The following is a 141,172-nucleotide window of genomic DNA, read 5'->3' as shown; positions in this document are numbered from 1 at the left end:
TGTTTGTAGCCGACACTTCGTCCCGTCCGACTATGTGCTCGACGCGAAGACTGAAGAAAGGCGCTGTTCCCAGTGTCTTCCAAGAGTACCCATCATAGTTGCAGCCACGCAAGCAAATCGAAACAAGCGATGTTGCCTTCAGGAAGCGTGCTGCGGCTGCACTACTGAAGTGCTCAACCCAAGGCCACCATGAAAAATTCCCCGCATTTCCCCGAGGGGAAGAATGTGAAAGTGCGAATGCACGAGTTGAATTTGCGAGGTTCGGTAATGTTCGCGAAGAGATCACACACACACACACAACTACAAAGAAAGAAAGATGCATTTATTCACAGACACCTATTTGTGTTGTCGTTGTACTTGATTGCTAGAGCGGATCTCAGCTTTGAAATTTCGTGTCAGTACTCCTTTAAGCGGGTGCATTAGCCCTTCTCACGCCCGATTCCTGGCCAATCCCCAACGTGGGTATGTGCCATGTCAGCGGCCAGGCAGCGCGCCCATCTCCCCCCGTTGCCAAAGAAGACGAGGAGATTCCTGGCCAATCCCCCACGTGGGTATGCTATGCGGACATCGCCGGTGGACGCAGGTTCAGGGTCGCTTAAGAAGTGCATTCTCACTTAAAACTCGTGAACGTTGTGCTCGTCAAGTTTTTCCGGCCACTTTTTGTGAACTTCGCGACGAGTGTGACTGACAGACACGACATTGCGAAAGTGTTGCATGCGAAACCACTGTCTCGGAAAGTGCTGAAGCTGTGAGCGAAAAATCAAATAGAAAGGTCGCGTCGCCTTCTGATTACAGTTTTTATATTCAAAATCTTATGTAAGCTTACTTTTTACTGTCAAAGCATGATCCTTTATGGAACGGAGACGTTTCAAACCCTCATTCCCGCAAGCGTGCATAGGCTGCGTCGTCTGCTGCTATTATGGGATAGGCGCGGCTTCTGGCGGCAAGCTCCAGAACTATGAGGGACCGACGCCGCCTGGGTATTCCGCGCCAATGCGCGGGCACAAAAGTATAGAGGAGGCTATGGGTGGAGTCATAGAGATTTCTTTCTCTATGGTGGAGTTTTCTCCGCCATGGATGGTGACGGCGGTGCGCGTGCTTAATAGCGCGGTTTTAAAACCGTCTGCTAACTCTTTGTGATCGTGGAATGGTCTTAGTGGGGACTTTCGTCTTTTAGTTGCATCGTTCCCGCAATGGCTCTTCCGCCAAATTACCGGCAGGCGCAGATGACTGCTGCGACGTCGCCTGCACCCCGTGAGTCTCAAAATGTCTTCCATTTTTGCCATTTGTGTAGCCGGCAAGCCCTTGCTGTCATATAAATGGAGCACACGCTGTTATTTGTGCTCGTCGAGTTACGGCTGCAGTGTCTCTGTGCTTAACGGGTGTGGTTTGCTGAAAGCTTCCTATTTTCCGTGCGTAAAGCTTGGGATTCCAACAGGGTTTTTTCTTGGTTGTGTGTATGGAATTTTTGATAGGATGAGCGTGGCGGAAAATCAATAAGTTTGAAGCGGCGCGATCGCAGCGTTCTGCAGTCGAGTGTGTGCGTGTGTGTGTGTCCTGATGGCGTGTAAGGCAGTTCGTGAATACTTGCTTTGTTTCCCGACAGAACGACCGAGGACTCAAGGGGCGACTTCGAATTCAAGCTCGCCAATGGTGAGCCGCCCGAAGATTACCTTGTTTTGTTGTGTGTTTGTGTTCCCGCGCGTGCGTTGGGGCTGGTGTCAGTCGCACAAAGATTGAGCTCAGTTTATCTGTCCCTTTAACCCTGCCTCGCCGGTATTTTGAATCGACGTTTTCATCTTGCTATTTTCGTTCATACTTCATAAAATTTATATTATTCGGGTATTTGTCGCATATACGCGTCCACGCACATCTCACTGCCGGGGAAAACGACGTTTCGTTAATTAATTTTACTCGGCCTAACCTGCTAATCAAATGTTTTTGCAGCAAACGTTATTGCAAAAATCGGTGTCACTAAAGTGACACTAGTTAAAATTACCGTTGGCTACGTTACTGAGCCGTTATTAAACCCAAAGTCACTAATTGGAAGAGCAAAGGCCAGGAAACACCACCAGTTATTTTCTTGCCGCCTTAGTGTGGTCTGCTGTTTTCCCCCCAGAGTCGGGGATTGTTCTTCAATGCACTTTTTCCTGCCCACAGCCCTCATCTGCAAACAGCAGCCCTTTTGTGCCCTCTCCCCATGGACATCCGTCCTTCAATCCTCTCAAGCTCGGCTCACGTGGCGTTGGAGGCGTAAGTGCTGTTCCCCCATATTTGCAGTTGATACTAGTGCCACCCGTACCCGAAAAGTGACATTAAGTGCTGAATGCCTTAAGTTTTAATGCCATTAATTCACTGCTACTCGCAAAAATGTAATGTCATTTTTCGCCTTCATGAACGCCTTAAAACCGCCTGCTCTTGAATACGATGAGCATCAAATGAAACCAACCAAACTGTCAGCACCAGAGTGTTGTCACGGTAACGTAGCTGAACTTTGAAATAAAACGATTTTTTTGTGCACTCCTCGTGGTGAAGTTCTGAAGAAGACAAAGTTCACTGAAACGCGGCAAAAGGCAAAACATCGTGTTACTCGTCGTTTTGAAATTTTCGGATTTGGCTAAGTTCGCACTAATTCGAAGGTGTGGGAGAGGAGGCAAACAGCCTGTGACAGGCATAATGGCAAAACGATTGAGAGTCCTTTACTGTATCAGAAGAAGCCATAACAGTGACTGGAGGGTTAAGCCCTGTTATGGGTAGCCTTCTTCGTATCAAAAGGAATAGTCAAACACAAAGGTGAAGTAAATAACAGGAAATAACAAAAAATGCCCACACACAAATAGTGGCTAAGTACAAGCACATAACGTAATGATTGTTGGAAAGGACAATGCTAGGCCTGGTGATGCAAACAATACATAAATCCTTAATGAGTCTGGAAACAATATCAAGCAAAATGACTTCCATTCATTCTTCAGAATGTTTGTTGAAAGGCTGTGGCTAGCGTTCCGTCCAGACGGAACAGGGCGCTGCGGGTTATCCTTTCGTCCAGACGGAATACAACTGAGAGCTTAGCGTTCCGTCCAGACGGAGCCGGCGTGAAATTGGTACAGTTCCGTCTAGACGAAAGCAAAACCAGCTGATTAGACGCTGTGCTCCGTCTTCAATTTGTTGTAGGGGTTGCGCCTCGGATAATGGCAGTATTGTACCGGGTTCGATTCCCCCCGGACAAGCTTTTTTTTTTTTCCCCGTGGTTGCGCCAGCATTTTGCAACAGTTAACTCCTTGCCCACTTTACAATTGACGCGGGGAGAGCAGTCGGTCTTGATTTCGCACTCAACCAGCTGCTCCGCTACCGCTCAATAGAGCCAAGGCCGACGTGTCCATCGCCAGAGTTCCGATCACCTCTAGTTCGTAATGGTGATTCGGTGATTCGTAATGGTCACTCTGGCTAGTCAACGAGTGGAAGCGGTTTGACCGGTTGGGTAAGAACCAACAAAACTCAAGAAAGGCGATCGGATGGAGCGTTTTCTGCCCGCGAAAACGCGCCGCGCACGCCACAGGCGCGCTGACGCTGCAGCGGAACCACCGATACGCTGCGTGCGGCGTGGCTGGTGGCGGGAACAAGGCGGCAGCTTCGGCTGCGAAGTGGTGTCGGGAAACTCTATGGTGACGGGAGCAAGAGCGACCGCTCCTAAGCGCTCTCTAAAATGCCGCTCAAGACACGCACGAAGCTGCTTGAGCTGTAAAGGAGCTTATAATTTTGGGCGAAAACGGTACTACAAAACATCATCCGCGCAGCTAGTGAAAGCGCCCATACAGTATTTGCTGTGGTGGTAGGCCTAAACATCTCTGGCTGTCTATGCTGGCGGAGCCAGCCGGCTGACTCGAGCGCTTCGAAACTGCTACCATGAGGCGCGCGTCTCCCCAATGGCGCAAGTTGCAGGCTCCTCCCACTGCAGCACACGATGCGCGTCATTTTCTGAGTGAGGCAGCTAGAAGACGCGGGCGTCAAAAAATTGCACGCGGAAAGCCGACGCGCATGAATTGCGAGCAAAAACGCGCCATGCGGTTCACGCTTAACTCCGTCAAACGGAACTCCAAGCCGCTACCTCGAACACGCTCGCTTCACAACAAGCAACAAGGGCAGTCGTTCTTGATATTTACCCAGCCGAACGAACCGCTTCCGCCCATTGACTAGCCAGAATAACCGTTAATTAGTAATCAACATTACGAACTAGAGGTGATCGGAACTCTGGCGATGGACACATCGGCCTTAGCTCTACTGAGCGCTAGGGGAGCAGCCGGTTGAGTGCAAAATCAAGACCGACTGCTCTCACCGTGTCAATTGTAAAGTGGGCAAGAAGTTAGCTGTTGCATAACGCTGGCGCAACCACGCAAGAAAGAAAAAAAAACAGCATGTCTGGGGGGAATCGAACCCGGTACAATACTGCCATCCGAGGTGCAACTCTTACACCAAATCTGAAGACGGAGCACGACATCTAATCAGCCGGTTTTGCTTTCGTCTAGACGGAACTGTACAAATTTCACGCCGGCTCCATCTGGGCAGAACGCTAAGCTCTCAGTTGTAATCCGTCTGGACGGAAAGCTAGCCACAGCCTTGTTGAAAAGCTAGAGCAGTCAGATCGCCAGGAGAGAAGTCTTCGAGAATGCATCAGCTCATCAAGACAAGCCTCCGTGCTTTGATAAAAAATGTAAACGGATTTCTCAAATGTTGCGTATACTTGTCGCCAGGCTGCGATAAGTGGGGCACATGCTGGTGGCATAAGGTGTGCATTGTCGGCAATGAGTAAGATATGGACTGCTAAATCACGGGGCTTTTAAAAAAGCCTTTCCGGTCGGACCGTTTATCCACTTTCCGGCGATTCCAGTGTGAAAAGTGGGTAAAAGGTCGGGACCAGAACGGCCGGACCTTTTACTCACTTGTGAAAAAAAACTGCAAAATTTAACCTTGAACACCCGTGTCGGGCGTACCCTGACAGTGGACCGCGACGGCCGTGTCAGGCATGGCCCGAAAACGAACTGCAGAGTTAAGAATGCCTTAAGTACACACTTATGCCACCGATGAACATGTACAGTCACCAGTAAATTAGTCAAGAATTTTAAGGCTTGAACATGCTGTTCCGTATTTTTGTCAGCCAGTGATCAAGACATACCATTGAATAAGTTATATTTTGCTCGGGCTGCCAACACTTTTTTGTCTCCAAAGGGTCATCTTCATGCCTGCTGTTTACGAATCAACCCTTACATTAGTTTCTCATCAACAAAGTTTAATTGCTATTGCTGTGACTGCATCCTGTCCATAAACCAGCTCACATTTTATCTCATTTGCGTGTCGATGGCGTTGCCTTGTTGCAGGCTGAGAGCCGTGTGCCCAAACCACCTAAGCCTCCCGATAAGCCCCTGATGCCTTACATGAGGTACAGTAGAAAGGTAAGAAAAATGGTAAGGATTGCAGACCCCCCAGGTTTATCATTTTTGCTTCTTAACTCGGACGTGGCACCTCTGCTCCGGACCAGCAGTTTGCAACTCGAACATCCCTCTGGCTGCTGCTGCTGCTGCTGTTGCCGTGTGTGAATTTAGGTATTTCGTATTTGTGAAAGTTGTGGCGGTTGTGCGGTCAAGGGAGAATGTTCGGACCGTTTTTGGCTGTCCTGAAAGAATCGGTTGCACGTGCAGTTGGGCAGATATCAATTTTTTGTCAAGTGCAACACTTATAATGTACGCCTATTTTCTGCATCTGTCAGGCAATGTCAGGATACATGCGATCTGTGTTAGTAACTATAAAGAGGTGATAAAGACAACATACGACATGTTTTGTTCAGAAGTTTTGGTGCTTTATATATAAAATGCCCTCAGTGATTTCCGGCAGCAGAGGATTTCAATGCTCCCACTGCGTCATGTTTCGTGACAACAGCAATGGTGTATTTGACGCAGTTACCTTGAACAAATGCCTAGTATGTTGACATCATACACCATCTAAATGCTCCAATCCTGTAAGAGCCAATGGAGGCTGATGAGGCCATGCCAAACGCACTTGATTACTGTTAGCCTCCCTAGGTGGTGCAGTAATTCCACTCCCATGCTCGGTCTACTTTTGATCGGACCTGTGTGTGCCATATTTTGTTACTTTGAAAGTTTTTTTGTGGAACATTGAGTATGCTCTGACAAATACCATGGCACTCGCAGAAAATCAAGTTCCGAGCAAAAACCTAGGATAAGTTAGCAGAATGTAACTACCGGTCATCTCCTTCAATTCTTTAAGGAAAGTGCGAGCTCCTAGTCTAAAGCTGCAAAAATTGCAGTAAAAGGTTGGCGGAGGAGTTCTACTTATGAACAGGGATTGAGGCTGCCAGTGTTCGAGATAAACTATTTTATGAGGTTTCAATAATAGTTAGACAAAATTAAAGTTGCAGTTTTATCGAAGCCTGGAATCAGTGTACCCCAAAATACAGAATTTTATACTAGCAGTATTCCGCGGAGGTGCTTAAAAAAGTGTCCTGAAATAAAAATATTGAGATACACATGCTGGAAGCAAGAAGTACCGATGCTAAGGTGCATTTTTTTATGTGATGGGATATCTAAGATAAGTATGAAAGTACATGGAGAAATTGTCTGGGCATAGGGCCAGGAATGCCAATACTGAAGTAATTTTTTTTCGTATGGGGATAAGGAGATTCTCTAAAAAGATATTTCAGTCGCGTAATGTTACCAACAGGCTATGTACATCAGGTAAATAAGAATTGGGTACTAATACAACTGCATCCTCAACAAATACGCACACCTTTCAGGTATTGCAAGATATGCTAAAAGGAAATGATTGTGCTTGAGTAAACCCACCTTCTTGAAAAAGTTGTTTTAATTCTGACATTGTCATCTCTGTACTGGTTCAACTTGCAAGGTGAGAATGTAAAAAGTTGTGCTGCTTTGAATAAGCTGAAGTTTACGGTGCAGCAAAGGAATGTTGGTTCAATAGTTCTTGCTAGAGGCTATGTATTTTATTCCAATTTTAAGGTAGCCAAAATTTACCAAGGTTTATGAGGTGGGCTGCTGTAAAAAGAGGGGATAGCAAAACAGAAGGTGATTGCTGTTTAAAAACCCTGTTTGAAATTGTGTGTAATTCCTGCCATAAAAACATGTCTAGTTTCAGACAACAATATAAGGAGCTACTTAAGCCTGGCTGAGTGTCGCGATATGCTTAGTATGTTGTAAAACATTTTACTACTGGTAGTCATTGTTGAATTGTATCATGATGCAACACTGCAAACACTTGAGAATATCTTTTTTAATTAATATCGCAATACTTTTGTATTATGGTACTTCTCAATCCCGCTGCCAAGTGGCATGCGGACTCTTTCTGGCAAAAGGCATCTGCATTACAAGTCGAAATGAGTGCATCAGAGTCTGGCCATTTGTGAAAATTAGTGCAGCTTTGTTCTGTCGAAAGCAGAGTTATGCTATTCTGAGCCTATTTTTATGCATGGTTGTTGTGTGGGTTGAGTGTTTTAAGCTTAAGCACGTATCCCTGCGTGTGTTTTCATGGTGCGCAATCAAGCTAAACAGGAATTATAGAATATTCTGGCATTAAAAATGATGCAGCCCAAGTATTTAGGTGTAAATTGACTTGTTCGAATAGTGTAACGTTTCTGAATGCATGTACCTTTCTTGAGTTGCAGACTCCTGGTCAGAAGCTGACATCTCACCACAGTGCCTTTCTACTGAAGAAACATCTTGCTAGTATTAGGTGCTTGAAATTGCCAATTGGCGAAGTTATATGTTTCATTACGATAGATGTTGAAGCCTTGGTAAACATGTATCAGGCACCCCTGGGCAAATTTGAAAGAAAGAAAAAAGAGAAAGGCACCGGTGAGGGTCAGCTCATTCTAACAGGCCTTTGGGAAGACGGGAATCAGTTCTTGAGTGGTGCTATCTACTGTGTGTCATTTGGCCGGCACTGTGTTTGAGATGGCATTGCGTAAAGCCAGGTAGCATAGCTTTTAAAGGGACAGACAACCGATTTTTGTAGCGTATATGTACTCTTGCTCATATGAAAGCCAGCGTTTTATATAGCCTGGTAACCACAAGCAATTTCTAAACAAATTGACGGAAATCATTTTAATTTGGCAGCAAACTTCCTGAAATTGGAAGGGTGGCGGTTCGTAGTGCAGGGGTGAGACAGCTGCGCATATTGCGCAGATTTGATACAAATTCGTTTTCCTGCGCCAGGCTGCTCCAAAAGCTTGAAAATTGCAAAAATTGCGCCAAACGGCTCCGAAAGAGTATGAGAGCCAAGGATTTTAACGCTCCCGTCAATTTCAGTCGGGGAAAATGCTTACTGACGGCATAATTTTCCAGCACCTTGAAGGTGATGCTGTTTGCAAAGGTTTAATTGATTGATCATTCAATAAAAAACCCGCATAAAATTGCCCACGGGATAGTTTTTTCGAAAGTCACAGTGTCAGGTTGCACATGTTATATTGTGCGAATTTTTAAAGTTTTCCCATATAAAGTTTTCCCAAACTACTTGTGCAAGTTGATTTTAAAACGGCAATTTTGGGAACGCCGCATCTCCAAACGACATTACTGGGCGCCGTCATCTTGGTGCGGTGAAGATTGGAAAACCTGGCCGCTGGGCGAAGCAGTATCTCGTGGTTCAGGCAGAGTGCTCTTCGCCGATTTATACCGCGGTTTTGGTTATGGGGGTGGCCGGGTTTACATTTAGTCGTTTCACCTATTGCGGGAAGTTTCGCGACTTGAAAGACGGGGGTTCATCAAAAACAACGGGGTACCCGCGATATCGCCGTGTTTCGGCCTTGAGTGTGAGGCGTGGTGCGTGCTTGAAGTGAAATTTGGGACTCATTACGGCGTTATTACGCCGAGTTATTGTTGCTATTGACAGTGAGCTTGCGAGCGGCGGGAGTGGGACGATGGACACTGCAGAAGTGGCGGCGCAGGCTGCATCACCGCCAAATGTTCAAGCAGTGTCCGATAGCGGGACAGGCTATTATGGCACGCTAGTAATAATGCTTCATCTATTTGAATTGAAATTTAATGCCAAACGAAATTTAATGCCAAAACATACCAATACTCTAATTACGATCGTTGTGAACGTCCACCTTGGGGCTTGAAATCGGAGGGCTGGTGGGGTGCGACGACTGTCACCTTGCTTTGCGCAACTTTTGCTGTGGCTCTCAGTTGTGCGTAACGCCGAGTCTGGGATTACAAAAATGGCAACTTCGGCATTCACGGGATAATAAAAATTCCTTAAAATTGCTTCGTTTTTTAATTCGATATTTTCAACGGAACTCCGCGTTATCTATGCATAGAGCCGAAGAATGTAAAAATGGTTTGAAAAAGGTAGTGTAGTTCGTTCCTTGTGATTCTCAGGCAGAAAAAAATTCTCCCGCACCTCCCCGAGGGGGATTGTGAGGATGCAGAAATACGAACGTCGAACGCGTCCTCGGGTACCATGCGAGGAAGGCACCGCACAACCTTCGATACGTCGATGGGCACGTTCACCGCCTGTCCCTTGATTCCAAACTGCCTGTTGCCTCGAGTCAGCCGCCTGACGCTCATGAAGGGGAGTCGAGGCGCGATGAGCCGCTCTTCGACCGGGTTCAGATCGGGAAGATGCGCCGGCCGAGGAGGATAACGGTAGCCAAAACTCACGCAGCCCTCCTCTTCGCAGCTTTGTCTTCTTCTCCTTCTTCTTCTTCAGTGGTTCCCCTACGGGAAGATGACGATGGTGGTTGAACGCGAAGCTATCTCGTGATGGATTGTTTGGTTGGCCAATCCCTAGGGACATCATGCCACAATCATCATCAGACGCGCTTCGGACGCCGGCCAAAGGACGCACGACAACCCCCGACTATAATGCATTTCTGCATAAAAACTTTATTGAAAGGCTGTTTCAGTGTTATGTACATTCAAAACCGATTAAAAAGCACTCCTCCCCCCACCCCCCACCCAAGTGGCCAAAAATTTGACTTTTTAGGCTCGTAAGGTGACATAATAAATGTCGTTCTTCTGCTCCAAATCAAGGTTCTTCTGCTCCAAAATCGAAATTTCGCTGCTCCAAAAGCTGCTCCCAAATCTGGTTCAGCTGTCTCACCCCTGGTAGTGTCAAAACTTGACACTACAATATGTGTCCCTGTCACGTGATGTGCAAACCTAGCAGCTACTGTAACTGCTGAAACGTTTATTTACGTATTGAAAACCTTTTAACACAAGTATTTGTACAAGGTTAAATTGTATATGTATATCTTAACATTATTTTGAAAATTTTAAAGGCACGCCGCCCGCCGTCGCTGGGTTGCTCTCGATGTGGCTAACTGAGCCTCCATGCCCAGAATCAACGGCAGCGTTCAGTAAACAGACCCAGCGAAGGAGCTTTGATGATTCTGCCTTAGTCAGGGGCGTTTGTTCTGCCAAAATATTTGATTTCAGTCTCCAAATACGTCAACGGCAGCTCAAAAAAAAAAAAAAAAACATTGCGTCCGGGGAGAATCGAACTTCCCGCCTCCACAATGTGAAGCCAGATTCTACCTATCGTCTATCCCAAAAGATGGCACATTCGTGAAAGATAGACCGTTTCATTAAAAAAAAACACATAAATGAACAGGAAAAGCCTGCGATTGAAACTTTTATAGCTGGGGACAACTTTTTAAATATCGTTTTTCAGTGCACATACAGACAAAAGTATGTTGCCGAGCTACTCTGTGTCATGGTTGCCAGCATTATTTTTGGGAGGGACACATACAGCTTGTAGATCTAAAAATTTCGATTTAAAAATTTCTAGGGCGTTATCGGCAAAACCGTGTCTCTTCAAAGTGCTTTAAGTGATGCCCTTTCATTTGGAATAGAGAATATATACTCGACAGAAATCGGTTGTCTGTCCCTTTGAAGTGTTTATGCCCCTTACCAAGTCCAGGTGTAGAGTGGAAGGGGGAGTGAACAGGCCCACAGGAGTACCACAGTCTTGGGATTAATGGGGTCGGTTGAATGCGAATAAGTTGGGTAGAGGGAGTATGGAAACAAAAGTGTGCAGTTGGCTCATACGTCCGATGGTGTCTTGGGGCAGCGCTCGCCTTGGGGCACAAACTCGAGGGTCTCGTGAAGCTTACTTTGGGAAGAAAACTGAGAGAGTGATATAAAGGTCACGGGTGTCAAGCACAATGATGGTAAGGAAGGGTTTTTCTGAACTGAAATTTTTTTTAAGTGAGTACTGAGTCACCTTGAGTCAAGGACTGAGATATAGGCAAATTCAAAATGTTAAAGGAAGAATTCGGTGCAGGATAGACGGGGGCCACCACGGTTGAGGCAGGCATTTGGAAGGCTTGCAACGATGAAGTTGTCTTGTAGGGGTCAGCTTGATTTTCTTGGTTGGTGGTTACACTAGACGCATTAATGCCCTTTGCGTTACTAGCCTATGATTATTCATAGGGGATCCCATAGCTTTACATTCATGCATTTCTGTCAGCGTACCGAAGGGGTCATTATTTACTGTTAAGTGCATCGCCTCCAAGGCAGCCGTGGGCTAGCCACCTGGCCGTGTAGACAGGCGGGGTCCCCCGTCTTCCCGGAGGCCCCCAGAGGTTGCCCTAGTGCTGTCCAAGCACGCTCTCTTCTTCTCCTTCTCTGTCCCGTGGTGTGCGTCCGAGCCTGTGGGGTTGATATGACCTGTGTTTCTTCAAGGTGTGGGATCAGGTGAAGGCCACCAACCCAGACCTGAAGTTGTGGGAAATCGGCAAAATAATCGGTCAGATGTGGAGAGAACTGCCAGACGAGGCAAAGCAGGAGTACGTCGATGATTACGAAACGGAGAAGGTGGGCACAGCGACAACACTCCGCACGCATCCTCACTGCCACCGGGGCCTTTCACCACGTGTGGCATCCCCCCCGTCTCTGCCCCCCGAGGGCTGCTGCTGCTTCCCTGTCCCATTGGCTGCACCGTTTGTTTCTGGTGTCACTGTTACTGACCCATGCCCCCTGTTTTCCTTGGCTGCACCCTCTCCTGCCTCATCTTGAAAGCTTGCCTTGAGAACGCTTCACTGCCTCATCCGGGGTGGGGTCCTCATCGTCCATTCACTGTTTTTCATGGCTGCCAGCACTTTGCAGGCCTTTGCACGTTTATCTGGCGTACACAGAATCTTTCTGCTCTTCACTCGAACCACACGGGAACGTTTTCAGTGTGACTGTTGCAAGTATTTCGGAGTCTTTCTTTCTTTTTTTGTTCTTAGAAAAGAACAGGCATAGGCATAGCCAGTGTTGATTTAAAAACCTAATTGTGAGTTGCTCCTGTCAGTGGCATACCGTGGCAATACTGAAGGAATTGCTTGGGCTCTTTTCTTGGTGATGCATGCAGGCGTTATGCCATAAAGTGGGTTTTGCTCAAAGCATGGCAAGGTCTGCGATGTGTGTAGTCAATTTAACGAGAACTTTGTTTGCCAGAAGGCTAGAGATTCTGTTTGCATGGCAGGTGAAGTCAGGGACAGTGCTCGAAGCGAGATTTCGTTGGGCTAGCTCAGCCAAGGGCAGCACCACAGTTTAGCTCCAAGCGCAGGTTCGTTTCCAAGCATGCCTAGCCCCTCGCCCCCCCCCCCCCTACAGTGGAAAGTTTCACCCCAGCCCCCTCCCCTAGCATTGTCTGAGTGCTCCCACACTGACTTTGTTTCTTGCCTTTCCCATAATGCCCTAAACATGCTTCTGGCTTGGCTCGTCTTGTCTCGTCCAAGGAGCATGGCTTTCTGTTGCATGGCATTTCTGTGTGTCCGCTGCCGAGCTTGTTGGCAGGTGGGCGAGCCGCTCTCCTTTGCACCCTTGCAGATGGAGTACAATGAGGCACTCAAGTCCTACCACAGCTCCCCCGCGTATCAGGCATGGGTGGCGGCAAAAGTGCGAGGTGAGTCATGTCCGTGCGTCCGCCAGCTTGCTGACTGCCTTTTAGGATAAGCTGTACAGGCCAGCCACAGCAATACGTTTGACTTTGTGAGTGCAAGATGCAATGCAAGCACACCTCAAGCGTCGGGCAACAACAACAGTTGGGAAACTGACACTGAGAAAAGGGTGCCCATTACGGCAAGGTGGAGGCAGTAGGGCTCTTCAGTAGAACTTGCCACAAACTTTCCCAAGAAGCAATCTGGCATTCGCTTTTCCCATATAGTATTTCTATGGCATGGAGAAACTTTGGACTGTGGACTTTCTACGGACTCTCCGCATGTTGAGTCCGGAACTGCAAACCGAAGAGCCTTATTGTCTCAGCCGGCAGGGGCAGCAGCACAAGCAAGCTCAGCCTCAGTCGAAAGTGCATGGACCAATTCAAACTCGGCCACCCTGGGAGAATCGAGCCAAGTCAGCCAGATTTAATCTGAATGCGGAGCAATTGCCACCAAGTCAACTGTGATGTGACTGATAGCTCTGCAGAAGGGTTTAGTTGATCAATTACGAACTTTTAAAACAGTTGCGTAGCAGATGACACTGAACTTTCCATCGTATTGCACTCTCAGCCATGAAGTGGGAGTGACATTACTGCTGGCCTACCTAGTCCACTGGCCAGCCGGGTGGCAGTGCCACTTCTTCTAGCAGGTCATAATGGCTCTGCTTTTCTCAATTTTGGAGTCAAAATTGCTGATTTTCGCTGGTTGCTTGCAGTGTGTGCGCACTTATTTCAGTTGCTGTATTTTTTTTTTTTTTGGTCATACTGAAATAAGGATTTCGAGAGGTTGAGATCTCCATTGCAGCTAGCCTGTAATGGCCTTTTCAGGCTATTCTTTTACAAGTCGCGAAAGTTGCACAGTGAAAAGAGCAGGCTGTCATTTCCACCAGCTAAGAGCAGTGCTCAGGTCCGTGGTGCCAGGGCATTGAAGCCTTTTTAATATTGAACTGAAGACTTTTAATAACAAGCTGTACTGTATTCAATTCTTTGTTCCGTGCTGCTGTTTATGTACTTTGTGGCATGTTGCTGGAGCCTTTCACTTTCAGAAGCTGTTGGCTCATCAAAGGGCTGCCGCTTGTATGAGCCATCAATTCCTAGCACTTGCATAGCTGGGCAATAGGCAAACAGTTTATAGACGTGTCTTTGTTTTTTGTGACGCTGTGGAGTGATTTAACAGTGTCGCCTTTCTCTCTCTCTCTCTTCCCCTCCGCTTTCAGCCCAGCAGGCTGCTGAAGAAAGGGAGGCCCTCGAACGTAGCCCGTCAGTTGTCAGCTCGGTGAGTTTGGTGATCCTGAGCAGCCTGGGTGTGTGGGGCCCTTCGGGTAGGTCGAGGATTGCCGGGAAGTTTAATTCTAGAGGTCGCCTTGACCAGCCCTTAGGTGTGTGGAAGCTCACTCGGCCTCATCTGGGCCTGTGGCAAATGTTGGGCTAACCTATGTTTCCCTCACAAGAGCTCAGGGGTGGAACAGCTGCGCCAGTTGCGCCATAGACCCTTTGCGAAAAGGTGGGCCATGCCGAAAATTCAGCAGTGGCAACACTGGTGGCTAATATGACGACACCATGATAAAGGAAGCGTCGCTCAGGAACGCCGTAGCGGTCACTCGTTTTGGCCCATTGCTTCACCATTCTGCAGCCCCATAAAGAGATTTGTTTGGTTATTTTGTATGCGCTGCTAGTGCTCTTGTAGCATTATAAGTCATGATGCCCACAGACTGCGGCGTACCTCTTTGCAAGCGGTATGTTTACGTGCCGTAATGCAAAGCGAAAGGTACGTACGATGCGAACGTTTAGTGTCTCCCGTTTTAACTTGGCAGTCTCCAGAGCAATGCATCTTTTTTTTATACACGATATTGAGAGCTTTATTTCACGTGTTAACCTGACTGCCGCCGTTGTTCCAGACATTTACACAGCAGAGTTGTTTCGGTGCAGGTGAATGTGAGCCTGCATTCAAGCTTCGCTCTACCCGCACTGATCGATGTTTTGGCACTGTGAACCGCGAACGTGCCTGTCTCCCCCCCCCCCCCCCCCCCCCCCCCTTTTTTTTCAAACTGTTATGTGGTACGTTTCACGTGCGGATCATGACTGCCAAAGTTATAACGCGAACATTCAGGCACTTGATATGGTAATGAATTCGAAACTTGAAATGAACTCCCTGTGAAACAGAAAGAAGGCTTGTTGCCTCTTGCCTTCCCCCGTTTTTCTGTATTCAGAAAAAAACAAATAAACTTTTCAATTCAATTCAACTGTGGGGTTAGGTTTGCTTAGTGGAGGATGGCCCTACAGTAATCAGGCCTTTTGACACGCTCTAGTTACGTAGTCTCCGGTGTAAGTTTGTCGACTCTCGCAGCCCTGTGACGGGCGAAGACAGAGCTATGTTCAGCTTCACATGCACTGAAACCGCTGTTAGATGCAAGCAATTACCTTGTTTTACGGAATGCCGTCGTAGGGTTGCATCAACACTGCCGTTTACCGGACACGAAGCAAGGCCTGTTATCTCACCTCTTTCGACTCGGCGCGTGAGGTTTGACATTCAAACGGTAATAATGCGGCTCGCTTGCTGGGGCCGAAGGTAGATTACTCCGCATTTTGTAAACCTTTAGATATAGTCCAAGAATTGCGTTCCTTATTCAGAGTAGGTTCTAGTGCATGGTAGAACGCCTGACATAGTAAACAGATAGGGTACTTGGCAGCGGACTTGCTCTGCGGCTTGCAGGGAGATTAGGAAGGCACCATAATGCTGTGAAATTGTGTTACATCTCCTCCAAAACTGCTCCGAAATGCCTTTCTGGCTTCTCCAAGCCTGCTACAAAAGCCACTCCCAGGACTGCTCTCACACCCATGGATCCTGTTCCACCCCTGAGAGCTGTTAAAAATCTGTTTGGATGGGGTTCTGGCAGTGAGATGTTTTCATGTGCCTTTTGTGTCTGCCGAGATACGAGCTTGTATGCATGGACGTTGGTTGCTGTGTTTGTCGCCAGGGTCTGTCTTAAAGGGACCCTGCAACACTTGCCATCGACTACTAGTAATGTATTTTGGGATAAAGTCTATTGTCCCAGAAATCTCCTCCCGCAAGAATTATGAAAATCCGTTCACAATTAACGAAACTATGCGCGATGAGAAATCGCATAATCGTTCCCTCTTAACTCGACCGCGGACAACGCGATGAAAGCTGCGCGCTCTCTCCCGGAGAGGGTGGCGGCTCTCGGCGTTCTCTTCGGCGGCCTTCGATATATCACATGCCGGGTAGTTTTCTCCTTTTCTCCGCAATGCAGAGGGGCCTATTTCCGGTCTGGTGCCACAAAAAAGCAGGCATGGGTGCCTGCTCGCTAGTGCGCGCTCGGGCTGGTAGGTCGTTTTTGAAGTAATAAACATTTGTAGTCGAGTGGTCCCGTTGAAAGGGAAGTATTGAACTCATCACTCAAACTTCGCGCGCACTCACAACAACAACAAAAAAAAAAAACCCGGCAAAACTGTGCCTACAGGTTCAGGCATAGAAGAGGTTCGTACACAGCGATGACGACGACAGAAATGGGAGAATCTAGCCGCGAAGTTGGCCAATGACAGCCGATCGGGCAGCCATGGCCTATGTGACGTCCCTTAGGCCATGCCAGGGGTTGCATAATGAGGACAACTGAAGAGAGCGGTTGGTTTTTCCGCGTCTTTCACATCGATTTGCGCGCTCACCGCTTCACGTGCACGTGTAATATTTGGCTCAGGTATTCCTGGCAGTGTAATCTAAACGTCGCGCAGGTTTACTTGCACTGCTCAAAGAGTGTTGCAGGGTCCCTTTAAAGTGAGAGTTTGTATTGTGTAGCCATTGCAGATCCACTGTTGTTAGACACTTCTGATGAGAGGTATCCCAGCAACACTATGCTGTGTGTCATTCGGTCGGTGTCTGAGGTTGAAGTGAACTGCTGTCTTTGTTTTCTTTGCAGTCCCTCATGAGCTCCCAAAAGAGCGATGGCAAAGTTAGCATACAACCAGCTGAAGATGATGATGGTGAGTTCTTTATTTATTTTCCCGCTTGTCTACTCTCCTGTCAGGTGTAAACTCATCCTAAGAAAGCTTGGGAAACTTGAATGCTTTGTTAGCTTTGCCTTTGTGTCATCTGGTCACGCTAACAAGGATGGAAAAATGCAAAGTGCAAAGCTTTAGAAAGAAATACCACATCTTTCAAGCTGGAAGCATTACAGAGTGGGCTTCTGAGCACTTTGTAGCATCCCTTAAGGCAATGGGCATACACAGTGCATTTATTCGTGCGCGAACTTAAGATGTGTACAAATATGTCTGCAAGCATGTGTATTCGTTGGGTGTAAAAGTATTTCTCACTGCATTACTACAGCGGTTGTAACAGTTATGGGACATTTTCACTCTTGCTATGGAATATTTGGCAAGCACTAAAATCATGTCATTTCTGGTAGGTAATCAATAACCCACTAATGCTCCCAGCTTCAGTTCATGAAATCCTTTTTTAGTTGAGGTTAGTGCCACAACGCCGATGAAACTTGAATTCACAAATATGGCAGCTAATGGCATACTTCACTGCTCCTGTCAGCTAGAGTTGTTAGGCAAGGTGGCATACAATAATTGCATGGTTCTATACTTGTGTTTCTTTCTAGTTTGTGCTCATTTGTTTTCCAATCCTACTGTTCATGTTGATGATCAGTGCGCCTTATTGTGACGCAACAGAGTGTGAAACTGAGCTTTAGGAAGTAATTTCTATTAACAGATGGCACTGTTGACTTGTTTGAGCATTGGCATTATAAGAGTTTGCTTCGTAGAACAAGTGTATGCACCGTTCTATGTGCTGTGCGAAATTATTCTGGCACTAAACATTGCATATTGTGGTCACTGCTCATCGTTGAAATAGTGTCATAAAGGTCATCATTGTATACATATGAAGTGTGTTGCAATGCTCCCATTAGTACTTAAAGAATGTTTTGTTGAGACTCTTTTCTGCACAATACTCAGTCAAATTTTACAGCATTGATGTTTCCTTTGGGTGGGGCTTGGGGAGCCCTCTCTTGGCACAGAGATGAAACACATGGCAAGATTGGTGCACACGAGGATAATGCACTTCTCACAGCGCCTTTTGGAAGACCTTTTTTGTGTGCATTGCTTCCTAGGCATTCGAAGTCTGCTCAGCCTCAGTTAAAGTCACTCTGTTCGTTATCTGCAACTGTAGACCTGTACATACGTAAGGGGCATATAGTATCTACACATGATGGTGCATTGCCCATTTTGCTGCTAAGCTTCACTGCCAGCTTGAAGGCAAACTTCTCTACACGATGTGATGCTTTCCGTGCCCAAAAGACTTCCCAAAGGCGTACCATCAGAAATACAAAGAGCAAACAGGAGAAACTTTCCTGTCCATAGCTGGCGACATATTGGAGGAAATATTTCTTAGGCATGTGAAACATTTTGAAATACACGTACATTCTTGGGGAGCTCTAGCTGTACAAGCTTTGCTTAAAATATTGCTTTAGCACGTAATGGCAACTCTTTGTAATGCAAAACCAATGAAGGGTGCAAAAAATGGTGCTGCTTATTGGCATTTACAATGCAGTCTTGTGGGATTGTTTTGCTGCAATCTGCATCGAGCGGAGCACAACCCAGTTAGCTCTCAAGAGGCAGGCAAAATGGAAATGATCTTCCCCTCCGTATGTTAATTTTCTACGTGTTTTATCAGCGCTGAGGGGAGACTACGCCATCACAGTTGAAGGTGACACCGCCGTGGACGAATGCACACTTTTGGTTCATTGCAGAATAACCAGACGAGTGCTGTCACTCACCTTGGTTCCTAAAATTTGGGGACTGATGCTACTTTGTGCGAAGTTTGAGCGTTAGGTAGCATCCTTTTTTTGTGGGAGCATTGCAGCACTCGACAGTGCTTTTCTGCTGGCGTGTTCATACAGGCCGAATTTGTTTTGTCTTATTGTCGAGAATGATTTTTCTTTTTTTCTTTTTTTTAAGTTTAATGGCTCAAAATAGAAATGGCATTTTGTGCCCTGTCCAGGCCACAATTGTTTGCTGTGTGCTGAACACATTCCTTATAGTTATGTCTCGCCAATCATACAGGCTAGTCAAAATGGAACTGTTGCAGCGGCATTGGGTAGATTCTTTTGCTATCTGCTATTGTAGAGAGGCTCAAGGCAGTAGTGTTCTTTCTTGCTTGTTGATGTATAGTTTGCACTTTGTCAAAAAACTGACGGATGCAGTTCTTTGTGGTTGTCCTTGCCGCTGCAATTTGGAACTTTGTTTTGGTGAAAATTGCAAAATCATTGAAGTTGTAGCTGTCAACTGGAAAGGCATTCTTAGTTTGCTGCTGCTGCTGTTGGTGTGAAATGGTAGCTTTTCGAGCATTAAGCTGTCCTGGCTCTTTTATTTTTCCCCTTTGTTTTTACATTATTGCTTTTTACAAGACTTCCTGTGAATACGTATGTTGATGCAATTTGTTTTTTATTTCCCGTTATCATCCCCCGACTCCCCATATTTGTTATTTTGACAGTATATGCAGTCTTGTAGACAATTTACCAAGACTTAGAAGCTGTATTGGCTCTCTGCAAAGACGTAAATCTGCGCAAATGCCCGCTGCTGCGTTGTTTTCAGTGCAATGTTTAGGTTAGAATAGAGATAGCACTGTTACCCTGAATATTTTGCCTTGGCACTATTTGCCTATTTTGTTTAGGTTATAGAGGGGGCAGCTTACTGTTCTTGCTGGCATTACCTTTCTGTGAGGTTAGGTTTATTGTGAACATCTCAAAATATCTTTCTGTCTTTATTTTTTCTTACTTTTTTTTTCTTCAAATTTTTTGCTGTTGCAACAGCCCTACAGCTAGCTAGCTCTAATATTCTGAAACAGATCATACAGTATAAAACACCATAGGAAGGCTGCTAACACTGGCAGGCATTGGGAAGATAATTCAGTCCAATTTACTTTATTCTGAGAGATGTTTCAAGTGCTGTAGCGTTCAAATCTTCAACACTTGCTCTTTTTTCTTTCATTTGTTTGTGAAAATAAATTTCCTTAATTTTTTAGCTGTGCAACTTTAATGCTTAAACTTCCCCCTGTTTTTATTGTTTTGGTTGTAGCAGTAAAATATTCTTATGTGCAGCATGGCTTGGCATACATTGTTTTTTGCCATTGGTTGTGTATAACATTTGGGTTTCCCTTTAAAGCAGGTGAAGAATTCAAAGCCATGATTCTTTAGAGCATAAGACCTTAAAAACTTATTGTTTATTGTAGGTGTAGAGAAGTACAAATTAAATTAAGAGAGACATGACTATAATGCATGTGTTCATGCAAAAGAGCAGCCCATCATGCCTCCGTGAATTTTTTAAACTTGTAGCATATAAATCTTTCCCCTTATAGTTGAAGCTTACATATCCACACTGTGAACTAGTGGCTGTAAGTCTTTTTTTTTTTTATGCAACCGAGTTTGTTCCTTTTCATTTTATAAATCCTGGAGCCACTGGTGAAAACATAATGGCAATAAGACAAAACGATTGCTTTAATCGCAAATACTTGGCCATTTTTTTTAACCTTTGTGCTTTAAAACTGGCAATTGAAATCTCTCTAGTGTATGTGAAAGAGCATCATGTCAAAGATCACTTGTCGAAGTGTTTTACTGGCAACGTCGTGAAACATTTATAAACTCGTTTCTTTTTAGCTCTATTGATGTTATGTAGGCTGTCTACCTGCTGGCAATCATCACACAGAACCAGAGTGCAACCTGCTTTCATTTGTGCCCGAGAATTAAAACATACTTCTTTAAACTCAGACAGGGACAAGCGGCATGCTTACGGCACTTTGAGCCAATCTTCATAATGCCTTTCGATTTTGCTATGATAGAAGAATCTACTGTTCTAGATGAAAAATATCTTTTAATTTGCCATTAAATATCAAGGTAAATAAAGTTGCTGATAGTGGTAAAATAAACAGACCAGAGTGTGCTGTCTTCCTACAAAATTTGAGCTCGAATGATCATGTGATGTGGAAAAAACATTGAGACACCTCTAGAGGGTTAGCTTAGTGCCTGTGCTTGAATGCTAAGACGTCGGCATGCAAAACTTTTTATCAGGGAATGTTTGATAACAGGCCATACAGATATTCCCAATTGTATGTTTCGGGTGCGCTCCACTCAAATTTGAGCTGGTTATGTTTTCAGGTAGCATGATGTGCCTAAAGTTGTAATGATAAACTTTGACCCTGAACGTTGCCAGCTTTCAATTTTCACTACTTTCAGTGCCAGATAACTATAATTTTGTTCAGTGTGATGAGGAATTCTTTGCACATCCTTCACTCCAGAAAATGCTGACTTTCACATGTACTAGGGATTGAGGGATTTCAATTGCTGGTCCCTTTAATACGAATTTTTCAGTACACTGCAAAGCCACAGTTACAAAGCTACGGTATATTCGAGGTTGCATCTTTTTTATTTTATTGTGTCAGGATAAAATCGACAGTTGCGCTGCTTTTTATAAAAAAAAAGAAAACGTGAAATGCCTCTCATTGTGGTAAAATAGTGTCTCAAAATTGTTTGGCCCTAATGCCTTGTGTAAACACTGCTGAAATGTGGCTTTGCAGCTGCTGAAGCTTCATAATTATTTTTAACATGTATATCCCTGTTCGACTGTGATATTTTTTTTAAAGCGAGCTTGTGCTGAAAAGTAATTGCACCCATTTCTGTCTCGTTTGTGTAGGGATAGGTTCTGGCTCGATGAGCAATAGCATTTACCTTTTGGAAGTCAAGGGTTTGAGTGGTAGGTCACTTTCCAAGTCTTTTCTTGTCCGAAGCTGTTGGCAAACTATCCGCCCATATTTATCAGAGTGTGTCAATGTTGTCAACTTTGTTTTGGCTGGCACCAATAAACCCACTTTTGTAACCAATGTGAGGCTATGGTTGCTCTTTTTGGTTGCTCTTGTAACCAAAGTAAGGCTATGTCCCGAATTTCTTGGGGGTAAAAAAGATTCACTATTCTTGGGGAATCCTTGTATAAAATGTATTAATATTCATGAATCCTGTACCGAAGGTCCAGGTTGCTACCTTTTGTACCGTAGAGAGAATCAATAAATGTAAGAAGCATGTAGGTATGCTTTCTGTGCGAGCTTACGAAAGGTATTCATGGCTAGAGTACATAATGCATGTGTGGTCTTTGTAGCATTGGGGCAGTATTGTCCACATACCCCTGCACCCATCGTACTGTGTGGGAGCTTTAACGGTGGCAACACAATGCAGCAAACTAATGGCCTTATCCATTTGACAGTATGCGTGTTTATAAAGAAAGAACACATGCCGTGCAGTCTTCTTTGCAGCAGCAAATGGCAGTGGCTTTGTGTATGAGTCAGCAAATTTTTACATCCAGTATAGCATGCAAAGCTAGCCATTTGCTGAAGGCACTGCTTTATTTTTTTTTTTTCCTTGATCGGAACAAATGAAGTGTCAGCTTATGAAAGTGTGAAGTCCATTGTTTGACCGAAGCCCTAAAATTTGTGTGCTCAAAGTCACATTTGAAATATTTCTCTTTTCCTTTAGCTCTGCCAATGACTGTGTGAAAGCTATATTCCAACTGTCGTGTGTGTTGTGCAGTGTAACCTGTGAAGTGTTTTCACATGAAGTACTCTCACATCGTTACATATCTTAAGGTGGAGAAGATGATAGAAACTGTTATGGAAATCTTGTTGCATGAAAGAATTTCAGGTAATTTAAATTTATTTTGCTCGTACCAATCAATATTGTGCCAGTCTGTGTCGCTGCGGCTTTGTTCCACGAGTGGTTGACCCTTGCTCTTGCTGCTGCTGCCTCTCTCTAGATATTGATGAGTTCTCGGTGAAGCACATAGCAGCGTCCCGGTACATGCGGAATCATAGGTTAATCAACGAGATCTTCAGTGACGCTGTGGTGCCCGACGTACGCTCGGTGGTGACGACGGCACGGATGAGCGTCTTAAAGCGCCAAGTGCAGTCACTCACCATGCACCAGGTAGGCTGACCGTTGTACATGCCCTTGCCGGGTGCGCACGCATGCATCCATCACTGCCTTCCATCAGCACTTGTGGGATTCTTGCATGCGGATGGGAAGCAGTGCCACATTCTGAATTTTTGCAGCTGCCTGCAGTGATAGGATTGGTGTCTCAGTTGTGCCAGCACAGAAATGCTACTGCATGTTGCACCAAATGGTCCTAGAAATAACTGCACCGAAATGATAACTGCACCGAAAACAGCACAGAAGAATGCAAAACTCTTTACCCTGTTGTGTGACATTTTATTCATATTGACAAAAGGTTTAACTTGGGCTACACGTAACGAAGGGGAAATATGTCTCTTCGTGGCAAACCCTTGGTTTGCAATTTTCAGTTCTGTGCTTCCCACGTACTGGTTGTTTGAAATGTGGCCGCTTTATTTCAGGAGAAATTAGAAGCTGAGCTGCAGCAGATAGAAGAGAAATTTGAGGCCAAAAAGCGGAAGTTCCTTGAAGCCAGTGAGGTTTTCCAGGCAGACTTGAAGAAGGTATGGTGTCATTGCTCCCGTCTTCCACTAGCTTTTCTGGCTCAAAATAAGTCTGGGTAATTCGTTTTCTGGATAATGAGTGTTTTTTTTTTTTTTTTTTGTAGTTCTCCAAAAAATGTATCGAATGTATCGATTAGGTTCTGCCATCTTTTGTTGTAACATATACAGTATATGCATAATTAGGTTGTAACCCTCTCACTGACATACCTGTGTTGTTTTGCATTTAATTAAACTTTGCTGCTCCCATGTCAGCTGATGACATTCCTTTTTTTAGGAACATTTTAAATAGCGAATGGGCGAGCTCTTTTCTATTTCTTCATTGGCAAAGCATGCATTTCAATAGTTTGGGGAGCGACATTGTGCAGTCAGGCTGCATGTGTGAAGGCATAAAAATAAAACAAGTACTAATCATTGATATTTGGTTACCCGATGGCCCAGCGAAGTTGACCACCACTTTATTGCAGAATCTCTTCAAGTGAATGGAAAAATCATAGAGGGCAGGGGCTGTCACCTTTCCTCTTGCTAATGTTCCTCTGCTTTCAAGAGGGGCAATGCCATGGCACCCATCACTGACTCGCTCACGTGTGCCATAAATTAAGGAGAGGAGCTGCTTTTTTTTTAATTTGTCTGCGTAGATGTTGACCACAGTGACACAAAAGATTTTGTAAACAACTTTGCTGTAAAGAAAGTGCAAATACAAGCACAGCAGAGCGCGTGTGGCAAACAGCTGGGCTGTCAGTAACACCAAGCTGAATGGTGTGGGCCTCGGCCAGGTGAGAGACTGACCCAGCTGAAAGGGTGTGTCCTGTTGTGTGCAGCGCTGTGGCAAGACGGTGGACACCGAGACCTACCAGAAGATGGTGGAGCGTGCGCTGGAGCAGCTCAAGAAGGACAGCGCGGCCAAGGAGGAGCAGCGGGCCGGCGGGGGCGACAAGGCCAAGGAGGGGGAGGAAGGAGAGGAGGGGACGGGCTCTCCTGCAGGGGAGGGGAGCGGTGACGGAGTGGCCAAAGGCAGCGGGGGCGACCTTACTGAGCCCATGGAGGCATCGTCCCCCTGCGCCCCCGCTGCAGGGGGTCAGCAGCAGCCTGAGGCGGCCGTGCCGGAGGACGAGGATGAGGAGGAGGAAGAAGGGGAGGAGAGTCGCAGCAGTGTGGCGGCCAGCAAGGAGGTGCCTCCACCCCCCATGGAGGACACCCAGCCAGCACCCAGCCAGCCGCCCGCAACCCCCATGGAGTGCGAGGACACCGCCGAAAGCCAGGACTCGCAGGTGCGCAGAATTCATATCAGAGCGTCACGTTGCAAGAAATAGGAGCACTATAGCAAAAATAATGTGCAACGAAGTGAAACTAGCGGAACAACCAAAGTAATGCTGGGCACCACCATGTGATGAGAGATGCTGCAACATCACTTGCATGCTTGATTGTGTCGTTCTCTTGATGAGCCCCATTGCCATAGCGATCTCTCCTTGTATCTAGCAAATGGCGCACTTGCCTGGCATCAAGGAAATGTCAAGCTTATTGATGCGGCCCAACCCTTGCTTGAGGTCGTCTGTGACACGCATTGTTTGTGTGTGTGCTTGCTTGGTTTTCCAGGAAAGAAGTGACGGGACCTTTTCGGACCAAGAAAGCAAGGACGCACCAGGCCGCAGCCAGGATGTTGGTGCAAGATCCAGTGAAATTCCCAGGATAGCCATGGAGTCCCTGAATCAGCACACACCAGAGATGGCTGGCCCCCAGTAACCAACGCATCTACCACTTTTATATTGTGTCTAAGCATTTCTTAGCTGCTGCTGCTGCTGCATGTTGCATTGTGGTACTGGAGGTTTTATAGCCTGTGGGCGAGGAGTTCCTGTATGAAATGTCTGTGCTGACTGTCGCCAGGTGCAACTACTGGAAGCACTGAACTGACTGTACATTATTAGGTGGCAAAGCTGTGTAAGCGTGAATGTTAAATTTTAAAGAGAATTTAATGCCAAGCTTTGAATAGCGCTTTTTAATGACTTTTTTTTTTTTTTTTTTCTCCTTAGCTGGCACGCTTGCTTTGGTGTACGAGTAGGCGCACTGAGGTGGAATATTTTTATTGGATGTGTAAGAGAGTCCGCCGTATACATGCAGCAGTGTGTTGTAGATACACAATAGTACCTCATGCCAGTCGTCACAGATCCAGAGAAACATTGTCATTCAAGAAGAGCCTTTTGTATGTCATTCTGTAAGCATTTTTAGTCATAAACATTTAAAAAGAAAATATGGTTGTCTCTTTTCCTCGGCTTGTGCCATCTTGGCACTTGTGAAGTGTATTTTCTGCATGCCTGTGCACCCATTTCCCTTGCCGTACAGTATCGCATATTAGTACTCGCATGAAAGTGGCATAACTGGCAGCCACTCAATGAGTCCTCTGTTTTTTTTTTTCATTTGTGTGAAAATTGGTGAAGTCTGCAAGATTGTGGCACGCAAACATTCCTAGGTGGCGTAAAATATTAATATACCCCTAGCCCTTGGTATGGCGTGCCTCGTAGCACCGGCAGAGCTCCAGCTCAGCAAGCCCTAATTAAAAAACTTGTAACGATAGCACCATTGTCCCATTTTCATGCTATCTAGGTCCTGCACATGACTGCCTTTGACTCCTTTGAAATGCAAAGTGCTGAAAACGAGTAGCCCAGCATGCATTGCCTAGCATGTTATAACTCCTGGTCCAGTGTCGGGTGTGCTGTTGGACTATTCTTGTCTGTGCTGGTGCTGGTGTATAGCAAAGCGAAAAAAGCTGAGGCAGTAACTTTGCACACTTGTTGCTACTCTAAAAGATGTGCTAAAAGAGAAGGGTCACCTGGCTTTGTTGTTGCACCCGCCGGACTTTAGGCAAAAGCATTTGCCAAACTCAGTGGGGCTCTTCAATTATCAGTCTGACCCGCCACAGACTCCCCGAAAAGCAGTCCGGCAAATGTTTTTCGCGTATATTCCTGTGGTGGCACCAGACTACCCATGGACTATCTGTGGCGAGTCGGAGACTAAATTGGAGGCCCCAGTGTACACTTTTATGCCTGCTAAATAGTTTTGTGCAGGCATAGCTTTGAGAATACAGCACGAAAGCTGAACAACCAGAAAGCTGACTGGATTTAATTTAGTACCCCTCTACAAGCTCAGCAGGCGGCGGAACGAATAATGTTAAGAATAACTCGGGGACAGTTAATGAGCTACCTGGATCAGAGAAACTATAGAGTAGAAGATATCATAGTTGAAATAAAAAAAAAATAAATGTACTTGGGCTGGCCATGTAGTGAGACGAACCGTCAGCCGGTGGACAATTAGGGTAACAGAATGGATACCGAGAGATGGGTTATAGATGAAGGGGAAGGCCAGTAATCTGATGGAAGGGTGAAATGCGGAACTTCGGGGGTAAGCTGTGCACTCGAGTGGCGTAGGACAGGAGCGAGCGGTTGGAGGCCAGTGGGAGAGGCCTTCGTCCTGCAGTGGACCTGAGCAGGCTGACGATGATAATTGTGCAGTCTTTGCAGCTGACTGCAAGCTGTCTTGTTATAACAAGTTTGCAGTACGGAATCTTTCTCGACCAATACTACGCTTGTGCAGCCACTGCATTGCTTATTGTGTGAACAATGGACGTTCCCCTCTTCAAGGAAATGAAGAGCACCCAGCGCACATCCCTGACCTCGTGGCAAGAAGGTGATGACTCAGCCACTTGTCCTTTGTCACATGATCTCCACTGCAGCACACCTCTACCCCCCCCCCCCTGCAGCCACGGAAGTGGGTTGGCTGCTGCGTGCGTTGTCTTCTTCGAGTAATACGCACACCTTAGTTTGCAACTGAAACCAAACTAATTTTGAGATAATGAGCATAGCAGCAGTAATAACTACGTCTTTGCCGAGTGTCTTGGCATTCACATTGTAAAGCACATACACACATGTCAACTACATTAATTGGCAGTAGTTGTAGGAGAAAGAGAACTGAGAAAGGAGATCAGTGAATGCAAAAAATGGTCTGTGTGGAAAACACAACGGTGTGAAAATGCCAAGTATGAAGGGAAATAAAATTGGCAGAGTTGCCAAAATTGGTTACTAAAAGATCCAGTTTACTAAAAAAATTCATGCAGTCGAGAAACCGGTGAGACATAGTAAACCACTGTGCATGGTTCTTGGTTTAAAAAAGCGTTTCATCCAGTTAAAAATACCACAGTAATGGAAGCATTGAGAGCTCGGGGTGTTAGTTTACAGGGGCTCTTTGAAGTCAAAGATATGTGTAGAGAATGTTTGTGTGTAGTAATCCTTCATAAGAGTAAGAAGCTCCCTTCAGGGAATGGCACCAGACAAGAAATCACTCTACGAAGTTAATTACCGTTTAAAGAAAAATTGGGAGAGCCGAGAAAAAAGCATGGGGAAAACTTGAGCCACTTGAGGTGTGCAGACGTTTGTCTTGTTCAGGGAGAGAGAACCTGCAAATAATGGTTCCGAAACTGTTTTTTTTTTTTTTTTTTTTTTTTTTTGGAGGCTTCAAGGTAAATCTGAGTTGGAGGCTTCAAGGTAAATTTGAAGAAATCTCCAGTAATAAACAGCCGTCCTGCATAGGCACCGAAATACTAGACGAGGTGAGTGAATAAAATAACGGACAAGTCAGTGCCAATTTAAACGATAAAGTGAGGTGCAGATCAGTGTAGGAAGCACTTGAAGGCAATTGGCCGTTGGCTACCTCCCTTACTGAAAAGAGTATAACTGTACCTCGGCAAGCGACAGCACCTTCCAGAAATTTGCAGGCTTCTTCGGGGGTGGAGGGATGAGGCTATTGACAGTACCTTTTTCGCGGAATTACTGAGAATTCCTGTCCCAAGTGAAACACCAAGCTTGCACAGCTTCAGCTAATCTTGCCGTAACAAGCAGCCATTTTACTGTGCACCTTCAGAAAAAAGAAAATCGAGAAAATTTATGGTTGCATAGAGTTCACCTAGCGTCACTAAATAAGCTACGCTTAAAAGCCTTTATTTAGTGACGCTAAGTTCACCCACAATCATCCTTACGTGATTTTTAAACTTAGTGGGGTCTTACCAGGCACCTTGATAGAAGAACTTATACAAGCTCAAAGAGCCATGAAAAAAGGAATGGAAGTAAGGAGAACAGCTTCCTAGCTTGCGCCATCCTACTTATTAGAACAAATGTCCTGTGCACACTATGTACTTCCAGATTGCAAATTGCCAGGTACAATACAAAGTTGCAGGATGCATGTCACCAAAGCTGCTCACCTAGACTTGGCTCACCTAGCATGGCTCCAGATGCTGCCTACATCCAACAACGTACACACAAGTGCAAGCACAACGGGACGTTCTCTAAACTCTTAATTTTATTCAGGCGGCGTGCAACTTCACTATCCCTTTGATACTGCGATCCTAAGGCCTGTGAGGCTATTGTGGTGGCTTCTTGGTGTCGGCAGGCACCTGCGGCTGCTCCATCATCCCGGAAACAGTGTTTGCGCACCAAGATGCGGCTTGCTTGGTGTACTCCGGGGTCTTCAAGAGGTGCTTGAACGTAGCCTTGACACCTGCAGCAGCACGAAAGATAAGAGAAATGCCTGATGTGTGAGCAAGCAATACGATAATTGTGACCTATTGAAAGGTGCGTTTCCTGTGTAATAGCGAATTCCGCTCCTGCTGCAATGACAAAGCTCTTGCTCAGGAAATCAATGGGCTAGAATCGAACAACTTTAGCCACATTGAACGCCTACTGCTTCCAACAGGATGGGCAGAATTCAAGGGACTTCACAAGTGAAGTCATGCTGTTACGAAAAGACCCGTAGAAGGCACCTGTCACCCACTGCTGGGGCGTGATTGCAGTTCCTGTCGAGGTGCATCATAGATGAATTTGCGAGTGTCTTGACTGCATTATGACTACCGTATTTTCCTGTCTATAAGTTGAACTTTTGTATAAGTCGCACCCCCTTCAAAACGACAGTTTTTCCGAAAAAATGTATACAAGTAGCATTGGTGTATAAGACTCACTGGTGCACAAAACTCACTTGTGAATCATTGAGCATCAGTTCCTTAGAAAGTGCAGTGAAAGTACACGGTTGCGGCGGCCGCCGCCTCTGAACGCATCCTCTGGTAAGCAGTGCCAGACAGGTGCATTTACCGTTCAAAGTATAGACAGAATTACTCAAAAATGGTTTATTGATACACCCGGATGGCATGTATTTACAGATGGCGCTTAGGCATAACCATCGAAGCCTTCTTCGTCAGTCTCGCTAACATATAACTCATTCATTTAGACCATAGAGCTGAGTCTCTTAATGTGCACTGACATCACGCAGCACACAGGCACCTTCCTCGAGCGTGGACCACGCGTGGCCGCCACGTACTGGATTTATTCCATACATAAGCCGCACCGGCAGATAAGACGCACCAATGAAAATTTCAGAAAAAAAAAACGCAAGTTATACACCGGAAAATACGGTACATAAATAATGCTACTTTGAATTTCAAGGAAAGATATTGTTACAAGCCCATCTTTGAGTGGCGATTCCTCTTTTTCATGTCCACTGATCAGTTTGGTGTCTGCAGCATCACTAGGGTAAGTGCAGAAGTATCGCTGGAACAGAATGTGCCTTTTCTTCTGTTTTAATTAAAGCGAAAGCTTTTCTAGTGGTACAAATGGTGTCCTGCCTTTTTCGAAAAACTAACGTATTTCCCCATAGATCGGTTGGTCGACCGAAAAGCTCGGATAAGATCCCTGGACACAGGGCGCACACGTGAAACCGGGCTGCCATTGCGTCAAAACGGTTACTTGAAAATCGCGAAAGAGGAACAGTTCTAGATAAGACAATACACGCATCAATCGTGAAGAAGGAGTACAACAGTGTATACCTTTATCTCATAAACCACGTATTGGTAGTATACATCTACATTATTCGTAGACGAGTTTCTTAGTACACGAAAAATCGGTGCATGGGTTCGTTTTTCGTTTGTGAATTGGGTCGGTTTGACAATAGATTGGATGCACTTTTACCGAACGTTTTTAACGCACTTCTTTCTAACACAGTTTTGATGTGAGAAAGCTTTCGCGATTCTCGCAACTTTCTTTAGGGAGGGATGGTGAAGTTTTTGTCTTTTTGTCTAGTTTGTTCCTTTTCCCTTTGCATAAAAATTGGCACAACTGTTATTTCAGCAATCGTTTGGATAAAGCATAATGCTCCCTTTGCGATCCCTGTAAAAAAAAAAAAAAGTGTCCCTGAATGAACTTTTTGCATTGGGTGACCCCAGCCGTGCATGTGGAACACTGGAGTTGCAGATATTATGTGCTGCTAGGACAGTTCCCCTATACTCAGGCCACTCGCATTTATTTGTTGTCAATGCAGCAGGCGGTGACTGCCAGTAAACCATCTATCAGAACCACTGGCTTACCAGCGTGACTGACTAAACACTGCAAAGAGCGCATGTGTCATTGGAAGAGCAGTTTTGGTACAGATGGCCATTTGCCGAAGAGATGGAGTCATTAGACGAATACTGGCCACAACACTGGGCCACTCAAAAGCACCCTCTAAATGTGGTACATTTAAACACTGCGAGATGGCTGCAGTGACTAGAGGAGAAGACCATGTCGGGTAAAAAAATGGTTTACTGCATGACATCTGCCTATTTGATGGTACTCGTTGCAACAATCAAACTGCTATACTTACCGTCATTCCAGTAGTCCACTGCTTTCATGCTGACTTCTTTCCTGCTCGGTGCCTGGAACACATGAAAAGGAACACTCATTAGCGCATAAGTACAACGCTGGAGCCTACACAGTAGCCAAAAAGCACAACGTTAGACGTTAGGCGCATGTCAACTACCTCCGATTGTACGAAGTGCTTCTGGGAAAGACGTGCTGATCCGGTACGCTTTTACGAGACTGCAACATCGGATATTAGTACTATACTTACCAAATCGTAGTAGTACTTCATCGGGGGGCATTTATTTATGTACGCCTTGATGTTCTGAGTAGTTTGCGTGCTGTCTCCCCATACGCCGGCCTTCTGCGTGGCGTAGACCGCGCCGCCGAGTATGCTTAACTTGACAATTCCCCTGCGGATCAGATAATTGGGAACATATGAACGCCAAAGTCACCTCTGCTCGACCAAATACCTTCGATTCCACGCAGTTTCACCTCAATGAAATGAGCAAATCTGAGCAAACCGCGCACTTACTTCACCACCATTGTCCAATAATGAGTAGTTTACACTGCCGTGAGGCTCTCTTTTGGCTCCTCTGGTAACGCACTGCAGGCAAACCTTACGTCCTGGTCAGTACGTAGCTTTTGCAAAGCAGTTACCGACGGCCAACCGCAGCTTTTTCACTCGCGACCGAGCGGACACGGGAGGACAAGTCAAACGCTGTTCGAGGGCAGCTATCATCATCATCGCCGCTGGTTTCGTGTTTCGCTTTTGCAAATCACAACGTCCCACAACGCCTGTGAGGGTACCTTTTTTTTCGCGGCTTTTTATGATATGACTTTTAATATTAGTATTTAGGCGAAGACGAAGACGAGAGCTCACGAATGGTATTGCCATGTAGCCGCTGTGTAATCCTAAATTTAATCGTTGTAGATGACATCGAGGCAATGCTGAGCATTTTTGAAACATAGATGATCAACGTACTTTCAAGGCGGGTTGTCAGGTACGTAGGCATTTATATTAACTAATCAACCTTATTACGCCCACAAATGTGCCAACCACGTTTAAAAGAAAATTAACGCAACGTTTTCGTACGTACGCGCGTGTGTAGCCGCAAGAGGAAGGAATGTCTGGCGAAACCCACATGGGTAACTCTTGCCTTCATAATTACCATCACTCGGACGCGATCATCACAAGCAACTTCGGGGCTGAAGCAGGAGACGACTTTCAACAACGTCGGCGGCCCTCCAACTACCAGCTCACGTCCTGGAAGGCGGTAAACTTAATCGCCTTTGGCGTAAAAAAAAAATTGCTTTTCTGCTTGTCAAGTTCGCGCTTGCAGTGACTACACCTGTTTGTAGTCGTTCGTTCCACATAAGATAGCCATGCTGCTGTTCCACCTAAATTAAACGGTGCTGCAGAGTTGTTGAACTGAATGTCCTTTGGCAACCGAAAGCGAAACTAAAGCGCATCAGCAGTGTATGTGCTGCTTAATAAAATTATTTCGTGAATGAGTTATAGCGATGCAAGCGGGAACTGTCTTGACCAGCGTGCGTGCATGTAGACTGCGTATGCCGTGTTTAAATCTGTTTTTGTGCGGTTTTAGAGTAGCGGGCTTCTACCCGTCTTGTCCCTCTGTCGGCCGTCTGGGGCGACGCGGAAGCATCTCGTTATGCATGAGTGGGAGAGGAGGGAAAGTTATAAGCGAGTGGGGAGGGTCGTAAACGTTGCTGCAGCTTCTGCTATCGAGCAACCGCACGGGGATAATGTGATGTGGTAATGTAATGTCGCCAGTGGGGCATGCCTGGCTGGCCGCTTTCGGATAGATAGTTTACATCGCTCATCACGGACAATGATGGCCATCTCCCAAGCTTCCTAGCAACCGGGAACACGACATGTCGACGCTGGAGCTTTACACCAAGGTCCGTGGTTTTAACGCGCGTTTCGCTTGTCCCTAGTTCCGATTTAGTTGCTGTTTCTCTTGCTTTAAAACCAGTAGTTTACTGCATCAAATCGTAAAGGGTAATACTACCTCTACAACCTGTAAGGACTTTACAAACAAAAAAGAAAACGCGGATGTTGTTGCTGCGCGCCTTGAGAAAAGCTCGGGAGTAAATTTAGACCGGTACCGTTGCAGGCCCGCAAGCAGCTGTCACCTAGGTTGGCATGTTGTCACTGGGTCATATTTTGTGCTGTTGCGTGCGTATCATCACTGTTCGTTGCCTTGAGCCTCTCTCAATAAGCTGACCGTTTATGGACTTCTATACCGGACGGACGAGGCCAAATACGTGAGCAATGCAGCAGTGGGCGTTGATGTTGGTCATCTCACCGTTGCCGCGGGAGCCGTGCGCGTGGGGCAGGGAAATGTGCGGAAAGGGAAAACGAATTGGTTACGCCGGTATTGGCATTTGCTGGCAGTCAACGGTATTGACCGATAAGATGGATCCGTGACCGCGTATGAGGGACCGTACGCATGTGCACTAATCCGTATTACACAAGACCACGGTACTAATCGCTTTAACTTTGGTGAAAAGAAAGCTAGCAAGGTGAACCCGTTGTTGATTTGAACGTGGCCATTCAGTACGTGATATCCGCTGTAAATTACGTACGCCTCTAACTTGCCTTGATGTGCAGTGTTCTCTTGCGCATAGCCTCCTTTAGAGGCTCTCTCTTGCGACATATTACTCGTCAGTGGACTTTTTTCCAGTACCGGTCCTTCTATTCCTCCACGGCGAAGTAAAAAATGGCAGTCAGGCACACCCCCCAAAACTCTCACAGCTGAAAAACTCGTGCAGAAAGCATTCTCGTCTTTTCTGCACCCAGCCGTCACCCGTGCCTTTCACATGAATGTCACGGTAGCAGGTGCACATTCCCGTGACTAATCTACTCAGGCGAAGCGTTTTCTTTACTTTCATCCTTTTTTTTCCCTCCCTCGCTTGTAACCATGTACTCGCAGCATGGTCAGCGTCAAACGTCTTTGCCCCTTTCTTTCTTTTGTAAGCTTTTTTTTTTTTTGAAAATCTGAGTTTTAATAATAACCGAAGTTTCAATAATAAACGAAGAGGCCTCAGCTGACCTCTTGCATGCCAAGGGGATCACACATGATCAGCTGAGCAATGTAAAGTAATCAAAAGAAATACTGTGGAGCCTTTTTTTTACCTTGCTAAAATTATTGGTGTCTTCTTTGATACAGCTTGCACTCTGCTTTTTTCTTCATATTGTCTGAATTTCTACGCATCTACCTTTAAGCAAACTATCCTGCAAATTTAGCTGTCTTCCACAATTACTGGTTCGAATAAACTATGCTTTAGAGCCAAAGTGGCAGAAACTGGAGTAAATTTATAGCTTTTTGGTACTGTACTTGTGTGATAAAACGTGGTATAGAGTCTAAACAGCAAAATGTAAGTTCTAGAATGTGAGGCACAGTCAAGTGTGATAAGTATCCTCAATTTATTGCTTGGGCAGGAACTTATGGGCCTCGTGCAATGGTATGGGGGCACCACTGAATTTGAACCAGTGGTGCTCCCTGTCGCTCCGCTGCACATCTTTTGCTCGTTTCATGCTGTAGAATTTATGAAACTCCATGTTCCATGCAACGCCGGCCTGTTCTGCGGTTTCCAATAAATTGAAAGCCTGAGAAATACTAAGAAAAATAAAGGTTGCTTCACTCGCAGGAAAAAAAACTACCGTATTTACTCGCGTAATGATCGCACTTTTCTTCCCCAAAATATGATGCAAATTCAGGGGTGCATTCATTACGCGAGGTAAATTCTTTGCGAAAAAAGTTTCAGCGCGTAAAACACAAGTTGCAGGTCAGAATTTTTACGATAGGTCTCATGAACATAATAACCACAATAAATAAAAAAACATAATAAAAACTCCACGGACCACCGCTAGCCGCGTTGAAAAATGACGCATAATGCAGTATTTTCATGAATTACGGAACGCGCTGCAACGAGTTTCCCTGCAAGGTGAGCTAGAACAGGTCGACCAATAAGTGGCTGCTGCTGTCGCAGTGTGGGACATCAAAAGAGACATGACTGCTGCCAACGCAGCAAGCTGAGCGCGTTTTTTTCTTTCTCTTGTGAGTACATTACGTGCATTTAGTGAGTTTCTTCCGCACCAATAATGAACTCATGCTTACCGATATCGCTAATATCAAAAAGTTTGCGCAATAGTTAACGTAGCCATGTCCGCTTTGAAAGAAGAGGAAACATAGGTAAGCACGACCATCGTCAGCTAGACTTGGCCCACATACGACATACGGCTGCGGCAAGTTCAGGGTGCAATCATTGCGCGGGAAATAAAACAAGTCGTATTTTGACGACGAACTTCAGGGGTGTGATCATTACGCGAGTGCGATCATTTTGCGAGTAAGTATGGTATACACCAGCTACAACCACATCTGTGTCTACAAAGAAATTCAGACCGAAACAGGAAGCCGTCTGTAGTCCTGGCAAGGGGTGTGCCCCAAATTGTTAGTTTGAACACGTGCAGCTGAAGGTACACGAAGAGTATTGAATGTAATTTTTAATGCATCAGTATCTTTTGCTGAGCACCCCAGAGCACAAGCGTGTAATGCCTTGCATTTGCCCAAAAATGCACAAACATGCATTTGGCGATTGAAGTTAACACGTTTAGTTATTGCAATTGTGTAGATGTAGATAATTAAATTAAAGAGACATAAACTAAGTAAAAATAAAGGTGAACTTGGGATATCAAAATTCTACTTTATTCACCACCACCACACAATTAAGACAAAATTATAAAAGTACACAAAAATGCGAACCGGACATACACAAAAGCAGACGCACCAATCGTAAAACTCCAGACATCTGGTCAAAAAGGCATAATTAGTGAAGTTAACACATTTTTCGTCATATTGGTGTAAGTCTAGATTATTTGTCCAAGAAAATTTAAAAATGAAAACAAAGGTAGAAATGAACTAGCGAATTAAGAATAACCTCATTCATTCACCGTACTTGCCTCACATTATTGAGACAAGAATAAACCCAAAAAGTAATTGGAACACGAAAGAAACATCATAGATAAGCACCAATCTGGCTACAAAATACTTTGTCGTAGGAATGCTTACACTGTACACAATTCTCATAATCTTTGTAGTTTTGTTTATATTTCCCGTTCAGAATTTTTCGTTTCGTTTCTGTACTTGTGGGCGAACCCAACGCATATTTTTTGAGGAAGCTGCTGCAAGGCTATCGCCATGGCTGGTGCTAACACGCAGTGGTGATGGCTGTTTACATGAGCAGCCACGAGCTGCTCATGTAAGTTGGCGTTGCCGCGTGCATGGGAGAAGCCATCTCTGTGCCCAACGCTGGACACACAGCAGCAGATAAAATGCTAATTTAAATGTTAGCATAACAAGCGGTTTTGCCGCCTTTTGCCAGCACCAGTTTTCCACGGCGCCCGAAAAGGGTACATGCACAAATTCGCGATGTGAGATTCGTTTTGCTGATGTTCTTGCGGGCGAGGGCCGTCACAATACAGATACAACGTATGCTCCGCCAGTTGTTGATGAAGAAGTGCTCGAACCAGGTCTTGGGATTGCGTCGCTGATCAGAGTGCAGCCTGCACTCCCCCTAAGTAACATTTGCACGAAAACAAACATAATCTAATGTTCAGCGATATTGCAGTCGTGTTTTGCAGATGTTAAGGCATCCTGAAAGACGACAGTAAAGCAAAATTGCTTTCTTCCGTCTGCAAAGGTGCCGTTCGGCCGTACCTCGGCTGCTGGTGGCGGCTGACCTTGCTGGTCCCGAACAAGCAAAATTTGATTCTGTGACTGCCAGGGGGCGCTGACTGTGCCACTCAAGTAGCAGCGCACTACAAGGATATCAGCGTAGGTGACTTGACTGGGGAAGAGAGGACTGTGCAACATTCTTTGCAGCACGCTAGTCGGTTTTACTTTGTTCAAAGCCAATCTTCCCAGTGCTGCTGGTTTCAACCTCTGCCTTTTCCTGTCGCGTTCTGTGACTTGCAGTATGTTGACACCTCCTTATATATGCTTGCATGTACTTCACAATGGGTGCCGTTTGATCTTCCAGGGTGCCCGGGTGTGGTTGCCAGATGCGGCAGCGGTTTGGAAAGCAGCGGAGATTTGCAAGGGCTACGATGGCAAGACACTCGAGGTGGAAGATGAGGAGAAGCAAGTTAGTATGCTGTTAACCCGAAAATCAAAGCCCCTTCTGAACTCGGGTTGTTTCCTCGCCGTCAGATTCCTTTATTTAAATCCTATGATTCACTCAATTGTTCCTTTGCGAGGTGGCCTGACACATGGCTTGCACAGGCATCCTAGAGTGTATTGAACCAACACAGCGTCTGTACTATAAAAAAGAGAAGCATGTACTGTTAAATGTGAGAGTTCAAGTACACATTGTTTTGAGGGTGCTGATAAGCTGGGAGATTTTGGTGACCTCCTTTGAAGCTTTCAACAAATTGTTATATGCCGTTAGTGATATTTTTACGTGGTCAAAAAAGGACTCGTATACAACAGCAGTCTAACAGTAAAATGGGGATTCTCTTGTAGCCCCCCCCCCCCATTTCCCATAAAACATCTGTATGTCTTTGTATACTTGAGAATATGGGGACACAATGCTGCTTTGATGTTTTGTATATAGTGCCACCTGGTTCCTTCCTCTAATATGATTTCAATTTGCTTTGTTGCATTTGTTTCTGATTTTGGCAAGTGCCACAAAACAAATCAAAACAGTGCTTAAAAGGATGAGCATAAACGTATAACACATACGCAGTTTTTGCAGAATACTGTTTTGTGCAAGAAAGATCGAAGATGCGTGTTGAAAAATGAGGTGCATGTCAGACTGAATTCAAGCAAATACACCCGTCTTGGTGGGGCAGTGGCTAAGTCATTGTGCTTCTGAGTCCAAGGACGTGGGTTCGCTCCCTGCCGCTGCGGCCTTACTTCTGATGGGAAAAAAGAAAAAAGAACTGAAATGCCCGTGTGTCAAGATTTTGGTATTTGTTGAAGAATCCTGGGTGGTCTACATTAATTCGTAGCCCTCCACCACAGCACGCCTTATAGCCCAAGTGTAGCTTCAGTGCATAAAACCACCGAAAAGCTGTATTCCGCTTCAAAACACTGCCGTTCTTGGAAAGCATCGCATCTCGTTATGTTGAAGGAGTTTCGAAAGGCCTTGGTGACGAGGTCATTGTGAATGGTGACTGCACAATGGTATCTATCAATCAAACAAGCTGCACAATGGTATCTGACTATCAATCTTGAACAGCACATGAAGAGGCATTGCTTGGTCTCTCTGCTTGGAGAAAGTTATTTTTGCCACTTTGGGACAGGTGCTTTGCAGTTATCTAATCTTTGATGAAAGGAAAATGTGTGGATGTGCAAAGGATCGACCAGGCATGTCACAGGGGGCTGATTTCACATTTTTTCTATTCCACTAAGGGGTTTAATTTAAATGTTAGACATGTCGCAACCATTCTCAAGAAGTTGTGTCTAGCATATGTGGCTCTCGTAGCAAAGGCAGAATTTTTTAACTTTTTTATGGGTACTGTTATTGGCACTGTTACGAAAACAAAACAAACAAAAAAAAAACACTTTCCACCTTACAAATGTGCAAACATTTGCATTTGCCAACTTGGACGCACAAACCAAGTGCCTCCAGTCTGTAAATAGTTGGAATTTAATGGCTTTTCATGGCAGAGAAATTCCAGGACAAGTTCACACACACAGAAGAAGTATTACTACAAAGCTCAAATTGATGTCCATGCTCTTTCTTTTTTATCGTTGCAGTCAGTTTAATCGGAAGTACTTTATCTTCCCATTGTCTCGTTGTGATAATACATCTTCTAATGTTATCTGTGGTGCTTCAAGTTGCCAGAGGATGTCAAGATATAGGCTTTATAGGCTTTTGCACATCTATTCATTGTTGACATTGTCCAGGTTTTAAATTTTTCTTCATTTATGCAAGGTAACTCAATTTTAAGAACCAGAAATTTGCGTCGAAGTGCAGGAACTGTGTTTGAGCGTAGTTGTGTGTCTATTTTCAGAGGGTAGTACTTACCATCGATGCACCAGAGAAACTTCCACCCCTTCGCAATCCAGAGATTCTCATTGGCGGCAATGACCTGACATCGCTCTCATATCTGCACGAACCTGCTGGTATGCTTGCTTCGGCTTGTTCCCCAACCCCCTCCCATTTTTTTTTCCTCTTTTTGAAGCTCCTCATTCCTTTCAAGTGAAAGTGACATCCACTGTTATTGGGCACTCAATCACACGTTTGCTGTTTTTTTCTTTGTCTCCAGTTTTACACAACCTCCAGGTGCGGTTCTGCAATAACAATGTCATCTACACGTACTGTGGTGAGTTCTCTTTTCAACTTGCTTCATTCATATAGTAAGATCGCGGTCTGCCATTCGGGCTGCTACCTTTGTATTGCACCTTATCTGCTGTACTAAATCAGTATGGGGGCCCTTTTATTGCTTGCAATTGCTTCATTTTAGTAAAGTCTGGCTGATAAGCCAGCTACCTGATACCGTTTTAGCTTATCAATGCACTGTATAGTGGGAAAAGGCAGTCGTGATAAAGGGGCATCATTATGAATGTACGGTCGACTCGCTGCAGTGGCTCAGTGGCTAGGATGTGCTACTAAGCCCAAGGATGTGGGTTTGATCCCATTCATGATGGTTGTTTTTCAGATAGAGGTGGAAAGTGAAAACACCTCTGCGTCGAGATTTTGGTGCACACTAAAGATTCCCTTTTGGTAGAAATTAATCTGGAGCTCCTCGTTACAGAACATTAAACCCTTCGGCACTTCGGAGCTTCAGCACATTGAACCACATTTTTTAGGAACGTATTGACAGTACTAATTTCATATATGCTCTTGTTTTGAAAGGCTGTTAAATAAAATTCACTTTGCGAGCATGAAAGCCTGCTGCTTATAGGGAGCGTGCGACAGTTAAAGAGGGTGCACTGCTCCACCTTGGCAGCACCACCATCTGCTGTGCCTTCGTCCTATGGCAGGATAGATAGGTGCGCGGCAGCCGCCTACTAGGCAGGTGTTCACCATGGCTAACAATATAGTAGTCCAGCGAGTTGAATTTCGCCGTATTGACAGCTGTTGATTCATTTATTCGTGCAAATGAGGGAAAAAGCATAAAACTTCTCAAGAGCAGGCACGTTTTTTGCACGTCGAAATAATGCGGCGACGCACAGAACTTCACGGCCAAAGAAGGCGCTGCCAAACAAGGAGTCTTGCACCATTTCGATTCAGGTTTTTAACCATTTTTATTTTACATCCGCTATTTTTACTTGGGAACGCTAGTGCAACTGCTTGAAGCAATAGCCCATCCGACATTAAAAGCTGAGCAAAAAGAAAGCGTTAACGCACGCTGGTTGTTCTCGCACCCCTGCACTTATGAATTAACACACGCTTACTTCAGAAAAAAAAAAAAAAAAATGCTTAAGTTTTGAGGAAATTGCCTTACCAGCTAGAAAGTTGAAATAGAGATTCTCAGTGAGAAAGGTGTTTACTGTGCGCGGAAATAACCTTAAAGGAGGTGGCTGCTGTATTCTTCGTGCTACTGTATTCGCCGTGTGCACTTTGCACTAAAATGAAATCTGCGCTTCTTTACCGCTGGTCGGTATTTCTTCAGGTGCATGCACAAAAGCTGTGTTTGCAGTTCTGCTTGGCGCATTGCCCATAGGCAGAACAAATTGCGATAAACAGATGCCAGGACAGGGGACAAGCGCTGTGTTCGAATGCTCTTTTCCTCTGTTACGTTAATCACTTTCAGCAGTGGCTTCAGTGGATTAAGCTGTGTATATTACTGATCAACAAATAATTCTCATTCTATTAATAAAGTTTGGTAGTGGCAGCGAGTAAGAAGAGCACTCCATGCACAGTGCTGATCCAGTGACTTTATAATTACGGCACAGAAAAGAAAGAAAAGAGGTGATGTAGCAGTTTGCAATACTCAATGAAATACGTGCACATCAACATGTAGATGTTTATCATTAGAAACCAGAGTTTAGGTAAATGCCTATTTTGTTCCTTGGACTCTTATCGCCTCACTTTGATATGTGAGCATAAATTAGATGTTAAGAAAGGCTTCTATGGAGGCTATATAGTGCCTATGCCTACTTGTGGTTGGGCCTAAATGCCTATGAGGGCCTATACATGCCTATTTTCGAAATTGACACCTATATGAACACTATTTAGCCTCAAGTTTGGCTTTCAAGTGCAGTTTGAGGTCGTTATTCATGTTACTGGGACAAATTGACTGTTTTGAACTCTATGGGGTTCAACCTTGTCCAGCCAACTCCCAGGAAACAACAGCTTGCAGCATAGAAATGTGATGCTTATTCTCAGTGAGAAGAGGCACTATTTTGAATCCAAAAATTTGGAGATGGTGGTAGTAGTTTGGTATTGTTTCCACAATTTTCACAAGGATTTTTTAAACTACGTTACACATGCTCTCCAAACAGATTTCTTCAAACATGTGCAGTTGCATCCTCATTTCTAGAAGCTCATATCCAACTCATACTCATATCCAACTTTATTTTCAATGCAACGGGTGAGCATCGAACGCACATTTGTTAGCAGATCACTCCTATATTGAAGAACCAATGGCGAAGCATCACTTCATATCCTTATGCCGTAAAATTCACACTGCCGATGGGCTCTAAAATACACTCTGTTTGGCTGATAAACACCTTTTGAAAAGTGCTCTTAAAAGGTGTCGGTGTATTTAACTGTGTTGAGACGTCTTGCCTGTGCAATTCAGATATCATTTTATGAGAAAATTGGCAGAGTTGTACCTAACAGTCCTTGTGTAACAATATGTTGACTTCTTGATAAATAGTAGTCTCTTGCATTTTTTATTTGTCTGTTTTTGTTGTGTCATAATTTAATTGTCAATCAGACATGTAGTACTTTTTTGAGTCGGTATTGTGAGCTCTCAAGTACTCTTTTTCATGCATGTTTCACTATATACGACGCTCGAGCACAAGAAGAGAACACATTATTGTTGGTAGTTGCCAAAACAATGCCCCCATTTCCTTTGCTTGGAATGGCTAACAGGGTTCCAAGACACTAAAAAGATTACCTGTTAAATAGCAGATACAGGGAACAGACTGGCAGTTTATAGTGGGAGTCCCTGTCTTCATCTATCCCAGGCGTTTGCGTTAGGTCAGTGAAAATATCGTAAACACATATGATAGAAATCTTTGATCTGTCGATTGTTTATCACCGATGAAATGAGCCCTGCTTATTCTTATACTCTTCGCTGGCTACCAAAAAGAACAATTTACACCTGTCTTCCGTGCATGGACATACAACAAAATGTAAACAAGCACTTCCTTCAAGAGGTGCACACTGTGTATCTGTTGTGTGCACTGGTCATGAATGGATGAACATCTTTAGAACTGCATTTCTAGGAGAGCATTAAAGTCAGCATTTGCTAAGTTTGCAGCATAACACTTCTTGCACACACGACGAAGTCACCGTCTCAGTGTAACTAAATTAGCGTTGTCTGCTTGGCCACACTCCGGGTGGTTCGGGATAGTCCCCACAAGACAGCGCAGAAGTCCTATTGGCATGGTCTCTATACAAGGCATAGGGTGTGGATGATGGTGATGATGATGATGACAGGCGGACAAAGTGTTGGGCTGCTGTGCTTAATGTTGTAGGTTCAATGACCTGGTGCAGAGGCTGTCTTTTTGGCAAAGGCAACATACGGAAGTTGCAAAATTCAAATTAACACTTTAGATGTCTTTATGGTGCTCGTTTATGCTAATTCCAAGAAATAATTTGTATGCACAAATTCCTGCCTCAGTGTTGTTTTAAGGTAGATTTTTTGGACAAGAAGTTGTAAGGGGTTGCACGGTGGGCAATATTTTTCCAATGTGTGCCTAATGTGTGGGCGGGCCTAATAATACTGTCTGGACTTCTTTTGTGCACATTCCAGGAATTGTGCTGGTGGCCATCAACCCGTATGAGGAACTGCCGATCTATGGCAATGACACCATCTTTGCGTACCGAGGGCAGGCCATGGGGGACTTGGACCCGCACATATTTGCGGTGTCGGAGGAGGCCTACACCAAGATGGAAAGGTGCGTGTGCAGGGCTTCTCAGCTCCTCAGACCTGTTTGTAAAGAAAGGAAGGAAAACTTCTCAACGGGCAGTCCGTCCTTGCATTTAGCTGTCCTATTTATAAGTTCTTGTGGATAGTGCTCTTCTTGTAATTGGTCCTCTTAGAGAGGTTGAACCAACTTAGTGAAAAAGGTCTCTTTAACACTAATAATAATCTTCATTTGGACAGATGTGAAACTAAGAAATTTGATGCAGCTCTTGCGCAGATGAATGGGGCATGAGGGAATGGAGCTCTAGATGTGTGGAGTGCACTTCCATTGTTGCCACTGCATATGAACGATGATGTCATGTAGAAATGTATTCACATGTCGACCCCTTTACCTTCGCTCTGATCACTGCATAGTAGGGCACAGCTGTATTTCATGTTGCCCTGCTTTCAGGCACTTGATGCGTGCTAATGTTCTAAACTATGCCAAGGATGCGAGCTTAGGCGGGGGTGGGCACAGCCTTTCTGCTCACGTTTAGAGTTTCCTATCCCCACACTCTTTGCTTGTACTTTGCGTGCAGGGAAAACATGAACCAGTCCATCATTGTGAGTGGAGAGTCTGGAGCGGGCAAGACGGTCTCTGCCAAGTACGCCATGCGCTACTTTGCCACTGTCGGGGGCTCCTCCACGGAGACCCACATAGAGAAGAAGGTGCTTGCGTCGAACCCCATCATGGAGGTGCGTGCCTTTTACAACTCTTGCTTGCTGCACCATTGGCAGTGGTTAGGCCGTCTAAAGCAATGCTAGCAGTGGTAGTTCCGTTGTACACAGTTGAACTTGCCTGACACATTCGCAATTGTTTTGTTTGTAACATGCTCTTGAATGTGAGTTCTGTTTGTTATGATAACAGAGACGGACGCAGGAAAAAAATGTACACTTTCACAAAAAGACGGCGCAGTCTCCTTGTGAAAGTGTACATTTTTTTCCTGCGTTCGTCTCTGTTATCATAACAAACAGAACTCACATTCAAGAGCATGTGACACCAACTAGCCCGGCATCGAACTTTACTGTTTGTAATACAACTACCATTGTCGGAAAAGTGTTTGGGTGATGTTTCCTGCGGTTTACATTCTCTTTCCTCAGTTCCTTTGAGGAATGTACGAGTAAGATTCTGCTCTTGATGGTTTGTGTGGCATGCAGACAAAGGAGGCTTTCGGTGAAAACACGAAATCTTCGAAGTGTGCAGCTGTGAGGCTGTCTGCTAGATTTACAAAAACCGGAGTTAAAAGGGTCACAGAATTGAAGAACCACTGTTGTAAGGATGGGTTGTGGTTTATAGTTCACTGGGCCTCTGCTTGTTCTGACTCCAAACTTCACTTCAGCGAGGATTCTGATCCTAGCTCTGCATATCTCCTTAGCAAGCTTGTTTTTCTGGAAAAAATGCTTTGAAATTGGGTTGAGGTATATGCTGTAGTCAAAAAATTATTAGTCGGGGTTGTATCCTGTTTCCATTTAGCTGCATTGCTGAAAAGGTTGCTTCATGGCGTGTAACCATTTTAATCTTAACAGAAGCTTAGCTTCATAACTGATTGAAGATGCTTCTATCCTTGTGGTGTGAAAGGAATGCATTGTGTGAGTGGCGTAAGGTTTGTGCATTTTTCATTAATTTTCGCTGAACCATTGCCACTAAGTTTCAGCAAGATGTTTGTTGATAGCAGAGTCAAATGCATAGTGTGTCGGTATAGCACGAGTTTTGCTTTCTGGAGGGGTTGGAAAGCCTATTTGTTGCACTCCCCCCCCCCCCCATACAGTTTCTTACTGTATATACTAGAGAGGAATCTGGCGCTAGCATCTATGCGGATCGCATCAAGAGCGTCTGTGTCATCATGGGCCACCATTATACCGTGCTCTCGCCTTAGTTTCAACATTGGCTTGGATTGAAGTGTTTTAGTGGCCGTAAATTCAAATACAATGCCAAAAAAACACAAATAATAATGTGTACTTGTATAATTATAAAAATAAAACATGCTGTTTTAAAGCTAGAAGAATAAAAAAATAAAGCACGTTCTTTTTACTGAGTCTGTCACATCAGTTATGCCTGCTATTCTGCAGACCAGACATCTACAAGTGAAAAAGGCCATTAAATGCTCATGTTCATCTCTCGATTGCTTTTTTTTTTTCCACTGCGGTGGATCATGCATTTTTCCAGATAGTACATTTCTCCCTGGCATTTTTTTTAATGTATCAACGAGAATCTACTGTATTTACTAATGGTTGCTCACCAGCACCAGTCCTCCCACTTGCTTATAATGAAGCACAGCTGTCTTAGCATGTACTAATAGAGTGAATTTTGAGTTTCCAAGAGATGCGAAGTGAGTTTCGGCTATTTCGGCCAGAATGGCTATCTTGCAGACATAGCGCCGCATAGTGAAGAAGGAAAACCCAAGAAGACACTTATGAATCCGATAGACATGCCAAGCCAGCAGTTTCGGTCTTCCCATAAGGCCATAGTCTCCCTCGCCGACATGGATTCCCAGGCGCAGTTTCCTCTCTAGTATGCTTATAAACTTTGTGCCTCCCCCCTTCCCCCCCCCCCCCCCAAAAAAAAAAATCTCAGTGACTCCGCACATTGGTATTCATACTCTACTGCTGCATGCTTTCAGTGAGCTTGAACAAAACATTTTAGGCATGGAAAAGTCTTGCGTTCATACGCCCTACATTTGAAATCAGTGTTAACATGGCCTTATTTTTGCTTTGTGTTCCAACAGGCCATAGGGAATGCCAAAACAACCAGGAACGACAACAGCTCTCGTTTCGGGAAATACATTGAAATAGATTTCAACTCCAGGTTCAATATCATCGGTGCCAACATGCGGACGTACCTTCTAGAGAAGTCTCGAGTGGTATTCCAGGCCACAGAGGAGCGAAACTACCACATCTTCTACCAGCTCTGCGCTTCCGCTGATCTCGATGAGCTGCAGGACCTGCAGTTAGGTATAGTTACTCCATCGATCAACTTCAGCCGATGCTGTACGGGCATGAAAGGGGCCATGGAGGCAACATACAACTTTGTCTTATAGAAAAGATTTGGGGTTGCTCAAAATGGTCGTTGCTCAAAACGCAAGATTTGCAAATAAAAGCAGACCAGCTGTAACATGAACATATCACCCCTATGATTCTCAGTTTACGGCTGCTGACTGCCTCTGTGTATTCTGGCTGCTTTTTATCTTGTTGCTACTAAGACTTCATGCTGCCATCACATTGGGGGTCATGTGCTTGCTTGGTTCATGGGTGTTTTTATTTTATCTGCCCATCTCTATCAGGGGACCAAACAACATTCCACTACACAAATCAGGGTGATTCTCCACACATCACAGGCGTCGATGATGCCCACTCCTTCCAGACGACAAGAAACGCTTTCACACTGCTGGGTGAGTCGGTGGTGTGGCCTCTGTCAAGCTCGCATTTCCACTTGAAGTGCAAGCTTGCCACTGTGGAGGGCTTGTCACTTCAGCTCCGCATGCGTGCCCTTTTTTCGTCAAGTCCCCCTGGCTCAACCTCACTGATGTTGCGGTTGTGTGGTTTCGGCAGGCTTCACGGAGAGCCAGCAGCAGATGATCTTCAGGATACTGGCAGCCATCCTACACCTGGGCAACGTGGAAATTGTGCAAGGCGGGGAGCTGGGCGACGACGCGGAGTCCTGCTTAGTGCAGGTGAGCTTGCGGTGACTGCCAATGGTTTCGCCAAGCAAGGAACCAGTGTTTGTCCTGGCTTTGAGCTTATATGGCAGGGGCAAACATAGATATGGCTCGTGTGCTGGTTCTGCTCACTTATTGATGCAGTTGAACCTCGTTATAAGAGGCATGGATGTAAGAGACACTATTCACCAATATGGATGGCTGCCCTATCTTCCCCGTTAAATTGACCTCTTTTATAAGACATCTGATGTAGCAAACAGGTGGTTATAAAGGACAAGTTATCCTTGAATTTCAGTCAACAATCTCGCTTGTAACTGACATTTTAACTTTGGATGTGGTGCCACCAGTCACTAACTGCAGCTCCGTCCATTGTGGAATCAAAGGGGACGACATGCGCCCACAGTAGTTATTTGTTATAAATTCAGCAAACACACAGTGGTTCAATCAGCTATGAAACAATGATAAGCCCTGCCAATGGAAATGCAATGTACAGACGTGATTAAGGCTTGCCGTCATGCATGCGAGCGCGATCGTGCAGTGGACTTCTGCGCAAGCTAAGAATACTGGGAGTGTGCAGAGGGCTCTCCCAATTGCGTAGCTCCCAATCAAAAAGCATCGCAGATGCTGTGTGCTCTGGCTATTCATCAGGCTTGTGAATTTGACATCTACGATTCAGCTTCCACAAGCAGTGAAAGAAGAGAAAGCTTGTACGAGCTGTTGTAAAAAACAGTGTAAATACAGTCTTGAAGCAAACAAAAATACAGAACTATTTCATAAATTCTGGGGGCAAGACATAAATTAAAATAAACCTTCTGCAACATGCTGAAGCGTTCTTTTGAGCCGATTTTGGTTGTACGGTGCGCACATTGAACTAGGGGTTGATCAATTAGTGAAAACATGGTTCCCTGCTTATAAGAGACCTCTCATATAAGAGGCAAACTGCTGCCTGGTACACGTGTCTTATAAAGGGGTTTAACTGTCGTATGTATGGGCTGTTGTAGATTGTAGACAGCAGTGTGAGCCACATGTTCTATATCTTATCCACCATCTAGGCAGGGAAGGTGTAGCTATGGATGGCTGAACGTAGTAGAAATGCTACGAAAACATCAGCTGTGGTCGTATAAAGTTCAAGAGCTTATTCAAGCCTACTTTCACAGACCACTAAATTTGCATATCTGCGCTTGGACAGTAGCTAAAGCTCTCTGGTAGTCGATTGCCTGTGATTGAGTTTGAAGTGAGGACATGATTGTGATTGGCTGAAATGCAGCTTTTGGGTGTTCACTTTTTTTTCAGAAGGGCCTGTTGTGTTGAGGCCAGGATAGTGTTTGCACAGGTCATAGTCAGCTTTTTGTAAGTAGGCCTGGTATTGCCTGAAGCCCCAGTTTGATCTCTGTCAGCACTGCGGTTGGGGTTAAAAGTGCCGCAGGACGGGAATACTAGCATCGGCGGTGTCCTGCGAGTTCTCCTCCTCCTCCTGTTCCCAGCCCAGGGACCCCCACGTGGAGACCATGTGTGAGCTGCTGGGCATCGACCAGGAGCAGATCGTGGTGTGGCTGTGCAATCGGCGCATCGAGAGCATGCGGGAGGTGATCACCAAGCCCATGACTGTCGTCCAGGCCATGTTTGCCCGCGACGCGCTCGCCAAGCACATCTATGCGCGCCTTTTCGACTGGATCGTCACCAGGATCAATAAGGCGCTCTCCTTCAAGGACAAGGTGAACCGCTTCATTGGCGTCCTGGACATTTACGGGTGAGCAGCCCCTCCACCTCCTCCTCCTCCTTCTTCCCGGTCCTCACTGTACTCTGCAATTTGTATTGGCAGTTAGGGAAGTCTGGACTATGAACTGAGGGTGCAGCTGATAACAAAACAAATAAAAAAGGGCCATCTCTACTAACGTGAAACGTGAGGAGGGGCGAAGATTGCAGTGTATAACTGTGTAAGATGAAACCGAATGGGGGTAGAGGTATGTAGCTTTGCTGCAAAAGTCTCATGTCTTTAAAGCACGAAGTGTCTTTAATGCCTGAGGCATTGGAAAACTAGTGTCCCGGTGTGTGCCTTCAGTAAGCGTTACGTTCTAGTGCAAGGCGTTGGAAAACCGGTGTCCCAGTGCTTAATACCATGACTACGTGAAACGGTGACGTCGACAGGGGACGCCGAAAGTCCTAGCCCCTAGAACGAATGATTAGCAGTAGTGGATGTTCTCATGTTGCAATGTGGAAAGTAGGATGGGCCGTCTTTGGGCTCACTGAGGTCGCCGTGCAATACATTTGGATCATAGAAGGCTGTGTGGTGCCGTATTTTTATTTTACTTTAACATTTCGTGATGAAATGAGAAATGTTCATAGAATACGGGGTAAAGATATGCCAATGTTAACACCAGAGAAACGCAAAATATACAGCCACTGTGTCCTGCCGGTGATGACACATGGAGCGGAAACTTGGTGCCTAACTAAACAACTTGAAAGCACACTTAGGTTGGCTCGGCAGGCCATGGAACGAATAATGATCGGAGTAACAGGCAGGTAACGAGCTTCCTGGATCAGAGAACAAACTAGAGTAGAAGATATCGCAGTCCAAATAAAGAAAAAGAAATGGGCTTGGCCTGGGCACGAAGTTAGGCGAAATGACAATTGGTGGACTACCAGGGTTACCGAGTGGACACTGAGACAGTTCTAGAAAAAGGGGAAGGCCAATTACATGATGGAGGTATGAAATAAGGAATTTTGGAGGCAAAAGATGGACTTGAGCAGCGCGGTACAGGAGCGGTTGGAGGTTGATTGGAAAGGTCTTTGTTCGGCAATGGACCTAGTAAGCTGTCGATGACGAAGTTGATGTTAACACCAGTGTTAGTACTGCTATCCTATTAATAAAAATTAAGGGGCACACTTGAGACTGCTTGCATGTGGGAATGTGAAAGTAGTTCGTGTTATTTTAAAGGAGTACTGACACCAATTTTTGGCGTTAATATTATTGCACAGTTCGCTTCCTTTACTCAACAGAATACCCTGGCTGAAATATGAGCGTCCTGCGACGCGAAGAGCATACTTTAATTGGATCTCATTTATTGCGCCAACGGAGCAGCACGCGGAGTGGCGCTCAGAAAATGGACTCAGCGTGACATCATCCTGTGATAGCCGGAAGAAGTGATGCGACAGCGCTCGTCAAAAACTCTTGACGTCACTTCACGTGCGTGGCCCTGCGAGCAACAAGTGGGCGCTGGCGCATTCGCAAACGGGTGCACGTAGCCAGATTTACAGGCATAACCGCTGCCCAGAAAGGCACTGTTGGAAAAATGTATAGCCCAGAATCGCAATAGAAGTCGCCATCAGGACTTTTATTTAAGTGGTCATGGAATTTCCACTGCAATGGTAGGCCTAGCACTTTCAGGCAGCTCAGCCGTTCAGCTCCGGCGGCGGCGTGGTCGAAACAACACCCCCACCGGCCTCTGCAGGGTTTTAACGTCCGCACAAAGCGGTGAGGTCATGCTAGGATTCTGTCATGTGCGCCTTTCAGGATGAAAGCGCGGGAATTTGAAACAAACGATTTTCAGGCCGTTCAGTGTAATTAATTATCGCACGCTGAAGTATTTAAAGTGCTGTTTCGGGTTCGCCAGACCATTAAGCATCGATAAAAGCAATAAAAGCGGAACATGAAATTTTCATGTCAGTACTCCTTGAAACTATGCTACATGCTATGTCCAGTGGCAGGTCTGTTGTGGTTATCGTTCTGCTGCTACAATGTCGGCATCATCAGAGGGATGTCTGGTGTGTAACCTTCACTTAGCAGCGGTCGCAGTTGTGTTGGCTGGTGATGGTTTTAGCTTTAGTGAGTGCCTGCCTCCTTGCTCGCCGCGCAGCATTTGTGTGTTCCATTGGATCTTCTTCTGAGGTGTACTTCTGTGAGCAACCATGTCTCGCAGCTGCCATTGAAATAGGCTCCCCAGAATCAGTCACAGGAAACACACCAATAGCAGCATTGGGTCCAGAGGTGGGATTGTGCCCTCTCAATGCCATTGTCATGATCCCTTTTCTTTTGCATCACCAGGGTGCACTGAGGGCACTGAGCCATTGTTTTGTTGTCTAGTAGACATTATTTGGGGGGTCAGCAGGCTTCTCTTATGCCATGAGCATCCTTATTTGTGCTTGTGAACTTTTGAACAGGGTGCCCTGCAAAATTTTGTTGGGCGCTTTCGTGCTTGAAGCTTGGAAACTGCTTTGTGTTTGTCATGCTTTTGTGATGTTTTATTTGACACCACAAAAAAGCTGAGGGAAATTAAAAAGAGAGGGAATGAGGGCTTTCTGGTTTGTGTTAATCTGTGAGCAAGAAAAAGCACGTTCTGTTGCCAAACAAATACCAAGAAAGCTGCGAAAAGTTCCACCTTTGTCCAAAAATACAAGTCTAACTGAAAAAAATAAAAATGCTTGCAAAAAAGTATGCCTCGCCCATCAGCTGCCTTTCCTTGGCCAGTCTAAAGTGGTTGTTGCAAGGACACTGAAATGCAAATGCAAGTTTGCCTGTATCGGTTAAAATACTATACTGGGGCGGTATTCTCGAGTTTTGTCCCTTTTGCGTCCCTTTCAAAAGTGTCCCTTTTGGCGAGCCCTGATTGGCTAAAAGCAAACAACCGGAAGTTACGTAACACAAGCGCAACAAACCTACTCTCAACGCTCACTGCTTAACCGGAAGTACATCACGATGAAAGGGACTCAAAAGGGACGTTTTCAAATGGGACAGTTACGAGAAAGCCGCCCCTGGACAAGTTACTCATTTCCAGAAATGACAGTTAATTTTATTTTCTTTCATTTCCAGATTTGAAACATTTGAAACCAACAGCTTTGAGCAGTTTTGTATAAACTATGCGAATGAGAAGTTGCAGCAGCAATTTAACATGGTAAGTGAAATGTGAACAATCTGTTCCAGGACTGCTTAGCCGTCATTAAGGGGGCAGACTGGTCTTAGAGCTATTTTTCATTTACTAACCAATTTTAACAAAACTGCAGAGCATTATGGAGTTTTTTGTGCTGATTTCAAATTTGCAATTAGATTTTTTGCAAATTGATTACTTTTTAGATAATTAATGATTAGTTGCCATTATTTTTGGTCAGAAATACAAAATAACCACTCCGTACAGAATGGTGATTACCCCGTGGCTAGGCAGACAAATGACCAAAGCATACAACATTGGAAGAATTTTTTTTATTTAGCTGTTTTTGGTCATTTTACAACACACTGAACTTCACTCCTCCTGCACTCTGCCAGAAATGGCTCACAGGTGATGTCAATTGAACACAATAGTAATTTTCCAAATCCTACATTTGAAAAATTTGTTTTCATCGTTGTATTCTCCACAGTTGTACCTGCTCTAGGTGCAGAGATATCTGAAGGCGAAATGCTAGTTTAGTGTTGCAAGAAAAGTGCCGTTTCACCATCGAATTTTGCACGAACTGAACTGTAGAGTGCACTTTAAAATGCAATTTACAATAAAATTTGGTGCCTTATGATGCAGAAATTTGCAGACTGATAGAAAAATGGCCTGGGTTGCTGCAAAATGCCATTTTCCAGAAAATGATTTTTTGACCGTTTTTCGGCCTCAAAGACCCGTCTGCCCCCTTAATGCTGCATATTTCAACAAGGTTGTCCAGCCGGGCTAATTGGTGCACATCCTTGATCAACAAACACATCGTGCAGTTTGCTGCTTACTTGGGTGCCAGCATTGCCTTTGCACGTTGCTCCCATTCATTTATCCCATCCTTTTGTTCTGTAAGGGACACTGTTTCCACGGTGTTTGGCCCCAGCTATAATAGTGGCGGCCATTGTCTCGCACACACACCGGCTGCAGATGCTTCATGAGCACGCCCTCTGCCTTTCAGCACGTCTTCAAGCTGGAGCAGGAAGAGTATGTGCGGGAGCAGATTGAGTGGAAGTTCATCGACTTCTACGACAACCAGCCGTGCATCGACCTCATTGAGAGCAAGCTCGGGGTCTTGGATCTCCTAGACGAAGAGTGCCGGGTGAGCTCGATGCCCCTCCCATGTTGAACGTCTACCTATGTTGAGTGTTTCGCTTGGTTCACGAGAACTGCTTGGGGGTTACAGGCTGGTAGTATGGATGCAACCACTGTCTTTCGTGCATTTTTTGCTAGCAGTAACTTCGAAAGGGAGGAATACATAGCTCTGTGTAGGCTATGCATATAGAAGGATAATTCGTGTTGAAACAAAGACGTCATGTTTTTTTAGACGTGCAGTGCCATTTATTGTAGCATTTTCATTTCATTTCATTTATTTGCACAGTTTCCTAGGGAGAAATCAACATAATGTTTGTACTGAAAGTGACTGCAATGTTGGTTATTGGAATTTGAAGTAAAATGGAGAGTCGAGCTAGTTGGGGAACATACATTGTTGAAAATCAAGCGCGAACTTTAAAACACGGACAAGAAAGGACTACACCCATGCTTACTGACAACTGAAAGGTTTATTTCCACAGAATGCACATATATACACCCTCTCTTCTAATGTGTGTTTGCCCATCTTGTCAACACATTTATCGTTGCAGTTGTTGAATTGACGCTTACAAAGCGTAAAAAGAACACAATCACGGCGTGATGGTCAAAAAACCGGCCAGTTACGGCTGGTTTTAAGTATGGACTGGAAACTGGCCCGTTTTATAAAAAACCGGTCAGGCCGGTCAAAAACTGGGCAGGTGGCAACCCTAGTGGGCATCTTGCACTGACGGACAAGCTCGCTGAAGTCTTCCCGCTCACCTCCTCCTCCTGCTGCCAGGTGCCAAAAGGGAGCGACAAGTCGTGGTGCGGCAAGCTGTTTGAGAAGTGCAAGCAGTGGAAGCACTTTGAGAAGCCCCGGCTCTCCAACACTGCCTTCATCATCCACCACTTTGCGGATGACGTCACCTACGAGTCCGGCGGGTTTCTCGAGAAGAACAGGGACACGGTTCTCGAGGAGCACATCAACATCCTCAAAGCTAGTCAGGTGAGGCAGGCACACGCAAGCAAAGAAAGCGTCTTGTTTTTGCACCGTCTTGTTTAGCCAGAAGAAATAGTGGGTAGCTATCAGTTTTAACAAGCGCCTTTCCCTCTTCACCAATTTTGGTACCTGCGGCGAGAAAGGAAAAAAAAAAAGGTGTTTTGGGGGGGGGCAAGTGAACACCTAGAAGTGCATCATAAAGTATGGCATACTGCACTCTGCTAAACATAAATTGTAGCTTTGGAAGTGTCAGTCGTCTTTTTGGGGCTAGGTAAAAGTGGAAATTTTGGTCTGTCTATCATCTGAATCAGCCAAAAGCTTTACTGGCAGGTCTTACTACCCACCACCGTGACCAATCACTGGCATTGTTCACGGGCAGGAAATCTGTGAAGTCAGAGGAGGGAACGGGGAGGAGTGGAGCATGAGGAACAGGGGTGAAGGATGTGAAGGGGACAGGAAGAGTGGAAGAAAGGGAGGAGGAGGCAGTAAATTTTTTTTCGGCACAGTTGTTGCATCTTTAGTTTACTACGCAAGAGTCTGTCTGAGAGCAACTGTCGCACACAATGAAGTCATGTAGTGTCCAGGGGTCCCTGGTGGTATAGTGTAGTCCCTAACCAGAGACGCTGGTGAGCTCCTTAGTGGACGCTCAGTGCTGGCTCTTGTCAAGCTGCATAAAGAATTTGTTCAGAATTGAGATATTGTTGCGAACAGTTTCCACCACATGCTTTTCCTTGTTCGTTTTGCCAGTGCTCGGTAGTCATTAACCTCGCTCTTTTGTCATTACTTTAGCTCACAGCTTTGTTCCCTGTTTTTCAACCGTGTTGGCTTTCATAAAGCCTGGGCATCTACCTATCTGGTGCAGTACGAACTGGTCGCCGAGCTGTTTGAGGATGAGCTCTCTTCAAGCAAGAGGCTGAAGCCTACGGTCAAGGTGGCCGCTGCGCAGCCGCAGGCATCTTCAAAGAAGCAACACAAGAAAACAGTGGGCTCACAGGTGAGCGGCCTCCATAAGTACTATGCACTTACCCAGCCATGCAAAAAAAGCTCCTGTGCTCGGCTCTGTCACATTGATGATTTGAGTGAAAGTTGGACACTTTCTCGCCGTGGTGCATTGCATACGCGCAGATGTGTTGTGTTAATGTCTGTGAAATGAGATGTGTACTTCGAAAAATTCTTAGGTTCTTAAAGTGTTTGCACGTTGTACCCAGTGGTATTCTAGCTGGAAGTTAAAGAACATGCTCATTCGTGGATCAATTAAATCAGATTCGTATTGAAATTAAGGTTTATTAAATAACTGAAGGAATGTCAGAGCTAACTGTAGCTGTGTATGATCAGCCAGTGGCTAGTGGTCCAAGTTCACAAACCAGGAAGTGTGAACTGCTGGGGAAAATTTGACAGGAGTGTCACGCTTATGTCTACTCAAATGAAAGTTCATCAGCTTGGCACCTAGGCTGTGCTTGGGAGTTCCTACCTTGGAGTGCCACTCAATGCGCGCCTGTCTGTATCTTGGGACAGTTTCGTGACTCTCTTGGCCTGCTGATGAGCACCTTGAATGCCACGACACCCCACTATGTCCGTTGCATCAAGCCCAATGACCAAAAAGCAGCGTTCAGCTTCGACACCAAGCGAGCGGTCCAGCAGCTCAGAGCGTGCGGCGTCTTGGAGACAGTTCGGATCAGCGCAGCTGGATATCCATCCAGGTGGGGGAGGGGAAGGCCCCTTTCTTCATCTTCTTCCATAATTTTTTAAGTGCGGAGCACTTTACGGGCCCAGCTTGTCATCGTAGCTCCAAAGCAGTCACAGTATCTAGCCACCACAGTCACGCAGCGTCACACACCCACAGTCCCACGGCGTCATACACCCAAACAGAGTCCCACGGTGTCACACACCCAGAGTCCCCTGGTGTCACGCACCCAAACAGAGGTTTCGAAAAGATACCCGCTTGTCCCTCGATTCAGCCTTCTGGCCAAAAGTTAAAAGGATACTTGAACAAAAGGTTTATATAGGCAGAACCGTTCAAAACTCCTGGAACCGCTGGTACTGGTCATACATTTCCCCATTATTTAGCGCAAAGAAAACTGCAGGTACATTTGAGGCAAAATATATGTACTTCACTGGCAGTCTCCACATTCATTTAGTTAAGAATGCTCGTTGGGTTGGTTTTTACAATAGTAAGCAAAAAAAAGTGGCCCCGGAATAAAAAAAAACGACGCCCATGCTGTTCCAGGCAAAAGAAGAAGCAAAAGATAAAAAAATTGCGAGCCGTCCCAAGAGAAGGCACACAAAGCACTGCGAAGGCGGGAAAATTGAATTGCACTGAGCAAACCTCTGTTCAATTCATCAAGAGAGGAGTGAGACAGGGAGGGGAGAGTGTGAGGGGTGGTAGCAAAGAGCAGAGAACGCCACAGCCCTCTGGGGAATCACTACTCCGCACTTCACAAAGCTTTCACGTTGAGTGGAACTGCTTTTTTTTTTTTTTTTTTTTTGCATGTGGGAGCATCTGTGTTCTGTGGATACTAAACTGAAAGCATGCAGAGAAGCATTTTATGGGCTTCAGACACTTAGTCCATTTAAGCTCCATAACAGATTTAGACTTCGTAAGAAACTACACAGCAGTGCGTCATAGTTGTCCACATCCACTGAGCCAGTCTTGAATTAAATTGTGGGCCCATGTTCTCCTACCTTGTATTAGTGGTTTTTCCTTTTCTCCATTTTATTTTACACTGGCACATAATTTCACGTGCTTGTCGGGCTGTGTACATGAAGTGTTTGCTTTCTGTGTCCAGGTGGGGCTATCAGGAGTTCCTGAGCAGGTACAGGGTGCTGACATGTGCCCGAGATATTGACCGGAGCGACCTCAAGGTTACCTGTAGGAAGATCTTGGAAAAGGTCATCAAGGTACGTTGTCTGATGCAGATCTTGCAAGCGGGCTGAGCACATTCCAGGAGCACATTCCGAGTGACAACCAATGGACTACAGTCACACCTGGTTATATCACTCGCAAAAATACTTCTATGTATTTGTTCGGTGTAGGGCATAATTCGATATAAGCAAGCCAAGGAATTGGACATCATAAAAGTACATACCATTTATAAAACAATGCATTGATAGAACTTCCTTACTTTCACACAAAATAGTTGTGTATCTTCTTCTGCTTGGACAACTTTGCTGCCTGCTACAGTACACACTTCTCCACATTGTCTAAACGGTCAAAATAGCTGAGGCCGCAACCTTTCACATTCACAAAAAAGTGCCGGACTTGTGCAAGTGCAAAAATCATCTTGGAGGTTGTGGGCAATGGATCGTCATTGCTGTTCTCGTTGCGCCCACTTTCACTTGCGCTCGGTACGGTGTTGGCAATGTCTTCAAAGCTCCCCCGTGGTCGCGACACCATCATCCACTCTCACAAACTCACCGACCGTTGATCCTGCAATGGCGGCCGGAAATTCCGTCAGCTCACTCCACACTTCGGCAACATTAGTTGTGGCTTTGTTAGACTCCTCCGGATTTTCGGTCATCACCGGCACACACAAGCAGGCACGTCTGAAACAGTTTCGGATGGTTTCTTTCGTAGCATCTGCCCGAGCCTACTCCAAGGAGGTGAATCTTAGGCTCCTTGCCTGCACAAACAATGCCCCCTTTATTCTTCAATATCATGCTGAGGGTGCTCTTGGGAATCTCGTGCATCGCAGAAGCACCCAACTTCTCACCGCGTTCGGCTATTTATGATTGCCAGGCAAATTCTGCCTAGCTCATTTAGTTGCCAGCTGCAGCAACTAAATGAGCCTTTACTTAGCGACACTAGTGCTAGCCACCACAGCTGCATTTCAGAAGAAAGCCCACGAAGTGCCCACGAAGTGGGAACAACACATACACAACGGATGAGGAAAGCATGGCAACAGCTCGCCTATGATTGGCTGCCTTAGTGGGCTGAGCAAACGGGGGTTAATCTATACCTGTGACGCAGTATTTATGCCAACGGGCATACTATCGCAATAAAAAAAAAGTGTGGCGGGCGGGCCAGGTTCACTTTTTGCATGGGAGATGCCGATGGCTCGCCCTACACAGCGTGCTGGTGCTGTTACGATAGGGGGAATGAGGAGAAAGAGCCGCCCGCTACCCGCGAGTGGCTGGGCTAAACTACTTTTAAAGTGTGCTGGCGGAATCTCCCCTCTGCCACCAGGGAAAGCCAACTTAAGGAGGAACTTCTGCGGCTTTCGGCATCCCATATAGCTGGAGTCACTGGTATTTTTGTTCGATATTTGCTATATATTGCGATCGTAAATGCACCGTGTCCAGAAATAGTACGATATACAGGATAATTCGATGTAAGTGGGTTCGATATAATCGGGTTCGACTGTACCAAAGGAAGGCAGATAACTCAATGAAGGGATGAGATAAGAAAATTTGGAGGCAATGAGTATATTCGAGCAGTGCAGGATAGGAGGTGTTATGGAACGGGACGCAGACGCGAGGCCATGGCTGAGCCGGACCGAGTTTATTTGCTTCTTTCTCCTCTAGCCCCTGATCCCGATGATAGTACGCAGTCGTCTTCCTCTTCTTCCATAATTCCGTAACATACTCCCACCCCCGACGGTGGCGCTAGTGATGAGGAAGTCCAGAGCAGATTAGTCTAGGCTTGCCGTAGATTAGTCCAATGTCAATCCTGCGGAGTCTGGAGGTGGTAGATGCCTTTTTGCTTTATCCTCCATCGATGCTTTGAGGCACGATGCCTTCTTCTTGACACTTCCTTGGCTAAGACGGGGCACGCTGTTTTGCTCGAACCGGAGTGCCTGACGCAGGAGGCAAAATTAGTCCTCGAGTGAGCATGGATAAATCGTATTCGCGATGCAGCCTCAATCTTCTGGTCAGCGGTCCCTTTTCGCTTTTCTGTTCGCTTTCGATGTTCCGTTCTGAGTCCTGGCTGAGTTTTTCGCACTTGTGTCTGTATCGTCGTCAATTTCCTGGATTTCCTTGCTTCTAGTAGGCGAATGAACGCTTCACTTTCGCATGCCTGGATCTGCGTGTTCCGAGACCTGCTGCCGAGCCACCCGTTTGGTACCTGCGGTGCACGAGTGTATGCCTTGCTGTAGTGGCACCCGGTACCACTGCTAGGCCGTTCATCCATTGTCTTGATTCGAGTATTTCCCATGCGCGATGGCTTCTTGGTCTTTGCCCCGAGCGCATCCGAGTCTGGCATGGTATTGTCCTGGCTTCGGCGGGATGCCACGGAGCCAGCTGCTTGGCCGAACTCGGTCGTGCTGGTACATCCCGCGGCCTGGTTTACCGACGACTTTGGAAATGTAGGGTCGCTGTGCTGGTCTATCCTTTCTTCCACAGACGACGACAAGCCCACGGTTTCGAAGGGAGCCCTTGTTGCGAATGGGAGGACTGCGCTGGCCGCGTCTTTTTTCTGAGAGGTGCCACCTCTGAGAGGCCCCTGCTTCTTTTGAGGTTGCGACAAAGTCTTCGTCACGGTTCCCGCCTTTCTCAAAGTTTACTCAGAGATTCTTTCCTTTAGCGAAACCTTAGCGCGACTGACCGTGTAAGAGTACTCGTCGGCCTCTTCTAAGTCCTTTACGAAGGTGTCAAAGTCGAGAAGGTTCTGAATGAGCCCGTCAAGCTTTCGAAGTTGATCCTGTTTTTCTTCTGCCTCACGGCACAAATCCATAAGCATACTGATATTCGGTGTTGACGATTGCAAGGCACGCACAGTTGTACTGGCTAATTCAGTTATGTCCGCCCGGAGGATGACCCGCAAAATTCGAAGTCTTTCTACTACCTGCCAGTCATCAGAACCAGGGAGCGCAGCGAAGCAAGGGTCGGGATGGTCCGATGGGTGGGGCTCATCTCCGGGGTCTAGGCGAGGGGTCTGCGTCCAGCACGCAGCCATGGCAGGCAACGTTCAAGGGTGAGGCCTCCGAAATGAGAAAATACGACGAACCTGAGGCCACGCACTACCTTGAAGGCGCTGCGCCGTGAAGTCCGCTGGTCCGTCGTTCCCGGGTTTCACGGCATTAGAAATGTTATGGAACGGGACGCAGACGCGAGGCCATGGCTGAGCCGGACCGAGTTTATTTGCTTCTTTCTCCTCTAGCCCCTGATCCCGATGATAGTACGCGGTCGTCTTCCTCTTCTTCCATAATTCCGTAACAGGAGGTGTTGCAAGTCTATGGGAGAGCTCTTCGTACTGTAGTGAACATGATGATGATGATTAAGTCCCAAAACGTACCAGAAATTATCATGGTTTAATGGTAAAAGATTTCAAGCACCGACTGCCCATTTTCAGCACTACCACAAGTGATCGGATACATCAAAGCCCCTATCATGTCACATTATGGCAGGGAAGCAGGTAATTCGAAATCCACCTCATTAACCGTAGTCTCTGTGACTGCAGCAACATTTGTTGTCGCACAAAACTGTGGTGAGGTATTTAGGGCACAGTTTTTCAAATAAAAGGAAGTTTCAGTTGTCTTTATAGCCCATTTAAAGCATGAGGGTGGTTCCCTTATGACAAAACTGATGAGAAATTCCAAATGGCATCTCATTCCCCTGTCCCTTTGAAGGTAGGCAATCTCCTTCCACTAAGAACTGGGGGGTGTGGATGGTACCTTGTGTACGAAACACCAGCCCTTCAGTCACTTTAAAATGTCAGAAATTAAAACGGCACACCAGACACAAGACCAGACAAAGAAAGACAATTGCAGCATCTGGTTTCTTGCCAGTTCTGCTGTTTTAGGTTTTCAAGTATGTAGCAACTCACCCAAGTTTCCACTTAGCAACATATATTTTTGCGTGTTTGGGCTGATTGCACGTACCGAGGAACTGCTGATACATACAGTCTGTAGTCTTACATTTCTCCACTCTACTGTTCTGCAATGGGATAAGCACTGCATGTGGTAAGATGTCCTCTGCTCATCATTTCCTTGTTGGCCCTTTTGTTGTCACAAAGTTTATTCTGTGCGCCAGTCCCCCTCAAGAAAGTATTCCACATGGATTGATGTGTAGAGGGTGTGGGATGAAAAAATAAACGAGGTTCGTCCTCCCCCTTTTCTTCACTCCTCTTCCATTGCTGCCAGGCACAATCCTGCATCTGCTTTTCTTCCCTCCCCAACAGTCCACCACACCCTGTAGAGCACATTGCATTGCACTCTAAGTGCTCTAACACCTTTAGAAGAGTGTTTCCATTGCTTCCTACTGCTGTTGCTGCTGTCTGATGGGCCGTCTGGCCCTGCTTGGCCCACAGGAGGAAGACAAGTTCCAGTTTGGCAAGACCAAGATCTTCTTTCGGGCGGGCCAGGTGGCCTACCTGGAGAAGCTGCGGGCAGAGAAGCACCGGGCGTGCGCACTCATGATCCAGAAGCACATTCGGGGCTACCTGCAGTACAGGCGCTACCGACAGATGCTCAGCACCGCCCGGGGCCTGCAGAGATACGGACGGGGCATGCTGGCACGAAAGTGAGTCGGCTGCCCTCCCCTTATCTTTTGGCACCTGTTTCATTGGAACAGCCATGCGGGACTTGTAGGCACACTGTGTCTAGAGCTGGCAACACCAGTTCCTGTGTTTTTTGTCTAGGTTTGGCACCTGCCTGTGACGACTCACCTCATTTCATTTATTGCTTTTAAGGGGGGACACGACCTCGAAACAACTTTTTTAATTAGGAGGCTGAAATTTGCACAGCTTGTAAAGATTCAGCTCCTCTTGTCATACATACAATCAGATTTCGCATAGCAGCTCCAAATGAAATTTTACGCTGCATGATGTATGTACAAATATGAGGTATGTACAAATACAAAGGATGCATTAATAAATATGGGCATTGTAGTCAGACATTGAAATACATCTGGAACTGGGGGTAAGAATCGTGAGGCTCAAAACTATTTGGTGAATATAAATAGCACTCGCGAAGCTTTAATAAAACATGTCCATAGTAGTGGGTCTTGAACTTGGAAGTCAGAGTAGAGCTTTTCATAGGGCGAGTTTTCTGGTCAGTGGTGATAGCAGTGTTGTTGATGAGGCAATTCAAAGGTCAAGTGCAGGGAGGAGGCGAAGGAGTCATTTGACGTGTGCAGTGCAGAAGGAAGTTCTGTTTGGCGGCTTCAAAAGTTTGGAACCATTCTTTTTAATTCGGGCATAGATTTGCTTGCTGACACACAGCACCGAAGGGAAGGAAGAATGCGAGTCAGTGGTTCAAAAAGGCATTGCTAGCAGTGAAAAATGGGGCATAAAAGTGATGAAAATTGGGGCATAAAAAATGCTCGAACGTCATCACTGAGTCGTCCTACGCAACTGTGTGGCCTCTTTTCTAGTTTTTCTAAACCTGCGCATGACAGCCGCTCAACTGCAAATGAGAGTAGCACCCACTCGAATGACTGTAACTTTAGAATTCATTATTTTAAACTGGCTTTATTAGAACGTCCTAAAATTTCAGTGCTGCCAGTGTAGTGCCGCAGCAAACTCATTTCACATGGCCCTGTGGCTTTGGTTAAAATACTTGGCGAGGAGGGCAAAGCTGCGTCCTTTTTGTTCGCCTGATTGTGCTTGCTGACATTGTCCCCTCCCTCTCTGCTGGCAGACATGCGCACTTCCTGCGCTGCACCAAGGCGGCCACGGTGGTGCAGAAGCACGTGCGGGGCTTCCTGGCCCGCAAGCGGTACCAGCGCCTCAGGCTGCTGGTCCTCCAGCTGCAGTGTCTGGTGCGGGGCATGTACGCACGGCAGCGGTACGTCGAGCTGCAGCGCAACGCGGCCGCCGTCGTCATCCAGGCAAGGGGCACTCTTCCTCTATGTTGATGAGTCCCCAACAAACGGCACCAAGGGCAGGAGGTAGCGTAGGGTTGGACAAACAGCACCATGCAGGTTAATTGCCAGCATTCTGGGTCCCGTCCTTCGGGCTGTCTCTTAGGTTGCCATGGTGTGCCAGTTAGTTGCTGTGTCTTCAAGCGCCTAACCCCTCAGCAGTGCACTTGTTTGAGTGTTTCTCTGAATACACAGCGTTCATGTTAGAGGGATGCGAGAGATTTTAGAACTCTGATCATCCTTGGGCTTCACTTTTTTTTTCTTTCTGTTGTTTACGCAAGGATCGTTGTCACTTTCAATGTCTCTGTCACTTATGGGACGAAGCAGTATGCGTAGTGTTGTGATAGCCAGGGCTAATCATTGTTGTAATATATTCTTCAATTCACAATATGGCAATGTGCCGTTTAGAGCTACATTCTATGGCAATGTGCTGTTTAGGGCTACAGTCGAACCTCATTATAGCGAAGTAGTACCGTATTTACTCGCGTAATCCTCGCACTCGCGTAATCCTCGCACCCCTAATGTGAGCCACCAAAACTTAGATTTTTTGGTTCCTCACATAATCCTCGCACTCCCAACTTTGCAGCGGCGAAAGTTGCCTGCTCGCGAGACCCGCATGGTGCACGTGCTCTCCAACGCGCGCCCTCCCCCGCCGCCTCTCGGTTCGGCGGAGAGCGCTGTGTATCCAAGGCCATCCAGGCGCCCTAACAACCTGCATGGCTACTCCCTGACAGGCGCCCTAACACGCTACTCATACACACGGAATAAAAAATTGCGCATCAGAAAGAATGTTTTGACACTGTCCTTGAGCCGGTTTCGCGTGCGCATAACTAGACGATGTTCGCGCAGCCCGCTGTCGTGTCGTCGTGTCGCCGTCGTGGTCCCGTCGTTGAGCAGCAGCAGTCAGTGAGTCACTCGCGTCAGTGGTGGATAGCTCGCTGCCATTCTGAGAACTTTTTGATCTCTGTTTTGTGCTTGGTGCCGCTTCGCCATGGGGAAGAACGCCAGCTACACTGTCGCTTTCAAATTGAAAGCGATAGAGTACGCGATCGAACACGGCAACCGCGCCGCAAGCAGGCACTTCGGCGTCACCGACTTCAACGTGCGTTACTGTCGAGCTTCACAAGTAGGGCACGCACATGACGACGACGAGATAGGGCGCGCGCCAGAAAGCAAAGGCGGCAATTTCATGATCGCTGATCGACGGGATACTGTTTACGTTGTAAATTATAAAATAAAAAGAAATAGCTGCTGTTGGCAACACTGAGCTTGCATATACAAAAAACGACCGCTACATTTAGCGGGATTGGCAGAAGGCAAATTGGCAACACTGTGCACCATATTTTTTTTCCCCCGCATAATTCTCGCACCTCTAACTTAGCATTGACTTTTCCGGAAAAAAAGTGCGAGGATTATGCGAGTAAATACGGTATCGGGGCACTAAATTAGTTCGTTATATCCAATATTTGTTTTAACCACAGAGGTAAAAATCTGCTCTAATAAATAGGCAATCTGGCTCGCGCTACAATCCTACATAAAAAATGCATTGTTCTAGGCTTTGAACCCTTTATAAATGAGATAAGCCTTATCTGTCTTCTTGTGGCATTTCAAATGAAACAGACCGGAATGTGAGAACGTGAAATTACAACAGAACAGAAGTTCGTTCGGCAAAACAGGCCGGCCTTCTTATGTACTTGAAGGAGGATGTGGCCTTCGATCAGCTGGTGGATTTTCACAGTCTGAGCGGAATGAAGTTTTCAGTGTCCACGCAACAAAGGGCCTTAAGCCATTTCTGCACCTGGAAGGCAGTGTGATTCTGTATGATGTACCATCAGCGTCAAATGAAACGCAAACACGAAAATATCAACCTGAACGCACAAATAGCGCGATTTCGTTCCATGCAAGCCGAAATGACGCGTGGCTTAGTTACAAAAACAAAGTTGGGAAAAGTGGATTGCCAAATACACCGATTGCGTGCCATTATATAAACCCTACGAACAGTATTTTTCAAGTTTGCACGTTCTAGTTCATATTTTCGTGTTCGAGTTTCATTTGACGCCGATAGTACTTTCACTCGCAGTATCGCATGGTGGTTTACGTGCAGGTAACGAGATCAACACCTGTTTGTGCTGCAGTAGATAAGGTTCTGGCTAGTGTGTGGATGCAGTGTTGCCCGACTGTTCCACTGGACAGCCGATAATGAGGTCTCTGTCGTGGTTTCAGAAAAACGTGCGCTGCTGGCTAGCCCGTCGCCAGTACCTGCGCAATGTGGCCTGCATTGTGGTGACACAGTCGGCGGTGCGCCGCTGGTTCGCCAAGAAGGAGCTGCGAAAGCTTAAGATCGAGGCCAAGTCCGTGGAGCACGTTAAGAAGCTCAACAAGGGCCTCGAGAAGAAGATCATCTCGCTGCAGCAGAAGATCGAGGAGCTGGTCAGCCTCCCATTTCTCACCCTTGCCCTTGTTCAATTCCTTGTCCTTTCTTTCTTTGGTCAGCTGCACGTTAACAGCCGGCCACGAACCTTTAGTCGGATACAGTCGAACACCACTATAATGAACTCTGCTTCAATGAAATATTTCCTATTCCCCGTCAGCTAGCCATAGAAGTCAATGCAACAAAGTCTCCGCCATAACGAACCATTTGCTTTGCTTGCTTTCACTTCAACGAAATTTTCGCTGAGTGGGGCTCGGTTTGAACATTTATTTTTCTTTAAAATAAGCATAATGCCAGCTATCTAACTTTTTCTACATTCAGGGAGCTTAGTTTTACAAAAAAACTAGCGCCGTGTATCTATATCAACACCCATAAACAGAAACAAACTTGTAAATGGACGTCATTGTTTGCTGGTAATAACGATGTCGCTGGCCGTTTTTACATGAGGCGCAGCACTGGTTCGCCGAGCCGGAGCTACAGCCAATCCGTATCGAGTAGAAATTGGGCACGGTGCGAACATGTGCGCAAATGTGCCCTGCTGTTGTGAGCACCTATCATTGCAGTTTTCCTTCTACAGTTCTTCAAAGTCAAAAGCAAAAATAACGTTTTCAAGTTTAGTCTAGAACCCGCATCATCCTGTCTTTAAGAGACACTAAAGGGTAGGAACAAGTCCGCCTGTGTCGATAGCTTACAATGACGAGAATTTAAATACACTATTCTCGTAACTAGCAGTTGTTCAGTAAGGCAGAAAAGCCAGAAATGTGAAAAGATGCCACAACAACCTGTATGCTGTTGTGTACTACAGTTTGTAAACTGCGCGCCTCATCGCCTGCGTTGCATCGGCGCGTTAAACCCTACAATCAATCAACAGTTTGTGAACTACAGTGGTGAACGGCGAAAGCTTATTCGACAATCATCTATAAATGGTTTCCTGAAATACAGTTCGTAAGTGGTTGAGCACGGGAAGAAACCATAAATCAAAGCTTTCCGTGAGCTCGTCCTATCTAAAACACAAAGACCACAGCTTGTGTACGCTGTGAGGCAGGCTACTTCCCATACTAATGAGTCAGCCATCAGGCTTTTTGTTCTCGTAAAGCATTGGTGCACAACGAGCGAAGTCAATAACCTGCGACGGTGAGCGCCCGAGATTCTGCAAGCGTTATACCCGGCAGGAAGCAGCTAAAGTCCCTTCGTTAGAAGTGGCAAAAGGAACAAGGTGCACTGCAGGTGGTTAAGCGACCCGTCTGACATTGGGCGGCGGGGGTGTGCAAGCGTCCGGGCAATTCATTTCACGCTACCGGGCGCCACCATCTTGGGGTGGTGAAGATTCGAAAACGTGGCCGCCCGCAAAGCATTTGCACGTGGTTCAGGCAGAGTGCTTTTCGCCGATTTCTACCTTGGTTTTGGTTATGGGGGTGGCTGGGTTTACATTTAGTCGTTTGATCTCTTGCGGGAAGTTGTGGGACTCGAAAGACCGGAGTTCATCAAAAACAATGTGGGGCCCGCGAATTCACTATGTTTCGGCCTCGAGTGTGAGGCCGGTGTGTGCTTGAAGTGAAATTTCGGACTCGTTGCGGTGTTTAAAACGCTGAGTTATTGCTGCCTTTCACAGCGAGCTGGCGAGCGGCGGGAATGGGACAATCGATGCTGCAGAAGTAACGGCGAGAGCTATATATACATCGCCGCAAAATGTTCATTGTCCGACAGCGGTACGGGCTGTTATTTCACGTTAGTAATAATGGTTCATTTATCTGAAGTGAAATAAAATGCCAAGAGGGAGGCGGCTAAACATACCAACGTTACTCAAATTACGATGGTAGTGAATGTGCACCTTGGGGATTGGAATGGGAGGGCTGGTGGGGTGCGGCGACTGTCGCTTCAGTTTGCGCAACTTTTGCCGTGGCTCTACACTTGTGCGTAAAGCGGAGTCTGGGATTGCAAAAATAACAATTTCGCCATTCACATGATAATAAAAATGCCTCACAGTTGCTTAGTTTCTCAATTCGATATTTTCAACAGAACTCCACGCTATCTAGGCATAGAGCCTGGGAATTTAAAAATGGTTTGTAAAAAGGTGCTGCAGTTTGTAGCTTGTGATGCTCTGGTAGAAAAAAAAAAACGTTATTGTAAGGCTGTTTCAGTGTTATGTACGTTCAAAACCGATTAAAAAGTGCACTTTTCCCCTCCGAGTTGCCACGAATTTGATCTTTTAGGCTCCTAAGGTGACATAATAAATGTCGTTCTTCTGCTCCAAATTAAGGTTCTTCTGCTCCAAAATCGAGATTTCGCTGCTCCAAAAACTGCTCCCAAATCTAATTCAGCTGTCTCACCCCTGTAATCCGTAAAGTGTGCATCGCTCTGCCCTTGTTATGTTTGAGCCAGGGGGAGTGCAAGCAAGGACTGGTCTACCACGGCTGCCATGGATAGGGTTTATTTTACTCTAGGTTCGCGCCGCACGGGAGAAGATAATAGGAGATGGCTGTGACGCTATGATCGCCAGACGAGGTAAAATGAAGGTGCTGTCCTGAACGGCGCTAGCCAGGAACCCGGGACGGCGCACTTGATATTCGAAACGACACTTGTTGCTTCTAAAGAGGCTTTGCTGGCGTCCGGCTGGATGGGGTTTGGGAATCCAGAATAGGCGGGCACGCCGGCCGCTCAAGCATCTGAAAGCGTTTCTCATTTCACCGGTGAAAAATTATAAATGTCCAAGCCAGCCGCCTTAGCCAGAGAAACGTTGCCGTAGTTGGCCATGGCTTGGAGGCGTAAAAGCTACCGTTGCTAATGTTTACGCTCTAGATGCAGAGGTGCTGCCGACGCTTCTTTCCTAGTTTGTGGGGCAATGGCTACGTCATGAAAAAATGAAAGGGAAGCGGGTGAGAGAAATGCCAGCTTTGTTTGCTTATTTCTTGGCAAATTATGCATCGTTGCTCGTCCAACAAAAGCCGAAAGAGGTACAAAATGTATGATGTTTCAGTTAAAACAAAATTTCATTCGGCCTTTAGTGTCCCTTTAATTGCGAGCGCGTGCGTGGTCACGATAAAAGCAGGCGTGCGTGGCTTGCCTGCCAAGGTCGGTTGCCGCGGTGCCCAGTCAGAGGATAAGGTAATGGCCCGCTCCTGCCACAAACGAGAGGGGGGATTCCGACAGCCTAGCAACTATCTGCAAATAATCCGCTCGGTAGATACATCGTGTTGTGCAGACATTTTTTTTGTGACTGCATTCCGCCCCTGATGCACTCTTTACGTGCAGGTACAAAACAAATTTCGTCTGGTACGTTTTTTAGCTGATAAACATGACGAAATTGCGCATCACTGCTTTTTTTAAGTACTGCGTTATGCGGCCAGTGATGCAGATAATATACAGGGACATTTTTCTTGCCCTTTCGTGGTGTGTTAGGAAAGATTTCACCTCAACAAATTTCAGCTTCAACAAATTTTTTTGCATGTCCCATCAATTTCGTTGTAGCGGGATTCGACTGGGCACTGCAAAAAAGCAAAACTCCATGCGAAGGCTCACACTGCTGCTACCCCAATTGCGGAGCTTTTAATCCCAACTTTGCATCCCTATGCCCTCGAACCTTGCTGCACAACTTTGATAACTATGCTCTGGGCATTGCCCTATTTGGCACTGGGCTGTCCTGGGCATTGCTGGGCTATGCTCAGGACAGTTAGTGTGCGGCAGCGCTGTAAGCGGGAGTGTTGGAAGCGCCTCGTCTGCTACCGTGCAAAACCAAGCCACGCCGCTCCCTTCACTCTAGCAGTACCCCTTGCACTTCCCTTAGTTGAACCACTCTCAGAAATCTCTCAGAAAAGTTGAATCACTCTCAGAAAAGGTTTCGTTTGAGAGGTATATGAAACTCCGTGATAAAAGGTGGTCCAGCATGGACTTCTCTCCCTCCTCCTCCTCTGCGGTGTTGCAGGTGAAGGAGAACAAGACGTTCAAGTCCCAGGGGGAGGACATGCGGGGCCTCCAGGGCAAGGTGGAGCAGGCCAAGAACCTGGAGAACCTGCTCAGGGCCGCCAACGGCAAGGTGGCTGCCCTCGAGGAGACGCTGGCCTCGGTGCAGGTCGAGCTGCGCCACGTGGGCTGCGAGAAGGAGGAGCTGCTGGCCAAGAACACCGCGCTAGGCCAGGTACGAAGTCACCGCTGGACTTGGGGAGTGCATCTGTCTGTCCCAAGCAGAAGGGGCAGGATCGTGATCACACTACCACATGGTGGGGAATGGGGTGTCATGAGGAACAGGGTCATCATTCTGCCTGTCACTGCTGCATTCAGTGGGCTGGACGTCGGTGCTACACCTAGCTGACCTAGATTTGGCAGATTGGGATGGTGTATTGAGCTACATGGCAGCGTTGTGTCATGGGCCTCTGCATCATAGTGAAGTTGTACCTGTGTGTTAGCCAAATGACTTCGAGTGGGAACCTTCTTTGCTGGCACAGGAAAAGCTAGACTGCTGCTTCCACACAGAAAGGAGTGATTACTTTTTAATGTGGGTGGGGATCCTTGGCGACTCCCCCAAAAATCCGTCCATTTGTCTAATGTCACTAATGTGTGACACAATGCACTCCATTGGTAGGTGTGGGCCATGTGGGGTATTGAATAAGATGCCCCTTAAAGGGACACTGAAGTGAATTTGTCAAGCTCCCGTTTTTGCTTGCACTGCGTAGACTGGCTCAAATTAGCACACTTTTCATCGTTTATCCGGTTGACAAATCGGTAATTATTTTACAAAGCGCGAAAGAAGAAAAACTACCATGCGCGGTTTGCGGTGGCCGCACCAACTAAGGCTGTGACGTTGAGAGGAGGGGCGCCGTGATTGGACGATGCCCAAGGTTAGCAATCACACAAGTTTCGGTTTCGGTTTCGGTTCTGTAAAACATAACCAATGGCTTTGTTGGATGGGCATTCTCAATATCTCAGTAATCATCGTACCGCGCTTCTGCCATGCTGTCGGCTGTAAAATGCGTAAGATAAGCCTCCCAGGACGGCTTGGAATCGTAGCATTCACTACCCGAGGCCTACGCAGTGCATGAACGCCCTCCGCGTACCCGCAGACGCCCAAATGTCATGCGCTTTTTCCCCATATTTGGAGCTTGCCGCACTCATGCCTGTATCGTAAAAAGCGTGCTCGCACCAGGCCAAGGGTCTGTTGATTCTGGCCTGTGCCCACTGCCTGCAAGCAGTCGGTGCTTATGGCAACAGCACGCCAACGAGAACTCGCTAGCGCGCCAGTGCCAGCCTGCGCGCGTTTTGTGAACTAGTTCGTGTAGCCATGAACGTTGCGGCCCCAAAAAAGGTGAACTCAATATAGAAAACATCGGCGGAAAACAAAAAAGTTAACTTACAAAAAAAAAAGCACGTACCCGAGGGGATTCGAACTCGTGACTCGCAAAACATTTGGAGTGAAATCCCAGCGCCCCAGACTGCTAGGCCACGGAGCGGGACGGGAACGCGATGCTAATATAGGGTATATATTGTACAACCGGTTTACACTTTTATTTAGTTTTGGCATTTCAAGCCGCTTAGGTGACTATTTGTTGTACTGCGATCGTGCAGTAAGCGTCGCCCGAGTTTCCACAGTAGCTCACGTCTAGCAATTGCATTTCGTAGACGGAAAAGCGTTCGCAGATGCGTAGTCGTGCTGCTGACCACTGTGCTTGTTCGCCCAGCGCAAAAAAAGTGCTTCCCGCGCCCTAGTTTTACGCTGTACGGTAAAAATATCAGTTGATTTTATTTGCTTAGTACCTATATTGACTTCGCTGACTCTTCTCCCGCCTTCAAGAGGCCTTATATTTTCCTACTGGCGTACCAGTCAGCGAAGCGTCGCATGTGCAGCGTTTGTGTGAAGCGACGTTGACTTGGAGCTAGATACAGTGTACAAACAAACCAAGTAAAGAAAGGCACATTCTTCCATTCACAAACGTGTCCTGGCTTCGTTTCAACTAAGCGAACGAATTGGGACCAAGCAATTTTTTTTAACCTCCTTGATTGCGACGACCCGCCGGCGGCCGGCGGACGAAACGCTGGGCCGACTGACTCTGTCGGCCGGGGAGCCGTGCAGTAGCGCAGCCGTGGCGCAGCCAATTGCCAGCTCATCCCCTCCTGACGTCACACGAAAACTCCACAGAAAATGGGCGAGCGTAAAGAGAGGAGGACAGCGTTTTCGAATTAGTTTTTCTACTAAATAAAATCGCGTAAACGCGCCTAGAGTGGTCGAAACATGGCCTGGGGACTCCGGACTACAATTTGCGCTAGTAATCCCGCAATGTTTACATATCACTTCAGTGTCCCTTTAATAAGTGATCTGAAGATGTCTAAGGAAAACATGCATAGGTGTGTATGTGCGTATATGAGCCCCTGGAAAGAATGCTTTGCACAATGTGTCAGTTCCCACTCTGGAGCTCCTGCAGCTTGTTTTCTTTGTGCGTGCAAAAAGTCTTGCACTCTCTAAACCCACAATCGTCCACCTCTCATTGCCCTGCTCTTTTCTGTTCAGAAAATCGAGGCTTTCGAAAAGGAGAAGGGCAGGCTTCAGCACGACTTGGAAGAAATGGTCAAGGCTGTCCAGTTGAACCAAGAGAGTGCCCAAGGTAAATTGAATGTAGCAAGGGTAGACCGATGCCCCTCCTCCTCATCTTCCTCGTCCATTTCGTGTGGGATGCAGAGATGCTGCGCCAGAAGCTGGAGAGCGAGCGGCAGCGCCTGCTGGCTGAGTTTGACGAGGAGCGGTCGGCCTACCAGCGGCTGGTGAAGGAGCGTGACCGGCTGGAACAGCGCTGCGAGAACCTGGTGCAGGAGAACAGCCGCATCCGGGGGCTCTCCCACCAGCGCACCCCCTCCAACCTCAGCATGGCCTCTGTGCGCAGCGACAACGCCGATACCACCCGCGACGACGCCTCCGACGTGCCTGACGAGGTGATGATGGGGAGAGAGGACTCTGTCGGGCTCAGTGGCCGGCATAGGCCAACACAAACGTTGCTCCCTTGTCATTCTAGGATGGTGGCTATGGGTCGGTGAGGTCTGCAAAGGACAAGGAAGCTGTGTACGGAAAGCTGAACTCCATTGCCTGGCAGCCCACTGCCGACAAAAGTCCTGGTGCTGTGAGTGCTGTCCTGAACCTCTTTCCCTCATTTTCTCAGTACATAATGTACGAGCATATTATGACTGAATGCTGCTTGTTAGTTGGGGCTGGTCGGATCTCCCAATAAAGTTTGCTGCTCCTGTCCTAATCTGAATGTAAGTAACTAAAGCGTGTGAACAAAAAGCCAGAAATTGACTTGTGTGCTGAGAGCCTTAGTATAGCCAGCTAGTTTCATTTGAGCACATGTGTGCTGCTATCCTTAGCACGGATAGCACCAGAGAGGATCCCTAGAGTGGTAACAGAGTGTATCCCTAGAGAAGGGAAGCGTGGCAGGGGTGGCATAAGGTTAGGTGGGCAGATGAGATCAAGAAGTTTACGAAGATAAATTGGTCAAAGTTACCACAGGACTGGGGTAATTGGAGATCTATGGGGGAGGCCTTTACCCTGCAGTGGGCGTAGACAGGCTGATGATGATGGTGATGATGCTATCGGTATACAGGTTTGAATCTGCTGGTCTAAAAAGACAGTGCTGACATTTTTCATGCAGAGAGCCAAGCTCAGTGCTTGTGTCCTTTCGCATAGTGCGGTGTTGATGAGCAGATAAGGCTGGCAGTGCAAGCGCAAGTGACGGATGGGCTGTCTCCTTGCTCCCGTCAGCCGGAGCAGCCCCTGCCGGATGTGTCGGTGGTGCTGAAGCTGCAGCAGCGGCTGAACGAAGTGGAGCAGGAGCGTGCACGGCTGGAAAAGAGGCTGGAGACCATGGAGGCCCGCGAGGAGCAGTCGCAGGCCAGGGAGGCCAGCGGCAAGGAGCTCATGCGGGTGGGCTTCCCTTCTCTCGTCCGATTCCGTCACTGCCTGTGGCCGTCATCGGCGAGTCTGTTGTGCCAAAGCCGTGTGCTGCCTCACAGCTGCCCCTGTGGAACCAGAACCAGGATCTCTTCTTGGGCTGCTTCTATCTCGGGCACATTGTTTTGATGGTGCCCAGTGTTTCAATCATGTGTTCCATAGCCTCCACACTAATGTACGAGCTTCACTTCTTCATTCTCCTCGACACTTTGTTTTCTTTGCTCTGGCCATCTTCACAAGGACTGCACGGTGTTGAGTGTTTGACATCTTGCTTATCATGACAGAGACCTTACTGAGAACTGGGGCGGAGAAATCTGTGGGATTGCCAGGCAATTGTGTTGCACATGTAAAACATTCATACTTTGCAGCACTTGAGCTAACCAACCATCCATATGGTATCAACATTACAGTCATATGCATAATTTTAATGAACTTTTTATGCTCAAGAAACATTTAATTAACTTATCATTTTCATTCAACTCAAAGGGGGGGTTGGGGATGGCATTTGAAAGCCTTAACAATAGCTCGCCGTGCTGCGTGGTGCTCCTGCTGTCGAGTTCTGTTTTTGCACAATAATGCAACTATAAAATTTAGCAGCATTCTTTGGCAGTAAAAAGATATCAAATTGTAAATAACGCAAGCTTTGACACAGTTTTTGTTAACTATAAATCGCAATCAGTTTTTTTATACTCTTGGGTGCCCGCCTTATGCTGTTTGGCCACACTGGTTTGTCACCTGCTCGCACTGGTGCTGAGAGTATGGAATTATTACATCTTGATATCGTGATTTGAGTGAATGAAAAGTAAACGAATTCCTACAATTAAGAATATTTTGTTTGTTTTAAGTACGGCAGTAATGCATTTGTTAATGCTTACTTGGAATGTGGGCCCCAGAGTGCAAGAAATGGCATTCGAGAGCCCCAAATGTCTCTCGGGGTGCTCATTTGACTCGAATGCCATTTGAGCTGAATGCCATTTCAAAACCCAGAGGAGAAGCACAACTTCGCATTTGAGTCAGATAACATTTGCTTTGAATGACATTCGGACACTAGTGTAGCAGGGGTCTTAAACTAGGCAGTCAGTGTGAAGAGCAGCAGTCGTCGTCCCCACCGCTTGCCACAGTGCGGCACTCTCCTGTGCTGCCCAAATTTCAGGGGCGAGGCACCTTAGGGGCTCGGGCTGTCGGCGTCTCCTGTCGACATCTCATGTCGTCACGGTAAATGGAGTTGTCAAACAGTGGTTAAAAAAAAACAGTGGATAAAACTGGTTCAAAATAAACTAACATGATTTAAACTAATTGATAGTACAGGAATAAGCACGATTTAATTGCACTAAAAACAGAAATTTGTTAAATTCCATCTGGACATTGGTTTCAAATGTCAGGTTTTCTCCTGTAAAGCATACTTCATAGCATGCTGCGGCGTGTGCCACGAAGACAACTTACGGCCAGTCTGTCTCTCATTTAATCGCTTACATCCGGTTCAGTGCAAGAGAGGGCGCCACCGCCTCAGCAAGTGCGCAATTGCTGCTTGCCACAAAATGCTCAATTGCTACCCTAAGGATGTTCTGGCATGCACAATTTGGAAAGTGCAAAATAAGCTTCTTCAAGTTTGTCTGGGGAGATTCCGTGGCTCCTTTGTGGTGAATGGGCATCAGCGTAAATTTCTTGGTGACTGTGTGCCCTTGTGTGTACTGTAAACATTGCAAAATGCTTCGTAATACTCTTGCTTTAATGCATTTTCTCTTTTGCTCACTCGTCGCATTGCTTTGCAGCTTCACGAACTGGAGATGGAGAATGCCAAGTTGAAGGAGGAGGTGAAGAAGATGGTGAAGACTCTGGCAACTGAAGACAAGTCGAGCAGAGACAAAGACCTCATGAGTGAGTGCTCAATCTGCTCTTACCCGGGCACTGGTGGTGGAATTTGACACGACCCCCGTTTTCGTGTTCGTAGACTAACATTCAATGCTGGTAGTACCTAACCACTCACATAGCGAGTAATCTGGGCTAATCTAGCGAGAAAATGGAAGGGTGTTAATTAGGTGTAAACAAATACAAGTATTGCACGCCATTGCAGCTGTTTTTTTACAATGTTTTAATATTCACAGGAAAATTTTAGTACGTGATTTGCAATACTGACAGTTGCACATGACATGCTGATGGTTTTTTCTTTTGTTGCATTAAGGCTCAAAGAGACTAAAAAAAGCCATCATCGCTGCTGCTTTTATTATATCTACATGTGGTTCTAGTAGAATCTAAAGGGAGGGGGCAAGTAGGAAATAAAGGCAGTCAAACACATTGTCATATTTGTCTACCTTGTTTGCTAGTCTTTCATTCTTATGCTTTTTCTCTTCTGTGACTTTACCAGCTAGCACAAGTCTACACTTTGCTAAGAGTGGGGGTCTGTGTGACTAGGTTAATGGTAGTCCAACAAGAAAATATAATTACTCCAGTAACTTCTGTTATGTATGCTAAAAAAAAATTACCAATACAACTTGAGTGAGGTCAGGCTAGAATGACATCCAAGTGTTGATAGCATTTTCTTTTAGTTATGCTTTTTGTGCAAAAAGAACACTGCTGCCTAATTAACTTCGTGTCTGATTACCCATATCATGGCCATAGAACTTTGTTTTTATTCCGGAAAAGTGCTGTAAGCGGTTCAGCTGGTAGCTGTCAAGTGTGCATTTCAGATAAGGGTAGGTAGACCTTTAACATCAGAAACCGGAGACTGCACTTGGCTGGCAAGAAGTAAGAGCTGGTTCAAAGGAATGAAAGCTAAATCGCAACTGAGTGCACTAGCCAAGGTAACCCTACTCACGGTTCCACACTCTTGACTGACCGAATTGGCTCTGGGACCCTTGTCGATCTGTGCTGGAATGAGAATTGGGACATTGGTTGCACACAGTACTATTAAAATGCGCGAACGAGCACATTTGGTCCATGATGGAGAGTAGAGCACTGCACGGGCCTGATTTATGAATCAGGCCCGAGCCCGCTTTATGAAGCTTAAGCCCGACCCAAACACGTAACACCTAGCCTACGCCCGGCCTGGGGGAGGGAAGGCCTGCATGTGTGTGAACAGGCCCGGGTTTGGACGCTGAAGGAAAGTTCGGTGTCCTTCGTAGCAGGCAATCAGATGGAGCATCTAGTGTGTGCGGCACTCATGGATTGAAATGCGAAAATTTAGGTTTAAGTAGTGCACGTATGTTAGCTTCCACTATCTTCAGTTTACGTCACGTGAGTGTAAAGCTCATATTCTTAATTCAGAGCCACCATTACTTTTGTTGACTTGGCAACATCATGTTGACTTGGCAACACCTTGGCAACATCATGTGGTTGTCTGAAATTTTCAATGAGGCGTTTCAATCCACGAGTGCTGTACGTGCATTGGAATGTTTTACCTTCAGTGGTTGCTCAGCAGTACTGTTTCTCTAGCACACGGGTTTGACTCCCGGCTACAGCAGCCACATTTCAATGGGTGTGACATGTAAAACACACAGGTGGATAGACATAGGTGCAAACCTCCAGGTTATCTGAATTAATCAGTTTCCCACTAAGGTTCACCCGCCATGGTGGCTCAGTGGCTAAGGCGTTGCGCTGCTGAGCACAAGGTCGCGGGTTCGATTCCCGGCCCTGGCGGCCATTTTTCTTATGGAGGCAAAAAGCAAAAACGTCCGTGTGTATGAGATTTCGGCGCACGTTAAAGATCCCCAGGTGGTCAAAATTAATCCGGAGCCCTCCCCCTCCACTACGGCGCACCTCATCGCCTGCGTTGTGTCGGCACCTTAAACTCTACAATCAATCAGTCCCACTAAGGTTCAAAATACCCACACCCCAAAATATAAAATCTTGTCACAGTGGATGATGCCATTACTAGAATGACTATTAGACCTAGCAAAAAGCGTTTTTATAACGATACATGCTACTAACATAAGTAACATTAGCATAACATAAGTATACTCGGAACATTCTTTTAATGCTCTTTTCTACACTTCACGCCAAAAATATTAATGGCCCAGACTGGTGGCTTCAAGCCCGAGCCTGGCCCGGGCCCTTGGCTTCGAGCCCAAGCCTGGCCCAAGCCCACTGAGAAATGCTTTGGGCACGGGCTGGGTTCGGGGTTTCGGGTCAGCCTGAGCCTGTGCATGCTCTAACAGAGAGTGCTTAGCTGCTCTCCTCATCGCTGTCCCCCCTCCTCCCTGCTTTTGCACAGCGCACTACGAGTCTATCCAGGACGAGCTTGAGCGTCGTCGTGAGGAGTGCCTGCAGCTCCGCGCTGTGCTGGCCAATCAGAATGAAGACCTGAAGTCGGTGGTGGCCCTTGATTCATATCGTGGCAATCTGGATCTCGTCAACGAGGACGGGGAGCTGCTCATGGCGTTTGAGACGCAGAAGAAGCTCATCAGGTCGGTCCTGGCGCCTCCGCCTCCTCCTCCTCCCCTCCTCCTCCCTGCCATGCTCGTGCGTGCTGCCCTGTTGTCCCTGCTCCTCCTCCTCCTCCTCCTCCTCTCTGCTCCTCCCAGGGCAGCACCTGCTCCCTCTTTCTGCCCTCTACCGCACCTGGCGGCTGCAACCTGCCCCTGTGTGTTTGTCCGCAGACAACTTGAAGCTGAGCTGCAGACGGAAAAAGTGCGCATGCACACCATGGAGCATGAGTTTAGGGACGAGATCAGGAAGCTTCAGGACGACAATGACCGCCAGCAGAAGCTGCTCAGCCAGGTGAGTGGGCTCGGCCAACGTGCTCTCGCTTACTTCACCACCTTAAGCACAATGTCTGTGGGGAGCATCCGATAAGCTAAGTTGGCTTCCCACACGAGGCTCTGGGTTTTGGTTGACTTTCTCGAAAGCAAGATGTGGAACCTCGTGCTTTTGTCCTGGAAAACATGGCTACATTATGGAGGATTGTTCAGTGTTAGCACCTTACTAGGCCATGTCTTGACCAAAGGCAGTTGGCATATTGTTCTTGTATTTCTTTATAACATTTTGATTAAACCTTTGTGGCGTCTGGTCATTAGAAGACCACATGGAATGCAGTTCTTGTGTAGAGCGGCGTTTTTTCCTTGTTTCAAATAACAATGAGTGTCGGGTCTTCTCAACAAAGCATACTGCTGTATAAATGTTTCAAGAAGTCTGCACCAGTAGGCTGTGCTTTGGTGGGCATCAGCCGCAACATTTCTTGTTACTGCCTCAATCAAAACTACATACCATTGCAAAGTGCCCAGAGCTCTTTTAATGCCTCCTTCATGCACATTCTCCCGTGCGGGTGCTGATTAACACCTTCTGGCTTATATTTTTATAATTCAATGCGCAGAACCTCAAGAAGACTCCCCAAGCTCAGACGGATGCGATTCTGCAACATGAGATCAATCGCCTCACAGGAGAGAATGTGGTACGTTGCGTGGGGCATCATCTCGCCCACTTCTTTTGTTAAGATCCTTTGTTTATGGTTGCCTTTTCTTTTTGTTACAAACCTTGCTCATGTTAGACTGAGTTCTTTTTACTTTTCAGGATCTCAGAGAGAAAATCGATGGGCTGGCAGAACAGCTGAAGAAGTACAAGCGTCAGCTGAAAATTTATGCAAAGAAGATGAAGGATGGTGGCAGTAAGCATTCATGCAACTTTGTTTTGTTTTTGGCCAGCCTGCACTGTCAGCAGTCAAGTGCAGGCCTGACATTGTAGACTGCAGTATCATGCAAGCTTCATTTAAGAGAGCCTATGATGGGCGACTACTCTTGACAGTGCGGCAGGAACATTGACCTTGTGCACTGTTAGAAGCAACTTTGTTTTATGGTAACACCCAGTCTGCAGCAATCAGATACAGGAGATGCAGTTTTTCTGTTGGCATAAACTGTCCAATCCTCCATCACCCTTGTGTGCAGTCCTCGACCAGCCGGGCGATGTGAAGGTGGAGGGGGCAGAAGAGCACGGGAAGAACATGCCTGAGATCAAGCACAAGGATGCGGAGAACCTGGGCATGTTGGAGTACAAGAGTGAGGACGAGAACATCATCATCAAGAACCTGATCATAGGTACGACCCTTGACACCATCTGGCCCATTTGCAGGTTCACAGTTCGTGCGTTTCCACTAACATGCCGCGCCCTGTGCCCCCTTCGCGTTTAGACCTGAAGCCCAAGTTGGCGGTGACACTCTTGCCCGGCCTGCCTGCTTACATTCTGTTCATGTGCATCCGTCACACGGACTACATCAACGATGACGAGAAAGTGAAGAACCTCCTGAACAACATCGTCTTTGGCATCCGGAAAGTCATCAAGGTGAGGAGGCACAACGGCAGAAAAAGGGGCTTTCTGCCGCAAACAAGGGTCGGGCTGTGTGTTGAGAGAAAGTAGGTTATTAGAAAGTGTCGTGCAGGTGTGAAAGACAGCTCGGTTAATTGAGTGAAGAAATTTGTAAAAGGAAGTCTGCATGCAAAGCCACGTTTTTAAGTGCACAGCATTTGAGGGGCTCGCCTTGTCGTCGTAGCTTGCTCGCTGGATCCAAGGAGCCACACAGCGTTCAGTTATATAGTGGCTGTCATCGTGGCGTAACCCAGAAGCTTCGAGAGTTCAGCGGTTTATATATAGTCATAAGCATTCGAAACTTGTGAACCGCTGACGCTTGTCATACATCTCCCCGTTGTTCGGCACAAAGAAAACTGTAGGTGCATTTGAGGCAAAATATACGTGATTAACCGGCAGCGCCCGCATTCATTTAGTTAAGAACGCTCGTTGAATTGGTTTTTACGATAGTAAGCAAAAAAAAGTGGCAGTGCTACGCCGGCACGTGCGGGAGGAAAAGCAAGCACAAAAAGAAAACTCCCACTGGGGCAGTTTCAGGCAGAACTGCGGAAGGGGGGGGAAAACGTGAATTCCATTGGGTGGTGGCACTGAGCGGATAACAGCGCTACAGCCCATTATGGCGAATCACTGTTCTGCTCTGCACTTCCTACAACTTTCACATTGAGTGGAACGGCTTTAACTTTTTTGTTTGTGTTTCTCCTTCTGAACTTGTTTCTATTTTTCACCTCCTACAGAAACGCCATGAAGACGTAGACTACACTGTCATGTGGCTTGCAAACACCTGCAGGTTTATGCATAACCTGAAGCAGTACAGTGGAGAAAAGGTTGGTTTGCTTATGTTTATCCTTGACCACTGCTCGCACTTCAGCACTGGGCAGGGAATGCCTGTTGCACTTTTGCCTACGTTTGTTACATTAAGCAGTATTGAATTAGGGGGAGTGTTTTTAACTGTACTGCGTATGGAACGCAAAAGCTGTCTGTTTAGATGCGGAATGTCTGGGTGCACTTTGTCCATCTCTGTGTCTTCCTAAGCCTTGTGCCATCATTTGGCAACTTAACTGGGTTACGTGGGCATGACATTGAAACCTGGCAGTTCGATAATAGTACAGGGATTAAATCTAGGCATAATCGCTTCGATAATCAGTCTGGTGATTGTAGTTGGAAAAGGGGGAGGTGAAGCATAAAATGTGTAGTAGGGAAAAATTCGAACTCTCAGTTTAGTTGTGGGATATTGAGCATGAAATTTAAGCTTGAAAACTGCACTATGTGACAGGGGCATAAAATTTCAGGTAATTTCACTATGAGGTAAGGATGTAAGCATGGCATTAAGTGTAATCGATAGCCAGGGGTTGATCCCTGATTACACACGATCAGCAGTGAGACAAAACTTGATATACTTCCTGAGTGAGCACTCTGAAAAGAGCATCTTGGCGGAAATGCCACTGCATCTCGCTGATCAATCCTTGCTGGGAATGATTCTAATACCGCATAATAAACTTTTTGTGCTGAATTATGTTTAAAAGGAAGACAGTATAGTGTAATTCATCCAACGGAACCCAAAGAATTAAGTTACTTCCTCTCCATTTTCCAACCTCCTCCCTCCTGGCCTCTCGACTGGTTGTCGTGCGTTTACCTTTCACCCCCTTTCACTCTCTGCTTGACCTTTACCTCCTTCGACCACCTGTTGCTGCAAGGACCACGAAGCTGCCACTACCACGAAACGCTCAGCCAGTAGCCCGAGAACATCTCGCGTTTTTTAGGTCCCTGCCCGCTAATGAAAAGTGTGGTGTGCCTGCCATTGGACAGAAAAGAAGCTTGTCAGAAACGGGAGCTCTCTTGTGTGAGTGAGTGAGTGAGAGAGACGGTCTCCTTTCCTTCCCCCCCTCCCCCAGCAATTCCAGGTGGAGAACACGCCCAAGCAGAATGAGCAGTGCCTGCGCAACTTTGACCTGTCCCAGTACCGGCAGGTGATGAGCGACATAGCAGTGTGGATCTACCAGGCGGTCATCAAGAGCATGGAGGAGAAGGTGCAGCCCCTCATAGGTGCGCCCTCTTCCTTCCTCCTTCCTCCTCTCCTGCCTCCTGGCTGTGTTCTCTCGACGGCTCATGCCGCCACAATTTTGCCTCGAAAGGTAGAGAAGAGTGTGCTCTCTGGTACCTGTTCGTTGGTCGAGCACGATGACCAAGAGCTGTGTGATCTGCCCCCGTGTGAGCGGTGACTGTGCACTGCCAGTGCTAACGCTGCTGCTGCACGTGCTTGCAGTGCCGGCGGTGCTGGAGCACGAGGCGATAGCGGGCATCTCGGGAAACAAGCCGTGCGGCATGCGGAGCCGGGCCTCCAGCCTGGCGCGCGACCTCGAGTCTCCCGTGGATCCCCAGCACGCCCTCGATGTGCTGCTCAAGGAGGTGGGTGCTCCCCACTTCTTCCTTCCCAAGGGGTTTTACAAAAGACTGTTCCTGAGCTGCGTGCTTGCGATTGTGTGACCCTGTTTTTTCATCATCGGCATCATCATCATCGCAGTTGCAGCAACCTGCAACAGTTCTGGATAAAAGAAAAATCAACTGGTGTGCATTTGGCAAAATCGATGTCAGCTACAAGTTTCCCAGCTATTAGCAGCCAGCTGATGCTGATTCCCCTCTCCTTCCTTGCACCTTTTTGTAGTTTTAGTTGTCTACGAAAGGGTGGAGCCGCTAAATTCTTCTACATATATTTACATTTGCTCTTTTGGCTTTGGTCATCTAATGAGTAGACCTATAGGTGGCCACATTATTACACTGGTTCAGAGCTTGAGGTTTGCGATTGGCAGTAGCTGCACTTTGCTTTGTGGCTGTACATATTGGCATTTACAGCATGCCATTTCTGGGTATTTTGCTTCCAAGCACTAAAATATACTGTAACCCAGTGATAAAGCCAACTGCCAGGAGTTTTCTTGGTCGAACCAAACTTTATAGGTGTAAGGTTCAGCTATTTTGTGCCAATGTGTAGCCAGCTTCCTTTTCTTGGCTGTTTGATCCAAGCGCTGCAGCATGCAGACTTATCTTTCTCTCTTTTGCACAGCTAAACAACTTCTACAAGGTACTGCAGATCCATGGAGTTGACCCAGAACTCATCACACAAGTTTTCAAGCAGGTCTGTTTTCATTTGCTTTCTATTACATTCACATTCGCTTTTTGCTAGGCTTGCACGCTCAATTGGGAGGCCAGTGTGCATTATTCATATAGAAGTGTGTGTGTGTATACTGTGCTGTATGCTGTGTACACAGTATGTGCTATGATGACGACACTAAGGGTTACAGTGATTACTGCTAATGAACATTGCATTGAGTTGCACTTTGAGAAAGCTAGTCTGGGGCGGGAGTAACAAGGAACTATTTCTGCACGATCTTGCCATAATGTTGGCTGGGTCTTCCACACACACAGTGTGTGAACTACCTGACCCTATACAACATCAATCCCACAGTTGTGAGGTGTGCGCCCACTTCGCAAATGGCTTTATTTTAGATCAATGTCTCACGATCGTTTCTTGCTTTTCTGCCCAACAGCTGTTCTACTTTATCTGTGCTGGTGCCTTGAACAACCTGCTTCTCCGAAAGGACATGTGCCACTGGTCTAAGGGCATGCAGATGAGGTGAGTTTCCCTTTACAAGACTGTGATGCCTGATTCACGGCTTCTCCTGGTGTCATTGATCCTCAGTATATTTGGAAAGGTGTGTGTTATACACACTCTAGAAAGGGGCGGGAGACGAGTGGGTGAAGTAACATTCCGTAAGGGGAAACCCTAGTCCCCAGGGTCTTCCCTGACCCTGCTAAAGTGTATAAAAATAAATGTGTTTGTAGTCTACAAGTCCCCGAGAAGGTACTGGCAGAGTATTCCGGTCCTATCCTCTAAACGGCCACCCCCCTCCCTCCCTGCCTGTGCAGATACAACCTGAGCCATCTGGAGCAGTGGTGCCGGGACCAGAAGGTCTCGCAAAGCGAAGTGCTGGACACGCTCCAGCCCATAGTTCAGGCCTCTCAGCTGCTGCAGGCCCGCAAGACGGACGACGACGTCACCAGCATCTGCGACATGTGCGACAAGCTCACCACCGCACAGGTACTACTGCCGCCGGCGCTTTTTCTGAGGGTGCTTCTTGTGCACTCGCATTTCTTGCAAGGCCATGTATTTCAGTTCCACTTTGCCGAAGTGTCCTCTTGTACATTGATGAGGTGGCATGGCACCTTGTGATGTTATGACGCCTTAGAGCAGCCTCACTTTTTCCTGCAGTAACGATGTGCCACTGAGGTTTACAGTGGATGTTTTTTTAGTGAGGGCAGTGGCCACCAAGTGGAACTAAAAACCCCCTCCTCAAAGATCTTGCTGGCAGGAAGCCTGTGCACAATACATCCTGATCGCTTAACCCCTCCACCCCCACCCACCTATCACCCCTTCCTTTTCATGAAGGACACAGAAGCAGATGCATACGGTATTCCCAAGACTAACGTACAGTCAGCAAACTGTTGTTTTCCTTAATTTTTTTTGCTCGCGTTTGGCAAAACATAATCGTACAAACAACAAACAAACTATGAGGCTGCGTGCTCCTCGTTGCCCATCTTGCGTGCCGCCTCCGTTGCAGATCACCAAGATCCTCAACCTGTACACGCCGGCGGACGAGTACGAGGAGCGCGTTCCCGTCTCCTTCATTCGCAAGATTCAGGCCAAGCTCCAGGAGCGCAACCAGGAGACACTGCCCGTGTCGGACAACACGCTGCTGATGGACACCAAGTTTGCGTTCCCCATCAGGTTCCCCTTCAACCCCTCCAGGATACAGCTGGAGGACATCACCATTCCCGACGTTCTCAACCTCTCCATGTTGAGAAAGATATGAGCAGCCTGCCCTCCCTCCCTCCCCCGTCGCGCGTTTAAAGTATTGACAACTGTAGCACATGTTTTGCCAAGGATGCCCGGCGTCTGACCACGGTTGACGCGCCAGCGGACAGGCACCCTGCTTACTGTCACAATTTTTTTCTGCGTATAAGAATTTTTTTTCTTTCTCCCTGGTGTTCTGCTAGTGCCAGGTGTACACTTCTTCCTGCACGCAGGAAAGAAAAGAAAGCCATAATGTGATTGTGGCCATATCCAGCCCCCTCTCTGTGTTTTTCTCGCGACCACAAGAGAGGGGTGGTGTTCGTTTTGTTCGTCTTTGTTCCCCTCGCACAAACTGCTTAAAGTGGATGTTGTTGCAGTGGGGCTTGCTTGCAAGGCTCTGGTTGTGGTTGAAATGGCCATTGTTTTATCTGTGATTTTTGGCTGCGCATATACGGTCTGCACATGTATAGAGAAGAGTATACTATGCTGGCAGCGTTGTATGTGGCATTCAAGGAAGAAATTTATTTTTCTATGTTTTTTAAGAAGTATATATTTTTAACTTGCCATTTTTTTGGAAACTACCGAATTCAACTTTTTTTTATGAAAAAAAAAGTTTCCCGGTTTGTTTGGTCTCTTGACTAATTCTTTGACATTCCGATGATATTTATGGATCTACACTCGCAATATTTATTTTCTACCTTGGTGTTTTACTGTTGTTATTGCTTCCCCCTTTTTACTTAACACAATCTCGGAATAATAGATGCGCTTTCGAACGAACAATGAGTTTGCCTACGCGATGTTGTGTGGTTCATTGCCTCTCGTTTTGTCACCACTCGAATGCCATTATCACGTATCACGTACGACTGTTCGGGAGCAGGAGTAGAAGGAGATCGTAGCAGAGTGAGGCAACGCGTGCATATTTTCTTGCGACCAGAAACAGAAGCCCCGTTATTATTCCCCGTAGCCCAGTATGCACCGCACTGGTGTGGCAGGCACATGTTACTACCACCAGCGTTCGCTATCAATGACTAACCCTTGGGTGTCATGTAATGTACCTGTAAGGTTGGAAACTACTTCCCTCGTCGCCCTGTGGTTTACAGTAAATGCAAAACTGCTGCTATTACCGGAGCTGGTTTTCCATGCATATGCCAAATGCACGCACCAAATACTGTTGACGATTGCTGTACATTAGTTTTCGAGAATAAAGTAGGAGAAATGAAGAGGTGCGGCAGTTGTACTGTTTTACTGCTGCTGTGGTGTGGGCTGTCGTATGTAGGCCGTGATCGCTGCTTGTAGAAACAAGCAGTGGGTCACTCCACCCGCCTTTCTATTGGCTGCGATTTCTCGTTTGTATGCATTGAAAATTTATATTTGTGTGGGGCTGTGACAGCATTTGCAGGAAAATTAACGAGGATGGAAATACAGTACTTCTGATGTGACCAAAGTGTGGTGCAGGCTGTATGCAAACCAGGTGTGGGTTGCAGTGCGGCATCACAGAGGCAACATGCGATGCTAACTGGCCCTGAAAATTTCTAACGATCGCCCTGCAAGCAGCGTTTACCAAGATGGTCGTGGCGTGGCAATACACGGCTACATAAATAGGTTTTGTGCTCTTGCATAATCTAATGGAAACTTCGTACCTCCAGCACACTGGTTATGCTTGCTGTGTTTGCCGGTGTCGCATTCCGGATATTGATTACCATAATGTGCCAATGTGACATAAATTTCTGAACATTCCAAGAAAACAGTAGTTGGATGAGGTGAAATAACATCTTAGGATGGGCCTGGCTCAAAGGTTTAATGCCAGGGCAGCTTTTCCTGAGGTGGGTGGCCGTGATCATTCGCAGCACTGCCTCTGCACTTGGCTGCGTCAGTGTGCTGATGGCCTCATCGTGAAGGACTTGTTCGCAGCTTAGGGCTTCTTGGAAACCTCTCCAAGTGACACTCAAAGCCTGCAGAAACTAACATCACGGGGCATTAGCAGAAACCAAATACATCAAAAATTGCCCTCCTTCATTTGTGTTGCTGTCTACACTACTTCAAAACTGCAGCCACCATTTGATCAGCCCTCCATTCAAATTAAAAAACAAACAAAAAAAAGATGGAAAATGCACAACCTTAGTGGGTCAATTCCAAAACGTCTATTCTATGATTTCACTCCATGCTTGGATGCAGCAGTAGTTAACCCTTCTGGCTATGCTCTGCGCTTTGAACAACATTTTTAAAAAATTTCCCCTTGTTAGCTTGCTATGCACCTAGTGGGCTAGGCTGTGTCTTCTTGAAAGCATGTTGGTACAAACTGTATGCAAGCTTCTGAGCATGGTGCTCAAACGGCCTACCTAGATCTCAATGGTGAGTTGCTTATCCTCGGTTTTGAGAGATTCTGAAAGTGCTATACTGTATTATAAAGTGTGCACCTAATTCTAGTGCTGGTACTAGTGGCATGCTCAAGAACAATTGTTCATACAGGCCCGGTTTATAGCCCTACGCTATTCCTTGACTGTTCTTCCTTCACTGGTGTTTTAGACTACTCGCAGCCACCTCTATCATTTGTCAGTTTGGCCTGTTTGTAAACCAGGGGAAGGAGCGTAGGCAAGAGCTGCAGGTGCTATGTCATGCGTAAACTGAAAATGAGTTCACACACTCCTATTTAAGATGATGTTATATGCGTGTTACACATGGACACAAATGGGAAGTACTCGGACAGGCCGTGCGCTGCCATGCAAGGTAACGGCATGTGATCTATTTTTAATGCATAAGTATGCTTAGGCTGCTTCCCCCAAGCTCTGTCTATACGTCTAACATGGGGCGCCATGCACTCCATAGGTGCATTGTGCCCTATAGAGACGAATGGGGTAGAGGGCCTTCATATTTTGGTGCAAAGCTACTTATATTGCCACTAGAAAATAATTGGGCCAGCGTCACACTAGTGACATGAAGACTGGGCAAATAGCGAAGCTGGTGGCTCCACCTGGCCTATTCTTGGTTCGGCCAAGTTTTCTGCGTGGTTATGCTTTAAGACTCAGTCAAGTTTTCTGCATTAGTGTCGTCGTTAGCCCCCCAAAAAGCAATGAATACTCAGTCATTAAAGTATGTACAATGTACACGTGCCCACCGGCTTAGCAGTGAAGCTCCAAAAGTAGTGCAAGGCGCAGTGGGACGAGTGTTTGCTCAGAATTTTTGAACTCCTTCGGTGCCCACCGCTCGGCTTCTGTGGTCTGGCATGTGGGACGCTGAGTAAGTTGATTAACGTTGTCACTTCTCTACCTTTTAACTTCTTTCATTTGGCATTAATTCTTCTCTTTGCACCATCAAAACTGCATCACATGTCGCAACAAACAATGGTTTGAGCCACCCCTCAGCGCATTGCCAAAGCCAAGCTTGTACCAGTTGTATCACGCCTCCGACAGGTGGGGAGGTTATCCTGTACACGTTTGCCAGCCCAACCACCAGCTTTAACAGCATCGCTGTTAAAGCTGGTTTCTCATCAGTGCATGTATGTATAGTAGTAAAGCCAACTTGAAACATCCGGCGGGGGATACGTGAGGTCTTCCGAAGGTATCCTTAGGGCCTATGTGGAAAATGGTCTTCCCATTCATGCATTTGTTTCTTGTAGTAGCGAAGTTGATAGAATAGAGGCCCGGTGCTGCAGTCGAGCCAGGTACAGAGTGGCTTAGTCATTGTAACATTGGGGTTTCCCACATTGATTCCTTCTGTTGCAGTGAAAAGGCAAGGAGGGCTGCATTAGTGCGACGAATGTGGCCAGCAATGCCCAATCGAAAATTGCCAAATATATAAAATTAATTGAGATAAGTCCAGGCTTGGCGATCCCTTTCAAATACATACCAAACAGTTTTTAAAAAATTAGCACTGCTTGCACTAGTGGTGCGTCTGTGCTCACCACTTCAGGCGCGAAAGCACGTGAACTGGCGAAAAGAACAGCACGCGGAAGATCACGTCACGTGTGACGTCATCTTTCGCCAGGGTTCTCGAAGGTGCACCTGGCCGACGCTGGGCGCTCCTCACGAGGCACACGCTCACGTGCGCTCGGGTGGGCTTTTCTGGTAACGCTCCAAGGCGGAATTAAAAGCTTAAACAGCTCTGCTGTGAAAATTACGAGTGCCTTCAACCATGAAAGGATAATATAGTTAACGTCATTCGTACGGCGGATACATTAAGCGTCGATGCAATGTATATATTTAAAACAGTCACGTCTAGCGCGCGTTATGATGAGATTGCAGATAAGATGTGACATCGTCATCACTTGCGTTCTGGCTGCGCGTTGGAGAAGCTCTTGCAGATCTGGCAATTTTCTTTGCCTTAATGAGAAATTAATCTGCGATTAGTTTCAAATTTTACAGCTTGTACTAGGAAAGGGTTATCATTCTTGTGCCGCTGCTATCCGCCGCTTGTTCGATCCGATCCAATGCCTGAGCTAACGCAATCCAGCCAAGATGGCAGCGCCCAATGCGCGAAAGAAAGTTATCCAAAAAGATGACCTGAAACGGTTAATGAGAGAGCGAAAGGAAGCTTTAAGTCAGTCATCGAAGAAGATTACATCTCCGTACGCAAGATATCCTTTTTACGTATTTCTGCCATGTTGCGCGCAGCACAGCCTGCACTTGCCGTCTTGGTGTTTGCACCCATGTTTGAACTGTTTGGTGTGCTGATCATTTTCGTTTTCCTTAATGTAAGTTCACATATAACAGCTTAGGCCAGCTGACATGTACAGTATGTATGGTCCACATAAAAAGCGAGACGTTATGGGCAACTCACGTTCTTGGAAAAGCGCACAAAGAGGTGAGTAATGTATACATTCGTCGACGATCGCCGCGATGTTTTTGCCTATTCGAGGGCTTTCATATCACCCAATTTTGTTTTAAGAGTGTGGAAGATTTCAAAGAAAGCGCGGCAAAACGCGGGCAAAGTGTTATCCCGGCCAAACGTGCAAGTGATGCATCGGCTGAAACCACAAACGGTGACGGTGAGTTGTTTACTTTTTCTTTGGCAATACTGAAAGATTGGCGGTAAATTACCCGTGTGTATTGGTTGTGTTCCAGATAAAGGGCGAAGCCATGGAGGGAATGCCAGGTAAGTGCAGTTTCACTCACTGTTACGTGGTTTTTACAAAGTCGCCCTTTTTGCAAATTGGGGTCGCCCCGTTTGATACAAAGCACATTCAAAGTACGAGCTACAATTTCTCACTTACAGACGTGGGAATAGTTGGGAGTAATACCTGCATAAGCGGCAACCCGAATATGTGCATCTTTGCATGTTATCTTTTACTAGCAGTCGGCTTGGGGCTTCGATCTTGCGACGGACACAAACTGAAGGCACACAAGCTCCTCAGTTCCTGTTAGTTCCACAGGAGCAACAAAGGAAGAAGCACAATAATGCAACGAGCACAGTGATGTTCACCTTTCGTAAACGCATATAACCAAGAGATTATTCAAAACAGTGGCACACAAGAAACCAAAACCTCATTTTAGCAATATGACCTTGCTGTGTTTGCAAAAACGCAGCAACAAACTGACAATTTGCATAGTTCTATATTCAGAGCTTTTGGGAGCGTGTTAACTGTTAACGTTTTACTGTTAACTGTTAAAGTTATTAACGTTTAACAATATTGTTAACAGCACTGGCTTAAGAACCGGTTCGGCTGCAAAGTAACAAGTGTTTTCTTTCTGTAGTGTGTATTTACACTGTGCAATGTCTCTCACAGTCCCCCTCACAAAAAACCGAAAGGGTCTCTCCCAGTGGCTGACTACTCGTCAGATGAGGAAATGGACGTCAGCAAACCTGCATCAGAGTCAAGTTCCACGGAAAAGACTGAATCTGCGCTACCAAGTGGTGAGCTTTGTAAAATGTTTCCACCATTGTGCAAATATTGGTGGACAAATATTGCTGATTTGGGAGAGGGGTCCGCAGAATAACAAGATGCATTTTCTTTTTTTAAAATTTCACATGCATATTAGGACCGATTTTTTAATCCTGATGGGGGCTGTAAACGCTTCCAAGTAATGAAGCAGTCCCAAAAATAGAGCTAAAAAAAACCTTGGATACATGGAGAGAGAGAAAGGAAGCATGTTTAATTGCAAGTTCATTGGTGTGTGATGCTGAGAGCACCGGCCCTGTGGGGGGTGTCCTCTAGTCCAGCATGCCTTTGTCCTTGCTGGCTGCTCGTGCCCTCTCTATCACCATACCCTGGGTCAAGAGGTCCAAGCTGGACAGCCGGCCCACCCACTGCTCGTACATGGGACATAGATTGGGTGTGAGGGATGGGGACTGTTGGCGATCCCATACCAGATGGTACAGGTACCAGACGGTTACTACACAGTTCTAGCAAAAACACTCAAATGGTCGGCCAGTGTGAAGGGTCAGTGCACTGCGTTTATTTGCTCTCAAAATGCTCTCCCTAAAATGCAGTACACTTGCCACACCATTTTTTTCTGTTGTTTGATAAGGTTTCGAAACTATTGCATGTGATAATCTTCAGCGCCTGCATCAGATTCATTTCGTACTCATTCCACACTTCAGAAATGGCTTTCTTTGAGGAGAAAAATGCTTGTCTTGAAGCCATGTTCATTACTTTTTAACCCATGCACATCACATTTTCACACAGAACGTCTGTTGGCATGCTCAGAACAAATGTGCAAACAGTTGTGGCCTATGTAGCACAAGTTTGAAGTTGTGGGATACGTTACATCTCACTCTTCCACCGGAATTTTTTCACGATTAGCTGCAGCATAAACACCAGCTCAGTTTGCCTGCATTTCTGCTCCATAAAGACCAAGGAGTGCAGTTATACCACAGCTGTACTTATAGCTTTCCCATTGCAAAAATCACGGTTGAGTGCAATTTTGTGTCGTACAGCAAATGTAAACTACAGAATATTTTACACATGTGCCAACAAGTGTTATAGTTTTATTGCACTATCCAATAGATAAGCTTTTGATTGCAGCAAGAATAATGTATGTGAGACCCGTACATCCCAGGATGCCGTGTGTGACAGTTGGTTCCATGGTGGAAAAGTTAGCTTTGAGAAAACAAGGAGGGACGTGTGGAATTGTAGGCATAAATAGTTGTTTAGGAGACTTTGGAGTGCAACAGATTAGTAAGTACAGTTGAACCTGGTTATTACAAACACTGATATAGCGAATTGTCAGCTATAGCGAACTAAATACCAACTTTGGTTGGTCATTCTTCATTTCAATGACACTTGATCTTTTATAACGAAAGTGAAACTGCGAGAGCCGCGGACATTATCGGATATAACGAAGAAGCCACTAGTAGGCTGAGAAGATACTTTGAAAAACCCCCGGAGTCCGAAAGTGCAGAAGTAGAAAAGGCCCCTTTGTTCGTAGGCACTGTGGTGGCTCAGTGCTGTGAATAGCCACCAAAGATGACATCCTTGCTAAAAAAAAACAGGAATGCAAGCCTGTTTTGTCAAATGAACTTTGTTCTGCGGTGATTTTTCGTTTCATGTTCTGGTTCATTGAGCTTGAAATGCCACAAGGAGAAAGATAAGGGTTACCTTGTTTATAGTAGGTTCAAAGATTAAAATAATGCGTTTTTGTATCAAGGATTTTTGCGGGAGCCAGGTAACCGATTGGCTTGAAACAATTTTTAGCTTTGCTGTTACAACGAATATCGGATATAACGAACTAAATTACTGTGCCGATACTGCTTTGTTATAACGAGGTTCGGCTGTATTTGTGATAGGACTGTAATGCATTGTTTTTTTATAACTTGTAGGTTATAAATGAAGACAGCACATAAATTTGATCTTTTTTTTGTAAAGACCAGGGTCCCCTCTGCTATTCTCAATTCTGGAAGAAGTGCATCTACGCAATATGTACCCAGAGATGTAGATAAAACATTTTAAGCAGGTGTGGCAACAGGTTTTAAAATGTACGTTCCTTGTAAATAAATTGTGTGTATTCAGAATCACCAATACGCTAATCTAAACAAACATGCCTCCAAGAAATTTGTAAAATAATTCCACAGTTCTCGTGCCTATCATGCAACACTTCAGGCAGGGGACTCAGGAGCAGTTTGCTTAACTGTAATGCTTGCCTCAGTAGAGAAACATTTTTGACATTTAGGCACCATTCAAGTTGGTTGGACTACGGATTGAAATTGGTTGGTAAGCTTGTGAGAGTGTAACCTGTGTAATTTCCTGCAAAAGTTGCCATGCAAAACGGAATGACAGCTAGGACATTGCTGTTGTATGTATCAAATTTTCTACATCAAGCATTTGTTTTTCCAGGTTTCTTCGACAAAGCCCCTTCACAGCAGGTGGAAGAGACTTCAGCAGGCCGCTCATCACAAGTGAAGCCACAGTCATCCAGCAAAAAGACGCGTGCAGAGGTGCTGCCAGAAGGGTTCTTCGATGATCCTGTTCTCGATGCAAAGGTACAACACTTTACAGGTCTCAGGCACTGCTTCCAGATTTTTAATGGTGTTACTAGGATTTATATGTGTTAAAATTTCCGTTTTGAGCAGTCTGTTATTTTAGTTTGCTCAACCAGCAGCTGGTTTTACTGAAGCCAGTTTTTTCTTTCTTTTTTTTAGTGGATAACTTTGCTGTCCAACTTGTTATTAAAAGAAAAAAAAAACGAGATGATTGTACCAATCAGAGGATATTGTGTGAAAGCATGCATTCCTGTTCATAAAGTGTTGTCCAGTTCGTTTCCGCTTAAAATGCATCGTTTGGTACATTACAGTGGATATGTACATACTATCCTGTGGGCATGTAACACTTTGCTAGAATAACAGTAGCGGCTGTTGGGTGTGTGCTGAAGCTTAGGCCTAACGTTACACGTTAAGGCTTTATGGCGCCAGCCGGTACCCATCTCTTGAAGTACAATGAGTAATACTTTTTTCCAGTGGGCACTGGTTGACGACGATAGACCAAAAACCACAACATAAGGCCGAATGTCACATGTTTAGGCTTACTGTTAGGTAACCCTAATATGAACCTTGCAACGTGCAAAGCAACGTCATACTCATTGTATGTTAAACTGCGTGTACCGGTTTCTAGCATTAGAGCTCAAAGTGTGGCATTAGGCCTAACGTCAGGCCATTGCACACCTGTTTCCCTGTCCCTCTGCCATGGATCAGCCTTTGCGCAGGCAAGTTATAAACTGGCAAATACAGAAGGCTCCTTGAATGAGGCTTCTTGAATGAAGCTTCAACCAGCTCATGCAAAATCAGCCAAGGTCGGACCTTAGTGCTTTTGCATTAAAAAAATTCTGGTCTGTGTGTTTGTCCCTCAGATCTTCTAAATAGGTACTAGAATATTTCAGCAATTAGAACCGACCGCTCAGCAGCAGGAATCGAACCCCTGTCTAGTGCTCGGCGTAGACTGTTGGCTGCATGAACGAACCACATGTGGTAGATGTGCCTAACACCTTGGGAGGAAAGGCGGAAGTTTAATGCAAAGAAGTAGGCACTGCAATGGTCTTGCCTTGTCCGAGAGAGTCAAATCCTGAACTGAAGATACCTTGAAAGAAATGGGGCAAAAAAGCGAAATGAGAGGTGTACAACACATGCTATTGATTCGAGACTTGGTTTCGCAGCAAATTGAGCAAGATGGTGGGGATTTTCATTTTCAAGGGACCATGAAGGCAAAAGAAATGCTTGGCTCATACAAAAGATCGCCTCATTGGAATAACACTCGTACCTAATTTAATGGAAGCTTTACTCAGATAAGCTATACATAATGACGAAAATGGAGAATAGGCAGCCGTGGTTTTATTCTACAGCGATGCGAAATTTTTGAGGGCAAGGAGAGCGCCACCGCATTTTGCGAGTGAGAGTAATAAAGCATTTGTTGATGCCGCGGCTGCGAATCAGGATGAAACAAGGCAAACGATGCACACCAGTGGTTTTTTTTTTTTTTTTTTCTTCCAAGATGCGAGTGCTTGTGCAAGGCACAGCGAGCACAGACATGGCGGTTTCCAGTGTTGCCAAGTGAAGAATTCGCCCACTAAACTTTTCAGAGAACATCATCTATAAGAAAATTCTGCCTTAGTGAATCTATGAAGGAGTCTAGTGTTCGTCCAAGAAAACTTAGCGAGTCAAGGGCAGAGTGCACTTTACAAATTTCAAGATTCTACGGCCAGTAGTTGGGCCAGTCACCCCTGCCCGTCTTTATTGATGTAGGTGTGAGAGCACCCTTCAAACATCGGCTAACATTCTCTAACTTCTTATTTATATTAGGTTAATTGCCCATTTTCTATCTGTTTAATTAATTGTTGTGCCTAAGTTGTTGTTATCCATGCCCTTCATCTGTTGATCTCTGTGCTTGATTTTCTCGCATGTTAGCCATCATTTTCCTGCTGGACTGATTCCATTTATACTTCTGCTCTTGTCACTTAGGCAAGGAACGTGGAGTACAAAGACCCGATTGAAGAGGAGTGGGAAAAATTCCGGAAGGAAATTGCAGAGGAGACAAGCGTAAGGATGGCCAGAGTTGCTGTTTTGCCTGCTAATTTGTGGCACATTTTTGTTTTTGAGAACCAACTAAAAAACTTGCTGTATACCAGACGTGACAGGCCCAAGAAGCCTATAGATTTTAGACCAATTTATAGCTAAATATAAATTTAGGTTTCACTGAATGGATATTACTTAAACAAGATAACTGCTTATACAGACAGCTGAGCTGTCTGTGTAAGCAGTGATCTACAATTTCTACGGTAGTTTCTTCTACGGTTTTGTATGTTGGACACATTACCAGAATAATGCCCTCAGTATGACAGAGCTCCTGATAGTTGAAAAGGTTTTACTTCTTTGTTGCATGTATGTGAAGACTGCATGCCAAGCCATGGCCATTATCTAAATTGAAACATGAAACCGACTAAAGTGGAGTGTTTTGCCCCTTTCCCATGCAGGTATCTGAGGCCATCATGGCTGAAGATATTGAGGAGAGCAAAGTGGAGCGGGACATTGAAGAGATTGACGAACAGATGTAAGGAATCGTGTAGAAATCGTTCATTCCAGCCGCCATCAGCTCTCGGGAGGATCTTATAATGAGGCCAGCTCTGCCAAGCCTTAGAAGTAAATTTGTGCTCTAAAGAAAAATGGCAGCAGTCAGCTATTGGTGTGCTCGTGCAGTTTCAAGTTCACTCAATGGAAATTTAAGACTAAACACAATAGCTTCCAGGTTGCTGGAAATTTCTTAAAATCTGGCACGTTTTTATGTCACTTCCACACCCTAAGGGATTACTATATCTTCTCTATAAATGCTTACTCTCCTCTGGGTGATAGGAACGCAAACAGAAATTTGGCAATTGGTGTTAGAAGTGTTTAGAATAGAGAGCAAATTATGCACATTCAAGTTTTATCCTTTTAGTACAGGTTATGAAAACTTCGCGTTTAAAGAATTTATTAACTTCGATGCTCATTTCATTTGGTACATCATGGAAATCGAAGCAGTTCGACGCATTTTGAAAGAATATGGTAGTGTTCGTCCAAATCCTTGCAAAGGAAATGCCTGCCTTCCTAAGCCTGATGGTTTGAAGGTTACACTCGCAAAGTAAACTAAACAGTTATGGAGGTGACTGAAGTGACTGAGAGATTGGAATGCTGGTTGGGAAAAGGCAGAGGGAAGGATGTAGTACCTGTTACAAACAAAATTTAATGTAGTCGACCCTCCTGCTAATAGCAGTGCTAAAACTTAGAGTAGTATTTGGCGTAAATGCATTGGCACATAGGGTGAGATGACGCATGCCATCACCCATATACAAAGGAGGTTCCAAAAGCAATCAATCAGTTATTCACTGTTTGCAAGAAAGGAGTGTGATGACAAGGTTAAAAAAAAGTGTTGTGAAGAAGAAGAGCCTCGCTTTTTTGAAAATGGTCTTCACTGTACCTCTCGCAATAAGAAACCAAGTAGTTTGGTATGGGGGTTGGGTGTTTTCGTGTTTTGTCACTGTGCAGGGCCACGTAGCACTCCTCTGTTTTTGTATTAAGGAGGCGGGCTTCTTTCTCTGTTCATCTCCCATTCACAAAAAGGATGCCATACCTACACAGCTTATTCCTCTCCTTCCTCATACTATTCATAGCTGCCATTGATGAATAATTCAGTGAAGTGAATTTTATCTGCAATTAACAATGACATCTCCGCTTTGAATGCAACAAACATCATCGCATGAGGCTGGCTCAGTTGATGCACTTAAACACTTCTAAAACTGATTTTGTCTGAAGCTAAACAACAAGAAATTGAGCGCTTGCATGCGTTGCAAAAAAATTGAAAAAAAAAAAAAAAACGAAGTGATGAGCTTGAGACATCACCAAGGCACAAAAAAATGTAAAAGTGGCTCGGAAGTGGGCAAAACTGCACAAAACTTTTACATAAAGCTTGCAAGAATGAGAATAAATCTTGAAATGTCTTGTTTAGGTCTCCGTAGTAGTACATAGGCACAGTAAAATTATGCCTGTATTGCAGCAGATTTCCTTCTTCCAACAACAGAGAAGCTTATTGCAGATTACACTTTCCTGTGCGAACATTTGAGAAAGACAGACGTGATTCCAGACAGCAGCGATTCAATAGTGTTACATAATTCAGTGAAGTTAGAGAGCATGTTCAGAGTGCACATTGCACATAGTCGTTTGCTTTACTGCTAATGGGAGTATTACTGATAGTGGTAGCGTACACTCAGGCCGAATGCCCCAGTGCTTCCTGTTCTATTGCCATTCCAGCCACAACTGGCAGAGGGTCGAGCAGCTCCAGCAGAGGAAAGAGGAGCTCATGAAGAAAGAAGCCACGGGGATGGATGCCACTCAGGACAGCAACAGTGATCTCGAAGAGGAGCAGTTTGAGGAGTACCTCAGCTGGCGGGCAAAAAGAGTGTGGAAGGAGTGATGACTGCAGCCTTCTCTTTCTTTTTTTGCCCCACCAGAGTGCTTGCAGCATTTGCCTCGGGCTTGTGGCATTCGATGCTGAACGAAACTGCCGCACAAGTGTTGCTTCGCTGCAACCCGTGTCAGCTTTGTGAAACAAACTTGCTGTCAAAAATAACAACAAAAATTGCGGCGTTCTTCAGAGCTGGCAGCCATATATGTTTTTTAATCGTGTGGTATAACTAGAGGTGTGCAAATATAATTTTTTTATTGGAAATTTAATACAAATTGTGCAAATTGACTGTGAATCAAATATTTCAGGATACAATAATTTCCAGTTATATTCTATGGAGCTAGCTGTATGCATGTCAGACAAATTTTTGTACAAATATAACTATACAAAAAAATATTTTGGGCAGAAAATTATTTAATACGCAAACAGTTTCTGCCCCATCAGGTGGAACACTCAGCGTTGCGAGCTGCAGGTAGCTCCAGATTTCATGAGCCTTCAACTAAAAAAGAAAAAGCCACGGCAGAAACGGGAACTGAACACAGACACGTGGTGCCACGCGAGTTTATCACTACTCTGTGCCACAAAACAACACCCAAAACACACCTTTGAAGGTTTGCTTATATATCCTTACATGCTTTGAATGTGAAAGCATTATGGCTTCCCCCAGAAATACTTCAGTGCCACATCTCGTGTTTCATCCATGAAGGTACCATAATGCAGATTCGTACCTTGTCAGTACGGAGTTCCGGATGGTCTTTGGACTGGTCACATAGCCACTCAAGGCCAGTGGCGATACCAGTTACCTTCAGAAACTCGCGGTTAATTCACTAATTCGCATTTGGCGGCAACGACAACTCATAAGAGATGACAGCTGCCATCAGCAGCTCGTGGCTGATTAACCAGCTCCTCCTGCAATAATGCTTTTGCATTCAAGTCACGCTAGCCCCAGTTGTTTTTATCACTTTTGAACACACTGGTGCGTGATTAAAAGTGGCAATATTGGCAACGTAATGCACAAAAAAAAAGGTTAATTTATAAGAATATAACACGAATATTGTTCTCAATAATCTCACACCCAAATTATTACATTCTTTTGATGGAACTTATATGCAGGTTTGGCATTCTACCGCTACTGAGGTGTTTTGCGAAAGAATGACACCATGCGGGGGCACCCGTGCCTTGTGGCAAATTAAATTTTTGTTCATAACAGTCGTTATCTATAGAGATACTTTGTGCTGTGCAAGTACATTGCATCCCAGATTGAACTTAAAAGTGCATTCGCGAGGTATTTGTTTCGAATATTTGCACACCTCTAGCAGTAGCAAAACACGTGGTTGCCTCATTAGGCTGCGGTAGTTTCACGGACGAGTCCATTTTCATCATCGTGCTGTCTTGTATTACTGTTAATGGTGTATATAAAGTGTACAGGTTTCTCAGCTCTTTGTTGTGCTTTGCATTGCGGCAGCGAACACTTTGCTGGTGCATTCTAGTCAATAGTGGTACCTGCCTGTTAGACCAAGAACGTTGGCACAGCACCTTGAATTGACATCTATGTGTTTTGTTACTACATCCATGCATGTTCTGTTGGGAAGACATCTTTGTGAGTGTTGTAGCTGAGAGGTCTCAAAGCAGTGTACAGGGTTTATGTTGGGCATTTCATACTGCTTTTCATACAAGTGACATAGGGATCTTCTCCCAAATGAACTGGGGAGTGAGATGAAATTTAGGATGAGGAGTTTGTGCTACCCTGTGCAGCTGTAACCTTTTACTACTCCATCTGCCCACTCTTTTTGAAGAAGACAAGTTTATTATGCTAAATCTCAAGCCTTGACTCATGTGGGGTCATCGAAGAGACTGGAGACACTCTCATAGTCGTCTGTCGTCGCAACTTCATTCTTGGTTCTGCCAGCTCCAACCGGCCTCTTGGGACATCGGGGCCTTCTCTGCACACTTTCATCCTCTCCCGCGCAGTGAAGCTCTGCAAGTGCATCTGAAAACCTGCACATAGATAGCAAGGTGTTAAACAAGTGCTACTCACAGTGTGCAAGTGCAAGCAATGATTTCAGATGTGCACCAATGCACTCATTCCTGCAGCTAGAGAAGATGTAGGGGCAAGCTGGAAGGTATTTAAGTGCAGAGCACTGTAGGGGGTCGCCTTGTCATCATAGCTGGTCGCTGTCGCAATGTCTAACAACTGCCGGAATCAGGCAGTGCAGCGAGATAACGGACCCAAGTAGAGCCATACGGTGTTGCGGCATAACGGACCCTAACAGAGGAAAAAACAAGCGCTATATCTAGTCATAACTGCTGGCGCTTGTCATACATCTCCCCGCTCTTTAGCGCAAAGAAAACTGCAGGTACATTTAAGGCAAAATCTGCGTATATAACCAACAGCCCCCACGTCCATTTAGTTAGCTGCTGGGCTGGTTTTTACAATAGTAAGCGAAAAAAGTGGCTGCCAAAAACGACGCGTTCCTAATTGCACAGTAAGGTGCCGGCACGTGCAGGATGAAAGCAAGCACAAAAAGAACAGAACTCCCACTTGCGCTGTTCCACGCAGGGGACGTGCAAGCTTTGCGAAGGCGGGAAATTTGAATTGCATTGGACAAGCTTCCGTTAATTTATCAAGAGAGGAGCGAGACAAGGAGGCGAAGAGCGTGATGGGCAGTGAGCGGATAACAGCGCCACAGCCCATCATGGCGAATCGTAGCTCTGTACTTCCGACAGCTTTCACGTTGAGTGGAACAGCTTTAATTTTTTGTGTAATCAAGTACCTTTGCAGGCGTCTCCAGTTTTCCATCATTTTGTCATTTGCCAGCCGTCGCAAGAACTCGAGGTACTGAAAAGACGTTTGTGCCTGTTTTTAATGCGTGTGGGCAATGGGTGAGGCAAAATGTTTACACCACACACAGACACTGCAAAAAGGAGACCCTCACCACTGGCGTCACAAGCACGGTGCCCCCGTCGGTCAGGGGCACTTCCATCGCCAACGTGGTTCGAACCGCCTGCAACCAGAAAAATGGCCTGTGAGCTTTGCACGCATGCACAGCAACACTGCTGCCAGCAACGCCTACCAGGTGGACCTTGCCTGACCTGCTCAGCAGGATCCCAGAATTGCGACAGCCCGCTCCGATGCTCGCTGCCAACTGCAAAGGAAGTGGCGCTGCACCCTAAACGGAATCTCAGCTCTGTGATTCACTAATCCTTGTGCTTGCAGGACTGTTTGTAAAGTTCAACAATTTCTTAGGTGCAACAAAAGCGAGAAGGTGGCACTGAAGCCAAGAATACGCAAAAATAAAAACAAAATGGGGGAAAAAAGCAAATTGAAGCGAGAAAAATCAACAATTAGAAGAAAAATATTCGTGAACTGAAAATTTTACCCCAATGACCCAAGTCAAGCGTGCAACTTTTGCACAAAGAACAACAAACAACGGTAAGACAGGACAAGCGCAAGCTCTTAGATGAAACATTGCACTCGTGCCGTCTTGCCCTATGTCTGTCCCTCTTTGCACAAACCTGCCCCATCCTGTAATCCCGTCCAATATTTTTTTTTTCATTTTTCCCCCACAGTTCTCTCTTCTTTTCTTCGTACCAGAAAAAAAAAAAAATTCCCTCTCCCTTCCATGCATTTGGCCCATAGCTGCACGAAGCAGGATTGTGCCAATCCTGCATCCTGATTAAGCCACTAATGACGAGAGCGTCCTTCTGGTCAAGCCACCGCTGTGGGGCAGGGTATGCAGACATGAATTGTACTCTGAACGCCAAGTAGCAGAAGAGTAGCAGCCATTTTTTCTTTACTATTGTGTTTAATACTGTTGCAACATTTGTACTTACGAGCTTTTGGGCTGCATCCACAGACTGGCATCGGACGTGAAGGATAAATGGCTCAAGCTTGAGTGTCAGAGAAGCGGATACATTTTCAAGAGCAGCATCCTGGATTAAAAACAACAAAAAGTGAAATCAAATGGAACTAAGAGATCTTGCCCTCCATGTAAGCTGCCAGTAAAAGAACATCCACTTTATTAATTGCCAAATGCTAGAATGAAAAATGCAAGCACTTTCATAGATCCATGCTGTTGGTGTTCGCTTTGCATAGTTTGCATGAACTAGGAATGCAAAGGTTGTTAGTGGATTTCGTGCATCAAAGCTAGACCTGGGATTTTAGGCATGCTGAAGTGGAGGGTTCAAGATTAATTTAGACCACCTAGGGATCTAATGTGAGCCGAAACCTCGACATGAAGGCATTTTTAAAGACGATAGTCTTTCTTGGACTACTTACACGCAGGAATTTTGGTCTGTCTGTGACTCGATTCAGCCACCCAGCCAAACTTAAACTGAATCTGGCAATAGTCTTATATACCCACAGCCAAACCTAAAAGTCTAAGTCCGGTGGCAATCTTCATACTGTCAGCATTGTTGAACAAGAACAAAACATTACGCAAATATAAGGCAGCAAATCAACGTCAATATGTGAGTGATATTTGCAGTGTTCCTTTATTAAAAAATTCGCAGATGCTTGGTTTTTGCAATAGCAAATAAAATACTACTTCAACTGCAGAAATACCTCGCCTGCTGTTGCCCACGCTACCTGGCGGCATTTGAAAAAATCAAATGGAAACAGTTACGAAAGGTTCGACTAGGTAGGTTCCAGTTCCCACGTTCCGCTTGGAATGCTCGTGGAGTAAGGGCAACGTGGTTCTATAAACATTGCCTCCTGTCTCTGCAGTACGGCAGTGCTGGCATAGAGGCACCCGACTTGGAGCAGTGAACACGGTAAATTTAAATTGCCTTGAGCAAACCTCTAGCATGTTATCTAGGGAGGAACGAGACAGGAGAGGAACAGCACGAGAGGTGAGCGGGAAAGAGAAGGGAGGCCTTTACTTGGCAGGGGCACCAATCGACTGTCGTCTTTCATCGACATTTTCAACGAAAGGAGCAGATACGTAACCATTTTTTGTTTTTTGCCTCGATCAGAACAATGGCTGTCGCGGTTGAGATTGTGCTCGCGTTCTCAAGCTCAGCAGCACAGCTTTTTACCCAATGAGCCATCACGGAGGGGAGGAATTTAGGGGGGGGGGGGGGACGCTGTGACATGCGTACCTACCAACTCACTCTCGCCGAGCAGGTCATGAGTGACAAGGTGCCACTTGCAGCCCTTCTTTTGTGTCGAGGTTCCACTGTCAGACTGAAAGATAAGGAAGCAACAGCAGTTGGCTTTGACAGCAACGTACGGTGCTGTTGCATACTGTAGGCCAAATGGTACGCTATCAACCACGCACATTTAAATTAGGCCTGTCTGGACGACATAGACATAAGCCCCTTGCTAACTGTCATAAGCCTAGCCTTTTCCTTCTCTTTCAGGCGGAAGATTCTGAGGGTCAAAAAGTTCTTTAGCCCAGGTTACAGGTGCTTAAACCATTTTCATATTTGCACCCGATTTAAGTGTAGCTTTTTACAACATTTGTTCAGTGTTTTTTTATTCAGTGGCTAAAAATGCTCCCTAGGTTTTCATGAAGTTTGCAGGTGCTGTTTTATTGAGATAAAACAATAACGAGGTGAACAATCCAGTCTAAGGTCCCGATTGTTTTCCAGGCCCAGACAAACAATAGTTGAGAGCCACCAACCCACTCTCAAAATTTTTGACACATTCAAACACTTTTTTTTTTCATGCAGAGAATCTGCATCAAAAGCGCCATTTTTCTTTCAACAGCCTCCTTCGTCTCTTTCGTGATGAGAGACTCGACATCCTAGGAGCAACGCACAGAATCAGTTCTATGCCAGTCTCGGAACTGAGCCAGGTAGCACAGCAAGAAAATGAATTTAAGAGGTGGCATAATGTCCGCGAAAATTTGTTCCATCTGTTTGAAGGTACCACAAAGGGCAAAGTAGAAAATTGGCCAACTTGAAAGGTTGCCACACTATTGTAACAACCAACTTTAGCGCAAACAATTAGGCTTGGTAACAATGAAAAGAGATGATAGTGTGGCAATTAGCCAGCCACTTTCTAACAGTTCCCTTACAATGCCACAGGGACCAGTTTGTGTGATCGCCAGCTCCGGACAGAAGCTAGTGCCGACAAATATGATGGCCCAATTGAAGTGGGTGCTTCTAGTGTCATTTGATTGCAATGCATGAATTCTGACCTACAGTTAGCAAGCGCACTGATTACTCCTGTTCTTTTGCACCCAGACGTTGCTGCCGACGTTTGGTCGAAAATTTAAACGTTCGTAACAACATTTGTGACCTTCCTTCAGTGAAAACAGCATCTTTCACGGCTGGAACGGGGCCAAGTGAGTTATTAAAGGCTAGTTTTTTCGAATAAAGCAGGGATATATGTTGGTTCTATGGTTCATTTTAGACACGTCATATGTTGTCAGATACCCGGCACGGTCCTCCCACAATTTCACAAGTGGCATTGTATGTTGTAAACTTGAAATGGTGTCTGGTAACAGTGACATAGAAACATTATGCTGTCTTTTTATTTTTCGGATAGCACAAATAACGTTTTCCTCAGCATACAGAAATAAAAAAATGAAACCAAAAAGTGCTGGGTGCAGTTTCCTTGCTTTGTGGTAGTGCAACAATGAAGAGAAACCAACAGCAAAGTTCATGATTGGTACGCCACTGCAAGTGTTTCGCTTCTTAGCTGGGTCGGGCACACGATAACCACGTTTATTTTGTACCTCAAAACCAAGAGTCTTTTTGAATGTGCGCATGGGCTTCGGCAGGAGAAGATGGAAGTGAGGCAGGGCAATATCAAAAGAAAGGAGACATCATGGAGTGGGGTACACAGCTGAGGCCGGCTCGTGTCTCTGAGCCACAGAGGACAGAAAGGTATAGCATGATGCTTTTAAACACTGAATGCTAACCAGAGGTGTCGGTAAAGGATCACATAATTCGGGACACAAACGCATTATCTTTTTATACTTTGTGGCTATACATCCAACACTATTCAGCATCGAATGCCAATCAGAGTGGACAAGGCGGGTAACGTGATTAAAGAGCTGTTTCATTTTTTTTTAGCCTGCGGATCATCAGGCACTGATAGACAGGTAACACTAATCGAAGTTGGAGGGGGTGGTCACTAGATAGGGGCCTAAAACCATACGAAAAAATTTTGAGTTTCCTTTAGCAATGGGCAAATGTATGCGTGGTATAAAAAAAAAATGCAAGTTTTGGGCATGACATCACTTTTGGTTTTGACATAGCGTTAACAACTACAACGGATCAAGTGCCAGACGGATATTTCTACACTCACATAGTGATGAGACAACGCTGCATTTATCCTGCTGGCAAAAGAGATGTCGCAAAACCAGAATTTCAATTTCAACAAAAACTTTCTGTGGCCCATTCATTCATCATTTCTAAAAGGTGTTGATGTTACATAACAAGGCCACAGCAGCATTTACTGGTGCAAAATATTTTTCGCAGAAATTATACACGAGGGTAAAGTGCAAAGCCATCATAAGCAAGGCCGCATCGCGGCACTCTGCCGCCAACTTGTGACGAAAAAATCACAAATTTCGCGCCATTATGACGAACTTTCCTATGTGCCAATCAAGTGAAACCGCATAAAGAATCAACCCCGCCTGAAGCTTTTCGGCACACCCCAAGAATAGGCACCCGATGTACCTCAGTCATGCAATAGTTCCCGTGGTTCCAGCCCGTCTTGGATTTATGGCGCAAACACTGCTTAGCATAACCGCGCTTGTCATCCACTTTTACGGCGACGTCAGACTAGAAAGGACAGCTTTGTGGCAACGATGTCAAAACAACGTTACCGTTGCGCCCGAGAAGACAATAATTCTTCCTGAGCAGGAACTTGTCGTGTAGTACTGGGGAAACACGTTCAAACAGTCAACGACTTGCACTATTCTGGCATCAATGCTTCCTTTGCGGCTCACATCGGCGCCGCCAAGTCTCCGAAGTTTCTCCTTCGCGAAGGCATCCATTAATTCTGATCTAGGGCTACCAGAGAAACAAGCACAAAACTTAGAGCACGTTCTTTCAGGAAGCTGTTCTCGAAGTGATCAAATGTTTGAGAAATCACCCTAGCTACCCAAACAGCACCGTCGAGGAGCCCGAGCCCCACATGACATGACTACTTGACTGGCCGGTTGGCTAGGCAATGTACTAAAAGGTTAAAAGCGCGACAAGCAACAAATTAAGGGCTAACGTAGCTTCCTCACAAAATTATGTCGGGAATGGTTAATCGCTACAACATCTTGCATTTTAAGGTCAAGTGGTTCGTAAATACGCGGTTTCGTCCGTCGACCACAAGTGGTGCATCAGTCGAGTTGCTTTAGTTAGCGCAATGTTTAAATGCGCATGCGTAGCGCGCGCTTTCCGAAGGTTGATATTCCTGCCTATTTTGTGATTGCATCCTGTTGAACTAATTTCACGCTACGTGCTGCCTTTTGATCGGAATCACCCGTCGTTTAACTGCCGGAGTGACAGTGGTGACAGGTGCGTAGGGATCCATATGTTATCGCGCGTCTATTTCGATACTTCTGACACCGGCACGTCCAGTCACCGGCTTGCCGACTAAGTACAGAAAAACCTCGTTAATTCGGATCTCAAGGGAGTGGAAAAAATACCCGAATTATCCGAATGTCGAATTATCGAATGGGTAACAAAAACGCACATTTTCATTTTTTTTTTATTCCGTACCTTTACTTTGATAAGTCCGTGATGCTTTTTTTTTTTTTTTTTTTTTCAGAGGTCTGAGCGGAAAGGACTAGTTTAAACAAAACTCCTCTAGAACGAAGAGAGCGTCCGCGGCTTCTTTCGTGGTACGACGCACCGGGTACGACGCACCGTAGCACATCGCACGGGTCTTCTTTCGTCGGAGGACGCCTCATGCCGCCACACCGAGGGCAGCACTGATGATCTTGTTATAAGTCAACTTGCCAAAAACTCGTTTCAGTTGCGCCGTCCTTGACTTGCCTGCAGTCCTAATTAACCGGTGCGCGTGCAATTTTACGTCGAATTAGCGAATATTTGTTGTCATAGGGCTATGCACATATTTGAAGGGGGGGTGTGGGAATGACGAATTATCTGAATTTCCGAATTAACGGGGGCCAAATTAGCGAGATTCCACTGTACTGCTGAATGTCGTGAGTGGTGCCACAGCTGATATTTGAAAGGACCAACTGGACTTTGAGACACCGTGCACCGCATCAGGCCCCCAGCAACGGTGCTGGCTGTGCAGCGGCCTCACCGCATGTAATTCACAGCTTCGAACTTGTCGAACACCAACCGGGAAAAATTGCATGGCAAGAGGGACGTAGAAGGAGACTCCACGACTGCGACTGGACAAGCTGCGTTTCTACTCTCGTGGTGTATCCAGCACCACCGATGTGTCGACGAGTTGAAGTTCCTCAGGGGATACGACCGCTTCCCTATTCGCCTGCGGTGATGCCAGTCCGGCCGCACCGTTCGCTGTCTTGGAGTTGGGAACAAGTTGTTCGGTTTCAGCGGCCGTTCCACCACTGCAACGTGCTGGCAGACCTCGACGCTATCGAGGGACTCGAAAAGCTGGAGTTGGACACTTATGACGTCGAACCTAAGTTCGCGGCTGAGCTGCAAAAGCTGTTGCTGCGCAACAACGGGCTCAATCAAATGAATCTGGCGAGTGCGCTGCTCCGTATCAACGATGCGCTACTACATCTAGTCGGGTGTGAATCGCTTACCATTCGCAATCAAATCTCACGCTTCCAAAGCATGCATTCAGAGGCGAAGCTTACGCGATGCTCGACGGTCTTGAAGGAGCTCAGCAATTGGTCCCATCGGGAGAAAGAGGCAGGTTTCTGCCTTAGCAGAGGCACTGAAAGCCAATGCTACCCTGACAAATATTTAGATGAGGTGCTCACCTAAAGCACTGTTTGTTTCTCTTGAAGTCGACACTACTTTGGATTTGGAGGGGCTGGAAGTGTGTGAATGTGTCATTGGTGATAAATGTAGGGAACAATCGGCGTCAGCACTGCGTAAAAACGCTCACCTCCGCCGGCTGCGCTTCGATAGCGTCCCTCTTTCCGAGCATGGAGTGTTTCAGTTGGTAAACGCACATGCTCGAAAACACCACGTTGGAACGCCGATACAGTTCATGGATGCACACCTATCTGTAATGGCCATTTCACTGCTGCTGTACATTCTTTCCACAAACAAGACTCTGAAGCTGGTGTTCAACGTCTCACCTGACAGCCAACGCAGGTACACGATTTACAGCACTTTTAGTTTCCTAGCATTCTATAAGGAGGCATTCTATAAGCATATATAAGCCTTCATTGTGGCAGGAAGTCTCTACGTCAAGTGGGAGTAGAAGGTGGAGTGTGAATTGGGACCTCTTAAATGCGGACAGTTCTACCCAAAACAGCTGGGCTACTTGAGACGGCTGGAGAGGCCGCGCTGGGTGAGGAGAGCAGGCTCACGACTTTAAACTGCTCGCGCTAGACCGCTTTTTAGAGAAAAATGTGCGATTAAAACCAGCATGGAGGGTTCCAGTGTTAGAGGTTCGATGTAAAGGGAGATTGTATTTGGAGGAGGCTTGAATGTTCTGTGGCGCGCGAACTTCGGGCAGTGCCAAATTAGGTGGATTTATAAGCATTTGCAAACGAATGCAAAAGCCAGAACGTGAGCCCGGCCCAGGAAGCTATCCGGTCACCGTTCTCGGAACATTCTAATTATGGCGAATTCCATTGGGCGAACAGGAGCAAGTGGAGCGAGCAGCCGTAGCAGCACACGGGAGTAACGGAGACGTGTGATTTCGTTCCGCGAATGAAACATTCGCGCTGCGGGAGCAGTGAAAAGAGGGGGAGGGCGAGATGTCAAGAGTCATATGACCAAACGTTTCCCGCGCTCGCTTCCCGGAGCATTTCGCGCGCTCGTGATGTCCGCACGCAGTTATTCCTCGCCAGTTTTGCCAGATACGTGCCGGTGGTTTTGTGTCTGCCTTCCGCATGGCGACGAGTGAAGAAGCCGAGCGGATGTTCGTGTCCATGATAAAGGGGTCACCATCGTGTCTCCCAAAAATTAGCTGCGAACGATAACAGCGTCCACCGTCTTTTCCAGATACGGCTCTACCTTCGGTCGCTGCTCCGGCGGAGTGAACAGGTGCTCGAACATAAACTCATGCAATGTCAAATCGTCGTCGTCGTCGCTGCTGCTGCTGTCCGATGATGAGCTTGCGCTTGAATCTGTGGTAGCAGCAATTCCTTGTCCAGACGGCCGCGCTTAGCTGCTGCCGTACGCACTGAGCGACTACCGCAGCTGCTGGATTCCGCCATTTTTCCTCCGCCACCCGGGGATAAAACCAGAAGTGACGCAAAAGAGGTCACGTGACTTCCTCGGCGTTCCCTGGTACTATAGTGCCTAGAATATTCTAGGCACTATACTGTTACTCCGCCGCTGGCGACGGAGCACCGAGAACTGCTCTCGGCTGCTCTCGGCGCCAAAAAAGTGCTCCTCATCGACCAATGAAACACAACGCCCCTGCTCCTGCCCACGACCGGCTTGTGCTCCTGCCCGACCACTGGAAGACGCCAGAACTCGCGAGAGCACTTTGGGTGCAGTTAGATGTGCTCCTGTTCGCCCAATGGAAAGCGCTATATAAAATAGGCTGGAAGCTACTGTGCAAACAGCGCATGCCATGCCTTCGCAAAGCGGGACAACCACCTGTTGGATTGCGATACATGCTCTCGGAGTTATACAGTTCGCAGAAAGTGTGTCGTGTTCTGCTTTGAAAGACCGTTTCTTAAACGATTTGGGCTATTTTTAATGAAGAATAGGGGATCCGCCTTCAACCAGGCGCGAAGCTGTTTTTACTCAGCGTGCAAGGAAAATTCGAGGTAAGGCATGCTTTGAAGAGTGGACCGTCCTACAGTACGGCGCTGCAATGAGTTTAGGAAAAAAAAAAAAAACCTTGGTTGATTTCTGTTATAGGAATAGGTAAAACACGACAGTGAAATGTGCAGCGGAATCTGCAGCTGAGCATGATTTGTGGGTCGGCGGCTGTCTTGTGGGTGTGCTTGGCGAGGGGGGGGGGGCGGGGAAACAACATTATTTGCCGGCTAAAAGGGCACGGTGGCTCTCACTCCCTCGCTAGGAGGGGGGTGCCGGCCGCGACTGCTGGCGTGTGATCGCCACCAGCGCAAACTGCGCAGCGGCTTTCTGTGCGTCCTTGCCCATCTTGCGCACCGCGCGCGCGAAATGGGGCGGTAGTATGTCCGTTTCCGCTTCCGCGTCGTTGCACTCCACATCATGTGGGTCATGGTCGCCCTCGCGGCCCCGCACACCGCGCACTGGTCCGTGATGAATCGTTCGGGCGTGACATGCACGGCCCACACCGGGGTCCACGTCGCTCCCACTTGGAGTTGTCGGAGGAGCGCCGCCTCCTGCCGGGTGAGGTCCGGGTGCGGCGCAGGGTAGCGTTTACGTTGCTCCCTGTGCCATTCCAGGACCCCTCCATACGTTGTAATCGGGGAGGGCTCCTGTTCTTCCACCCCCTCGTCTTCTGCGTTGTCGTTGTCGTTGTCTCTGGCGTCGTTGTTTTCCTTGTCCGCACGAGGTGACGCGGCGCGCGGGCCGACGGGGCGTCCGGTTAGCGCCCTCGCCGCCCTGTCCGCGTCCTCGTTGCGGTTGCGAACGGGTCCCACGCTGCCCATGTGGGCCGGGAACCATCGTAAGGTTATCGGCGTCCGCGAGTCCAGGGCTCGGCACACCCTCACTGCGTTCACACACACTTGGTTCCTTGCGAAATTGGCGATTGCCTCCCTCGAGTCACTTAGCACCGTTGTGCATCCTCTGGCGGTTACCGCCAGCGCTATGGCCGTTTCCTCCGCCTCCGTGGCCGTCTCGACACGCACGCTGCACGCCGCGTCGACTCTTCCGGTAGTTGCTTGCACGACCGCCACCGTGTAGGCACGTCGGTGGTTGTCGGGGTATCGGGCCACGTCGACGTACATGGCGCCGGCGTCGTCGTCGTACGTCTCTGCCAGGGTGCAAGCCCTGGCCAGGCGACGCTCATGGTTCTCTGTTGGATCCATGTGCTGTGGGATCGGTGCGACGCGGATGCTGTCGCGGGCCTCGCGCTCCAGCGGCAGCCGTCTCTTGCTCTCCCGCAGCCTCGTTCCGTGCCCTACCGCGACAAGGATGGCGCTGCCCGTGCGCGTGGTTTCCAGTCTGGCTATCTGCGCCGTTACTTGCGCCTCTATGATCTCGCTCAGCGTGTTGTGCAAGCCTAAGTCGAGCATGTTCTGTGTGTTTGTGTGGGTGTATAAGCCCAGCGCAGCTTTTTATGCCCGGCGTATGAGAGCGTCGAGCTTATTGCGTTCGGCCGTGGTCCAGTTGTGAAAGGCAACCACGTACGCCAGGTGGCTTATGACGAACGACTGGACCAGCCTGAGCGTGCTGCGTTCCTTCATGCCGGCGTGCCTGTTGGCAATCTTCTTGACGAGGCCGAGTGCTTTGGCCGAGGCCGAGGCTTGCTTTGATTTGCAGTTGCTTGACGGTGTGAGCGTTGCTTCGGTGTTCGTGGATGTGTAGTCCGAGGACTCTGATGGTCTCTACCTCGGGTATGGCCGAGCCGTCGCCCGTGCGCACTTGGATGTTTGCCGCCTTCCCGTTCGTGGGGCTTCGCGGGGCCTTCAGGATTAGTAGTTCCGACTTGGCGGGGGAGCATTGCAGCCCCGTTCCCTCGAGCTGGTCTTCGACCGCTTTCACCGCGCAATGGAGCGAGTCTTCGATCTCTCCGTCGCTGCCGCCCGGCACCCAGATGGTGATGTCGTCGGCGTAGATTGTGTGGTTGACGTTGGGGGCGGTGCCGAGGCGTTCCGAAGCCCCGATCATCACCAGGTTGAACAGCGTCGGATAGATCACCGCTCCTTGCGGCGTGCCCACGCTGCCCAACGTTTTCGTTGGTAGTTCTAAGTCTCCGGCCACGATGGTCGTTGTGCGTGCCGTGAGGAAGTCTCTGATGTAGGCGGGACTCCTTCCCATGTTGAGGCGGGACACCTGCCGTAGTATGGCGTCGTGGCGAACGTTGTCGAAGGCGCCTTTTAGGTCCAGGCCCAGGACGGCGGCGTTGTCAACGGATCTCTTATTATCAATAATATCATGCTTGAGAAGCAGCATGGCGTCTTGCGTGCTGAGGCCCGCACGGAAGCCGAGCATCGTGTTGGGATAGTGCTCGCCATCCTCGAGATACCTTGCCCGAAACGGGACTAGTGTGCGCGCTTTCCCACTCCTATCTCTTCCTCTTCTCCCCCCCCCCCCCCCTTTTTTATTCCCTGAGCACCATTCCCCCAGTGCAGGGTAGCAAACCGGGCTCTACACCTGGTTGACCTCCCGGCCTTTCCTTTCTTTTTTCTTCCTCTCCTCGAGATACCTTTGCCATCGGTTAAGTAGTACGTGCTCCAGCACCTTGCCCACGCACGACGTGAGCGAGATGGGACGCAGGTTCTCGATGTCTAGCGGCTTGCCCGGCTTGGGTATTAGCACCGTGCGAGCCTCCTTCCACTTGGGGGGTAGGGTGCCGCTCCGCCAGCACGCGTTGTAGTACGTCGTGAGCGCGGTGATGGCCTCGTCGCTCAGGTTTCGTAGTTCCTTGTTGGACACGCCATCCGGGCCGGCCGCCGACTTGCCGTTGAGCTTTTGCAGGACCGCACGCACCTCCCACTCTTCGATGTCGGCGTCGAGCGCCTCGTTGGGCTCGCCCTCGTAGTCCGGTAGCGGAGTCGGCGGCGTGGCCGGCAGGTACTTAGCGTCCAGTCTGCGCCGCACCTCGTCATCCCCTAGCTCCCTGCGAGCCTTGAGGAGGGTGTGGGCCAGGACGTGCTGCTGCTCCCCTTTGGTCTTACTCTCGTCGAGGAGGTGGCGCAGCAGCTTGCAAGTCCTACTCTTGTGTAACTGTCCGTCGGCCTCTTGGCATACGGCGTGCCAACGTTGGCGGTTGAGCGCTGCGCAGTGCTTTTCGATTTCCTTGTTAAGGAGCGCCACGCGCTTGCGAAGCGTTCGGTTGCGTTTCTGAGTTCGCCATCGGCGTTGCAACGAGTCGCGCGCCTCGATGAGGTGCGCGAGCCGGCTGTCTACCTCGTTGACTTCGTCCTCGGCTTCGAGCTCGGTGGTGGCCCTCTTTGCTTCCCGGCGGATCGCCTCCGTCCACCTCTCTATGTCGTCTATGACGTTGGGTACGTTCGCGAGGTTGGTCCGGAATGCGTTCCAGTCTGTGTGCTTGTGTGTGCGTTTGGGGCTCGCCCTGCCTTTTCACAGCGACATCCTGCTGGCGGGTCGCTTCGGCAAAGGTGTACTGGCGTCATTTTCGTGACGGATATGACGTCAGGGAAATCTCGCTGTATACCGGCATAAAACACTTTCGTATTAAAATGTAAAACCCGGAAACGAACAGCCCTAAGTATAACCTACTCTTTAGTACGGAAGGTTGCTTTCCCGCAAGAAGACCCTGTGGGCAGGGGTGCACCCTTTACAGGCCGCTTGCTTCGTTGTACTGACGTCACTTCCGTGACTGAAATGACGTCGGTGAAATCTTTGTGCACCCGGGAATAAAACACTTTCGCGTTAACTTGAAATGTATTTGTTTATTGCGGTGGATAAGGCCCTGCGTAGACGACGCGTCCTCGTACGTTGAGTTAACAACAAGGGACTCGTATCGTCGTTCACTTCTAGACTTCATCCGTAACGCAAACGCTTTTATGTCCATTTTATCAGCTTCCCTCATCACCATCTGATCATACACCATGGAAAAAGAAATGCTTAGAGAGCGCGATAACAAATGAGCAGCAGTATTGGACGTTTTGAACAGTGTTTATGGTGAAACAAAGCGGCGACGAACGTAAGGTCAGCAGTGCTAGCGCGCGGAGACGCACTGCGCTGGCGAATGGCAACTCGGCTAGAAACACGTCTCAATTGAGGTCGTCCAACTGGCCGAAGATGCCGCTCTCGCGGCCATCTAAGGGGGAGGTATCTTGGAGGACTCCCACTTCTTTTCCCTCCATTCACCCGGTTTTAGGCGAGGTAAAGTTGTCATCATCATCATAATCATCTTAGGCGCTCCTCTAAAATCTCACGACGCGTGCTTTCATGGCAACAGCTTGCTGTTTTGTTTTCTTCTTCGCTTTTAGCGCTTCTCATCGGGAAAAAAAATCACAATTTACTCTGTGTACATTAAGGGCCCGTGACTCCGACGGGGCCTCTACAAAGACATCCAGATCTAAGGCAGTAGTAGCATTCCAACCTGATCCTTACTACAGCGACTGGAGCAGAATAAGAGGTAGGATTCATAACTGAATGGGGTGTAAGGAGGAGCGGTATTCTAGAGCTGCTACTTACAAGTCACACTGACTTTCATTCAATTTTCACTAGGCTGGGAAGTTGGATATAGGATCTGAATGGTACCAGCCTCCTCATCAAGGACAGAAACATCCTTAGTATGATTACTGCGTACGGCGCACCTGCGTGCTTAGGTACCCAGTATTATTTCCGCTAGCGAAACGATTTTACGAAAAAAAGCGAAAATCATACATGTTATTCTGTTTCCTGCATGCTTCAAAAGGAAGAAGACAACGTTAAATTCGGCACCGCGCGCAAGGCGCGCGCGGCGTTCGGCTCTAACCGAGGAATGAAGCCATGGAAGGAGGCTGCTTCTAAAGAGATAAAAGGGGAAACCAAACGCGATTCCGCGAAGTTAGAGTCCGAGGAGGACAGCTTTTTATACCGGTCTGATGATAAGCTCTTCAAGAGTGAGATCGACAGCCTTTTAACCAAAGACCCTGACATCGACGATCTGCAGTTGTTTGAAAAGGACTCTTCGGAAGACGACGACTCCGAGAACGCGGTAACTCCAGAGTCCGGCAACAAGCTAGCTCCCGTAGATATCGAGGATATCATACACGAGACCGACCTTATCCTGAGCGAGACTGATCGACGAAAGAGTGTTCTCAAAGGGCGGATAAAACAAACTGCTCCGCCGACAGCCGAAGTCGGCGGAAAAGTTAGGTCAGCCGCCCCCGAGAAGACATCTTCCGGAGCGAAGAACGACACTGCACCCCCGACCAGCACCTCAACGGCGCCGCATCCCGGCCAACCGCAGCTGCCATTTGCTGATCAACCCAAACCTCAAGTTGACCTAGAGGAGGGATCATCGGGACATCCTCTTTCGAAGCGCTCCCAACAACCCGCTTCGGATCTCGCAGAGGATCGAACGGGGCCGCACTCCATCGTCCAAGCAGGTTTGTCGCCGCCCTCTTCGTCGTCTGAGAGCGGCTCTCCGTCTCCACAAAACGCTCCCTCGCCCAAAGATCTAAGGGCACCACCGCCCAAGGACATCCGCGTCAGCGATCAGTTTACAAGAGGAGCAACCCCGACCTCCGCTCGAGGAATACAGAGGCAAGAATTCCGCGGCCAGAATAACCATTTCGGGCGCGGCGACCTACAGCCACGCATAGCCTTTCGTCAGCCCACTGGCTTCCGCCGCCCTACCGGACGAGTCGCTCAGTCCCGAGGCATAAGAGGCTCCGCACTCAGGCCGCCTAGAGGCTTCGCACTCAGGCCGCCTAGAGGCGCCGCACGCAGGCCGTCTCACGACATGGAAGGCAGACCCGGCGCACCGCCGTACGCGCCTAGTTTCTCACAGCCCCGGGGACAGGTTCCCGCTCAAGAGCAGTTTTCCGGCTATCCGCCGGACCCTTGGCAACCGCAACAGCCAGTCTACCCGCCAACTTTCGACAACCCACCAATTTCTGGCCACGTGCCTCGCTTCTACCACCCGCGTCGCTCCAGTCAGGGCACCTTCACGCGTGACACGTTTCGAGACGACGGTTGGGGCCCGAGCACGCAGTATTACGACCCACCGTACTGGCAACAAGGTTACCACGAACCAAGGTGCGAAAAACCTGCTTCCCGTTACAGGATATCAACCTATTTGACGCCAAAAAGTGATCTGTTTTGATCTAACAAGTTTTCAATGCCTCGTTTTCTTGCTTAAAGAATGCGTTCCTGTTGTTGGCGCTTCCGACATGTTAGCGCTTCCGTTAACTGCTTACTAGCGAGTGGATTAGAGAAGTTTTGTCCGATTTAACAACCAATCAGTCACAGTACTTAGCGATTCGGTTAAGCAGCGTTCCGTTTTTAGTTGAGGATTGACTTGTTTCTTAGCGCTACATTGACCGACAGGTTAATGGGTTCACAAAGAAGCGTTGTACTTCGCTCTTGTATGCCTGCCCAGGTACACCCCGCCACCACTGCCTCCCATGCCGGCACCTGTGTCCAGTTACGCCCCCTGGCCGCCCGCCATGCCCGTGCCGTCCAGTGACACGTGCTGCTGCCAGGACTGCTGCGGTGAATGCTGCCGACTGGCGGACGCTGCACGTCGCGAACAGATGAGGTTGTGGACTCCTCCCCCTCCTCCTCTTCCGTGGCGCCCCCAACCGAGGATGCACTTTGGAGTCAACCAGTACGGTAGCAGTCCGTACATGGATCGCTACACGCCAAGGCCATGGCCTCCGGGTGCCCAGGAGCCCTACTGGCCGCCGCCGCCGAGCAGGCAGTTCACCTGGTCCACGCAAGGCCACGTGCGCCACGCGTGGTCCTCAGGAATAAGCTATATTTCCAGGAGCCTGTCGGTGTAAGCACTTGGAAGCTGCTCTAATGGGCTAGCGCCTACCTAGACCTAAATGAGCGTGCGAGGTAATTTATTTAGCGGAAAAGAGGCCAGTCGCCCCACGTTAGGGGCGGAGGAGGTACGAGGGGACCATGTAAAGTGTACTACCTTAGGGTTCGTTGTAAGCCCTGGTCATGTCTAATGTCCTTCCCGCACTCGGAGCACCTTCGAGTCATTTTTGTCCGGCCTGTTTCGCCCACGATGAGGGTTGATTTTCTGTTGCGTTGTGCACGAGTCACCTACTGTGTCTAGGTTTTCACGACTGGCCGTTTCTTATTAGCGGTCTGCTCGAAGTTGTTTACCGTTCGATTTAAGGTGTTTGATGCACGGTACAACCATCCCGCAGAGGGGCAGGGTATTGAAAATGTGGGGTCCTCAGGATGGGGTCGTTCTGATGTACGATGTGTTTTTTTTTTGTTTGTTTCTTTTCTTCGTTTACCAAGCCGCTGCAGCCAGTGTCATCTATTTCCGGGACATCCACTGTGGTAGCATGCCCATTTTTGTTTTGTGGTGGAGAATCTGTAGGCCCCCTTGGTAGAATGTTCTGGCCGGGTGGTGTTCGGCGCTGTATAGGCGCCGTCGTTAAAGTATTCAAAGCTGAGATAACTATGTAAAATGTTTCCTTTTTATCAGGAGATATATCAAGTTTCAACATAATCCGTTCAGTATAACACAATTTGAATCAATTTTAATCTTTGCCCGCACGAGAAAGCCCAGAGCGGGGAAGCATGACATCTGCTCCTTGCCCCAAACTGCAGACGTCGGGGCTTCCGTGACGTAGCCGACGCACTGGCTTGGCGCGCGCTGCTACGCCGTGTGTAACGTCATGGTTTTTGGGACTTACGTTATGCTGCCCGGACGCGTGGGGATGGTGAAGACCTCTCGCCCGGTACGCGCGCTCGCTCGCGGGTGCGTCCAGAACGGCGGCGGTGCGACAAGAATGGTGACGTCACGGGCGCCCTACTGTCATGGCGGCCGCTCGGCGTTCGTTTTGTCGAAACCGAAACTGACACGAATAAACGGCGCTGTAAATGATTGTTTACGCTGCGATCGACCGTCTAAAGTGCCATTCTATGATTAGTGGGCTCGTAGGCACCCACAGCAACGAAAAAAGTGTAACACGAAAATTTCGTGTCAGTACTACTTTAAAAACAAACGTTCTGACAGCCCGAAAAAAAAAAGTTTTTAACGCGGGATGAGCGCGGGAGAGGGCCAGGGCTTCGCGGCGGGTCATCCGGCAGCCAAACCTCGGCGCGGAGACGCGTGCGGGAACGCGTGCTTTTCCGTCCATGTGTTCGACCCTTTAGACATGCATACCTCCTCCTTAATGATGCTGTGTTTCTCTCAGTCTTTCCCAGCTTCTCATCTTTCCTCACATGCGTCCAGGTAAAATTCTGCTTGGACGACCAATGTTTGTTTCCAGGGAAGGCAGTAAAACTCACGACGCCCGACGAAATTTCGAAAGTGACGCACGGCCCGTAACATGGCCACCAGCTTACGACCAAACTTTACGAGGCTTGCGGCACAATTTGCGCGCCTGGCGGAGGTAAGGGGTTGCGAGACACTGTTCGCAGAATGGTGTATGTCAGCTGCACAGGATACGGCACCGTTTGGGTGAATCAAGGAAACGGGCGGTGCAGCAAAGTCTTGCTCTGCCGTATGCCCGGTACTGCGGTGAAGCGCTTGGCACAAAGCGGCCCCACCACAGAGGTCGAGGGGCTCAAGCAGAACAGCACAGTTGCTTACGAGTAGCCGACGAGGTATTGTTTGCTAGCGCAAGGAACCAAAGAACTTGCTAACCGGAAATTTGAAGGGACCTGAACCTTAGTGGGGAGGGCCGGCAGTGACGTTTCCTCCCAAGCGGCGTCCGAAAAGCTACGAATCCCCCTTTTGTGGTTCAAATTTCAGACAGGCACCAGAAAAGTCAATTTAGATGCCCACCCAGGGAAGCATTTGCCACTATATCATACCACGTGGACTTAACTAGTGGCACTAAATGGGTGCAACGAAGGGCAGCCCCCGCGTCAGTGATTGCGAAGTTCTGAAAAGACTGCAGGGTGTTCCAAAGCCTTACGCAGAATTGAGGCCGCATGGCGAGGCTGGGCAGGATGTTGAGTGGTATCCAAGGAGGAACCTCCTTGGTATCATTACCCTACTCCTCAGCCAGTCCGAAGACGCACAAGCAGACCGATCTTTAAGATCAAGCAGGCCCTTAGTATAGTTGGACAGATGTTCTACAGCGGCAGCTTTCCTAATCTTATCCATATTTTGATGCGGCTCACCATACATTTGGCAGCTTGATTGTTGCGAACTAAATGTCTTCTCGACGCTAACATTTTAAAATTTCGATATTTTCCACAGTTTTCAAGGACGCAGACTGATTAGACCCGAAAAAAAAAAAGAGTACGGTGTCAGACAAATCGGCCAGCGTCAAAAATAAGCACCTTGAGGACACCGCGAATGATGATTGAGAATGAATTTGCCTTCTTCAGTTTCTTTTATAAAATTAACTAATGCTAAGCCTGTATGGTGTACCAAGAGGAAGCTGTGAAACACGCTCGCTCTCTGTCCAGGCCGGGCCTGGGTTCCCGGTATTCGGCGGCGCCCTTTGAACAGTCGGGTCGCCTTTCCTGGTCCACCAGCAACGCACCGTTGTACGCCCAGCGTCGCCCCTCGGCTACAAGGTGAGCCAATCGACACAGCCTTTGGTACCAGCAACGAGCCTCTAGCAAGCTAGATTGAAATCGTTTAGGCGCAAAGCAGGATAAGGCAGAAGGAATTGCACGCGCTCGCTCCGGAGCTATAGTGTAATGTGTTCTGTACCTCTCAATCTATAACATACGTAATTTGGAAAGAAAACACATTGAAATTGGTCACTACGGTGAGACTATTATTACGCTGAGTTTTATTTACTTGTCACGAATAGTTAGTTCGCAGTGAGCTATATTTCTAACGTGGCAGAATTCTCGCCTGCTGTCTACACAGCCGTCTACGGATGGGACATACGGTTACATACAGCCGCTGTCACCTTCGTTTTATCGAAACTATTCAGGAGCAAATACGAAAATTAATTTACAACTACTTCGGAGGAAGTTGTGTTCGATCTTTATTCTATCAGTATAGTAAGTCATTATACATAACTCAATATCCATCGGTCCACCGATACAGCTTCACTGGTCGTCTCTCTTCACAATAGTGGAAAGGCTCTAAATTTATTTTGCTTTCATTTTTTATGGGGTATTTTGTTGTTTCTCAGTGTGTTTTCTTTACGACAACTGTCAAAATGGGCGCATCATCACCAGTCTGCTATTAAAAGGAACAGTAAATTTTTTTTCTTCAAGAGTACTGTGGATGCCATTTCCTATACGCAGGTCAATGACGGTGCCGCCTCGAGTGGATCACCGGCGGTCGCTTCCGTAAGTGACGCCGCCTTATATTACAGGCTGCGTGCTGGTAGGAGCAGCGACTATACTCGGTTACAACTCAAGAACGGCACCACCTCATGTAGTGTATAACTCCGCCAAAGCGCCGGACCCCTGACGTCAGTGCGCGCGCGTTTTGAAAGGGGTTTGCTATGAATGCGTGATATCGTCTGCCTTGTCTCAAGCAGTTTGTTTGTCGTCACTGGAGTCGTTTATAAGCATATAAAGTCCAAAAAATCACGGGAACGGCTCACGCCATGTTCAGAATATTCCCAGGAACGCCCTACTTGCGCCGTGCGGAGAAACATTCGGCTACGGTGATAAGGCACAACGGCAACTCCCGGTGCCGTTCTTAAGTTGTCACCGAGTATAGTGCGTGGATATCCTAGAAGTATACTGACCCGGTCTTATAGTTCCAGAAGGTGAAATGTGAGTCTCCTAGTATGAAAATCTTGTAGCTGATGATTTGACGGAAACATCCTGGGCGGGCAGTGAAACGTCGTTAAGGAATTTCAAGAGCAGTTCCAGTTCGCAACAGTAAAATGTTTAAACATGGACTGTGTAATGCATGCTCAGCGGAAAATCCTGTCCTTTACGATATCTAGGTGCTGGATTGCGTACTTTTAGGGCTATTTCAGGCGACAAGTGAGAAAGTGCCTTCTGCAAGCACTCCCAAGTAATCGACAGTCGCTTGTGTATCGTAAAAAGGAGACTATATGTGTATAATTGTCCCACACTCCTGCTGCTAACTTAAGGGGGGGGCATCTTCAGGTCTTGCGAAGAACTTTGATATAAAATTAGGTCAGTCCTGCTCACTCATTGAAAGGAGAAGGATAGGTGTATTACCAAGAAGCAAGCACCTTGTGTTAGCTAGAGAAATTTCTTCCGTTTGAGTCCTAAATAAGGGAAAAAAAAAATTCGGCTCCAATCCACGCCGTGAAGGTGGTATAAAAGTAAAGCTCTAAACGACACCCACAACAATCGCCCGTGCGGCGGCACTTGAATTCACACACGTGGCTCTACAAAGAGCTCGAAACCAGAGATTCTGCCAGCCGTTACCTGGAATTCGCGGGGGCGGCGTCCGCGTAACCGAGTGACCGCGAATGAGCGTAAGCTAATGACGCTAGCGACACTTGACCGCGACGCCCTATATATACATACAGCCTACCGCCAACGCAGGGAGATTCCGCAGACGCGGAGGTTGTCGCGTTCCGATGGCGGGGTTGGGTGGAGCTCGTCCGTGTCCGTGCCGGAACACGGATATCCACATCTGGCTGCCAGATCGTCGCGGGCACAGAGCGCGGTGACCTTCGCCAGCCAACCCGACGCGGAGGAACCGAAGCCCGGGCCCTCACTCTGCGACATGTTCCGCCGTATATCGCCCTGCTGCGACAGGACCGAGATACCACCACCGGTTAGTAATTCACTGCAGGAGCGGCTCTTCCACCGGCGTCGTGTATTAGGGGAGTGAGGGAAAAAAAAAATGAAAAGAAGCCGAACCGATGATACAAGCAGAAACACTACGGTGGGCGTGAATTGTCATGCTGTGGCAAATTTGTTGGCAGGAAGTTGGACAACCGCTACGCGCACTCACGCGCGCACGTACACGCAGATGCAAAGGGCGCTGACGGAATTAAGGCAGAAGATGAAAACCATTCGGCCTTCACATAACTAATGGCATGAACGTACAATAATAAAAAAAGAATCTTGGGCCATCTCCACTAACGTGAAATTTGGGGAGGGGTGAAGCATGCAGTGTATAAGTGTATAATTTCTTGGCGCCTTGGCGTTTTTGCCAACGGAGATGAAACCATTGGGGGGGTTATACAGCTTTGCTGTAAAGGTCTCGTCTTTGAAACACCAAGCGCTCTAGCGCGAGGGGTAAACGAATGTTCCGGTGTTTTAGTACAGTGACTACATGAGACGACGATTACGACGACGACAGTAGACGCCAGCAGCCCGAGCCCCTAAAAGGCTTCGCCCCTACAAATTGGCAACCTTTTTATGCATGCCCCAGGGACATGCACACGAACGTACGTGTGCTCTTTTTTAAAGTCCGCATTTTTCACTTGTGTTCGTCAATACCATTTCCGGGCTAATTTTATTAACCGGTCGTGGGATCGGGCAACTTGTTCCCGAAACTCGGTAGTAATTAGCTTAGACTTTGTACGAGCATTGCTGCAAGCAGATTGCACAGCTTGTCCTTGGGCTCCAAGAGCAAAGCAAAGGACCGAATCCAGGACCGAATCCGAAAGGACCGAATCCAACAGAAGGGCGCAGCAGTAAATAGCACCGGTGCGGGTCTGCTTGCAAGGCGGCTGTGTCCGCGTCAACAAGGGAGCACCCCCAGAGCGTGCATGCGCGCTTTTCGGGCGGCTCGCCGTGCCTTCGCTATATGCATAGCTTCGTGATTAATGACCCCATCACTTGGATTTATAGGCAGACGACAACGGCTTCAAGCAGTTTCGTCCCATTGGCCCAATTTTCGTCAAGATCCGCTATAGCAGCGAGGCGCTGCGGGAGTTCATACGTACTTAAAGGGACACTGAAGTGATTTGTAAACATTGCGGGATTACTAGCGCGAATTGTAGTCCGGAATACATAGGCCATGTTTCGACCACTCTGAGCGCGTTTAGGCGAATTTATTTAGTAGAAAAATCAATTCGAAAATGCTGTCCTCCTCTCTGCACCCTCGCCCATTTTCTGTGGCGTTTTCGTGTGACGTCAGGAGGAGATGAGCTGGCAATTGGCTGCGCTACTGCACGGCTCGCCGACCTTCCGACAGAGTCAGTCGGCCCAGCGTTTAGTCCGCCTGCCGCCGACGGGTCGTCGCAATTTGCTGGCTCAGTTGAAACTACGCCACAACACGCTTGTGAATGCAAGAATGTGCCTTTCTTTGTTAGTTTGTACACTGTATCAAGCTCCGAGTCCGGGTCGCTCCACACAAGTGCACATGCGACGCTTCGCTGACTGGTACGCTAGTAGGAAAAGCTAAAGCCACTTGAAGGCGGGAGAAGTGTCAGCGAAGTAAATACTAAGGAAATAAAATCAACTGAAACTTTTATTGTACAGCGCGAAACTATGGAGCAGGAAGCACTTTTTTTTACGCTGGGTGAACAAGCACAGCGGTCAGCAGCACGAGCACACATTTGCGAACGCTTTTCCTTCTAAGAAATGCGACGTGAGATATTGTGCAAGTTTGGGGGACGCTTACTGCCCGAGCGCTACACAACAGTCACCTAAGGTACTTGAAATTCTAAAACTAAATAAAAGTGTAAACTGGTTGTACATTATATACCTTATATATCCAGTAATCGGCAGCGCTGGCTCGTGGAGGAATGGTCTGATACGCTTGGAATATATTTTTGCAAGTCGCAAATTGGAATCCCCGAGGGTACATGTTTTTTTTTTGTAAATTGATATTTTCGTTTGCGACCGATGTTCTCAAACTGAGTTCACCATTTTTGGGCCGTAACGTTCACTCTCCATGAGCGAGTTCGAAGAACGCGCGCACACTGACACTGACGTGCTAACGAGTACTCGTCGGCGTGCTGCTGCCACAAGCACCGACTACTTGCGGGTAGTGGGCACAGGCCAGAATCAGCAGACCCTTGGTCTGGTGCGAACACGCTTTTTACGATACAGGCATGAGTGAGGCAAGCCCCGAATATGCAGTAAAAGCGCATGGCATTTGAGTGTCTGCGGTGACGCGAAAGGCGTTCATCCACTGCGTAGGCGATCGGCTAGTGATCGCTACGATTCCAAGCCGTCCTGGGAGGCTTATCTTAGACATTTTACAGCCGATCGTGGCAGAAACGCGGTACGACGATTACTGAGATATCGAGAATGCCCATGGATCCAACGATGCCGTCGGATGTCAAACATGTCAAACATGTTGTTTTACAGAACCGAAACCGAAACTTGTGTGAATGCTAACCTTGGACATCGTCCAATCAAGGTGCATCTCCTCATGTCGTCACAGCCTTTAGTTGGTGCGGCCGCCACAAACCGCGCATGGTAGTTTTTCTTAATTCTTTCCCGCTTTATAAAATAATTACCGACTTATCAACCGAATAGACGATGAAAAGTGTGGTGATTTGAGCGGTGCAAGCAAAACCGGGAGCTTGACAAATTCACTGCATGCAGTGTCCCTTTAAAGGGTGAAACGCATAAGCAGAAAGGACGCGTGCGGGCACGCGTCTCTCGCTCCGAGAACCGGTTTGAATTCGGGAAAAGCCCGTACCGGTCGCTCTCCATGCGTCCAACCTGCTACATACTTTTCCGCACCGCGTCGTAAGCCGGATTGCTCAGACGCCCAAGTGCCTGCCGCAACTACGGATACGAAAAAAAGATGGCCATGTAAACAGCTTCCGTGTACGTTGAGAATTCACCAAGGAATTTGATCAGCTTCAACATTTACAGCCGTGAGAGAGTCGCTTTGGACGTGAGCACGCGCGTAACGTGATGAGGGTTCGGCGGTTAGGCCTCGAGAACGGCGCGGGGCCTTCGCCGTGGGGACAGGGGTTGACCACTTACATACGTCAGTAGGCAGGGGAGCTACTATGGCGGCGGTTTATACAAAGCACCCGGAGCATCCATGTCTTCCGGCCTAGAGAGGCATCTTTTCATGGTTGTAGGCTTACCATGTCGACAATAGGTTCCAACAAGAAAATTGAATAAACGTGTTTTCAATCAATCAATCAATCAATCAATCAATCAATCAATCAATCAATCAATCAATCAATCAATCAATCAATCAGTGAAGCGGGCCCTGACACCAATGTGCGGCGCATATCTGCAGGATGACAATGATGAGGCGCCGGGGAAGTCCATCAGCGAGAACGAGCCTGAGGGCGGCGTGCCAGACCCACAGTCCGTTGTCGCTGAGGTGGAAGTCTTGCTCGGGTCTGCCGCTGGTCAATCAGCCCGCTCATCCAGGTATATGCCTTGTTTTTTCTCCGTTGGGTGCATTAGTACTCGCACTGGTGTCGCCAGTATCTATGGCTCGTTTCTTGGGTGGCACTGCATATACTACTATCACTGGGGTGGTGACAAAAAGACATCCCCCTCGCGAGGGGCACGATCAAATGCACAGCATTTCCGAGGGGGTGCGCCGGCAAGTCGTATCTCTTGATCGCGGGACCCGTGTCGCCATCTTTTGGAAGCGCGGGACAACTTGTGGCGCTTTCGAAACAAACGAGAAAGGAGTGAAGGATATAAGGCGCGTTCGGTGCATCGAAATCTGTGTCGGTTTCGTGGCTCGGTCGGTTGTGCGCCGGGCACCTTGCGTTCCGCCCGCGGAGTCATGGGTTCGAAACCGGGCGCCGGAAACTGTTATTTCTTCCTGGCTGCGGACTACGACAAGGCGCGCCTGCGGACTACGACTAGACGCGCATGCGGACTACGGCAGCGCACGCCAACGCCGCGTGACATTGTGAGTTACTAAAATGCTATGCATTTAAAAAAAAGCGCCAAATCGGTTGTTTCTTGAATACTTTTTGCCTTACCGCGCTCCTAGCAGCAGTGTGCTTACTTGGCTGCAGTCTTACCAGACATTTCCACGTGTACGAAAGTGCTAATAAAGAACAGGAGCTATAGGGCCTTCACACCTCGATATCAAACCCTTTATTGATTGATTGTAGGGTTTAACGCGCCGACGCAACGCAGGCGATGAGGCGCGCCGTAGTGGAGGGCTCCGGATTAATTTTGACCACCTGGGGATCTTTAACGTGCGCCGAAATCTCGTACACACGGGCGTTTTTGCTTTTCGCCTCCATCAGAAAAGCGGCCGCCGCGGCCGGGAATCGAACCCGCGACCTCGTGCTCAGCAGCGCAACGCCTTAGCCACTGAGCCACCCCGGCGGGTTATCAAACCCTTTAGGTTGCCGCTGATAATGTCTCCGCAGCAATCCATTCGTGTATGATAGTGAAGCCGGCTTCAAAGGGGGGTATCTGGAGACATTTGATGAAAGGGGCACTTACACAAAAATTTTGCATCTTGTTTTTTTTTGTTGCGATAAGTAGCTAGTGACCTACTTATCACCTGTAGAAACCTCATTTGCTTCAGCGTGCGATGGTTGTTTATAAGAGGCATTTTCAATGCGGCCAGTCGCAGTTTCGGTTTTAGCGGGTGCCACAAAACGATGGATTTTGTGTGAACAAAGCTGACCACGTGACCGTCGGAGCGATATGGGATATCACAAAGCAGAGCTGCCGTAGCACTGTCGAACCCGCGTCGCCGGCATTTTCTGCGAATGTCCCCACGTACTGATCTCGTGAGCCGCTTAATTAAAAAGTCACCATGGATGTGAGCAGGCGCTGCGAGTACAAATGCTGCCGCGGCTAGAGAACGACGCGCGGCGCTCGATACAGATGTGTTCGGCTTAACACTGTGGCGGATATTCGATTGCCGTTCTCGTAAGCGGTGCAGATGACTATTTTTAATGCAACCCGCCATCGCATCATTAACTCCTTTCTCATATAAGCTGCCATGGTTGGGACTTGGGTCCAATTTAGTGCAGCGGTAACAATTGCTATCACTCGAGATACCTGCGCCGGCCTGCGCCACTTTGCGGCCGTGGCCGCCGCCTGCACAGCTACCGTGCGGCTCGCTCAATGGGCTTTTCGTGTCTCCGGCGCGTTTTCGCGTTCAATGTAAATAAAAAGTAATAAAAATGACTGCCTGGAATCGCTGTAGAACTTTGATCGCGGCCAGCTGCCCGATGAGCCGACGAAATCACGGCGCCTCCGCCTCCAACGATCGAGTCGTTCGTTGCTCGAGAGCAGAAGCTCCGACCTCGATTGGAGCGGCGAGCCGGCGAAAAACACCGGCAGTGCGGAAGCGGCAAACACAAAGTCGTGACGTATTTGGATGTTGTTTATTTACAAGATATCCAGGGGATGTCGATTGCGCGAGGTCCTTTGCAGGCTGCTCGGTTGCGTTTCGCACACTTTAAAATTGATTTTAAATATGTTCTAGGCTGCATTCGCCGCTGATATTTTGAAGATGATGTATGTGTGTTCACACCAATCTATCTCCGAAGTTACCTCGCCTTCAAAATTTTGTGTCAGTGTCGTACTTCGACATAAAATTTCATACATTTCGCCCCAAATGTCTTTCCAGCAATAAATTTGTGCATTATGGGGAACTTTGACGTCAATGAGGCTCGTGTATAGGGCGCCGTAGTGTTCCACGTGTTTTTGTGGACGTTAAAAGTATAAGGCCTTAGGGCCTTTATAATTTAATGTTATACTACACTCTAGTTATACTATTTCTAGGTAAATGTGTGTTCGTAACAAGGCATTTGTGAATAGCAGTGAAGCCGGCTTTAAAAAGGCTCGGTGCACTGCGTTTTATATGGATGCATGGGGTGTTATAGAGGTACTCGATAAGGCCTCGTAGCGCTTCCTACTTTGGTGTCAGGCTTCTTGGTATCGCTCTGCTCTGCTGCACACCAAAGGAGCAACTGGTGCGCAGCTGAGTGGTTTAATAATTTGTTCGACAATTTCAACCTGAGAGAGAGAGAGAGAGAGGGGGAGAGAGAGAGAGAGAGAGGGGGAGAGAGAGAGAGAGAGAGAGAGAGAGAGAGAGAGAGAGAGAGAGAGAGAGAGAGAGAGAGAGAGAGAGAGAGAGAGAGAGAGAGAGAGAGAGAGAGAGAGAGAGAGAGAGAGAGAGAGAGAGAGAGAGAGAGAGAGACTTTATTTTGAAGCCTGGGAGTTCCTGAAAATTTTTATTTCTGTGAGTCCTACGCTCAGTTCATTTTTCATCGACGAGGGAGCTCCAACGTCGCTCTATTATAGCTCATCGTGCATGATTTTTATTCAGTTCTAACATAGACAAAAGGTTCTCAGTGACGTGTAATGTATGTAAAGTAAACCCCAAGTATGGTGAATTCGCTTTATTCGCACTACCGCTTTATTCAGAATTAGTCCCAGTCCTAAGCAAGGTGTAGTGTAATCTTGTTGAACCGAAATCTTCCCACTTATGAGGGGTCTCGTTTACGCGAGATGGCGTCTTCTCTGAAAAGTTCAGATTCAAAAACGGAACACTTCTGAGGTTCACTGCATAGGATGAAGTCTCGTTGAACGGAAATCGCTTAAACCGAATTCGGGACTCCTCTTGGTGTGGAGAGGTCATGACGCGACAAAAGCCCGAGGACTGGTATGGAGGCAAGGCGGGCGCGACCACCACTTTCAAAAAGGCTGCATAGCGTTCTTCGTCCCTCGTGTCGCCCAACTTCCGCGCTGCATTTTTTTTTTCCCAACCTGTTGCCAGTACTTACGCAACAGCCGTTTTCATGTCTTTGGTGGGCAGTAGCTTCGTGGAAATTTTGGTAATCTCATTGTAGGTCAATGGGAGAGGACTTCGTGCTGCAGTGAACTTAAAAAGGCTATTTTTGTTGTTGTTGTGATGATGATGATGGTGATGATTATGATTATGATGATGACGCTTTCAGAGCTGTAAGCGCATGCGTCGCCGATGGCTTACGTTAAAAAAAAGAAGCACTGCGAAAAATTTTACCAGTGACATTGCTTCTGCGCAGCGTTGGAGGAAGCAGCCAGATGAGCGTCCTCCCCGGACACGCGACTTCTGCTTCCTCGGTGAGTGAGGCGGTGGTCTTTCTTGGGCTACCTAAACTACAGCCGCCGGTCTGACTGAACTTATCTCAATGTGTATCCCCGACTCTTTTCCCTTTTTTTTTTTAATGACCTTTAAAAATAAACTTCGTATTGGCTATGTAGCGTTTCGTCGCTATGAGGGAAAGCTGTCACTTACAGGCAAGGTCGTTCGCGCCAGGCACTAACCATGCCCATTAGACAACAAGAAGATTATGTGCAAAGTTGGACGGGAGAAGAATGAATAAGGGTGGGCAACTACAGACATGTAATCACTCCTTCTCCGCCTTCTTTTCCCTAGTTTTTTTTTTTTGCTTAAAAGAAAGAAAGGAAGAGGGCAGGTTGGTATTCCATAACTTGCAGTTCCAGCGCACGAAAAAAGAAGACGAACAAAGAAGACAAAGACAAGTGCTTATCCTTGTTTTATTTGTCCGTGTTCCTTTTTCGTACGCTGAAGCTGAAAAAAAAGGAAGATGGGGAACCTAGCCTCGCTACCATGCGACTCGCCGCAGGAGCAGTCTTTCCTGCTCAGTTGTGTGTGCCTGGGATGCTCGAGAGCTTAAGTGGTCAACATCTACCGGAGGGGGGGGGGCAATGTCAACTGACTGATCATTTTTGTAAGTGCGAAATTCGAAACCCGCACCTTTAAACACTAACAACTTAGTGATTCCGGTAGTGTTTTCCATATAGAACGAAAATATAGCTAGGTATGAAATACATAGCCTCAAAGCAAAGTTTTGTGTGGCCTTCATGGTTCCTAGCTAATCACGGCATTCAGCGGACCCGGGTTGCCAGCATCTTGCGCGTGGTGGCCGGTTTGACCTGCCGTGTATGCGCGCAAGCTTCAGCTCAATAATGAACTCAATGCAGTATTTGGGCCCGAAGCTTCTGGATCGCAGCATCTGAGAATGGTATTTGTGAAGTTCAGCCAATTCAAGGGCCCGCGCCGTTTGGGCTTGTAATACTTGTACAGTGCAATCTGTGTAGAATGTCAATTGAGCTTACAAGATACAGTCGAATCTCGATACAACGAATTTCAAGGGACCGCTAAAAATAGTTCGTTATTTTGAATAGTCGTTATAGCAAAAAAATTAAAAAAAAAAATGCGCGGTAAAAATTGTGAACGTAACAAAAGCATCCACCCACCTTTACTGGGAACACGTGCACAATCGCGTTAGCCTCTAACGCGGGTCTGGATGCTCGTTTATTTTAAGAAATCGGTGTTCTTCGCCTGACGTGTGCCACTCAACTGGTGCAAGACGAACGATTCGAAGGTGTCCACGTTCTTGTGCACTGTCTTGGTGGCATTGGTGCACCTGCTAAGAAAAGTGCACATTTTTGCTACGCACTGCAAAACATCGGCGTTAGACACGGCTCCTTCGGCTTGACTTGCGGGCCCTGTCTCAGTGTCGGCGTCGTCGCTCTCGGCGTCCTCGTCGCTGGTTCCGTCATGGCGACGAACGGTGTTGACGATGTCTTGAGACGTCAGTTCAGCAGACGTGCATGCTTCATCGTCGCACTGCACGTAATCTTCAAAGGTGACTGCAGAGTCCACGGCGAGCTTTTCTGAGGCTTCATCCCATGCCTCGCGCATTCTTCATTGTCTGGCACCATGAGTTCGGCTTCGGGTGGCGTCTCAAGTAGGCCGGCCTTCCTCCAGCAGTTCTCGATTGTGATCACTGTCACGCTCCACTAGCCCCCGGTAATCATTTCCGCGGCCTGTCGCACATTGATTGCGGTCGCGACCTTCATTCGAAGGTTAATCAGGACTCGCTGAACGAGCTAACGCACATATAGAGCTAACGCACATTTAGTATGTTGATGATGATAGTTGTACATGCCCACCATTAGTCGTTCACACCAACACGAGTAATTTCGTATACTCGGAATTCGTTATTTTGAAGTTTTGTTCCATATGAGGATGATAAAATTCGATACGTTATTCTGAAATTCGCAGTAGCGAAATATTTTTACATAGATATTAATGGGTATTTGGTAGGGGATTTTCAAAATGTTCGTTAATCTGAAAAAAAAAAATGGTTTGGTTAATATGAGGTTCGCAATAACGGGATTTGACTGTATCTCTTACTGACACGAGGACGCACGTCAAGTGACCTACTAAGTGCATTTACGCAGCATGAAATCATCCTCGAGTTTATGAAGTCGTTCTTGACCCGAACACTTCAACCTATACATTTGACAGAAGTATGTCCTCAGGTTGCGTTTAAAGTTGAATACCAAAGAAAGCTTCAATGAAGGCCTGCAAATGAGCATGCCACGAAGCGGATCATTCACTTCGTATACCTTGTTTACAGCTTTATTTTATACGTGAATAACGCTTCTTGTTTTGACTTCTTGTTTTTTCCCCTCAAACATTATACCACAACTCCAAGCTATGGATCCCTCACGTATTTAGACGTTACACAGACCCAAGTTATACCCCTGTCACATGGCAGATATAATGACATTTAGAGCAAATGTCATTCGCTCTAAATATCATTATTTCGGCGCTACAGGAGAAAACCGAATCACATTTGAGGCGAGTGACATTTAGCGGCTAACTAAGGTCCCGGACCTCAGTGGCCAAATGTCAGTGAACATATTTTTTACTTTGTGTTGTTGTTCAAATAAGGACAAACAAATACTAAAAAAAAAAAAAAGAAAATCTTGCCCCAGTGCACGCGCTACCCGATTCCGGATTTTTTGCAGACTTGTTTTGGCTTGTGATGACTACTGATGTCACTTAAATCGGTGGTTTTCTTGTTTTTATTAAAAAAAATAATCCTTTGTTACGTTTTATAAAGAAAACATTACGTGGGAAAACATTCTAGATGCGATTGAAATGTAATTTTGCGGTTTTGCGAGCTCGCTAATCGTCACCGCTATCACAATCAAATGACATTTGTTTGGCCGTGTGGTCCCGCACGGCCGAGCCGAATGTCATTAACAGCTAATGTCGCTCAGTTTGAATGACATGAGATTTATTGCCGTGTGACAGGGGTGTTAATTAGGATGGCAGCGTGCTATGCATATCCATGGCCTAGTGGCTGTTTACAATGTGTGAAATTTCGCCTCAAACCATTCTCTCTTGCACCTTTTTTTCCGGCCAGAACATGTCGCTGCACAATGCGCCCTCCCGGATTGCCTCTATGGAACGGATGCAGACTGCTGCTCTGGTGGACTTGTACGCGCCACACGGGTGGTACCAACCACTCCACATGGTGTCCGAGGTATGCGCGACCGTGCGAGAAGAATGAATGGCAAACTATCAAACGTTAAAGGAGCCATGAAGACAAAATACAAGTTGGGTTTATTAGAAAGACTGCTTAGTCCCGATAACAATGATAACAATATCATCGCAATCTTCGAACAAATAACGCTGTGATGATCTCAGTGTTCGGTGGTGGGAACCACGAGGCGTGCACGCGGAGTCAATGACGACGGAGGCCACAACACGAAGGGGAAACGTAAGAGTGATGTATTATGCGGCGAAAACAGCTCAGATGGGTCATGGGTCAAAACGGGAAGAAACCAAAACGATGACACAAGCGGCAAACGCGAATGAAAAAGGAGGAAAACAAGAAACGGGATTCAGTCCTGCACCTTCTAACAGTCCCGCGCAAGTCCCAGTTCAGCGAGGGTGGCTAACGCCCCACATACACGTGCAATATGGACTGGGCTCACATGGATTGCCGCAGTCACACTAGCCGAGGGTCACAGACGTGCTGGTCCCGTTTGGCTGGCCCACGTCACTCGAACCTCACGTGACCCGACCCGGTGGCGCAGCCCAGCAGGAACACGAGGCGGCCCGGCGCGGTAGCACGGACCTCTCGCCCGGAGGCCCAAGAGAGGCAGGCGGGGGCGGCGGTCCCGACGGGTGGTCCTCTCGAACCGATGGCGGCCCCGCCTGAGGGTTGATGACCAGACGCCCCGGAGCAAGGCACGGGTGCCCGGTGTGGTGGCGGGTACGAGAGACCGGCGCTACGGCACAGCCCCCGTAATGCGGCGTTCACTGGCGACGTCCCGGCGCGGTAGCACCAAGGAGGTTAAAAAATTTTTTTAACCTCCTTGGGTAGCACGGGCGCCGTCGGGGGTGTAGATCACGTTCGGTGCTGTCCAAACACACACCGAGCTTCCGCCGACCGCTGGTGGTCCCCGTCACGTTCCATCCACTCACGCGCTCGCGCACCGGGGCATTATTGTCATCCAATTGCAAGCATACCACTTCGGGGATTGGCGGCTCCATTACACTCAGATATTAAAGAAAACGTGTGAAGCAGTCGCGACCCCCTAGCCAATTTCCCGAAACTTTTCTATGACACCCAAACCTTGTTTGTGCGATTGGCGGCCGCCTAACTGACCTGTCGCGTCGACACATGACTGGACGTCTGTAATGGGGCCTCTATCTAGTTCCATTTGACCGCATCACTTGAATGCTAACGTGCAGTTAACGCGATGAAAATTATGTTATTGTTGGCCTATATGACGTCATTCTTGCTCATTACACGTCCCTGTGGCGCAAAATTTGAAAGTTTTTAAATACTTCTTGCTTTTTTTTTTCGTTAAGAAAACATCTTTTGTGGCTTTAATGGAGCTGAGTGAAATACTGAATCCTAGTTCTTTCAAATTAAACGAAGTTGTATTTTCTCTTCATGGCTCCTTTGACGCGTTTACGGCGAAATAAACGAGTACCAGTCATGCCCCAGTAGCCCTAATAATATAAAGGAGTTAATATACGCAGTTGAGCCGACGAGGCCTTCTTTGCCCGTACTTCGGACGGATGAGCTTGCAGTTCTTTCTGCAACCTTTCTTCCTCGGGGTTGCCATTTTTTTAGATGCGACGCTGAGAGCATCTCTTGTCGGCGGCCTTGTCCTCCTGCGTGCGTCCGTCGTCGTCGTCGGCGGCCGCACTCTTCTCCGCTCACCCCCTCTCATCTCCGATAGCCAACACCATAGAGTTTCATACTAATATACATTAGTATGAAACTCTATGGCCAACACACTCTCGCTAGGGGCATTGGATTGGATTCGATTGGATTGGCTGGGCTTGGCTTGGATTGGATTGGATTAAAGTGGATTGTATTGCGTCATAGCCGCGGCGGACGCACTGGCGCCGGCGTGTGCCCAGGTGAGAGCGAACACTCGCTCTCAACATCTGCGGGTGTGCGGCCCAGCGCGCTCTCACTCCGCCGGTGGGCGGCGCTGCGCGCGGTGCTGCGCATGTGCAGTGCTCTCTTTCTCCGCGGTCTCCTCTCCTTCGGGCGCGCTGCGCATATAACCGGTGTGCCGCTCTCCGGCGGCCTTTCGGTCGACGGTTGCTCTGCGCTTGCGCTTGAACCCCCTTAGCGTCGCATCACACCAGGGTTCCCGCGAGGGGAGGTGGGCGTAATTTTTTTTAGTAATGGCGCTACCTTTATCCTTATGGCCGGCCCAGAAAGATTGCGTCGAACATGCGTGCTTGTTTTCCACGTTCCAGATATGTACAGCCTTTGTCAAAATTTTCCGGGCCGTGCCGAAAGTGCATAGGACGCAAAAAACTCCAAGTACGAGCTTAACTCCAGAGCGAGGCTGAAACGTTGTACGCCGGGAAACTAGAGAAAAGAGAATACGCCTTTCTTTCTCGCTGTCATAAAATGTTTTGGACTCAGGTAAACGTTAAGCTTATGCTTTGGATCTTTTTGCAACCCAGAAACCTTTGGAATGGCCTAGAAAATGTTAACAAAGTCTGTACGTACGCTCCACATGTGTGCCCATCAATCGCGGCTACTGCAAATTCAAGAAAACGAAAGCCTCCTCCTTTCTGGTGGTTGCGGCCGGTCAGAAAATTGGGTGCAGTCGAGACCAAACTAAAAAAAAATTGTGCATGGTTACGTGGTTCAATCAAGTTTGTGGAGTGATAGGCCACGTTTAGCTCCGAGAGTATACGCGCACAATTAAGAAGTGCACCGCGAGACAAAACACGGGCGCTGCTCGGCGCCGTGCGCACGCGCGGTGAATTGGATATCGCCAGCGTCTCCTTGTGTCATTTTCTGATGGAACGCGCCCGTACTTATTCCTCCTATCCCCAACCCCGCACTCTTCCGTTGGAATTAACGAGCGATAAGACGCTTTCACCCCGCGCAACCGCACCAGGCGCTGACTTGACCTTGGGTGAGCTTGAAGGTCAGACTGACGCTACCAGGCGTTCTCTATGTAGGTTGATCACGCAATGATCATGAAGTACAGTAGTGTACCTTTATCTCGTACACCACGTATTAGCATGCATTTAAATTGTTCCTAGATGCGTTTACTTACCGCGCAAAAAATCGTCGCGAGGGTTCGTTCTTCGTTTGCGGTTTGGGAATTTGAAGGTTTGACGATCGCTTGGATGGACTTCAGGCTGGTCCAACAATTAGCGAAGGTTTTGACGCACTTTCGACGCAGTTTTGGTGCGAGAAAGCTTTCGCGCTTCTCTCGACTTTTTTTAGGAGGAATGGTAAAGCGTTTGACGAACCCAGTCGTACATTGCATTCTGTGGCGGATGCAATTCAATGACCCGATCGTTGTCTTGCGTTCCCCGCCTGTCCGTGCATTTTGAGGCGCTCGCACGAGGCAGAGGGAGCCTGTGCGCAATTTGTTTCGCCCCCCAGAGCAGCCAGAGCGGCTCGGGACAGCCGTTGGTGCCCCTGGTTCTGGCCCCGATGGGAGCAGAGCCAGGCGATGGCTCGTTCGCCGGCGGCTACGGCGGTGGCGGACTCAGCGGCTTCTCGTGGCAAACCCGCGGTGGAGGACCGGCGCTGAGTAGCGCGTCGGGCAGGTCCACCAGCATGAGCGGCGCCCCCTTCGCCTGGTCGTCGGATGAACTGGCTGCCGACAGGGCTGCCTCTGCGGCTGGCGCCAGCGAGGACCTCGGTCGGATGTCCGACGCTGAAGAGCGGTGCGTTTTAATAGGCTCCGAAACTTTTGCAAGCACGAAAAAAGGCTTTTAAATAGCGACAAACGCCTGCCGACATCTGTGGATGGGGAATTTACGACGGGGATGGTGCACCTGGGGTCAAGAGTTTACGGAACACGATTTCGACTTTTAACGACGATAGTCTTTCTTGGACTGCTTAAACGGAGAAATTTTGGTCTGTCTGTATGTCTATCGGTCTGTCTGTCTGTGACTCGATTCAGCCACCCGGCCAAAGTGAAACAAAATCTGCGCAATAGTATTTTATACTGACAGTCAAATCCAAACGTCTGAGTCCGGTGTCAGTGTTCACACTTGTCGACATTGTTGAACAAGAACAAGACATTACGCAAATATACGGCAGAAAATCAATACATAAGTGATATTTGCAGTGTTCCTTTATTCAAAAATTCATGGATGCTTCGTTTTTGCGATAGCAAATGAAATACTACTCAACGGCAGAAAACCGTCGCGTGCTGTTGCCAGCGCTACCTCCTGGCGGCATTTAAGAAATAAAACGGCAATAGCAACGGAAGGTTTTACTAGATGGCATCCACGTTCCGCTTGGGGTGCTCTTATGGCAAGTAGGCGATCCACCCGATCGCCGACGCCAAGAGCAGGAAATAGACCTAAACCCTGCATAACGATCCCACATCAAAGCGCTGCCCCTTCCAAAAAACATGCATCCTAATATCCACGTATGGCCAGGGTCAATTTCCTGAAAAGGAAATTCGAACATCACAGTAATACGGTGTACGTCGATGCAGCAAAGTATGATGAAGAAACGGCGGCATTAGGGGTGACCACCCGTGACGGAGACATCATTGGCTGCATCACCAATGCGAAACACCACCAAAAAGCACGCGGAGACCGGAGCCCTCCTTCTCGCGATTCGCTGGGGAGAACGAAATGGCCGCGGCCTCAACATCATCACCGATTTGCAAGCGGCCGTGCGAATGCTAGCGGCAGGAAGAATACCACTTGCACTTAGAAAGGTACTTCCGGAATCCCTCGAGAAAGTTCACAACATTACGTGGACCCCCGGACACGATGGACTGCCGGGTAACGAGGCGGCCAACAGGCGAGCGTGCGACTTCACTCACCACCCCCCTGTGACTGACGCCTTACGATACCCAAGCACCACTACGTACGGGGAATACCTACAAAATACCAGAACAGAGCGGGCTACATATCCAATCCCGCATCGCGAACTAACAGCAAGTGAAGCCCAGATGCTACGTAAGATTCAAACAAAGACCTTAATACATAAATCTCGCTGGGCGAAGATTTTCCAACAAAGGCACCCTTACTGCACAGAAGACTGCTACCCTCTTCCATGCCACCTGGGCCTGCCCACACCTCTGAGCCAACGTTACTAGAATAAACTTATTCTAGTAACGTTGCTCTGAGCAGGGGCCGAACCCGTCACTGACTTCCCGTGAATCATGGGAGGCCACCCTCGTCAGCCCCGACTTACAGATCCAAAAGGACCTAATCAGCCGGGCGAAGACGGCAGCAGGGGCCACTGGAGCAGAAGCCACCTGGAAGCCACTGGAGCAGAAGCCACCTATGATTCTCCCATCCTTTTCTCCCCTTCCCCCTTTCCTCCATCTTTACTTTAATAAGGTTTATTCAGTCATTCAGAACGCTCGTGCAGTAGGGCAACGTGGTTCTATAAATGTTGCAGTATGGTACCTCGAATCACTCGCGTCTCCGCCTTACGGCAGCGCTGGCATCGAGACACCCAACTTGGAGCAGTAGAACGCGGTAAATTTAAATTGGCTTGAGCAAACCTCTAACGTGTTATCTCGGGAGGAACGAGACGGGAGAGGAACAGCATGAGAGGTGAGCGCGAAAGAGAAGGGAGGCCTTTACTTGGCAGGGGCGCCAGTCGACTATCGTCTTTCGGCGGCATTTGCAACGAAGGGAGCAGATACACGGCCATTTGTAACGTTAATTCCGTTGCTCTCTGGGGGCTCAGCAATTAATATGAATTTGTAAGCGAAGCATCACGCTTTGCGTTATCACCGTACGCGTACCAGGAGGGTATCTCCCAGAGAGCAGAAAATTTAACGTTGAAAGGCGAAATCGTGCCCCGTAAAGTTTGGACGCCGGGTGCAGCTCGACGTCATCGCTGGCTTCTCCATCTCAATACCGCGACCGCTTCCTTCACCGCTTATTTTCCCGCTTGATTTATTCTTTGCTTATTTTCTTGTAGACTGGCATTTAATACTAAAACAGGGTGTCCGGTGAGCGGGAAAACTTGGGAATTGTGGGGAAATATCGGACACCCGGAAAAATTGGGGAATTGCCGGGTATTTTCTTTAAGTAAAGGAAAATTGCTCGGAAGCAGCGAATGAGCGAACCCTCAAATTATTCAATATAATTTCTCGCTCTTCGACTCGGTTCGCAGCACAATTCGTTCATTCGAAATGAAAATGAGAGCTTACTTTGCCGCAAAACACGCCTTTGGCTTCGTTGTGCGGCACGTGCTTCTGTTTTGGCTTTATCGCATGGCATTAAAGCTGCTTAAAGAAGCCTTCTGTGTGCGTGCGTGCGCGTGTGTGTGTGCGTGCGTGTGTGTGTGTATGTGCGTGCGCGTGTGTATGTGCGTGCGTGCGTGTGTGTGTGTGTGTGTGTGTGCGTGCGTGCGTGCGTGCGTGTGCGTGTGCGTGCGTGTGTGTGTGTGTGTGTGTGTGTGTGTGTGTGTGTGTGCGCGTGCGTGCGTGTGTGTGTGCGTGCGTGCGCGTGCGTGCGTGTGCGTGTGCGTGTGTGTGTGTGCGTGTGTGTGTGTATGTGCGTGCGTGTGTGTATGTGCGTGCGTGCGTGCGTGCGTGTGTGTGTGTGTGCGTGCGTGCGTGCGTGCGTGCGTGTGCGTGTGCGTGCGTGTGTGTGTGTGTGTGTGTGTGTGCGTGTGCGTGTGCGTGTGTGTGTGTGTGTGTGTGTGTGTGTGTGTGTGTGTGTGTGTGTGACAGAGAGTTGTGACCCATTCAAAAGCTATCAAGATAAGTAAATCCCGCTAATTCAGCTCCAATTGAACAAGTTATACTCTCCATAAAGGAACAGCGGGAGGTCCTGGCGCCTTCAGATTTCATTATAATCAGATTGTGAAATATTTTGATAACTTCAGTAGCACCTAGCAGGAATGCCTTGTGCTTAGCTGAAGAACTATTAAAGAAGGAAGAATCACATACGCATATGTATACTTACAAATCGCGGTTCAAATCGGGGAGAGAGTCAAACCAGTCAATCGAGGCCTGTCGATGAATGCATGTGCGAACAAAAATATAGAATTTCGGCCTCAAAAACTGTTTCTTCAATTTGGGGTCGGTTGTTCACATTTATTTTTGGTATTACTGGGTCTGCATTAAAACATTTTAGCGAGCCACACGCTCTGTGAACGATGTCGGTTGTTGCTCATTGACTGAAAATAAGTTAGCCGCATCGGACTTACCCAAGGGCACTCCGCATCTATTATGCCGTGTTGACGTGAAAGCGCACGAAAATGGGCATACTAGTTATGTTCCATGCAATGCAATAACCACGGATAAATGTCACTAGGCCTGACGAGTGAATTTCCTACAAAATTAATACAACTCGTAAATTCAAGCAGAAAAAGTAAAAACTAGGTCCTATATTAATTGAGCGAGTTCAAATTGAAGGAACATTGTCGTTTTCTATAATTTTGCGAAGAGGATAGGAATCGCGATGCAAAGCAAGCATTTGGCGGGAGTGCTGCGGAAGTGAAGGGGTTTGGTCAAGAATATCGAGAACAAAAATTCGACATTTTACCTTGAAATGAGTTATTTCTTAATAAAACTTACTATCTGTTTTAATGTGAACAGGCGCTAGGCGATGCAAGAAAATTAAACAACGTGAAAGCAAAACAAGGCACTGACTTCGTATGTCACGTTGGCTTTGTCGTATCGCATACTCATAGCCATCCTCGCCGTTGCTTGCCACTGAACCATACGAAAAGGAAACGCGAGCTACTGCCTCATCGTGTTGAATTTTCAGCTGCTGCTGATCGATGAAAATGCTTTAGATAACATCTGCACAGCCACAGCAGAGCCGCATCGATTCACCGCTGGACGGAACCCTCATTGCACGAATTGCAGTCGCCTGCTGAGCACAAGGTCGCGGGTTCGATTCCCGGCCGCGGCGGCCGCTTTTCTGATGGAGGCGAAAAGCAAAAACGCCCGTGTGTACGAGATTTCGGCGCACGTTAAACATCCCCAGGCGGTCAAAATTAATCCGGAGCCCTCCACTACGGCGCGCCTCGTCGCCTGCGTTGCGTCGGCGCGTTAAACCCTACAATCAATCAATCGAATTGCAGTCGCCCAGGCCTTTTGCTTTTAAATCGAAGCTTTGTTGTCACCACTGATGCCGTTGTACGCCAATACGCCCTGCATGAAAGCCAACTTTCTCTGACGATGATGGCGAATGATCGGGGGTGAAGTAAACGGGGGAAAAAAAAAAAAAAAAAAACGAATAGTCCGGAGTAGCCTTTTAGCCGTAGGCTTAAGAGAATGGCTCAATTAAGTTGTTTGGAGAAATAGTTCAGGCAGCGTTCACCAGCAATAATAAACTCGGCATTCCAGTAAACTTAAAGCCGTTCCACTCAATGTGAAAGCTGTCGGAAGTGCAGAGCAGTGATTCGCCATAATGTGCTGTAGCGCCGGCCGTTATCCGCTCACTGTTACCACCCAATGCAAATTAAATTTCCCGCGTTCGCAGTGCTCGCGCGCCCCCTGCCTGAAACTACGCCAGTGGGAGTTTTGTTCTTTTTGTGCTTGCTTTTCCCCCCCGCACGTGTCGGCGTTGCACGGTCACTTTTTTTCGCTTAGTATCGTAAAAACCAATTCAACTAGCGTTCGAACGCGGGCGCTGCCGGTTAATTGCGTATATTTTGTCTCAAATATACCTACAATTTTCTTAGCGCTAAACAACGGGGATATGTATGACAAGCACCAGCGGTTCACGAGTTTCTAACGCTTACGACTATATAAACCGCTTTGCTTTCGAAGCCTCTGGGTTACGCCGCAACGACAGCCGCTACGACGGAACGCCGTGTGGCTCTACTTGGGTCCAGCGAGCGAGCTACGATATGAAGCAGGCGTCTATTCCATTGCTCCATTTCAGCAGGGTCGAAGCGGGCCCCAAGCAACAGGTACCGATTCGCGTCCTACACCCCAAACCCAAATGTAAGGCATACGGAGTGCGCACCCGAGAGATGCTGCGGGTATTCTAGAAAAATGGTGCGTACCTCCCGAGTATAACGCAACACATACTCGCAGTTAGGGATTGGCCAACCGAAGAATCTATCTCGAGAAAGCTTCGCGTTCAACCATCGTCGTCGTTAGACGGAAAGCTTCGCGTTCAACCATCGTCGTCGTTAGACGGAAAAGGGGGGGGGGGTGCAAGATGTTTTTTTAAGTGCGAATGCACTTCTTAAGCGAGCCTGAATCGTCCGCCGCCGTCGTCCGCATAGCAACAGCTGCGGGTGCGCGCGCTCCTCGTCTTCCCTAGCAACGGGGGGAGATGGGCGTGCGCTACTCTGCTCCTCCTCTCTCCGCTCAGTGACTGCGGGTGTTGGGCGCCTCCTCTCCACTTCGGGCGGGAGAGCTCTCGCTCGCGTAGCGGGCGCTCCGCATTCCGACGCGTGAGGGCGCTCGTGTAGCCCTCGCCGTAACGGCGGGCGCTACTCTCCTCCTCCTCTCTCCGCTCAGTGACTGCGGGTGTTGGGCGCCTCCTCTCCACTTCGGGCGGGAGAGCTCTCGCTCGCGTAGCGGGTGCTCCGCATTCCGACGCGTGAGGGCGCTCGTGTAGCGGCCGCATGGCGCGGGAGGGTATTAGTCGAGCGCGCGCCGTCGTCGAGAGCGGTCGCTGGTCCTGCATCTCGATAACGATGATGGCGTACCGGGCAACGGTACCAGCAATAACGAGTGAAATATCTTTCTTTGTAGTTGTGTGCGTGTGTGTAATATCTCGACTACTCATTAAGATCACGATATCCACCGTAATCGCGCAATCAACAACCGTGCATTCGCACTTACACACTCTCCCCCTCGGGGAAGTGCGAGGGAATTTTTTTTTATAATTACCGACAATAGTTGCAAGTTCTTTTTCATAAAGCTTAGTTGTTGGATTGAGGAACACGCTCTCAACTGAAACTTTGTTTCGTACGAGGATGGGTGCGCTTGAGAGTGGGGATACACGTATACTGTTTCGTCGAAGCTATAGACTAGTCTTGCACCCAAAAAAATCTTTTCTGGCTGATTGAGCGAACAAAAGCATCCCTGGTGATGGACTAGATCCCACGAAGAGCATCGAAAGCGGGGCGCTCGTTATCGTTTGTCAACCAAGAAAACATGTTTGAAGCGTGAAGGCCGTGCACGAAGCGTGGATGACCTAGAGCCAAGCGTAGCTTATTTAGTGGCTCTATTATAGCATTGCACGGGCCTGATTTTAAGGCCCGAGTCCGGCCCGAGCCCGCTTTGTGAAGCCCGAGCCCG

General features: G+C 47.3%; 5 protein-coding genes across 11 annotated transcripts; 3 read left to right on the top strand and 2 right to left on the bottom strand.

Annotated features, from left to right (window-relative positions):
• The first annotated feature begins 1,056 nt into the window (after positions 1 to 1,056).
• LOC144178788 (SWI/SNF-related matrix-associated actin-dependent regulator of chromatin subfamily E member 1-like) lies at positions 1,057 to 25,705 on the top strand. Of its 5 annotated transcripts, none has more exons than XM_077706899.1 (13): positions 1,057 to 1,254; positions 1,607 to 1,653; positions 2,161 to 2,253; positions 5,373 to 5,447; positions 11,709 to 11,840; positions 12,840 to 12,915; positions 14,166 to 14,224; positions 16,884 to 16,947; positions 21,652 to 21,711; positions 22,762 to 22,931; positions 23,357 to 23,458; positions 24,277 to 24,726; positions 25,052 to 25,705. In XM_077706899.1, exons 1-13 carry the CDS (start codon positions 1,194 to 1,196, stop codon positions 25,196 to 25,198), a joined length of 1,536 nt encoding a protein of 511 aa, XP_077563025.1. In that variant the 5' UTR covers positions 1,057 to 1,193; the 3' UTR covers positions 25,199 to 25,705. The 5 variants fall into 5 exon arrangements, with proteins under 5 accessions (XP_077563025.1, XP_077563024.1, XP_077563027.1 ...); XM_077706898.1 differs by having other exon boundaries at positions 5,373 to 5,459; XM_077706901.1 differs by lacking the exon at positions 11,709 to 11,840.
• Positions 25,706 to 28,783: 3,078 nt separating this feature from the next.
• LOC144178787 (MICOS complex subunit MIC13 homolog QIL1-like) lies at positions 28,784 to 31,839 on the bottom strand. Its single transcript, XM_077706897.1, has 4 exons — positions 31,640 to 31,839; positions 31,376 to 31,517; positions 31,130 to 31,181; positions 28,784 to 28,999 (listed from the first exon to the last, which is right to left on the bottom strand). Exons 1-4 carry the CDS (start codon positions 31,648 to 31,650, stop codon positions 28,863 to 28,865), a joined length of 342 nt encoding a protein of 113 aa, XP_077563023.1. The 5' UTR covers positions 31,651 to 31,839; the 3' UTR covers positions 28,784 to 28,862.
• Positions 31,840 to 32,798: 959 nt separating this feature from the next.
• On the top strand, positions 32,799 to 85,382 carry Didum (dilute class unconventional myosin). The gene is made up of 38 exons (XM_077706896.1): positions 32,799 to 33,027; positions 37,171 to 37,275; positions 39,149 to 39,260; positions 39,404 to 39,460; positions 43,067 to 43,211; positions 43,759 to 43,915; positions 45,946 to 46,171; positions 46,501 to 46,608; positions 46,769 to 46,890; positions 48,360 to 48,625; positions 51,686 to 51,767; positions 52,747 to 52,887; positions 53,656 to 53,862; positions 54,719 to 54,850; positions 55,372 to 55,556; positions 56,643 to 56,754; positions 61,103 to 61,314; positions 62,433 to 62,622; positions 64,879 to 65,085; positions 69,009 to 69,221; positions 71,586 to 71,679; positions 71,754 to 72,004; positions 72,085 to 72,189; positions 72,828 to 72,989; positions 74,789 to 74,894; positions 77,227 to 77,419; positions 77,612 to 77,732; positions 78,325 to 78,402; positions 78,522 to 78,615; positions 78,893 to 79,042; positions 79,135 to 79,286; positions 80,045 to 80,134; positions 81,203 to 81,353; positions 81,574 to 81,716; positions 82,369 to 82,440; positions 82,853 to 82,938; positions 83,232 to 83,403; positions 83,924 to 85,382. The coding sequence occupies exons 1-38, from the start codon at positions 33,001 to 33,003 to the stop codon at positions 84,173 to 84,175; spliced, it is 5,478 nt and encodes a 1,825-aa protein (XP_077563022.1). The 5' UTR covers positions 32,799 to 33,000; the 3' UTR covers positions 84,176 to 85,382.
• Positions 85,383 to 88,571: 3,189 nt separating this feature from the next.
• Positions 88,572 to 98,451, top strand: LOC144178784 (zinc finger protein 830). The gene is made up of 9 exons (XM_077706891.1): positions 88,572 to 88,733; positions 88,861 to 88,956; positions 89,041 to 89,140; positions 89,217 to 89,247; positions 89,879 to 90,006; positions 92,426 to 92,571; positions 94,540 to 94,617; positions 95,052 to 95,128; positions 96,862 to 98,451. Exons 1-9 carry the CDS (start codon positions 88,611 to 88,613, stop codon positions 97,022 to 97,024), a joined length of 942 nt encoding a protein of 313 aa, XP_077563017.1. The 5' UTR covers positions 88,572 to 88,610; the 3' UTR covers positions 97,025 to 98,451.
• A 333-nt stretch (positions 98,452 to 98,784) lies between these two features.
• LOC144178785 (tRNA wybutosine-synthesizing protein 3 homolog) lies at positions 98,785 to 105,276 on the bottom strand. 3 transcript variants are annotated; one of them, XM_077706895.1, is made up of 7 exons: positions 105,205 to 105,276; positions 102,120 to 102,200; positions 100,850 to 100,948; positions 100,090 to 100,161; positions 99,952 to 100,020; positions 99,790 to 99,854; positions 98,785 to 99,013 (listed from the first exon to the last, which is right to left on the bottom strand). In XM_077706895.1, exons 1-7 carry the CDS (start codon positions 105,244 to 105,246, stop codon positions 98,848 to 98,850), a joined length of 594 nt encoding a protein of 197 aa, XP_077563021.1. In that variant the 5' UTR covers positions 105,247 to 105,276; the 3' UTR covers positions 98,785 to 98,847. The 3 variants fall into 3 exon arrangements, with proteins under 3 accessions (XP_077563021.1, XP_077563019.1, XP_077563018.1); XM_077706892.1 differs by lacking the exon at positions 105,205 to 105,276 and adding an exon at positions 104,797 to 105,124 and having other exon boundaries at positions 98,794 to 99,013; XM_077706893.1 differs by lacking the exons at positions 102,120 to 102,200; positions 105,205 to 105,276 and adding an exon at positions 104,797 to 105,124 and having other exon boundaries at positions 98,786 to 99,013.
• Positions 105,277 to 141,172: the final 35,896 nt, after the last annotated feature.

This window comes from Haemaphysalis longicornis, unplaced genomic scaffold (genome assembly GCF_048455015.1).
Source record: "Haemaphysalis longicornis isolate Haplotype H1 unplaced genomic scaffold, Haemaphysalis longicornis Haplotype H1 scaffold_4, whole genome shotgun sequence".
NCBI classification, from domain to species: domain Eukaryota; kingdom Metazoa; phylum Arthropoda; class Arachnida; order Ixodida; family Ixodidae; genus Haemaphysalis; species Haemaphysalis longicornis.
This window is presented reverse-complemented; position numbering and strand designations above follow the sequence as displayed.

Coding starts and splice junctions, on each gene's coding strand:
- Didum (XM_077706896.1), top strand. CDS start 33,001: ATGTCGACGCTGGAGCTTTACACCAAG. Junction 74,895..77,226: donor CAGAGACAAAGACCTCATGA/GTGAGTGCTCAA, acceptor GCTTTTGCACAG/CGCACTACGAGTCTATCCAG. Junction 79,043..79,134: donor CATCAAGAACCTGATCATAG/GTACGACCCTTG, acceptor CTTCGCGTTTAG/ACCTGAAGCCCAAGTTGGCG.
- LOC144178787 (XM_077706897.1), bottom strand. Junction 31,182..31,375: donor TGAAGTACTACTACGATTTG/GTAAGTATAGTA, acceptor CATGTGTTCCAG/GCACCGAGCAGGAAAGAAGT. Junction 29,000..31,129: donor AGTGGACTACTGGAATGACG/GTAAGTATAGCA, acceptor GTGCTGCTGCAG/GTGTCAAGGCTACGTTCAAG.
- LOC144178788 (XM_077706898.1), top strand. CDS start 1,194: ATGGCTCTTCCGCCAAATTACCGGCAGGCGCAGATGACTGCTGCGACG. Junction 12,916..14,165: donor GGTGGCGGCAAAAGTGCGAG/GTGAGTCATGTC, acceptor CTCCGCTTTCAG/CCCAGCAGGCTGCTGAAGAA. Junction 23,459..24,276: donor TCCAGGCAGACTTGAAGAAG/GTATGGTGTCAT, acceptor TGTTGTGTGCAG/CGCTGTGGCAAGACGGTGGA.
- LOC144178784 (XM_077706891.1), top strand. CDS start 88,611: ATGGCAGCGCCCAATGCGCGAAAGAAAGTTATCCAAAAAGATGACCTG. Junction 88,734..88,860: donor CATCTCCGTACGCAAGATAT/CCTTTTTACGTA, acceptor AAGTTCACATAT/AACAGCTTAGGCCAGCTGAC. Junction 95,129..96,861: donor GAAGAGATTGACGAACAGAT/GTAAGGAATCGT, acceptor TTGCCATTCCAG/CCACAACTGGCAGAGGGTCG.
- LOC144178785 (XM_077706892.1), bottom strand. CDS start 104,967: ATGGATGCCTTCGCGAAGGAGAAACTTCGGAGACTTGGCGGCGCCGAT. Junction 100,949..102,119: donor TGCTCGGCGAGAGTGAGTTG/GTAGGTACGCAT, acceptor TTTTTAATCCAG/GATGCTGCTCTTGAAAATGT. Junction 100,162..100,849: donor TGGATGCAGCCCAAAAGCTC/GTAAGTACAAAT, acceptor CTTCCTTTGCAG/TTGGCAGCGAGCATCGGAGC.